This window comes from Manis javanica, chromosome 15 (genome assembly GCF_040802235.1).
Source record: "Manis javanica isolate MJ-LG chromosome 15, MJ_LKY, whole genome shotgun sequence".
In the NCBI taxonomy this organism is placed as follows: domain Eukaryota; kingdom Metazoa; phylum Chordata; class Mammalia; order Pholidota; family Manidae; genus Manis; species Manis javanica.
Genome location: NC_133170.1, coordinates 88,544,400 through 88,687,027, shown reverse-complemented (window position 1 = coordinate 88,687,027; position 142,628 = coordinate 88,544,400). Strand labels below are relative to the sequence as shown.

The window sequence follows — 142,628 nt, the reverse complement described above, 5'->3', positions numbered from 1 at the left end:
AGTTTCCTCCATCTCCAACAGTCCATCAGTTAGATGGTTAGCTCAGCTCTGGGCTCTTGCCTAGGGCTCGCCAAGCGGCACTAACACAGCCGGTTCACAAGCCTTCCCATTCTTCTCCCCAGTTCCAGATCGGGCTGCGTTTTAATTAGGTTCCCCTCAAAGCAGAACAATTTTGGTGCGGGTCTTTTATTTGGAAGGTGATCCGGCACTCTGCTAAGAGAGGGGTGACAGAGAAGGAAGGCCTGGAAACCAACTAGTGGATGGAGTGAGTTACACTGGGAGAACCCGGAGCCCGACCTGCAGGCGACTCTTTATGAAACTCTCAGAATTTTCCTTCTGGGAGCCAGGAAACCTGGGGTCTTTACCCCGTGCCTCTCATCCCTCATTGGCTGAGGGTTGCCCTTGGACCCCAGGATGCCCTGCAGAGGTGCCAGGCAGTGATGTAGGACTCTTGCAGGCTTCAGGTGAGGTGCATCAGCACATGTGGGTGCACCAGCCCGGCTGCAAGTGAGCTGACAGGAGCTAGCGGGACTGGGGTCAGGCATCACCTGAACACGACACAGCTGACATGCACACACGCTCACGCCTGACCACAGACGTGCTCAGAGCCCACGTGGGAGCTGCGGGTGCCATATGGTGAGAAAATGCCTCCACACTCACACGTCCCACTGAATGAACCAAATTACTCAGGAACAAGTAAAGGAAGCTGGCATGCCACTTCCCGAGCCTCTACTCATCATGTATATATTTGTTCAGATAGCATCTGGACCTCTAGACAGCACCCCATCTACCCGTCACTTCACTCACAACATCAAGCATCACACCAGGAAAGGGGGGACTTGAGGCCTGTGCCTGGAAGCAAGAGCCTGTCTCGCGCTTGTGCGGGCAGGTGACAGACGGGGTTCTGCTCCGAGGCTGCCGTCTCCACAGCTGGAAAACCATGTTCGGTGCCAGAATAATCAGTTTGAGTCCCTTTGCTGTGCAGTGTGGGATTTTCCCACTAGTCTTAGAACCAGATTATTCATGATTTTTGGCAGCTTTCCTTGGCTGTTTTTCTAGTTTTTAAAATCAAAATGTTAACTCTCTAATTTGGGGAATAAATGTGTGCACAAAGAACCCAGGGTCTTTCTACTGAAATCCACCTCTTCAGACGTGATTGGCCCAAAGTGACCTTTACGTCGGAAGTGAGAGTCAAACTGAATCCGTGTTCAGCAACAAAGGAATGAGCAGCAGCTGGACAGGCGCGGCCCAGCCACGTTCCCAGCGGCCGGGATGCCTGTGGGGGAACCAGGGGCAGGTCGGGTGGGAGCTGAGCTCCTGACAAATAGAAAGTAATAAAGAAAGAAAGCTTTGAGACAAACAGAGAACAACTGCAAGGCAAGCCCCCTACTCCGGTGGGAGGGAGTGGGCAGGGTGGACCTGTGCTGGGCTGAGCGCTGGCCGGTGCTCCCGGCTCCGGTCTGTGCTCCGGGCTCCTGCCTGAACTGGCGGGCACCGTGCCAGGGCCCTACTGAATGTGCAGACCTGGACCGGCCGCGGCCAGTGTGGGTGCCTCTTGCCCGACGGCCTTCAGACCTGCTTTTGCCAGCAATGCTACCCAGTCACCTACCCGTCTTGTCGCCCAAACTACCTTCCCGTCTGGCAGGAGGACAGCCTCATGCCCTCCACTGCTCAGCTGAGAACAGGGGAGGAAGGCCATGCAGAATTAGCATGGCACAGAGTGGGTCCACCCGGCACCAGCGTGGCCTCCCTGCAAGGAGATGGACTGGGAAGATAAATCCTCCAAGACTTGGTGATTTCCCCCGGGAGGCCGAGGAGAGGCCCAGGGGAGGCTGAGGGGAGGCTCTGGTGCCTAGGTCTGCCCACAGAATCTGCTTTCACAGGTCTGGGAAATGTTCTGCTTGGGGAGGTTAAAAATCCTCGGGGGCTCCTAATGCAGAGCCAAGTCCCAGAACCACCCCCCAAACAAGTGAGGGGCAAGAACCTGGGAGCTTTGGCCCTCAATTCTCCCTGGCGGCAGTAATGGCCCCCAGAGACCGGTACCCTGGATGACCTGCAGTGGCCTCTGGTTGTGTCCTAGGGTCTTATTCATAGAGCACAGGGACCAGGACAAGCCCCCTAATGAAGCATCTCTGCCTCCTGCTCTGAGGACCCATCTCGTGTCCGGGGAGGCCCATAAGGTCAGGACCAGGAGGTCTGAGCGCAGTCCAGCTTTGCCCCCAGTCAGCGGAGCCTCAGGCGTGTGTCACCCTGGTGCCTCTCTACTTGTCTTTAAAACACAAGGATTGGACAAGATGTCCGTGGAAGTCCCTCCGTCTTTACTACCAGTCACTCCTTCGGGGCCGGCTACCATGAGGCGCTGAGGTGGGTGTGCGTGGCTGGAACGGGCTCCCGAGTGGCCCTGGGACCCAGGGCTGGGCCCTCCGCCAGTGTCACTGTGCATGGTCGGCAGTTCTCAGACACTCACACGTGCCTTGGCCATTCTGGAGGGTTCTGTCAGCCCCGCTCGGGTTGGATGCCAAGCCCACCCAGTGGGCACGGCAGGAAGAGAGCCACCCACAGCCAGCTCAGAGGACCCCCACCTCTCTGACCACGTAGTCTTGCTCCCGGGCGTCAGTCACGGTGGGGGCTCTATTCTGAGGCTCCCTCGTCTCTTCTCAGCCAGTTCAAGTCCTTGGAGTTTCTCCAGCCTGTTGTGTCTGTCCTTAGCACATGAAAGGAGGACCTCCCCCAACTGGAATGCCTGTTTAAAACTACAGGTCTTTGGCTGAACCTAGACTTAAAACAATGCGTGTGAGGTGGCTACGAGTCTGGGCTCTGGCACCAGTCCTGGCGCACGCCCCCTGTCAGCCGCCTGTCTTCTCCAGGCTGCAGAGTCCCCACTGGGAAATGGGGAGGTTAACAGAGTTTATGTCATCGAGCTGTTGTGAGGCTTAAGGGAAAGGGGGCCTGTAATGCTGGTGACGGGGCACCAGGCCCGTCTGGGGTGCAGCAGCCACAGAGCTCATGCCAGGCCTTGGCACTGCAGCTTGGGCCCCACTGGGACCCTCACACAAGGAATCAAAGGGGGGCCAGGCTTGCCTGGGTTCTTCAAGGCTGAAACCCAAGCCCAGCCAGGCACGCCTGATGCCAGCAGGGTGCAGGCGAGTCCCCGTCGCCCCTCTGTGGCACCAGTGCCCAGCGGCTCACAGGCATGACAATGGGAGACCTCACAAGTGGGCAGAGTCGGGTCCTGAAGGATGGGGTTCTAGCAGACGGAGAGGCCAGGAGGACGGACAGCACGCCACAGCCCATTTCCCAGGCTTGAGTTCTGTCCCTCCAACCTTCCTCCTGTTCACCCTTCTCAGAAAAAAAAAAAATTATGCTGTGGCTCTGCTTTGCTTTGATAAGAAATGAGGTACGAAAGCACTTCAGGAACCTGAACACGTGATGCGAATGCCAAGTGGAGCGATTTCATTACCTGCCCGGAACCCCAGTGGTTTGTGCTCATCCGCAGGTGACTCCTGCCGAAAAGCAGGGGGAGTCTTGCCCCTGTTCCTGCTGATACGGTTGCCCTCGGCCCCAGGTCAGCCTGGCATCTCCGGGCAAGCAGCCCCTTCAGTGCTGCCCCCATCCTCAAGCTAACGGTCATTAAACATCCGCTCTGTGCCCCCCGGCTGTTCGTGGGCACTGCTGGCGACCTGTTCCAGGGCTCGGGCACCCAAGCCTGCTGCGGCCGGGGACATGGACTTCCCCGTGGGACTGCCCTTGGCTCATGGAACCCCTTCACCTGGAGAAGCTGGGGTCACGCCTACTTCCTACCCAGGAGCGGCCCACAGCCCCTGACTGGCAATCCAGGGGCTGGCAGTTCATCTCCCTGCCTCTGGGTGGACAGCTGCCTGGGAACAGTTCCCCATCCAGTGCAGCTCGTCGTGGGGTCACGCAGAGGCGGGGCTTCTCCTAAACCACATCTTTGCCCCGTTTCTTTGGTCCCCCTGACCTACTTCCCCACTCCCTTACAGATTTCTCCTGATAATTCACATACCCAGGCTCTGGGGCCAGGTGACCTCAGACGATTCTTAAACACTGCGCTGTAAGAGTCAGTTCACCATTGCAGTGAAATGCATGCATACACATAAGGTGCACATCATCGCTGCAGATGGGGAGATTTTCCCAAAGTCCTACAACTAGCAAGTGTCAGAGCTGGGCCTGGCCTTGGCTCACTGGGTGACACACGCTGTCCCAGCGTCTGCCCTCATCTCACCGTGTGACACATGCTCTCCCAGGTTCACCAGTGGGTCTTTAGGAAGAAGCTGGTTATGCATCTAGATGGGTCCGGTTTTAAAGCACCCGTTACTCACAAACCCTTTTTACATTAACAGAAATATTAAAATGATACTGCCACACATTAAATATTCAAGCAGCTGAGTGCTCACCAAAATAATTCAAGTGTAACAGGGCCACAGAGCAGAAAGCTGAGCCGTCGCCACTCCCTGGAGGCCACGTTTACAAAGAAAAGACTTAGTCAATAAACAAGATTGCAAATGTGGGCTGTGAAGGCCTGTGTCCAGCTGGGGGTTTCTTACCCATAAACATCGCCGTCTGCCTTCGCGTACTTTGTGAAGTATCGGAAACCAGAGATCTAACAGCTGCAGCCCTTCATTTTCTGTCTCAGGCTTCGGAGCCCAGGCACATTTATCTTCAGACCAGGAACGGCTGTCAGATGTTTCTGGAGGCGCCCTTGGCTGATTTATGAGCCTGGAGACGGCAATGAACGGTGTTCTGCAGTTCCTGTTCCCCGTGAATTATCTCCTCCGCATGTGGGTCCCCACAGTGCTTTCTGGGGACGGGCCTAGGAAACTGCCTTTCTGCCGAGCTCTCCTGGTGATGCCTGTATGTCCTACATTGACACGTCACCACTTTAGTACAGAGTTCTGCTATTTAAAATAGAATTGAAAGGGTGCCTATTATAGAGATAGAATCTTGAATTTTAGATTGAAAAAAACACCCAGTCTTCTCGTCTTCTGTGTGCACCGTGGATATTGGCTGAAAATGGTCCGACAGACAGAACAACAGTGGGCAGAGAGGCGGGGCTGTGGACCACCCCCCGCCCCTCCTCGGCTGTGTTCCTGGAGGAAACTCAAGTCTTCTCTCGGCCATCAACGACATGGACATCAGAGCACCTGAGGGGGGACTGAAGCAGATGAAACGCCTTTCAAATCGCTGAAGCCCATTCTTTAGACTTTGCAAGAGAGAAAATGGTATCTGTGTCTGTCAGGAAATAGAATTCTCGGGTTTCCATTTAAGTGAATTTTAGTGGGCCCGCCATTGCATTTCTCTGGGCTCCTAAACAAGACCCCCTTCTGGGACCCAGATGAAGTTTCCTTCCTTTACCCCAGGCAAGCTTTCCCCAGGTCTCCTGACGTCCCTCACCGCACACTGTCCCCGAGCTCCAGAGCGCCTCCAGCCACTGGGGGGGTGGGTCCCGGGGTGGGGGGAGGGTCCCCGCCGGGCCAGAGTGACACAGCGATGGGAACTGACTCTGGAAGGACCCCTAGGCCCAGCCTGCGCTGGGGGAGCCTCTGTCATCACCTCTCACTTGAGGGACCCCTGGCAGGATGAGCTAAGCCCCGAATCCAAGCGGCTCTTTTGAGAGTTTAAGGTTGTAATTCAGGTGCAACACCTTGATCGATGGGGCTTTGAAGCTGGTGTGCGCTTGACACCTCCACAGGGAGCCGCCTCCAGTGCCGCCCCCAAGTGCCCCCGTAGTGAGGACCGGCCCTGAGAATGGCGGGGTCCGCAGCCCTCACTTCGCTGTTGATCCTACAAAGCAGAGAGGGACATTTCTTCTTTCTTTCACTTGGTGTAGTTTCGTCAAACTCCACCATGGGCGGTGACTCTGCTAGGTACTGGGATGAGAGGTGAGGACGACAGGCCCCACCCTGAGGGGTCACCGTCCAAAGAGGGAGCTGGACATTGACCGGGCGAGACACTGCCGCGCAGACCTGTGGCCAGTGCCAAACACCATGCCAGGGACAGAAAGAATGTCCTGGTCTGCCTTGGGGCAGAGAGGGTGGGAGGAGAGAGAACCATAGGGCCGGATCCCGACTTGGAGGGGGTAGGAGCCACGTAAGGATGTGCGTGAGCGTGGAGGGCAGGGGTGATGTGTGCGAAGGCCGGAGGCAGGAGGGAGGGGCCGTCCACAGACGGGCCTGAAGATGAGTGCCTCCGTGGCAACAGGGCATCAACAAGGGCAGGTCCAGGCCACCCACACTTTACAGCTGCACCGGTGGACCCCAAACAGAAGGCTCAGCCATCCCGAATTCAGACCCGGAGGGCCGGGGATGCTCAGGAGTCCCACAGTTCCACTTGATTTCTATCAGACAGAGGCTGGACCTCTGGCGTCAGAAGTCCCGGACTCCCTGGGTCAGGAGGGGCAGGTGGTCATCTGATCCCGTCCTGGGCACTTCACTGGCCCAGGGGAGCCCACCACCTGGTTTCCTGTCGGCACACAGCCTGCCTGGGGACTAGGAGAGCTCGTTGGGACGGCTGATGTCACATGCACAGTCGTGCCCGGCTTCTGCCTCCAGAGGACCGGCCAGCAGCGTGGCCGGTGCAGCCTCTGAGGTGGGTGGGAGCTTCCACCTCGGTCTCTCTGGAGCCCGGCCGGGAGACGGAGCTGAATGGAGGCTGTCCTGTTTGGGGAGAAGCGTCTCCACCCCAGCTCGAGGCCTGGACGCCCATGGAGCGGCCTCTGCCAAAGTCTGTTGTCGTTGTGTCTGTGTCGTCACGCCTGAGAGGTTGGTTGGACGTGAGAACCCCTCTGCACCCTGAAAGGCTTCCCCAGAGCCGCCTGCTCCCCCAGCGGGGGCCCAGGCGGGGTGCCTCTCCTCCAGCGGGGGGCCAGGAGGGGTGCCCCTCCCTCAACGGGGCCCAGGCGGGGTGCCCCTCCCCCAGCGGGGGCCCAGGCGGGGCTCGGGCTGCTGGCCGGCTGTGTGGGGCATTGTCTGCCCTTCTGCGGCTTTGTTTCCTGCTTCAAAATGAATAAAATTCTATCTCTGTCTTGAAGTTTTAAAGCCGTAAGTATTAGCCAAAGTGAATGAAGGCGGGACACAAATTGAAACACGTTTTCCTCCTTCAGAACTGTTTCCTCCCTCCCTTCCTTCCGTTTCCATCTCTTTCCTTTATTTTCTTGCAATAAGAAAACAAAAATCAAGGATTCTGACCCTCACCGCCCCCCCGTGACGGCTCTGTGCCTCGTTATGTCTCAGGCTCTGGAGACACATCGTGGGACAGATTCTAGAAGTCTCTGCTCCGTAGTGTTTAGCTGCAGCTGCGGTGGAAGAACCAGGATTGGAATCAAGCTCAAGATTTGACCGTCAGACGGTTCCTTGGCAGGATGAGCTTTCATGGTGACCTTTGGTGACATCCCATCCGCCGCAGCCTCCCCACCGCACGGGCGGCGGATGGGGGCGGGGAGGGGCTGCAGGGAAAAGAGGAGCAAGAAGAAGGGCGTTTGCGTGCTTGGCCCCTGCTACGCGCCCCAGACACATCCTCCAGTGTAGAAAAGGCGGGATTTCGGACACAGTCAGGGTCAAATCACAGCAGTCCAATCAGTCAAGCCCCTTTCATGGTAAAGACCTCTACGGAACTGCGGGATCTCCAAACCACGCCTCGGTGTCATCTCACTGAAACCTGGGCTGCTGCGGGGGGGGGACCAGAGGCTCCCGCAGGCTTGAGGGGTGGTAAACTGCCCATCACCGAGTGTTTTCTGCAACACCGGAAGCGTAAAGTCGTCCTGCAGACACCCTCCCCCTTGGGCGGGCAGGCTCATCCCCGAATCATTGATGGTGGCTGCTCTCTGGGAAATGCATCTCTAGCCGGCGGTCCCGCCGAGGCAGAGCCTGTCGTGCTGAGACGGTCACGCAGACCCCGCAGATGTGCTGCTCGGTGTTCCGACCCTACCAACGTGGCTGTGTTAGGCACACACCTTCCTTCCTTCCCCTCTACCTCGGACTGCTTTCTCCTACACCCTCATTTTCATGCCGTTACAGTACTATGTCATCATATGCTACACAGACTTTAATATGCAACCCTGGACTAATATGGTAAATATTAATGAACACACTCATTTTACGTGCAAGGTTTGAACAATGTAAATGAGCTATATTAGTATTTCATTCGGAATCCCCCGATGTCAGGGCAGGTGGCCCAGCCCAAGTGCAGCTGTGTTTACACTAGGAATCCTGGGAAGGGGCCCTTTACCTTTCAACCAGAGACCTCTCCCCTTTGTCGGGACTGGCCTTAAGTCAGGCGAGGCGGAATTCACACGGGCTTCCACAGGAACGTGAACCACATCCTGGATTCACCGTGCTTCCAACAGGAATTCCCCCTGGGACGTCTCTTGTATGTTGTAGTAGGTCAGAGTTTCCAAATCAGAGGTGATACCCTCCAAGAGGATATAAATTGATGTTGATTATATTATAATATATTGACTTTGCCACTTTATCTTTTAATAATGCCAGATAGTTTCCTAGTGAATTTCGAACACACTGTCTCTTTTAATTCTCAGAACAGCTTGTAAGTCAGTTATATCAGGCGGATAGGTGAGGCTTTCCTGTGACAGCAAAGGAACCCCATGTGCAGAGGTTTGCCCATGTCATGGTCTGATGCGGGCTGGGCCATAGACCTGCACCCTGTAGCTGCACCATCTGGAGCCCGTGGCCTCCGAGGACGCCCAAAGGGAGGAGCTCGGGGCCACGCTGGGTCTACAGCCAGAAGTCAGTCGAGTGGCCCCGTCCGACTGAGGGAGTGGGGAAGCAGAGGGGGGCCTGTGTGGGAGTCACCCCACATTGACTACGCCCCCATCAGTGTTTTATCGCATACACTTTTGTTGAGCATCTCCTACATTCCAGGCAACTCCTTCCAAACATGTGAAGAAGTAAGCCCGAAACTGTTCCGAGACTTTCCTTCAAACTGCACTATGAGTAAGTTGGCGACTGGATCTCAATTATTTTTTAAATTTTCTAATTAGTCATCCTCTGTAAGGTTTACTTGGTGTCTTGGCATAGGTAAAGAGATTTTCTTAAAAGTTACTCTGATCTAACAGTTTTTAATCCTACGAGGAAAACATTCATGATGAATGGTTGTCCTTATTTTCGTGCCAGCTTCTGTGTGTGACGGCAAGGGGCTGCTCAGCAAGGTGATGGCCTCTCTAGAAACCCAGTGACAGAGTGACAGTCGTGTGCTCCCTCCGTTCGTGAGGTGGCTGCAGTGTGCAGAATGGGTTCTGTGCCGCTGAGGGACCCCATTCTGTGGCTGTCTTTCTTGAAGAGTGTCTCATTCCCAGTGGGTATTTCTGGTCTCTGGGGTTCCCTTCCCCATGGAGTAGAGGATTCTGTCTGCGTGTGGGGTGTCACCCCCTTCACCACGTGGGAGGCGTTTGCAGGTGCAATTTTCTGCATTTTTCCTCCTCTACTGTTCTCAGATACGACAATAAGGTACAAACAAATATGTCATATGTATCACTATTTATCTGGGGATATTTTTTGCTTCTTTGTCCTGTGTAGAGAAAGCCCCAAATTACCTCTGCCCTTAATTCCTTATTTAGGGAAAGGTTGGTTTTTTTTCTACATTGCATAATAGTTTAATGAGTTTTAAAGAACAGATAACAGTGTCACTAAAACCAGTTGTTTTAATTTTCAAGATCATATGTTTTCCTTTCTGTGGTGAATCTGATTATAGTTATGCTGTGTTCTGAGCTCCTGTTCCCTTTTATGTCCCAGATAAGCAGGCAAAACAACCAGGTCTTTTGAACTTGCATAAGTTCTGTTCAAAGAGGAGTGAAAGATAAATTTTTATCTATGAAAACTATTCAAGAAGTTTTATGTTCTCAATCCCAAACAATCTGTGTCTTTTGCTCTGGGACCTGCCACTAACCACACTGCAGGTGTGCTTAACAGTAAGCGTGGAGATCATACAGTAACCCCAACAATGCAAGGAAAGGGGTGCCTTTAGTGCCAATGCCACCAGCAGATGTGAATTAGAAGGTCTCAGGCAAACCAGGATGCGGCTCAGCCGGAATGGGAAGCATGCAGAAGCCCACTAAGGGCATTTGGTTGCTGAGATCCCCATGTTGCCTTACCTGAAGTATTTTGTTAAAGAAGTAATCGTAAAGTGTAGACTGAGACATTACATTTAATCAGTTTTATAACATCAAACGCTGTCCTATATTTACCATCAAATTCGATCTCACTCATATTTGCCCACACACTCACACTCACACACATACACAACACACGCACACACGGAGCCGAGTCCCAGGCAGTGTGTGGTCCGCTGCAGCACATGGGCTGAACGCAGGTCCTTGTCCCTTGAGCTCTAATGCTGTCCTGTCACATCAGATTTCCTGATAGATGCCAGAAAATCATCATGTAAGGATTGCCTCAAGAACTATGTTGTAGAGAGTAAATATGTATTAAAAATGTAGGTGTCGATGTGTGCTCAGTTTATTTCAAATACAGATTGCTCATTTTTGCAAACAGAATGTAAAACAAGCATAGTGATATGGGCACTTTCTTTGAAGACAGTAAGGCAAGCACAGTGACCTTTCATTTGAAAACATTAATTACTTTCCTATGGCTTGTTAGGAACTGAACTCCTTAGTATTTTGTTAAACAACCTAAAAACAATTGTGTCTTGATATTCTAAAGAAAGCCATTTTCTCTGGAGAGCCATCAAGAAGGCACACAATAAATGTTATGGAAAAGAAAAGAATACATTAAATAGTTCAGTCCATAAACAGAACTGGCTATGAAATTTTCTTTGTTTTTTTAATTACTAAAGCATATATCATGTGGTTAAAATGTACAGAAAAGTAATAAATTAAAAATAACCTCCCAGAGCCACCTAGACACAGTCCATATTTTTGCCTTCAGTGAAAAAGCATTCGGGTGAAGCCTAGAAAGACATACATAGTAACTGAACCATGTCCCAAAGGAAGGTCCGTGCTCCTCTGAAATACTGGAAAATTTGAAACGATACTGAAAATATCGAAACAAATCAGATCTAAAAAAGAATAAAACCAAGTTTGACAGCAAGCTTAACGAGAAGATCTGTAAACAATTTAATTCCTTGTCACAACAAAGCCCGACATCTTTCAGAATAAAAGGATGTAACCCAGACTCCTTATAACATAAAACTCACAAAGCTGAGCACAAAATTAAAAATTGGTAAACATGCAAAAAGGCAGAAGATTATGATCTATAATTTAGGAAGAAAGCAGACGGTAGAAACACACCTAAAGCTGACCCAGATGTAAGAATTAGCAATAAAACATTAAAGCAATGCTCATACATGCATTCAAAGATTTAAAGGAAAAGTTAAATAGTAATGTTTGAACAGATAGACAATCTCAGCAGAAATGAAAATTATAAAATAGAACTACATGGAAATTCTAGAACTGACAATTATAATATACAAATTATAAATTCTGTCATGTTATAGAAGCATATTATAGATTACAGAAGAAAAAGGTCAGTGGCCTCAGTCACAGATCAATAGAAATTATGTAATCTGAAGAACAGAGAGGAAAAAAGTTTAAAAAAATATAAATAAGCATCAATGATCTGTGGCATTATATCATTTTGGAAATTGGAATTCCAGGAGAGGATGATAAGAATAAAGTAGAAAAATGTTTGAAGAAACAATGATTGAAATTTTCTCAAAGCTGCAGAAAAACATTCATTTTGGTGAAAGAATCTCAGCAAACCCAAATCAGAATGAAAGCCAAGAAAACTCTCAGACCTAAGTACATCTTAAAAGTATCCAGAAGGAGAAAGGTGTGTTATCTATGGGGATGAGTGACAGAAAGGATGACGATTTCCTTTCTAAGCAATGGATCAAAAGACCATGGAATGAAAGCTTTAAGATGCTGAAAAAGTATGTCAATCTGTAATTTACATGTAGCAGAAATATCCTGAACTATGACAGTGAAATAAAAACAAATACAGCTAAATAAAATCTGAGAAAACTTGTCACCAACAGACCTTCAATTAATAAACAGTAAAGGAATTCTTCAGGCTGAAGGGAATCCGGACACAGGAATGAAAGTATTGGGAATATAAACTAAATGGATAACTATAAAAGATCATGTGTTTTTTTTCTTCTTATCACTTTCTTAAAAGATACTTGAATGTTTAAAGAAAATAAAATAACACAGTATTGGGGGCAATAGCACTTGTATAATAAAATATGTGATGAAATGTGAATTATGTGGGGTGATTGGAATCATTCTATTGTATTATTTGAGCATTTTATATGAAATGATACAATGTTAATTATATGTAGACTGTGGCAAATAAAAATGCATACTCAAATTCCTAGAACAACCACTAAAAAATAAAATTATAGAAAATTTAAAAAATGAAATGTTAATAATACAATTACCTCAAAGTTCCATAGGAAAGAAGAGAGAAATAAAAAATGTAGGAACCAATAATAAAATGAACCAATTAGTAAAATGTGATATGGTAGATGAGTAAAGTATACTTACATATTCACACTTAGAGTTAGTTATAAATTAGTTATTTATTTATATAAACAGTATGTGTCATATAGTTATATATACCTAGAAGCTTGTATACAAATATATATTATACATAAGAGAATTTATGAATCATAAGAGCAAGTCACTCAATGAGAAGAATCAAGCTTAATCAAATGACTCACTGAAACTATGTAACACACAGAAGCAAATCAAGCCCAAAGCACTTCATGTTGTGAGAACCATAGAATAATATACATCACATCCATAAAACAGGCTGATATGAAAAAAAGCATGAGGATGAGGGACATAAAACATTGTTGCTAACAATTTACATACGTGTACATACGTGTGTGTACGTATTTATGTATGTACAAGCAGAATGGACAATAATAAACAGGCACACAAACACAGCCGAGGAGCGTTGTTCTAGAAAGAAAGCATTTGAAACGGCCTGTTTTTCCGCGCTCAGCAGAGCGGCTCGACGTGAGAGCGCAGACCCCCCTCACAGCCAGCCGCCTCCCAGGAAACCCGACGTTCTCCTTCTGTCGAGACCGTGTGGCTGGCTTTTCCTTTTTGCACACGTGCTGAAAGCAAAGGTAACAGTCTTGACCACTGGCTCTTGAGCCACAGGCCAGAGCCAGGTTGAGCTACAGGGAGGCCACCAGGTGTGGAACCCGAGGAACCCAGAACACGTGGATTCTTGACATGGACAGTTTACATTAAGTGCTGCTGTCCGGGCTCCGACAGTCTCACCCAGGGCGTGAGGCCAGCACAGAGCTACACAGAGAGTGCAGAGGGGAGCTCCAAGCCCAGGAGTTGAGGACGCTGTCCGCAGCGGAGCGCCGGGCTGGGGTGGGTACAGCGTCAGGAGCAGCAGAGGCCCGAGCGGGGCGGCCCTGGGTGCAGGAGGGTCTGCTCTGCTCCAGCTCACCAGCCTCAGCCATCCAAACACACCCTCCCCTGCCTGCTTTCATTCTTTCATTTCTTCTGAGTCAATTGGGAGTGGGGTGAATGCACATTCTTTTAAAGAAATTATTTAACTCTGTCTTTTTTCCTGACTCTGAAAAAGGCTTAAGGCAAAACTGCTTAATGGAAAGGAAATGATTAACAACCTTAATTTGTGTTTCTGAAATTCTAACTCCAAATGTTTGTCTACTTAAAAACTCCGATAGAATCAACTGACCGAGTGGCAGAACTAATAAGGGAATCGAACAAGGCAGCCCTACGACATCTCACCATATGGAAACCAACTGTTCTGTTCGCTGGCGATGGCCAGAAAACAAGAAGAGCCATCGCATTCAAAAGGGTAGAAACGGGATAAAATACCCAGGAAGAAACAAATGAAGAAATGCATGCACCCTAGGTTAACAAAAGTCTATGTTCCACATACCTACGCACCCCTTACCGAAGGACATAAAGATGCCCGGCTACGGGGTGCACACGTTCCTCCAGGGAAGTTCCAGGACTGTGACAACGCGAATGCCTTAAATTAATCAGGAAACTAAAACAATCCCTATCAAAATCCTATGATACTTTTACATGAACATTGGCAAAGTGTCTATAAAGTTAATATAGAAAAGAAAATATAAAGTAATAGTAAGAATGTTTTAGACTATTAATATTAATGAGGCGCTTGCCCTAATGGGCGTGGAAGTGGTTACGAGGTCACAGCAACAAAATCTGTGTGGGGCTGACACAGGGGGACAGAGAGCCAGGAGCGACCCACGGTGGGACACACGTGATAGTGGGAAACAGTGGGGTTAAGGTGGAGTATGCAGTACATTATATTTTGGAAAAGCCACTCCATTTTCTGGTAAGCAGAACAATGGCCCCAAGCCCGCCCTCCTCCACCGTAGGCCCTGTTAACTTACAGGGAGCAGACATTTGGCAGACGTGGCTGAAGTTATGGACCTTCACAGGGGCAGATGGCCCCACACTGCCCTGGGGGCCCAAGCTGATCATGGGAGCCCGTACAAGCTGGGCTCTCCCAGCTCTGGTCATGGACAGAGACGCTGAGGAAGGGGGGTGAGGAGCTTTGGGAAGGAGAAAGGGGCCACGAGGTTGAAGGAAGGTGGCAGAACATCCTCCCCAGGGGCCTCCAGGACAGACCCCACCGACATCCCGGCTTCCGTCCAGGGAGACCGTGTTGGGCTTCTGGTCTACAGAATTGCGACCTAATAATTTTGTGTTGATTTAAGCCACAGTGTCTGGTAATTTGTTACCGCAGCAATAAAAAGCTAATACAATTTTGAAAAAGATCTGCCCTCCCCCTGGAATGACCAAACCCCTCACCAAGTAATGGGGTCCCACACCAAGAGCTCCTGCTACCCATCAGCCACGTGGGAGCAAAACGCTCTGTCCACCTTCACTCAAGCCTCATATGCTCTGCGTGATCAAACCTCTCACAGGGATCGTAGGAGAGCATTCTCCCCCTTCCTGGAAGCACTGGTTTCTTCTGCAAATGAGACTTTCATTGCTTTTGGCCAATGGCCTGCGGCAAGATTTGTAAGGAAACTATTGACTACATGCGGTCTTCAGAGTCACAGGGCATCTCAGAGCCTGGAAGTGGCTCTCACTGCAGAGGTGAGGTCATCTCATACAGAGAAACCAGGAGGTCACAAGACAAGCCCCACACAGTGGGAGCCTCCCGCCACCACCTCACACCCTAGAGTCCAATGTGTGGGGTGGTCACTGTCATATTCAAAGGGAAGTTCCTTTCTGACAATGAGGAGAAATGCCTGGGACACATCCAGACACAGGGAGCAGAGAGGAAGCCAACGCAGGTGACTGGACAGCCATTCCCCTGTGCAAACCTGTGCGGGGAAGCCCGATGCAGGGAGAGCCCTGACCTCCCCCCACTTCAGGAAAGTGACAACAAAATGACCACAAACAACTTTAAAATCACTCTCCACACCCCCCAGCAGCTCCATCAGATGTTGCTCCTCTTCCAGCCCTTTGGTTACCTTCCAGGCATTTGTTTTTAAAGGCATTGCATGCATGTATCTTGTGTATATATTTTGCATCCTTACTTTTTCCATTCACATTTGAACCAAAGCATTCTTCTATGACTCGAACTACCACAGACATCATTTGGTTTGTAGACAGGAAGGTGCCAATTCCCTTGTTTCTTCTTGGATCTGGACCGTCTTAGAAGAGGGTCGTTCCCTGGACACAAACACGCATCTCCTCTGTTTTGTGGGTGGAGCATTCCAGTATTCTGAGACAGGATGTACGAACCACACCTTGAAAAATAGCCATCTGAGACTATTCAATCGGCCACTTTCCCTGTTTATTTATTATCTTCAAAACTTTTCTTTATTTTGAATAATCAGTATTTAATGACTTGCTGATAAACTGATGCCAGCAGAATATAGTGAAGGCAAGACACTCACCCCCAGGCTGGATGGGAAACAGCGGGAGAGAGCTTATGCATAAGTATCATCCACATGTAGGGAAAAAACACAACACTGTTCGGGAGCCAGTCACCAGACAGAAACATTCTGAGCCACAGCGCATCCAGAGTGAAATTAAGACAAAACCCAGGGCAGCTGACTTCACTCACCGTCCAAAGGAAACTACCTCTGCCGGAAGGAAAAGGTCCCCGGCTTTCCTCCGGCACCTGGGCCATAACAGAGCTCCCGAGGCAAAGCGCCCCCTCCACCAGCTTTTACTGAAACCATCTAGTTTTAAAAGTAATATCTGCTATTCCCCGAGAACTTACCTTTTTGCCGGGGTGATGCTTAACCCTCCGTGCACATTGCTCATGTTCTAGGGAGAAGGTGACTGAGGTGATCGACCACCAGCTGGAGGGTGGTCAGCTCAGCTTTTATGCCTCTCTGGTCACTACCAAATCCTACATCTCACCCCAATCTGCAAAGTGGGTCTTTAAAAAGCAGCAGAGTAAGAGCATGGAAAGTGAGAATTTTGGGTTAAATAACCATGTGTCTGGCAATAGGCAGTGAGCATTCTTTGCCCCATAAGCCACGGGACTGGACTAGAAACTACCTCTGTCCTGTCTGTGCTGGGTGTTGCTCCAGGATGCAGAGGCTGGGGGACAGGGTATAACCACCATGCACTTATGTTAGATAGAAGTTATATATATATAACTATATATATAATTATATATAACACATATATAATGAACTATAAATAGTCATCCACTCATTCATTCAACAAACAGTACCTGAGCATCTACTCTGGGCCTGGCATTGTCTTCCAAACACTTGAGAAGGTTAATGCTCCAGCTCGTCAGGGGCAGGTGCCCAGCCTCCTGTTACTGAAGGATGTAGCCCCTCAGAACTTAGGGGCTTAACAGAATGATGGCATTCGGCTGTTCGCTCAACGGCAACTTGAACAGGATGTGGTGGCCCACTGCTTTTACCCAGCGTCAGCTGGGACAGTCCAAAGCCTGGGAGGTGGAACCACCTGCTGGCTCAGCCCTCGCCTGTCTGGTGGTCAGAGTGCGGCTGTGGCTGGAGAAGGTGGCTCCCCCGGGGCTGCTGGGCTTCTTCACTGCAAGGCCATCCCCATCTTTGCTCTGTTCTCATCTAAAGCCCCTTGGCACAGGGCTGGGCACAAACCCTGATTCTAAGTGATTCCAGCAAGGGAAAACACACACCAGCCAGCCTCAGATTGCGATCAGCAAGTCCAAACACTTGTTGAAAGTAAACACGAATCGTCCTTTGAGTCACACCGGATGGTCAAGTTATTGTTCTCAGTTGCAGTGAAAAAGAAAGAGAATCCTATAAGGAATTCAACAGAATCGTCTTAGAATGACTAGAGCCTGGGACTGAGGCTTGCTGTTTAGCCACATGCTTCCCATGAGGATTTTCACAGACTGTGAATCTCAAAGCAAGTTTCTGTAACACCTCATGATTGTCTTTTTTATTTTTTATTTTACTCTTTTGGCAGGATTAAAAAGGAAGCCTATTCAATGACATCAATCCCTTCTCAGGTAGCCTGTGCCCTGTGGTAGGAATGACCTTGCAGGTGGGCACGGACTGAGGGGACAGACAGCCCAGCACAGCAAGGTGGGCCCGGGTTCCCGGCTGGACTCCTACCGGGCCAGGTGAGCTCTGCCGGGCTGGGCTGGTACGAACGGGTGTCCTCTGGGACCCCCTCACCCTGCGGTGCCCCTCCTTGTCTCTGCAGCCCCCACACTAGCCTCCTATTCTCCCCTTCAAGTTGTGGCCTTTAGTACTGGCTCTTGTTATCATTTCTTAGCCCAAACCCACTGGTTCAGCCCTTTCCAGTCAAGCCACATGTCAGCTTGCTCACATCTCTGCTCCCCAGACACTACTGCTCCCCATCTTAGACGCACTTGGGACTGTGTATCAGCACCTGCTTGACCCGCAGCCTCCCACCCCAAGTCTCTGGCTGTGCCACTGATGCAGAAAAAATGCATGGCCCACCTACCCCCAGGAAGACTTTTACTATAGTGTACATAAACATAAAGTTTCACATATTAGCCATTTTTAAGTGTACAATTCAATGGCATTACATACATTCACTCCATTGTGCAGACATCACTGCCATCCATCTCCAGAACTTTTTCAACATCTCACCTGAAAGTTTTTTCCCCACTGAACGGCTCCCCACTCCTCCTCCAAGCCCCTGGAAACACCCTCTGCTTCCTGTCTCTGAGAACGGGACTGCCCCAGGCACCTCCTGTAAGAGGGACTGTACCACATTGTCCTGGGTGACTGGCTTATTTCATGCAGCATAACGTCTTCAAGGATCATCTATGTTGTAACTGCTCCAGAATTCCATTCCTTTTATCACTGAATAATATTCCATGGTATGTAGATGCCACATTTTCTTGATCTGTTCATCCATCAAAAGATGTTCGGATTGCTTCCACCTTTCAGCTATTGTGAATAATGATGCTAAGGATATGAACATACAATAACTGTTCAAGTCCCAACTTGAAGTTATTTTGAGCAATACACAGAAGTGGAATTTCTGGATCACATCGTAATTTTTAGCTTTTGAGGAGCTGCCGTACTGTCGTCCCTGGCAGCTATGCTATTCTACATTTCCATCACAATGTATAAGGGTTCCTGTTTCAATTTCTCCATATCCTTGTCCACACTTGTTATTTTCTGTTTTTATTTTGCTATTGTTGTTTGTAATAGTCATGCTAATGATATGAAGTGGTGCCCCCCTGTGGTTTTGATTTGCATTTTCCCAATGATTAGAGATGTTGAGCATGTGGGCATATTAGCCGTCTGCTTTATCTTTTTGGGAGAAAGGTCCCTCTTGGCCCTGTGGATTTCCACAGACTGTGAATCACACAGTGAGTTTCTGTGACACTTCATGATTATCTTTTTTATCTTTTATTTTACACTATTTAAATCAGGTTGTTTTATGTTGATTTGTAGGAGCTCATTATATATTTCGGGTTATGAACCCTGCATCAGATATATGGTGTGCGAATATTTTCTCCTTCCATAAGTTTGTGGCTCTTCACTCTATTGACAGCATCCCTGATGCACACAGGTATTTCATTTTGATGGCATTTAACTGTTTTTCTTTTGTTGCCTGCACTTCTGGTATCATATCACCTGTGCATTGTAGAACCTTGGATTTCTGTACCTGTTAAAGAGGCTGGCAAAGCCCTGCCCCGCTCACTGTGCCTAGCACACACATGCACGTCTTGGGAATTTCCTAACCATCTAGTCTAGTTATGATTTTTAGCATTTCTTAGTCATCTAACGTTCCTCTTATTACGTGTCTCATCTGCCCTCCCAGCAATGGGGTGTCTCTGAGTAGTAGTAGCAAGCTTTTAGATCTCTCTATGACATTTCCTGGGAGATATCCCAGATCTCAGCATGTTTTAAAGTTAATTGGAAAAATTGGATCTTTTACTTATTTTCATTGTGATTTGTGTAGTTGAAGTGTTATCAGGCTCATATTCCTTAGAGCAAAGTGGGGTAGTCCACTAGTCACCTGCTGAGAAGTGTTTTCTTTGAGCCCCAGAGGACAGGCGGAGGCCATGAGCTCCTGGGAGCTGTGGGATTCCTCCAAGCACCTGCTCTGAGGCTCCTGCAAAGAGCACCGTTGCAAGCAGTAGGCGCCGTAAAGACACAGTGCCCCGAAAGAGGGGCCTAGGAGAGGGAGTAGAAAGTAGGAGCAGATAACACAGTATGACATAGTCTGGGAACCTAGAGTGTGAAGCCAATTCAATTAAAAAGCACAAAGACAAAAACATTGTAAAGAGGTTAAATGTGGCTCTATCAGGTCATTGGGATTTGAGGGGAATTTTGTTTTTCAGTTTTCCACATTTCTAGAGAAAATTTAAATGGATATGCATTTCCTTTTTTATTAGAAATGAGGCTAACAGATGTTTGTTGTTAAGCAGCACAAAGAGTCCTCGCCTTCCACCTCCCCCACAGGCTGGGACACAGGCTGGGTAAGGAGAAGGGAGACCCTTCATGCACCCCTAGGAACAGGTGTCATGTCGGCAGAGAGGTAAAATGCAGGGATCTCACCTGATCTCATCAATAAGCTGTCTTAAAAAACATTTTATAAGATTGCCATGAAATCTGTGTACCTGTGTGTACGCATGTGTGCACGTATCCATGCGTGTAGCCATAGCAGGAAATCTAGGTTGTGAGCATAACATACTAAATGTATTTCTGTGGGGCCACAGTTATTTCCAAAGAGGTCTGCAGAAAACATACCTAAATTTTTTTCAGCCACCTCTCAAAGGATAAGGTGTCGAGGACAGGACATGGTATCTCTACTGCGCATGTGGGGTTTTAAGACAAGAGATACGTTTTCTTGGCTGCGTGTCATCCTCACCCCACCCCAGCTCGTGCTGTAGGGACTTGGGGACCCCAGAGCTGCCCTCACAGGGAGCCTCCCTGCCTCACGCTGTGCTGGCAGCCCACACCCCTCCTGACCTCTTACCCTCAGTTTAATGAACATGGGACCCCTCATCCTCTAATCCTGGCCTCTGATTCTTTTACCCGAAAACTGGCTTTCTTTCTAGTGTCCACCACACCACTGGCCCTATGAGTGTGTTCATGCCCAGGAATTTATGTATCAAAATATATACGAGATCATCACAAACTCTTACCTCCCCAGTATTATGATCAGGGCTTTAAATTGCCTTGAATTTTGAATTATTTTATGCACGTAGGTTACGTCACCTCTAAGTTTCACTTTGGAACAGGAGCTGGGTGTTGGTTATTTCCTGCAGGGGCAGGCTGAGATGGGCCCTGGCTGGTCTTCCTGCAGTGGGCAGATGCGCCCCCTTCGGATGCATGAAGGGTGAGGTGTACGAAGCCCTGTTCTGGCTGCAACGCCAAGCCACGTTTTCCGGGGTGGCTTTTATCCACAGAAAGCAGGCCTGCTGTGTCCCCGGGGGCCCTTTTAGGGACTCGTGAAGCGATTCAGAGGTCAGATGAGTGGGTCTTCCTCACCGACACAGTCTTCCAACCAACCATGTGAAACGGGGTTGGGGCAGGCAGGCTGGCCACGGAGGACGCCTTAGGGGAACCCTGAACGGGCCTTTTCACGTCCTTCCACATGAGTACTGTGCTGCTTGGTGAAGGGGGAGACCCTGTCCCTGCTTCCCATGTCCTGGCCCTTCCACTGCGTGTCCTCTTACCCCTCAGCTTCGCCTGCCATCACTCTCCCAGGTGTGGGCAATCATGAGCCACATTCTGCAGGTGGACCAGAAGCCAGAGGGGCCAAGGGCCTCGTCCAGAGCCACACAGCCTGGGTGGAGCCCGAGTCGCCTACTGCCCGCAGTACGGAGGTGTCTTCACGGGCCGGTTCACAGAACCCTGGCTTTCTCGCCGTATCCTGGCAGCCGTACAGTTTGCAGGGAAAGGACCCGAGGACGCACCCAGCACTCAGCACAGGGCCCTCCCCTGGCCCTGCCGGGTGTCCTGGCACCCACCGGAGCACTGGCGCCGTGGCTGCCGAGTCCTGCCCGCAGTCACGGGCGCGGTTCCCCTGGGGCAGCACAGGCCAGACTCTCCTGCCCTCGCCACCCGCTCCCCTCCCACAGACGCACGACCGGGCGCCTTCCCCTTTGCTGCCTGGTCTGATTTCAAAATAGGGCAGCCAGGACCTCCCTGTTAAATTCTGTCTCAGATTGGGGCCGACTTCTGGCTTTTCATCTCCTGCTCGTAGAGATGCCCAGCAGTGCGTTCCTGTCCCTTGTGCCCAGAACGCGTGTCTGTGTCTAAATAAAGTGCGTTTGCCTCATGCTGGTTGTTTGTGAAGATGAGAGACTGGCTGGACCAAGGCCTGGGCTGGTGGCGTGAGGCCACAGAGCCCCTTCCTGGTCCCCAGCCATCACCCACTGACACCTGCTCTCACACGACTGCCCCAAAGCCTCCCGGCACTGCTCGCCTCTGCTCTGTGCCCACACTAAGCGTTTGACCTTCATGCTCTCGGCTGCCTCTGTTCTCTCTGCTGCTCCAGATTCCTCTTGAAAGAAGTCCAACACATAACCCACTTTCCAAGGGCAGACCCAGGAGGGAGCGATGCCTTTATGTAGGACACGGCTCTGCCTGCACTCGGGAGAGGCTGTTTCAGAGGCAAGCCATTCTCAGCTCCCCCCACTGCACCCCGACCGCACCCTCATCAGGCCACGGGGACCTCTGTGAGGCCCGTAGAGCAGCTCATGTCCCGGGCGCATCTCAGTCATCACACTCGGGTTGGAGGGGGGGTGCATCAGTGCCCCCCAATGTTGGGAAAGTCCGAGGCTGCACCCTGCTCAGCCCAGGGCTCCCCGTCTTGCCTGAGGTCGTTAAACACCCCCCATGTGTGGGAACCTGCCTCCTGCTCGGGAGGACAGCTCGCCCCCAGCCCACCCTAGCGGCCCCCCACCCTCCTCCTCCTTCATGGGGTCCTTCGCAGCCCATGCAGGGACGGGCCCACATGTCCCGGCCCTTGGCCCCGGGCCACCTCTGCTCTCCGTCTTCATGATCAACCGTGGCCGCATCATCAGGCCACGGGGTTGGCAGTGGGTGTAGATGCCAGTGATGACTCCCATCTCCCAAGGGCCAGTCCCTGGTCCTGAGCTCCGCCTGCCTGCCTGACACCCCGCCTGGATGCAGAGCGGGCACCTGGAACCCGCCCCCGTCTGTGCTCACGGTCCTCTGTCCTCTGCGGCCCCAGCACCTGTGGCCATGGCGGTGTGGCACCAAGCTGCAGAGGCCACGGAGCGAGGACTCGCCCTGCACCTCTTTCTCACGCGCCCTCCCTTTGCCCATCAACAAGCCCTCCTGCCTCTTTCTCCCTGCACAGGTCCGGTCCTCCCCACCACTCCATGGCCCCATCCTGGTCAGCGCGGCCGCCGTCCAGCTCCTGGACCCTGCAGGGACCTCATGACTGTGATCCCAGCCCCTTCTCTGCTCTCTCCAGTCCGTTCTCTGAGCAGCCCCTGTGTGGTCGTGTTGGAGAAGCCAGATCAGGACACGGCCCTGACCCCACACCTTTGCCAAGTCCCCCGCTGGACTTAGAATAACGTGCAAACCCCTTACCATGGCCTGCGAGGCTCTGCCTTGGCCTCCCGGCCCAGCAGCCCAGCCTTTAAATAATCCAACTCATGCTGATTTGGGCCCGTGCACGGGCCTGTCCTTCTGCCTGCCCATCTCCCCAGATGTCGCACGGCTGCCCCTTCTCATGCCATGTCTCAGTTCAGGCCACCTGCTGCAAGCACTCACCGTGAGGTGGGGCGCTCTCCCCAGGCCCCCTCGCACATCGCCCTGCATTACCATCTCCCTGAGCACCCACCTAAACTGGGGATTACTCCTGCTCATGGAGCACATATTCCTACAGTACAGAGACTAAGCCAGTTTTGCTTCTATTTTATTTCCAGAGTCCCCAAATTGGCCTGGCACGCCTAAGGCTGTCAATAAATATTTGCTAAATGTGAGATTAAATGGCAAATGCTGGCCTTCTGCATCCACAGTCCTCAACCCTGAAGGGACAAAAGAACCAAGTATGAGCTTTAAAAAATGTGAACCCCAGGGCCGCATACCCATGTGGCCAACTTAGCTGTTCCGGAGAAAGCCTGGGCATCTGTACTTGTTAAAGCTGCTAATGTGGATCACCCCAAATGCACGTTTCAGCCCTGCACCCCAATCCCCTCAATTCCTCAAAGGGACTCCAGGAAAGGGCCTACGTGGGGGAAAGCCACACAGGCAGGCTGGCAGCCCTCAGAGGGGCAAATCCAGGGACTTTTTTGTTCTTGTTGATATTTTTTAAGTTGAAACACAGTTGATGTACAATCTTACACCAGTTTCAAGTGCACACACCGTGATTCATCAGTCACCCATGTTGTTAAGGCCTCACCCCTGCCAGCGCGGTCACCACCTGTCTGCGCAGGAGAATGTCACAGAGGCACAGCCCTAGGGTCCTCAAGCCTGGGCATGGTGATTCTTAGGCAGGACTTAAAAACTGAGGAATTGGTTGGAACTGGGCAGAGATGTGACAGCAGAGCCTTGGGCTGGCGAGCACAGCAAGGGAAGGGTCCCAGTTGAGACCTAAAGAGCAGAATCTTTGCCAGGCTTGCCCTCCCGGGGCAGGGGACCCATGGAGCGTGCAGCCTCGTTCTCATGTCTGCTGCTTGGCCTGCTCTGTCCCAGCACTGACGCAGGGACAGGATCCCGCATGGCACTCGGAAGACAGGCAGGTTTGAAGCCATGCCAAAGGAAGTCTGTTCAGAAGGCGGTAACTGAAAACCCATGTCCTCGCGAGAAGGAGAGGATCAGGCGTGAGCAGGGGTGGCAGCCTCCGCGGTCAGCAGGGAGCCAGGCCCAAAGCTTTCTTGCTCCTCTCAGTTAGCTACCAATTATTATTTTAATGTTAAATCATTGCATGATTAATGATATAACTCAATCTATTAATCCCAGTTTAATGAATCAATCTAATATTTCACAATGAGTGAGGCACATTAAGGATATGAATGTATTAGTGAATCAAATGATTTGTTCTAAATAATGAACATGATACTGTTGCATCTAATTAGAAATGAAAATTAGGAATCTAATTAGAGACTATCTTAAAAACATATCACTTATGTCAAGTGTGTAGAAGGTGGTAGGCTAGGAAAATACACAGCAAGCTGCTCGGCGCTGGGCCAGGGGAGGACCTGGGGAAGCAGGCGTCCGCAGCCCCCCACCCCGTGCTGCATCCGAACCCAGCAGCGAGGAGGCTGGCTGGGGAAAGTTCAGCGAATGCTTTCCCCAAACCCAGCTATGGCGGCAGCTGACTCAGCACCGCGCTGAGCTGGGCTCAGATCAGACCGTCTGCAAACCAGCAGCTTCTACATTCATGAGGTGATGCAACAGCATCTTCTTTCTGGGAAGACTGTGTGCATCAGGAGGACACTTAAATCCATCACAAAGCCGCACGAAAATAAAATGAAACACCGTATCTACGAGTATGCAGTTTTAAGGGTTTTTTAGACCGAATATTTAAAAAGTCCTTGTGGGGGGATACGCAGTGTGATCTTAGGGGTCTCCTTCCAGCGGCCTGGAAACCAGGTGGGCCAGAGGCCCCCAGCCAGCGGGGCAGGCTGTGCGTGACCCAGACCTCAGCGTGGACAGTCCTTCCTCCAACCCTGTGCCCCATGCCTGCGGCCCCCAGAGCGCTTGACTCTGCCTCCTGGAGCGGAGCCCGTGCAGGCAGGGGCTGTGCTGTGCCCTCTCTGCAGCCTCCGTAGCCTCTAAGAACACCTGCTGCACTCCTGAAATGTGTGAACTGCGTCCCTGGCCTGCCTACTGATCTGAAGGCAGGATGTCGGCTGTGGCTCTGGGATCTACCTTCTTCCCCGTGGCCTCATGGCTGCTCAGGTGGCCCTGCCGATCAACAGCCAAGGACCCAGCCGTCCCTGCAGGACTGGAGCTTGACTGGGGACAAAGCAAGGAGACGGGAAAATACAGTGGGAAAAAGAGCAGTTGTCCTTGGCCGACTGAAACTCACAGATCCCCTGGGGACTTATTTTCTAAATGGCTTCTAATTTCCTGCGTGTCTTGTCCTTTTCCCTCCACAGGCAGGCAGCCAGGAAGCAGGCTCCAGCACCATCAATGCCTGGCATTAGCCCCCTGGCAGAATCCTCTAACTGGTGCCCAGCCGACTGTGTGAGCCGGAAGGAGGAGCACGTTACTTCACTTCCGTTTTTACCGCTGGCTCCAGAGATGAGCGTCTCCTCGTCCACGCAGAGCCAAGGCCACCCTCCTCTGACCCTTTGCAAAGACAGCGCAGGTGCGCATGCCCACCCCACACCCAGGGCTTGGGGCGCCTGCCACCCACACCTCGGGATGGAGTGGGTGCCTTTTAATGTCAAGGACAGTGTCCTCCTGATGTGCACGTCTGTACCTGTTCCCAAACCCAGATGACAGGAGAGGGCCTCTCAGAGCTGTGATGAGGAGCCAGTTCTCCTAGGAACATCCCCAGGGGCCTTCAGGAGCCTGTCTTTGATGGGAAAGTGTGACAGACAGCACATTTACTTCATAACTGAATGCTGGCATGCAACTCCGTCCACACACATTGCATTTGATGCCATCTGATCCTCCCCACGGGATGAAGATGCTGCAATTGTCCCCATTTTACAGTTTGGACCTGAGGCCTACAGAGATTAAGTAGCTCACCCGGAGTGGATCCCTCTCTCATGCATACACACCCGTGCACACACACATGCGCGCGCACACACACACACACACACACACACACACGGCAGAGCAGCCTTCTGCCCCCTTTGTCTACCTAATTCTGTTAAACGCCTCCTAAAAGCAGCCTCCTTTTACAGATCTTCTTTGTAGAGTCTTAGGAAGTTACAACCGGCAGATTCTGGCTCTAATGAGAAATCCAAGCATCAGAGAACTAAACAGTGTGCTGGGGGTCACATGGTCCCGGGTGGGGGCAGCCAGGGAGCAGGGGGAGAGGACAGGGAGACGCCCTGCACAGGGGAATGCCGGCCTGACCGCACAGAAGGTTCTGGAGGGAAAGTGACGCCTCTGAGTGTGTCCTGGCTCTCACCCTCGCCCGCCCTGCTCCCTGGGCTCAGGGGGGACGTGCATCTTCCCACAGACACTGCAGGGCAGGTGCAGGGCGGGTGAGGGAGTCGGGGGTCTGGGCGGAGGCACTGCAGGGTAGGTGCCAGGGCGGGTGAGGGAGTCGGGGGTCTGGGCGGAGGCACTGCAGGGCAGGTGCCAGGGCGGGTGAGGGAGTCGGGGGTCTGGGCGGAGGCACTGGGCCCGGGTCATTCTGCGATGCTCACACGCGGCCAGAACCTCGCCCGTGACCGCACAACCCCGTGCTCATCACAGGAGTGAGTGTGGGGAGCTGAGGGGCCACCCGAAGGCAGGCAGGCAGTTGATCAGGAAGATTTGGAAATAGGTTCTGAAAGAAAGGTTGACAGATTTAGACTATTTAATAGCCTCAGGAGAAGATGCAGTAATAAGGCAAGTGAGCAGAGGCTCACCACGCAGAATAATAGCTGATTCAAGGACTACAGAGCTGGGGTACATGACAGCAGGCAGGAGAGGGGCTGGCGCAGGGCGCGAGGAAGGGGGCGGCCAAGAGTGGCAGCCCACAGGGCCCCTGGGGGACCGTGCCCTACATGCATGGGTCTGCCGAGGGCCCCCTAGGGCCCTCCTGAAATGATCCGCCAGGACTCCGAGAGCTGCTGAGCGTGGAAGCGTGGGAGCAGATGCCCCACAACGAGGATGGGACAGGACGGGTCGGCCTTCCACACTGGCCGGGCCCGCACTGAGGGCAGGAGCGCAGGTGAGCCCTCCGTGCACGGCGGCCTCAGGCTGCTCCAGGTACTGCCTTCCCAGCTGAGCGACTTCAGGATGTGACTGACCTCTCTGGGCCTGGGCTGCCTCCCTCCCAGAACAGTGGCCCCGGCCCCCACCCCTACCCCGGGTACATGTGAGGTCAGTGGGCACAGACACACTCAGAGCTGGGAGCAAGGACGCAGTAAGGTGGGTGCTCCTTGTGTGTGCGATGCACGCCTGTGGCCGGCGGGGAGGCGACAGTGGCTGCTGCTTGGCTGGATTTAAAACACTCATCTGTTGAGGCAGAATTTATTTTGAGTCAACACAGTATCACCAAGGGACACCCAAAGCAACCTGAATGCAGGCTCACACTGTCTATTTCTTCCAGATACTGACTGCACACCTGCGTCAGATCGTCGCCACGAGGACGTGGACGCTCATTCGTCCTGCCAGAGCCCTGGGGTGTGGGGTGAAATCTAGAAAGTAGCATCTCCTTCTGCAGATGCAGAAACAGAGACCAGGGTCCCCGCTTCCTGGATCTGCAGCGAGTGGGGTTCATCGCGTACCCTCCCACAGGAGCCCGTGTCCCCACCCAGGGAACCAAGCCTTCAAGGCACTGCCTCCCTCTCCTCTCCCTGCTCTGGTTTTTCTTTCTTCTTCTTTTTTTTTTTGTAAAAATGCATGGGTCTTTCTTTAGAAGGAGTGACAAATAAGCACACAGAGGTTTGGGGACCTCAGAGGGATTGGGCTCCGGCGCACAGAAGCCAATGCTGCCCTGGGTACGTCCTGCACGTGGCCCCATGAGCATGGGAGCCGCACAGGGCAGGCCAGGCACACTGGCACCCCCAGCCCACCCCCGGGGTGCCAGCACCCACCAGCTGTCGGGAATTCCTGTCCCTTCAGTCTTATGCTCGGCCCACGGCAGAGCCCTGTGAGGCCAGGCGCAGGCTGCGGTCTGCACTGCAGCTGTAGACAGGAGAAACCCTGCAACCTGGGGGCCTGGATGCAATGCCATTTCTCCCACTTTGCCAATGTGACCCTGCCCCCAGCCCTTCACACAGAGTGCAGAATGGGGGTCCTGTTTCCATGGTGAGGGTTTGCTGAGACAGGGTGGCTGGGGTCCAGCACCAGAACTGGGGCTGGGAGAAGCTGCGTCTGAAACAGGAAAATGAGGTCAATTCCAAAGGCCAGGGGAGTGGAGGTAAGCGTCTATAACAGGAGCCAGGGAAGGAAAAAGCAGGTGGAATGAAGGGCAAAAACGGGTCTCACCATGTGGTTCAGCCTGCACTTCTCTCACGGTCCCCATGAAGAGCCGCGCCTGAGGCAGGAGGACCCCCGTGTGGCAGGGCCTTGCTGCGGGCCCGCAGGTGGGAGCTCTGTGAGCTGTGAGCTATGTGCACAGGCACCCTGCAGGCTCGGAGGCTCCTGCCCCACGGCAGGCATTCCCCAGCCTCCTCACTCCCATTGAACAGCCAATGTGCTCAACCCCGTGCTGGGCGCCGATCTACTCATTTACTCTTCACAACAATGCAGAGCCCAGGACAGGAGGAGCCCAGCAGCAGGTGGCGGGGCAGCCGGAGGAAGAGGCCCGCGCCAGCCAGCATCTCCATCTGGCTTCCTCACAGGGAGGACCGGGTGTCGCGGGGCTTGGCCGGCCTGCTGTGGCCGTTGTCTCTGGCAGGCTTCGCTCCTACAAGGTCCTTCCAGCTCAAGCGCTATGGTTTCTGGGTCGGACAACCAGGCTTCAGTTTCATGGTGACAGGGTGCCAGTCCTGGCCTTCCCAGGCCCACAGCTGCCCACACCCAGGGCCCTTCAAGGTTGGACTGGCTCCCCAGCTGACCTGTCCATCTGGAGGGCTGGAGGCCAGGGCCAGCAGGACCTGTCTTCGGGGGCTTCACTCTGACTGCTTCCCTTCAGGCACAGCCTTGGCCCTGGGTCTTGCAGCAAACCTGCCAGTAGAGCACCACACGCTCGGGCACGGCAGGGAAGCATGTGATAGGCTCACCCGGATCACATTCCGACAGCTCCGCAGGGGATCTGTTCTGTGATTTTCCCGCTGCTCCCATAACGGTGCACTCGCTTGTGGATGAACCTGCCGGTCAGGTACTCAGGGCCCAGGAGGTGGCTCCCACGTCAGCCAAAAAGGCCAGCCCTTTGCCCTTCCCCTGCGAGGGTCCATGAGGCTCCTCGGGGAGGCTTGTGGGCCGCAGAGGAACCCCTGGCTCCCCCAGCCCCATCGGCTGCCTGTGCCGTCTGCCTGGGCAGGTCCTGGTCTGGGGACACCTGCGGCCTTTGTCGATTGCATCGGGGGCTCCTGCCTTCCAGGGACCCTCCTTCTTGACAAGGTACACTGGTTAGTGCCTAGGCTCTAGGGCCCCCTCGCTCCCCCTGGCTGGGAGTTTGGGTGACGTACTGGAGCTATAGGTCCCTCCCCTGCTGGGCCTCGTTGTCCGTGGGGTCTGCATGGACCCTGGAGGACAAGAGGCGAAATGCTGCTGACGTTTCGGCCCTTCTGTCCTCCTTGGCATCGGCCTCCACATCTCAGCTGTCAGATACCCAGAAGGCTAGTCCCACCGACATGGAGGGGGGAAGCACTGGCCCTTTCTGTAGCATCTGTAACTTTCTCCTCAGCTAGGGTTCTCTGAGATATGAGGCGGCATTTTAAGGCAGTCCTTCTTCAGCTGGACTGAGACTGGGTTCTGGTAAAGAGGCAAAGATGTTCCCTTCACCTTTCCCTGAAAGCTGACAGGCGCTCCTTCAATTCCTGAGTAAAAATTTCCTGGATTTTGCTCCAGTTGTTGGGCCTTTTTCCAGCTGCCTGTATTTCTTGTAGAATCATAATTAGCTTCTTATGATTTTAAGTGCAGTTTTTCTTAATGATTAAAGCAGGTGTACAATGCATGTTCAACAGGCCAGAAAAATGGGTTATTATACTTAGTTAAATCAGGTGTAAGCTCGAGCGGCTTCCCCACACCTCAGCATGAGCTCTGACATCCGGTAACGGGGACCGTCCTATAGGCCGTACACCTTATCAGTAACACTGAATTATCACACACACGGCACATGTGCTTTCAGCAGCAGGCAGGGATGCGTGTCACGAGGAGTTGTGCTCTGTGACTTCATTAGAAAATCCTCTTCCGTCCTGACCCCTGAGGTCAAAGATAGCCACCTTGAAAGGAGAGGTTTCTTGTATCTGGAAAACACATATCAAAAACCAGTAATAGTTTAGGTAAAACCATAAAGTCATAGCCATGTTTATCAGTTCATTCGGTCCTGTGTAATTAATCTTTGGACTTCATCTCCTGTCAACAGTTTTTATGAAGGCAGGCTACCAGAAACCTGTGCTTGTTTAAAAAACCTTCCCTATGAATCTTCTTGAAGATGAGGTATTTTTGCAAAAGCATCACAGTGAGACAATAACTGCTCAGGATGACAAATGACTTGAAAGGCACAGTCACAGATCTGAGGGTGGTGTGGTCCATGGAGCCGACTTGCTGGGCTGGACAACATTTTAAGACAATAACTAAAATGATGACTGATGACATTACACCAGGACATATTCAAATCATAGGAACTTCATGTAATTTCTAGAACACTTACTTGAATAACCTACTTTTCTACAGATATAATATAAGAAGGTTCACATCCATTATTCAACAATGCCTTTGCAGGTAATTTAACATATCAAATACATAAGCCTAATTAGTTAAATCTCTCTCCTTTATGTCAGAGAAGAAAATCCTCTGACATGTTCCTCTGAAAAATCTCAGAGTTAACTAGAGGTAAAAAGGACTTTATTTTGGGAAAAAAAAAAGGTGTGAACCCTTCACAATCTCTTGATATCTCTTAATATGAAGAACAGACCAATAGTTGAGGAACATTTTATCTTTCGAGCAGACAAGAAAGAACTAGGTTCCAGTTTTACACATGATCATCGTTGATATTAAAGTTTACTTTTGGCACCCTTATAACCAATTCATTAATTTTAGCACATATTAAAATTCCTTTTCCACAAACCTTCTATAACTTTCTTTTCACATTCAGATTTTGTCCCTAAGTTTTCCTTCTTTAAATCACTAGCCTCTTACCTTGGGGACAAAATCACTTTCTTTTTCTTCAATAAAAATGCATTTCCACTCCTCACACCTTCTGTTAGTGAAAATACACATCTTACGTTTCATGCAAGCAGAGATGTTTCCCTTACTATTTCTAGTGGCTTTAATTGCACTTAAAATTCAGCGATTCTCCCAAGCCACTTTTTTTTTTTAAACTAAAACCTCTTCCCAGCTTCCTCTGGGGTTTGTCCAGTGGTCTGCAGGGATACGGACTCCATGTGAACGTCCCCTGAGGGGGCTGGTGTTCTTGAGACCTGGACCACCCTGATACAGGGGTGTTGGGAAGGTGCTGCTCAGGGGACTCATCACAGGGGGTCGCAGAGTGCTGCGCCTGTGGGGGTTCCACCAGGAGGTGGGGGAGTCCAGAACATGGGTGAAAACTTGGGGGGATCTTGCCCGAGGACTCGGATGCCTGTGGAAGGGACATGGTGAGTGGGTATCCGGGGGACAGAGAGCCCACAGGGCTGCCCCCATCTCTGAGGCCGTACGAACAGTTTGGTCCCATACCCCTCCCAGTGCCCAACAGACCGGACCAGGATGCTCTCTGCCAGCTGACAAAACTGTGGCGGGCTCAGGCCCGGGGCAGCGCACAGCCTCTGGGCCACCCCCTCTCAGAGGGCAGCCAAGGCACCTTTCCCGCGGGCCTTCGGCAAGGAGGAGTGAAGGAGGCTACGGCCAAGAAGGGCAAACCGCAAGCTCCGCTGCTGCGAGAAAAGTGGCTCTGAGGAGGCTTTTGCAGGCACAGGAGGAGACAGACACTGGGAAGGACTCACACACACACACACACACACACACACGTACTAGCAGGTTGTTCCCTGGCCCAGCAGTTCCCTGTCCCGTGTCTAGACTGTCAGACCTTCGGTTCCTCTCTAACCGTTTTGAAGACTCCCACTGCAATCTTCCTCGGGACAGAACCGCTGCCTAGGGCTGGGCTCCCTGAGGACAACTCCAGTTTCTGGTGAGCATTGCCACTGTACTTCACCCAGGGGGTCCTTTCCAGTACAGCCTTTACCTGCTTGCAGAGAGCCCCCTAGCACGGACACGTCACCCGCCGGGGTGAGCCCCGGCACTGAGACTCAGAACAAAAGCATCCTTCACTGCCCAGTGCTGCCGGGTGCCCGTCACGGGGTCTCCAGGAACCTACAGGGCTTCCTGAACAGGAAGGTAGGCTTTTTAGTCCCATCTGCATCACCAGGTTTGTCACTGAGAAAGGCAGTCCCCAGAAGATAGGACCTTTCCCTGTTCAGTGACTCAGAGCCCTTACAGGGAACGGAAGTGAGCGCCATGCAGTGTGGGCCACCTGGAGGGGCCAGGAAGGCATGGACACGGGCGAGCTTAGTGCAGGGGTTTGGCACCAAAAGCGAGGGGAGGACTGCGCCTGTGTCTATTGGGATGGGCGAAGAACCCCTCGAAACCAAACACCGCCTTTCTTCTGTCCTCTAGTTTCTTTGGGTGTTGTCATGGTGACTGTCAACCATCAGGGCACTGGTGGGGGTGACATTTAGTATGGAGAGTACATTATGATGAAGTTAGAGGCTCTTTGGAGAGCAAATGAGCTGCCATCTTGTCTCAAGGGGGGACTCCCGACAGTAGGCATTCCATTCCTAAAGATAAGCATCCTCAAAGCAGGGTGAAGGCTCCGTGAGGACACGTATGCGTCACCCTGGGTCACTAAGGCACGGAGCCAGTCCACAGAACTCAGTACAGAAGACGACTACAAAGCCACTTCCTTCCAGTAACTTCTGCAGCTCTCACTGGTGGGGGCAGCTCTCCGCAGGCCCCCACCGGGACCAGCCATCCCTCCTGAAGGTGCCTGCCTGCTGATTTAGGATAAGTCCAATTAAATTTCAAAGTATAGCCTGGAGGCAACGGCAAGCCACGGCTAAAACCCAGGCCCGTGTTCTCCTGCAAACACAAAAGTGCCTTCAGCGCCGCAGTGAAGCCCTGGGAGGAAGGCCGCTGACGGAGGGACGGGCAGCCTGAGCTTCGGGCTGCTCCCGCGTCCCGCGAGGCTGTGGGAATCTGTTACCCTTTTCTTAAAAAGCCTCTGCTTCTTCATCTGACAAACTGGAATAATGATTCTCTACCTCAAGTGAGTCTAACAGCGCCTGCGCAGCCCACTGGGTCAGAGAGGGTCTTCTGTTCAGGAACGGACCCAGGGACAGTCAGACGCTCTGCTAAGGGAATAGGACATTCTCCTCCTATTTGCAGTTCCTAGAAGGAAGAATTGTGCACGCCCTTTTCTGAGGGCCCCAGACCACAGCCTTGCAGTGAAGGGCACCTAGAGGCAGAGGCCCCAGCTGCTCTTTGCCGGGCTGCAGACGGAGAAGGGATGTAGTTCAGGCAGATAAGGACAAACAACTGCGCTCTCTGCCGACCTGTTTCTCCACCCAGGGCCTCCCGACAGTCACACGCTGACTTGAGATTCTCTCTGGGCTGCTGAGGCTCACAGGAGCCAAACACCCACCCACCCACCCCCAAAAAAGGGATAGAGGAGGGCCCTGGTGCATCGCCAGGGCAGAGCCCAAGTGAGCAAGGCTGGCACAGGTGGCAGCTCTGCGCCTGGAAGAGAAAATGACTTACAGGTTTTTACCTAAATCATCTTTTACTCCCTTTCTGGTACATCCTTCTTCCGCAGCTCTTTATTAAATCCAAACGGAAACACCGCCTCCCGTTCTCCCAGTGTTGAAAGGCCCCCTCTTCTCAGTGTCCTAACATTATGCCCACCCCACGACCCGCCCCGGCCTCTGCCCGGCGCCAGACAAGCGAGCACCACAGATGGTTTGGGGCTGCGCGGGGGGTCTCGGGGTCTGGGCCGCACGTAGGGTCTCGCCTGTAACGTTGGCTGGGCAGGATTCCAGCAGATGCCAGACCTGAAAAGTGGGTCCTTAGGAACCTCCAAACCCAACCTGCGCCTGGGGAGGCCTTTAGGACCGAGGGGAGCCGTCTCCTCCGGAGCCGGGCGGCAAATCCCTGTCCTCCCGTCCCCCGCGGCCGCCCTCCCCCAGCTCCGCGCCCCCGCGTTCCGACGCCCGCCCCGCCACCCGCCGGACGCCGTCGCCCGTGGCCCGGGCGCCCTGGGGCAAAGTTGGCGGCCGCCTTCGCGAGGAGCCGCTCGCTCCCCCGCCGCCGCCTCGCTGCCACCCCCCCTCGGAGCCCGTGGCCGCCGCCTCCGGCACGCGTGTCGCCGGGCTCCGCGAGCCGAGCTGCGCGTCCCGGGCGCCCCTCGCCAGCGCGCCCGCCGGGCCTGCCGCGCGCCTCCTTCCCGGGGCCGGAGGCCGGGCTCCGCCCCGTCGCCGCGCCCGAGAGCGGCCCCAGCCGGGCGCTCCGGTCTGCGCGGGGCAGCGGCGCGCGGGCTGCGAGCGCGGGGCGGGGGGGGCGCAGGGGCGGCGCCGCACCGCCCCGCTCCGGGCACTCGCGGGTGGCCGGCCCCGCGCGCCAGCGGGTCACCTTGTCGGGAGGTAAGTCCCGGCCGCCCCGGCAGCGCGGACGGGGTCCTGGCTGCGCCCGGAGCGCGCGGGCCGGGAGCGGCGAGCGCCCGCGGGGAGTGCGGGGAGGCGCGGGGGAGGAGCCGGGGCCGGGCCGGGGCTGCTGTGCGAAGTCGGCGGGAGCCGCGGGGACCGACACCCGGAGCGCGGCGCGGCGCGGGCTCTGCGGGTTCCGGGAACCCCCGGGGCGACCCAGGAGAGCGGCTGGGGCTGCTGAGCGGGGCAGCGTGGCGCTGGGGGCCGGGGGCCGTCCGGGACCGGGAAGGAAAGCGGGCTCGATGCGCAGGGGGAGGGGAAAACGGGCGCGGTGCGAGCGCGCTGGTATGGGGACTCCCGGCCGGCGCGGAGGCGCGGACTCCCGGAGCCCCTGGCGTCCTCGAGCTGCCCGGTCCCTGGGCAGCCGCGACAGTCCGCAGCCCTGGGAGGCGCCAGCCCCGGCGCGGAGAGGGGAGCGGGCGGCCCGCTTGGGGGCCCAAGTTCCGGTCTCGGTTCCCTAGGTACGGTCTCTGCCTCTTCGTGCGCCCCCTCCATGCTGCGGAGAGAGAAACAGATCACAGGTGGAGTTGGGCACTTTTCTAGGGGAGGATCTTTGGTCGCCCTGTGTTCTCTGCAAGACCCCAGCAGAGCGGGCGCCTGCACGCTCGCCGTGGGGAGGCTGCCAGTGGGGTCTCTCGGCTTTCGTGAAGGTCTGGAGGCCTTCATTTCCTTGGGGCCCCTTGCACACAGAGGCTTGGGTGCCTGGTACCCAGACTTCAGTTGTGTGCAGCCCTTCTGCGGCGTGAGAAGTGCTGGCGCCGCCAGGCTACTGGCCCAGCGTCCCTGTCTGCGCCTTTCCCGGCACGTCCCGGTGTCCGGTGCAGCAGACACTGGCCGAGGCCTTGGCTGATTTGGGGGCTAGCAGGTGGTCGGTTTCCTAATGAGAGTCAGGATCAGACAGGGGCGTGTGCGCGTGTCTGTGTGTCTGGTCAGAGCCCAAAGGGACAGGCGTGCTGCGCAGACCTGCAGCCTGTGGGCTGTGCGCCTGGTCACAGACCCCAGAGTGAGCCAACTTTTCGCGCTGGGGTGCAATGCCGGGCAGCCGGAGTCGTGCGGTGAGGCTGTCCAAGAGGGGTCTGGCTCCGGAAACCCTTACAGGTGAGAAGGAGCACAGAGGTGGGAGGGGGGCTCTGATGGCCACTCTGGCAGGAACAGGAGGTCGCGGGAGCCGAGTGGCAGAAGACTGCATGCTGTGTGCTGAGGTCTTTCTGGGGATCTGACCACAGGTGCCGGGGGGGGGGGGGGGGCGGGAGATGGTGAGGAAAGCCCCTCCCCCTCTTCCCCCCCTTCCACTCCCCTGGCCACCGGCACGGAGCCAGTGCTGGTTAGCGGTGGCTCCGGAGCCCTCTCCCACCCTGCCCCCACCTACTGCATGAAAATGGAATCGTCATCTTCCAGGCCTCGTTAAATGAAAGGGGAAAACCTGTTCAAAGTTTTTTATGATACAACATTTTGATGACACACAAAGGTAGAGGGGCTGATACACTGAACTCGCAGATGCACTCACCAGCCCTTGCCCTGCCCTCAGAGTTCTGGAGGCCATGTTTGATGAGGGGTTTACAGCCCACTGAAGCGCCCTTTTCCCCCAGCTGATCCCCATGTATCTCCAGCAGGTGAATTTTCATTTCATTTCCACCTGCCCATCACCAGAAACCACTGTTGTCAATGATTCTATTTGGAGAGAGGTGCTGTTAGGAAAGAAATGAAGGCAGCATCCCCCACCCCATTTCCATTCTGGGGTAGAAAAAGAAACTGTGTTCCTAGAGGCATGAAGGGGGGATTGAAGGAGCAAAGAGGAAGTCAGATCCTAAGAAAAAAGACACTCGGAACAACTAGATTTGACTTATACCAGTGGATATGCAGGAGCTAAACAGGATTCCAGCTGAACCATGACAGGCAAAATAACTTTTTTTTTGGTAAAACTTTAAAAGTCAATTCATAAATCGCAAGCAATTAATTTCTTCCACATTTAGCATGGCATAAATTAAAAGTGCAACACTGACTTGACTCATCTTTCTTATTAACTCTAACTCAAATTTTCTAGGGAGTAATTACTGTTATTAGAATAAAAGACATTTCCTTATGTAAGTTTTCTATCTGAGACACTAGTTGGTGCTATGCTGAGTTTCACCAAGAGTCCTGAATATTTCATCCCTTGATTAGAAAACGTTTGGCGGCGACTCGGTCACATCTGATTCACCGTCCAGAGACCCCCAGCCTTGATTCCAAGCGTGGTCTCTGTTGCTGGGGAGGAGCAGAGTGGGGGAAGCAGGGACTGGCCGGGTGATCCCACACACGCCCACATGGTGCCCTCCCACTCCACACACACACCTCTGCACCTTCCTTTATGTAAAAGGTGTTCCTAAAAATTGTCAGTGACGTTCTCACAGGAGTCAAGTCAGACTTTTGAACACCTGCATAAGGTGCGCTGTTTAAAGGCATCCTTAGCTGACCTTTTGTACTGTGAGCATCCATCCTGTAAGAGAGCAATTGTCTACGGCGTCCGCCCCCAACACAAAATCTGCCTTTCCAGGTCACCAGCAGGGCCCCGAGCCTCTCACCTCGTCCTGTGCGGAGGCCCTGCACACAGCAGCCTCCTGGCCAGCACAGACTGGTGGCAGTGCTGTCACTGGAGTTTGAACAGGCTTCCTCTCTTTGAAGGAGTGGCTGAAGGCGCCCAGGAGACGGCTGTGAGCCTCGGCAGAGCCGTGGGGCTGATGAGCGTCGGGGGAAGGCCTCTGAGGCGTTTTGCAGAAACACTGATGTGAGGTGATGTGGGAGCCACAGCTTCCGCCTCACTGCATGGGAGACATCACACCAGCAGGTCAAAGGGCAACACAGCAAAGGTGTTCAAACACGAAATATTCAAAACATTAGAGAGAGGCTGACCAGGGTCCTGCCCACTCCCCAGAACCGGGATAGTGAAGACAGCCACGGGTGGTTTTAATGAATGTGGTTTTTCTCTGTGTGAGATCTAAGACATTTTGAATTGTTCCTGCGAGTCCTAAGTGGGTGCTTCAGGGTGGAGCTGCCGTGGCCCTTTCAGGCGCCCAGTTGCAGTTCTGGGGCCTTCACTGCAGTCCTGTTTTCCAGGAGGTTGCAGGGGGAGTCAGGAAGGCTCAGCCACTTTCCCGGGTCTGTGGCTGCCCTGCCCCAGTATTTTCTGGAGGGCCTGTGAGCAGACTTAGGTTTTAAACTCTGGGCTCTGCTGCTTGCTTGTTGAATGATATTAGGTTTCTTAACTTTTGTGACATTCTGCTGCTTTTCATCCATGTTCTTTCCAGGATTTTGCAAACAAAATGTTTATGGTTGTCACAGTTGTTTAAGTGGGAAAGTCTCTGGACTGAGAACACTTTACTCTCTTAATTGAAGGTCTCTCTGGGTGAAGTCTGCGCTCCTGTAGCTCTCTGAGAACACAGAACGAGCCCAGGCCCTTCCTTGCAACCGTGTCCTGCAGCTTCTTGTTGGCAGGAGTCAGAATAAGGACAGTGGGTGTCGTCCGTGTGGTGCGCACCCTCACGTGGGGATGCGCCAACATTCATCTTGGTGGGTTTGAGGCATTGTATTGGAAAGGCTTATGAGCAATAACTTATGGAATATATCTTCTACACAACTAAACTTAGACTCACATCATGTAAAAACTTATGTGATGCATGTTCTCTGGGCTAAAACATCGTAAAGCAGATTTACCAAAAAGCCACAAAGCATCATTTCATCATATGTGAGGATTTAAGTTGCAAACTCTGTTTAGATCAAAATTCCAAATCCTCTTAAGCCATTTTATGATAAATAACCTGTTAAATTACATAAAATAAAATACTACAGAACTAATGCAACAAATAAGCATTGGCACAAAGAATAACACAACCAGGAACAATATACCTTGTGCAGAAAATAATAAAAATTGTAATACTCCTCCTGAAAGCACACTTCTTCTCAATGGGGGTACAGTGCTGCATATTTATGTCAATGAAAATAATTTATCTAGGAGTTCAATTAGCCTTGCTCCAGAGAGATGGGGGTTTTGCTCTCAGGGTTCAAATCAACACTCAGTGTGAAGCATTTTGAGTTTTCGGTTCCCAATGGATCCTTGTGTTGATCGCAGTCATTTTTAAGCTGAGGTCCTGATAGTGCCCGGATGTCACAGCTGTAATGTTTCGGGGCGGTGACTGAGGGAGGGAGCATGTGCGTATTTACTGACAGCCAGTGGCCAGGGCCCACTTAATTTAAGTTCATAGTTATAAAATGATTACTTCTCAGACATCTGACCTCAAGTGTAGCTGCTTTCAAACATGCTTCCCAGCTGCTCTTTCTTAATGTTTTTCTTCTTTGGGAAACGTAAGTGTCCAAAACAAAACCAAAATGCAAACAAACATGTCAGACAATTAAACGTTTGATTCCATTGGCTCAACTTTAAAGACACTTCTGAAAGAAAACTATCTTACCTCAAATATATCTGGGGCGTCACCCTACTTGGGAAAGCAAAGAAAAATGTTTCATGAACTTACCTTTCTGCTGTGTGTACAATATGCAGCTTTTAACTTACTTTTATGCTCTTGGTCCTCAGCCCTCGGTCACTCAGAGAGCACAGGCTGTCAGCTGCCAGGTGTTTGAAATAAGGTTTGTTTCTGAGGATCCTAACGCGATTAAGTCCTGGGGCAGGGCTGGGAAACCCAGCGTCTCTGCTGAGGGGTGGGCTCAGGCTCTAGCACTAGAGGGGGCCTTCCAGCCCCGGGCCCCGCAGCTTCGAGCTTCTCTGCTTCTGCAGAATGGGAGCTGGGCTTCTGCTCTTCACAGGCCACCCCAATCTCAGGGCTGATGCCCCTGGGCTCGTGCCATCAGCCCGCAAGGGAACTCATGCGACGTCTCCGGGAACATTGTCCTTAGGCCTGGATGCTTCTCTTTGTGGTGAGGGCCCAGGGGCCTCTGTGCATGTGCAGGGACCCGTGCCTGCCAGGGACCGGGGGCAGCCGCATGGAGGTGAAATGGGCTACTTGAGGACAGGTGAAGTGCGGGAGGAGAGGGTGTGCTCAGAGACGACCATGGGTTTCAGGACCGCGCTCGTGGCAGCGGGGGGCCCTTAGCACAGTGAGTCCTGATAGGGTGCAGGCGTCCCGCTCCCTCTTGGCGGCAGCGTGGCTGGTCACCAGGGAAGGGCTGTGGGGGCCGTGGGCTCTGCAGGCATTAGACTCCAGTGCTAACTGAGCTGTGGGGGAGGCAGGCAGGAATCACAGCCAGCAGAGCCCTGGTTGACGGTGGGGCCATGAGTGGCCTCATTTCTGCTGATGTCCCAGGTGCCAGAGTCCGGCCTGTCCGGACCTACAACACCCAATTGTGGTCTTCCTGTTATCGAGCCAAACAAATTGCCCAGTCTAATGTCCATGATTGAGAGATTCAGGCTTCTCTCTGTTCATGAGAACTCTCAGGGGCTTCATTCAAAGAGTGGTCTCTGTGGGGTAACATTCCAGCCTCCCAACATGGGGGTTTGGCTCTTAGGGTTGGCCAAGGATGCCACTCCACGTGGCAGGGGCCGCCGCACCCACTCCCATCTGGCGCCTCCCAGCAGGGCTGCTGGCTGCATTGAGAGGGGCAGCCCTGCCCTCGTGGCTTTGGGGGGAATGGAGGCGAGTCGGTGACTTGGGAGAAGCAGGGTGAGCTCAGGTCTGCAGGGCCGGCTCACAGCTTTCACAGCCTGCCCGGGTTATTCAGAACACCCAGGAGTGCCACTGCTTGCACCTAATTGCACCACTGGGCTCTCTCTCATGCACGAAGGGGTGGGGGGAAGCCAGGAAAGGGGGGACGAAGACTGGAAGTGCGTGCGTCGTTCCCTTTGATTCCCTCAGCAAGCTCTTGAGAGGCCCCCATTTTACACACAGTGGGGCTACCCCACCTGCTTGGTGACCATAGGTGCCAGAGGAAGGCCTGTGGTGCCTGAACCCAAGTCTTTAAAGTGTGTTTGTGTTTGTCTCTGACGTCCATGTTTTCCTGCCCACCGTGTTCGGTTTCTTGGCCTCGCTGGGACCTGGCATGATGCTGCAGATGGCACACATCCTGTGGAATAGTCGGACAAACAGATGCAGACAATCTCATTTTGCAATAAAGCCCGAGGAAGACAAGATGTAATTAGGTCATTTCTCCATCTTTCTGGTGGTTTCCTTGGAGGAGAACCCATGGCAAATCAGCAAATGGCCCACGGGTGCGGGTGTAGCCGGGAGGCCGGGCTGCAGGCCAGGCCAGGGCGCTGTGCACTGGGAAAGTCCAGGAGAACAGAAATGTCCTGCAGGCCACACAGCGGAGGGGAAACTCCTTTCCTCGGAGAGCCACCAGCCCCAGATGTCTGAAGAGAGCCTCAGAACAAGCTGACCAGGGCAGCAGGCCGGCCACAGGACCTCGTGGGCACTGCGCTCCCTTCCTGCTCCCCGCAGAGGGTGTTCCCAGGAGACGCAGTGTCCTTTCCCTAGACTCTGCCCCAAATGCTGGTGTTCCTGGTGTTTGTATTCAGGACCTCAGATGTTCCAGAACTGTATCTCGGTGAGTCGGACACTGGCCTCTGCTCACCTCTCTTCTTGAGGCTGAGTCGGTGACTTTCTCAGAGAGCAGAACAAACACAGACTCCGCTGTTTCCTGGCCACCCAACAAAGGGACCTTCCCCTCCAGACTCCGGTCCGGCCCTGGGGGATGTCTCAGAGCTCTGCCCTGACTGCGCTTCTCTGTCCTCTGAGTACTTCTCCACCCTGACCCTCTTTGGCGTCCGCCGACCAGGCCTTCTCTGCCAGAATGGGGTGAACCTCGGCCGGAGCCCTTGCCAACCCAACTGCCCCGCGGTCTCACTTCTGGTTTGGGACTTATGGGCAGCTGGCTCCCACATTCTCTCCTTGTCCCCCAGCCCTCTGAGGCTTGGTCTTGTCCATCCACACGCCCCCTTAGCATCTCCATTGGGTTTTCCCTGGGGCATCAGCTCAGAAAACGCATCCTCTGCCTGCCTCCCCAGACCCTCTCGCACCCCTGCCCGGGCCCTTCCTCTAGTGGTGACGGACCAGTAAGCCGTGCGTCTCTTTAGCTCTTTCCCCTCCCCCATCACCATATTTCTTCCCTTCGGAATGCCTCTCGCCTCTTGCATCTCTTCTGTCAGCCCCATGTAGACATTCAGCTCTTGCCAGCTTCTGGATGTCTCCTTACCTGCTTCCATGCGCTCCTTGCCTGTGGCCTCCAGGACTCTTGGAAAAGTGAGCTTTCTGGACTGCAGGCCCTCCCCTCAAAGCCCTCCGCTGGCTTCTCGCCTCCAGTGACGGAGGGCAGGCTCCCTGGCTGCCCGGGGCAGTCCTGTCCCCCCTCCACCTTCATCCTCGCCTCTCCAGGTTCCCAGGACACCAGACCACCCCTGCCGCAGCCCCCTCACACACATGCACGCGCCGCACACTCTCATGCCGCTCCCTGTGTTCAGTTGTCTGATTCTTGCTGATTTCCTCCAAGGCTCAGCCTGGCCGCCATCTCTTTCTGGAGTCCATCCTGAGAAGCTCCGTGTCCTCTGTGTGTTCCTGGTACTTGAACCCACCCGCTGTCCTGGTGCAACACTAACAGAACAACCAAAGCATGAGATCTCTGGAATCACTTTGGCAAGAAATGGGTGGGATCATACAAAGTGAGCTACATGATTGTGCTCGTGGAGAAAGAGAACACTTGAGTAAATGGAGAAGAATAGCACGCTTCTGGATAGGAACACTCAATGGTACTAAGATATTATTTTCACCAAGTGATTTATAAGTTTAATGCTATTTCAGTGAGAATCCTGATGTGATATTGCCTTTTGAGTTTGACAGGATTATTCAAAAATTCATGAAAGAATAATCAGGCTATGATGCTGATTTTTTCAATAAGGAAAATAAAAAAAGACTTGCTCTATTAGATAATAAAAGTGAGCATTAAAACTGTGTTAATTTCACCTCACACGCAATAGGATGGCCACTATCAAACAAAACAAAACAGTAAATAACATTTAGAATTGGAATGTGTAAAATGCTGCATCTTTTTTGGAAAACAGTATGGAGTTTCCTCAGAAAAGTTACGTGTAGAATTCACACATAACAGCAATCCTGTTTCTGAGTATACATCCAAAAGAACTGAAAGCAGAATCTAGAAGATATTTGTACATGCATATTGACAGTGGCATTATTCATAAAAGCCAAGAGGTGGAAGCAGCCCAAATGCCCAATGATGGATGAATGAAACAAAATGTGGTATATACATACAACAGAATATTATTTGGCCTTAAAAAGGAAGTAGATTCTGACAGATGTTGCAACATGGATGAGCTAGTCACAAACAGACAATTACTATTTGATTCTACTTACATGAGTTGCCTAGGATACTCAAATTCATAGAGATAAAAAAATAGAGTGGTGGTTAAGTCCTGGAAAGAGAGGGGAAAAGGAGAATTGCTTAATGGATACAGAATTTCAGATTTGCAAAATGAAAAGTTCTGTACCTCCCAACAAACAAAAATCAAGGAACAGATGACATCACTGCTGAATTCTACAAAACATTTAAAGAATTAATCCCTCCCAAATTCTACCAAGAAGAGCGGGAATGCTTCCATACTCATTTGGAAGGCCAGCATTACCCTGATACCAAAACCAGACAAGGATGCCACGAAGAAAGAAAATTACAGACCAATATCCCTGATGAACGTGGAAGAATCCTCAACAAAATATTAGCACACCGTATGAATTCAACAATACGTTAAAGGGATCATACATCATGATCCAGTGGGATTAATTCCAGGTATGCAAGGATGGTTCAACATCTACAAATCAATGTGGTACACACATTAACAAAATGAAGGATAATAATCATATGATCATCTCAAGAGATGCAGAAAGAACATCTGACAAAATTTAGCATCCATTTATAACTCTCAACAAAGTGGTTATAGGGGGTACATGCCTCAACATAATAAATGTTACCTATGGGTCCATATGTGATGGGCCCATAGGTAACATCATACTCAATGGTAAGAAGCTGAAAGCTTTTCCTCAAAGATTAGGAATAAGAACAAAGGATGTCCTAGTCAAGAAAAGGACATAAAAGGCATCCAGATCAGAAAGGAATAAATAAAACTATTGCTATTTGCAGATGACATGACACTATATATAGAAAACCCTAAATATTCCACTACAAAACTGTTTGAACTAATAAACAAATTCAGTAAGTTTCAGGATACAAAAATCAATATACAAAAATCTGCTACTTTTCTTTAAGCTAATAGTGAGCTATCAGAAAGAGATATTAAGGAAACAATCCCATTTATAGTTGCATCAAAAAGAATAAAATACTTAAAGATAAATTTAACCAAGTTGGTGAAAGACTTGTACATTGAAAACTATGATAGTGATGAAAGAAACTGAAGAAGACACAAATACATGATTGAAATAATTAATATTATTACATTTCCATACTATGGAAAACTGCCTACAGATTCACTACAATCCCTATCAAAATTCCAGTGTCATAGAGCCAAAGCAGTCTTGGCAAAGAACGAAGCCAGAGGCATCATGTGTCCTGATTTCAAACTATGCCACAAAGCCATAGTAATCAAACCAACATGGCATTGGCATAAGCATGGACGTAGGGATCAGTGGAACAAAATAGAGAATCCAGAAATCAACTCATGCCTATATGGTCAGTTTGTAGCAAAGGACCCAAGAATATATAATGAGGAAAGGAAAGTCCCTTTAATAAAAGGAGCTGGGAAGACTGGACAGCCATATGCAGAAGAATGAAATAGGACCATTCTCTATGCCATACACAAAAATGATCTCAGAATGGATCAAAAAGATTTGAACATATGACCTGAAATCATAAAATTCTTGGAAGGAAACATGAGCAGTGACCACCTGGACTTTGGTCTTCACCATGGTATTTTGGATTTGACACCAAAACAAAGGAACAAAAGCAAAAATGAGTACGTGGGATGACATCAGACTGAAGAGCCTCTGCTTAGAACAGGACACCATAGGCAAGATGAAAGGGAACCTACCAGATGAAGAGTATTTTCAGATCACATATCTGAAAAGAGATTAATATCCAGAAGATATATTCACACAACTCAGTAACAAGAAAACAAACAATATGATTAAAAATGGACAGAGGATCTGACTGACACTTCTCGGAAGAAGACATGCAGATGGCCAGCAGGCACATGAAAAGGTGCTCCACATCACTCATCGTGAAGGACACTCGAATCAGAACCTCAGTGAGATGCCACCTCGCATCTGTTAGGATGGCTATGATCAAAAAGACAAGAAATAGCAAGTGTTGGCGAAGATGTGGAGGAAAGGGAACCCTTGTGTACTCTAGGTTGGAATGTCAATTGCTGCAGACACTATGGAAAATGGTACGGGGATTCCTCAAAAAATTAAAAACAGAAATACCATATGACTCAGCAATTCCATTTCTGGGTATTTGTCTAAAGAAAACCAAGGCAGTTATTCAAAAAGACATATGCACCCCATGTTTACTGCAGCATTATTCACAACAGAAGCAACCTAAGTGTCCATCAGTGGCTGAATGGATAAAGAAGATGTGGTATGTATGTAACAGAATATTATTCAGCCATAAAAAAGAAAAATTCCTAACATTTGCAACAACATGGATGGACGTAAAGGGTATTATGCTAACAGAAATAAGGCAGAAAAAGCCAAATAGCATATGATCTCTTATATGTGGAATTCTGAAAAATAAAACAAAGCAAACACTGAGCACACAGATATGGAGAACAGGTTCGTGACGGCCAGAGGCAGGGAGTCAGGGTAGGTGAGGTGGGTGAAGGAAGTCAAAAGGCACAAACTTGCAGTTATACAATGAGTTGGTCGTCGGGTGTGATGCACAGCGCGGTGATCATAGTTAACAATACTCTCCTGTATATTTGAAAGTAGCTAAGAGAGTGATCTTAAAAGTTGTCAAATAAGAGAAGATAGCATAGCCACACATGTGAGAGATGTTAACTGGACTGTGGTGATAATTCACAAGACATACACATACTGAGTCATTATGTTGTACACCTGAAACTGAAATAACGTTATACATCAATTAAACCTCAATTAAAAAGTCACAGCTGTGTGACAAGTTGCTTGGCTGCCTCTCACATTCACGGGCATCTGATCTCTGGGCACCTGGATGGGTACTCGCTGACCTGGGGGTCTGCCACTCCCGGGGCCCAGGGGACAAGGATGAAGCCACTCGGCACAGGTGCTCTCTCATCGTAAAGTGGAAAAGATGCCCACCTACCTTCTTCATGAAAATGCCGGGAGAGGATGGAGTAGACAGTGGGTGGGTAGGAGAAACTGGGGAGGATCAGCGCTTAAAAAAGAAAGAGGTTCGGGAGATTGTTTCACAGCAAAGTGAATATACTTAGCACTCCTGAACCGTACACATGAAAATGTTGAAGACGGTAAATTTTATGTGTTTTACCACAATAAAAAAACTATGTTAATTGGAGTGCTAGGATTCTAATTATAGCAAATAATTGACAGACTGTTCTGGTTACCTGTTGCTGCAAAATAAACGGCCCCAAACTTGTGCTCACAGGTCTGTGGGTCAGAAATACAGTCAGGGCACAGGGAGATGGCTTGTCTCTGTTCCGTGATGTCTGGAAGACTCACAGGGCTGGGGGGGCGTCACTGAGGGCTTCGCTCCGGACGGAGGCCTGGGTGGGGCTTCTCTGAAGGCTGGGCCCAGCCAGGACCGTCACCTGGAGTGCCCACACCTGCCCCCTCCCTGGGGCTTCCTCACCGCATGGCAGCCTCAGGTTGGCCAGACTTCACACTCCCTGGCCGGTGCTCCAAGAGTGAGCCTGAATAGGGCAGGGGTGCAGGCTTATTCAGTCCCACCCATGTTCTGGTTTTAGGTGACCCCAAACTCAAGGAGAGGAGACTTGGACTCAGCTTCCTATCAAGGAACTGTGACCACATTCAGTCTGCCTGGTAGGTCAGATGGTGAGCTCATACCAGATCCCAGACCAAGAGCTGCCCGCATGGAGAAGGCAGCTGGGTCAGGGCGAGGAGCTGGAGCAGCCCACGGCTAGCACTTTGCTGTGAGTCACGTTATCTGCACACATCACAGAACTCTCTGAATGAACACAAAAAGAAGCAATAATATGTAAATATAAAAAGCGCAAATAAATTCATCCTGCAGTTGAATATCTCACCAGTATTTCCAAATAAGAATTTTGATGAAGATTAAATATGTTACACACTCTGCAATGCGAACACTGTAGCAAAGTTAAAACGCACAGAATAACCTGGAAATAAACACAATAAATGTAAAAAGTGTTTAATCCTTACAGGGCAAGCAATAAAAAAACAACCCCATTGAAAACTGAGCACATGGCCATGGAGAAAAAGTTGCAAAGAAATGGAAATGACTAATATATAAATATATGCAAAAAAAATTTAATCTTCGGTTGTAATCACGAAGATACAAGATTCAGTTAGGGAGGACGCATCTTCCAAAACAATTTGATAGATTCAAAGATGGTGCTGCTCAGATCAGACCTGAGCTCTCTGCTTCCCTGGGGAGGGCCGGCCCTTGTCTGCAAAACTGTCATGAAATGTTCGCTGAGGTCCCCATACGTGAGCCCCTAAGAAGCAATTCTAAGATACCTGTAAAGTATGTGCATCTGAACTTGAAAAATAATATCAGAATAAAATATAACTGCCTGTCATGGGGGTATGGTTAAATATGATGTAAAATAATGAAGTTCTGAAAATAATTAGACAGACTGAACACCTGGTGTGCTGACCAGGGTCATGCCTGTATGTATTTATGATGAATGTCCATCATAAACTAAAGAGGATAGAAATCTACAGAAAAATATGTTAAAAATTTGTGTGAACATATTATTCTGTGTGTGTGGGGGTTGGGGGGAGTGTAGTTTATATATTCATTCAAAAAATTCTGGAAGGCTGTTCCCCTAATGCTAATGGCACATAACTCTGAGGAGTAGCTCACAAATAGGAAGAGCTTCACTGTTTTTACTCTATATACACTGGTATGGTTTGAATTCATAAAAATAAACATGTTGCTTTTGCAATTTAAAAAAATTTAACAAAAATCTGTCCTGTGGAAATAATCAGAGGTCTGGATAATGTTCATACCTGCTTTGGGTAGAGGAGGGGACTTCGCCGAAGCTGAGTAAAGGGAGCTTGTGCGAACTGTGCGACGCACCCTCGGGTTGCGGCATGACGGAGCAGGGTTCCAAAGTGCAGGTGCTTGCACACAGAGGGGGAGACGTGCGCGCTTGTGTGGGCAGCGGCCGGAGGAGACAGCCCGACTTATATGCGGATTTTAGTTCCTTCTTGAGGTACTTTTCTAATTTTCTCATTGATAGATTGTTACTTTTTGGTTAGAAAGAAAAACTGAAAAGTTGGCAAAGATGTTGTTTTGTTCTCTATTCTCTGTCCCCTGTCCTGTGCCCAGAGCAGGGCATGCGGTGGTCGGTCCCCGGTCAGCGTTCCTCAGCTTCCCTGCAGTCCCCTGCCCCCTCCCGAAGGGGCTTTTCTTGGGACCAGTACTCCCCGTTGGGACTCCCCCGCCCTCTCCTCTGAGCACGGGTGCGAGCTGCTCCCCATGGCAGGCAGTCTTGGCCCTGAGGCCCACACAGTGGACACACTTCAGAAGTAATTCGCTCAGCATGGCCGGAGTTCCTCCAATTTGCTCTGTCTCCTGTTAGACGTCAGAGATAAGAGCTGAAAGGCTGGGGACCTTCAGCGAGCCCTTGAGGGCCATGTCTGGTGGGCCAGGGCCTCCCTGTGCTCTACATGGGTGCAGGACTGATGACAGAGGTGGGCGAGGGCCTCCGGAGGAGGCCTCAACCATAGTGGGGGTGCAGATGCTCTGGCAAGACTCAGGCAAGACCCAAACTGTGGAAGGATTAGACCAGAGAAACAGCAGAGGGGTCTTTCAGGCAGAGGGTGCAGGACAAGGGTCAGAGGTCAGAGAGGCCTGGGGGTACCAGGATGTGGCATTGTGCTGTGGCTTCAGAAACCATGTGCACTAATGGCGTCTTCTCCGACCTACGGGTCAGCTGAGGAAGTGTGGGTACAATCAGACTGATCCGCAGACAGCTGAGGCTCTGCATCCCTGCACAGACTGCCCCGAGCTCACTGGCATGAAATGCTTACGGGTTTGGAGGGTCAGGAATCTGGGTGGGGCCGACTGGGGGTTAAGGCTCTGGTCTGTCACTTGGGTGCTGGCCAGGCAGCTCTGCAAAGCCTCCAGAGCCCCCCATGTGGCCCTGCACTGGGCTTCTTCACGGCATGGTGGCCTCCAGCTACTAGACTTCCCAGATGGCTGCTCGGGCCGCACTACAAGCCCCCTAGCAGAAAGCACACGTCCGTGGACTTTTCTGACACAGCCCGAGGGGTCACGCAGTGGCGCACCTGCCCCTTTCCGTCAGTTACATGGGGGCCCAAAGCCCACCAAGATTCCGGAACAGGACAGAGACCCACCTCGCAAAGAGAGGAGGGCCGAGGCCACCATCTGGAAAAGTTGTGGGATGGGAAACACCGTGTCCACCTTTGAAAAATATGATCTGACACAAATACTGAAAAACAAAATACTCAAAGTATGTGCTGTGCACATGGCAGGTCTTTGGATCACAAATAAATGAGAAGTGGTTCCCTTTCTCATCAAAAATTATCTAGATTCATCTTTTCAGTATGGGGATTCTTCCTTCCTTATTTTCCAATATCCATGTAAGTTCTTAGTGTGTCAGATTATTACTCAAAAGTATATTCTGGAGTGTGATGCTCTTCTGGGTCCACAGTCAGAAACTGGGACATAGATTAATAGCACCGATTCTGCACATCACACGGGTGCGTCAGGCACCACATGAGTGGACCCTCCGTCCTAGGAATTCCGTTCAGTGCGTCATTCTCCTGTGCTTCCACTGAGGAGCCAGAGAGAAACCACTGTAAGTTCCACGCCCTTGCGTGACAGTGACTTGAGGTTTACACAGAAAGCAGGGCCCAGCTGATCCGGGACTATCGGTTTTGCTTTTTTACTTCTTTGTTTCTCTTTTTCCTTGTTGAAGTGCGAAACAGAAAGACCTGTTGAGCAACTGTCTGAGTACACAGGTCAGAAACTGTCAGCCTTAGAAAGAAAACAGCCAGTTACTGTCCGGTCCCGCTGCGGTTACTCGGGATCACCGCAGGCAGACCTGGAGAACAAAGGAGAGGAACATTACTTTTCAGAGAAAAAGGAAGGCGTTGGGAGGGGCTGCTCTGAACAGAGTCCTTTGAGGGGAAGCGAGAGTTCAGGGAGATGGTGGCTTCTCACTGTCTGAGTCTTGGCTTCTCGCGGGCTGGGCTGTTGCCAGGCAAGTAGAAGATCTTCCTTCCTTCCTCCTGCTGAGGTGGGAAAATAAGGCTTCTCTTTGTTGGAAAATCAAGGTGGGCTTCCCCCTGCTGGGTCTGCCACTGACAGTGAGTTGTAAGGGGGAAGAGCATCCCTTCTGGCCCCCCGACTCCGTCTGAAATGAGGTTTCCTTTCTTCAGTTTCACAAAATGAAAACGGCAGCAAATGACAGAAATCCGGGGCACCGAGCTTGGGGCTTATTCTCCAAGGTGACACAAGCCTGGGGGTGGGAGTCACTGGCTGGCAGCCCAGCAGAGGCAGGAATGCATCTCTAACATCTTCCTGGCTCCCGGGTGGCTGCGACAGCCCCGGACATCACGCCTGAGGTCAAGGCAAGAAGCAGAAGAGGTGGGCAGAGCCCCCCAGCAGGCATTTGTCCACGGCATTCTTTGGCCCGCACTGTGTCCATGGCTACTCTTGGTTATGAGAAAGCCCAGGGTGAGGGTGAGGATTTACTTTTCCAGCCGCCAGGCGGAAGCAGACAAAGGTGATATCCTGTCTTGGCTTCTCCACTGAGCCAGTGAGAGCTGTGCCCAGGCACCTTACGGGTAGATGTGAGATGAGGGGTGGACCGCGTGCCTGTGAACACGGAAGAACAGTGGTTTGCGGAGTGCCCGGACCGAGGCCCGCGGGGCGCTGGTCCAGAGAGCTCACGGTCTCCCGGCGGCTGGGGAAGTGCAGTGGGTCGGGGCGGAGGTGCTGCACGTCCCCCAGGCCAGGCTCCTGCCCCGCTTTGAGTGGCCAGTGGTTCCCGAGCTTGGCTGCTGAGTAGGTTCACCTGGGGATATGCAACAATGGGTTCACATGCAAATTCCGTAAAGAATATGACTCAGGTAGGTCAGGAATCTTAAAGGAGAAGCCAAAGGAGGTTTTCTTACTGGGACATCTGTTGAACTCCATCGCACACACACACCACCTGGGGATTCGCGTGCAGATCCTGGCGCAGCGGGTCCGGGCTGGGACCTGAGAGCGGAGCAGGCTGCCGGCCCTCCAGCCACACGGAGCAGCCAGGTGGCAGAGCTGAGACGGTGGGAGAGGGTGGGGGTAGCAGTGGGGGAGGGGCATGGAGGGGACGGTGTCCGGCGTCGGGCCTGAGCCCAGGGCGGGCAGCAGCTGTGCAGTGGGAGGCCTGAGCAGTGCGGGCTTGCGGACAGCTTTTACACAGCGTTTTACTTGCCTTCAGTGAGCTTATGAAGTACGGATTTGGGGTCCAGAAATATAACGTGCTTAGGTTTGCTTATGTGACAGAGGGTGAAAGCAGACTCTCAGCGTCCGTTTCAGACGCCCAGAGGCAAACGAGCTGCTGTGTGGAAAGCGCGGGCTCATTGCATCGGCGGCGAGAGGCCAGGCTCAGAAGGGGCCGGTCTCTGGCTGTCCTGTACTATGGCACCTGGTTTCTCTACCGCTAAACCGCTACCTCAGAGTGTGAGGCACTGTTTTGCAAAGGGCCTAACACACTTCCTGGCACACAGTGGGGCTAAACGAGTACACGAAGATGCATGTACATACACAATACGTATATAGATCTACCTGCATGCACACACACTCATGTGTGTGGGTGAGTGTGTGGTACATGCATGAATAGTGCACACTAACTCCTTCCTCCTGTAATACTCGAATCCACGTTGTGTGGAAGGTTGTTTGCAAACACGGGCTGCCATCAGCTCCCCACACATCCCTCGCACAGCCACATCCCCAAACCCCCCTCTGCCCCCTTGAATGTGGCCTGACCTTGGCCAGCGCGGTGACGCAGGAGCAGCCCTGCCCTTGTTCTGAGCCCAGGCCTCAGGAGGCCTTGTGCCCTTGCACTCGCTCTTTTGGACGTCGTCCCCCAGCTCGTGAAGGGGCCCGGGCCAGCACCTGGTCCCCCACCCTGTCACCACGAACCAGCAGACACGCCAGGAAGGCTGCCCTGTGCTCTTCAGGCCAGGAGAGCCAGGCCTGCAGCCTGTGAGCAGCCCCAGGAGAGACAAGCCCAGGAGGGCAGCCCAGCTCAGCGCCACCCGCTGCCCCAGAGAATTGTGAGCAAATAAAATGGGTGCTGTTTCCACCCACCAACTTGTGGGGTGGTTTATTACCCAGCAAGTTATACACGCAGATGGAAAATGGATTGGAGATATCTCTGTATAACAGAATGTGTTTACATTCGATCTCAGTTCCGTAATGCAGCCCTTGAGCAAACTTTGTCTGGGACTTCGGCAGGCCATGCATTGCAGAGAGGGGACGTGGGGAGGGACTCAGCCGGGAGAGCCCCTGCAGCAGGTAAGGCCCCTCGTGAGCGGCTGCATATTCATGCTGAGCCAGAACCTGAGGAGCCAAACGCATCCCTCATCCTCTGCCAGAAAAAGTGCTTAAAACAGCACCTTGTAGAGTGAGCGCCCCTCCTCAGCCCACCTGCTGTCCATCTGAACGGTGGTTCACACTGCCTGGAGGGGTGTTAGAACAAGGCTGGCCAGGCGATCCAGCACCTGTGCACAGTGAGCCCTTCTCCAGCCTCCAGGCAGTCCCAGGACTCGACAAGCTGATGAGGACCAGGCTTCCCCTGTCCTGGAGCTGGGGATGTGGGCACATGAGCCTGCCCTGTGCCTAGTTAGGGGATGAATCCCCAGTCATTCAGCCTTTGTGGGGAGCTCTGTACCTGCAGGTAGGTCCGGGGTGTCTTGTCGATGAGCTAAGTGGGACCCAGGTGTGACTGTTTTACAGAACAGGAGTTAAAAATGGAAGGAGACTTGGCCAGGATTCTCAGCTAGAAACACCACTTCTGGACCAGACCCGTAGCTGCCCATGACACAGACCTGTCCCAGGCCATTCCTGGGCTCTGGGGTGGAGGTCAGATGTCGATCTGCCACTCTAGACTGGGCAGGATCTGTGGGCCAGGATCATCCCCTGTATTAGGTAAAAAGCCTTTTCTGTGTTAGTCACGATTTCCCCCGCAGTGACTCAGCCCTGTGCCTGGTCTTGGCAAGTCTGAGCTGCCTGTGGAAGCCAAGATGCCTGCAGGTCCCTGACCTAGAACTGCAAATGCAGCCTCTTAGAAGACAGACAGTGTTCTGAACAGAGGTCACCTTCCAGCCCCCAGCCCTTCACATGGACACACACGGGCACACACACGTAATTCATGGACACACACATACATACGGACACATGATCGCTCGTGTGAGGTGCACGGACACAGACACACACACAAACATACACTCGCAGACACACGGACACACACTGTGACCGATCCTCACTGCACAGACCGGCCTTGGGAGCCCACAGGCAGTGAGGCAGAGGCCAGTACAGGGGACAGCCTGGCACCGGGTCCAGGATGAACGTTTGCCGGCAGCCCCCGGGCTGCGCTGAGGGCTCCCATGGGGTGTGTTATTCTTCAGGGAGCAGCCCACGCCCACAGCGGGCCTGAGCCCGTCTCACTGGGCTGGAAGCAGGCACAGCCCTGGAGCTGGGCCCTCTGCGCCTGTGGGCATCATAAAGGCAGAGCGCGCTGGGAGGGGCAGAGCCAGGAGGCTGAGACCACGGGCCGCAGGCCAGGCTGCAGGGCAGGCCGGGGCCCCTGCTGGTGCTGGGAGCGGGCTCCTCCCACTGTGCCCCTGGTGGTGACCAGCATGGCAGGTGGAAGGTGGAGGGAGACTCTTCAGCCGGGCGGTCAGTCTGTTTCCACACCTAGAAGCATGCAGGCCCACCTCCAGGCACTTTACGCAAAGCTTGTCTGTGTGGCTTCTTAATCTTCCCTGAGAGAGTTGCTGTGCTGTGCCTGTGAGCCTGCAAGGCTGGAGTCTGCGCGAGGCACTCGAGAGATGGAGGGAGGCTGAGAAGGGGGAAACTGAGTCACAGTGGCTCAGGGAGGGGCCCGTGGGGGGGGTCAGGGGCGGGGGCCAAGCCCAGTCCCAGGAGTGGGCCTGGCAGTGTCCTTCCTACAGCGGCGAGTACGCTGGGAACCTGGGAGGCCGGGTCCCGGGTGAGGACAGAGGACAGGGAGGCAGACGCCGTGTCAGCGGCCACACCACAGGGGCAGAGCCAGGGAGGAAGCCAATCCCCCAGGAGCCGTCCCGGGCCAACCTCCTGGAACTCCACAGAGGGTGGAGCCTGCAGTGGGTGCCCCAGGGGCGAGCCCGGGACCTCCCTGTGGTCCGACTGCCATGGGAGCGAAGGGCCGGCCTCTGAGGCAGTGCCAGGAGACAGCAGGTGAAGCCGTTGGTGGGGCCATGATCACAAAACCCACAGAAAATCAGGCTTCCGTGGGCCGAGGGTGCTCCGTTGCACAGGCCCTGCTGCTTTGGCCCCGAGGGCACCAACCGACTGGCTGGAGTGGATGTCAGGTTGGGGAAGTCTGTGAATGTGCCAGTGGTGCCTCGTGAAATACTGAATTAAGCAAAGTAACGGCTGCCCCCGGAGATGCGAGAACCACAGTCTGGGAGAGTACTGTTTGCACACAGTGAGACACTCCTGGAGTCTGTGCAGAGTCACGTTGGAGCGGTGCCGACTCATCCTGGCAGGTGGACAGGTTGGCAGGTGTGGTGGATGCAGGGGGCAGGCCTCAGATGCTGTCTCCTGGACTCTGTTGGCAGCTGATTCCGCCAGGAGCTTTGAGCACCACTGCCACAGTCCCCCCATGGTGGGGACTGACGTTCACACGCGCATTAAGATCAAATGATGTTGATGTTGGCAAATGGTATCAGCCTGACAGCACTTAGGAGTCTTTGTAGAAAATCAGAAGTATTGTCGAACTGAAGACAGCTTCGGTCATTCACTCACCGAGTCACAGCCACGCACCCACTGCATATTATGTCCCTTCCAGAAGCACAAAAAGATGCCATGCCTGCCCTCAGGAAGCTATTAGTTTCTTTTGATGCAAGTTCATTGGGGAGAAAAAACAAAACCATAAGCAAAGAAGTATAGAAATACAAGGAGAATGAGAGATGCTGAGGGTGGGAAGGAAATAAAAAGGCTGAAACAGATGTGACCCTGTGACATGGGGAGAGGTTCTCACTTCTGGGTTCCAGGCGGGGGCCCTTGGTGCTCAGTGGGGCGAGGTCTGCTCTGGAGACTCGGGCGATGGGGCCCAGCCCCGATGGGCAGATGTGCTGTCGGCCATGTGCTTTCCCACCTCTGCACCGGTGTTGAGCCCTGGGGCGCCCACAGCCCAACGGACACAGAGCCAGGCCTCCAGCTGTGCCCCTCAGAACGTGCCCTCTCCTCATTGCTGGCTCTACTGGACATTAGGGTTTCTGGCCAGGGCTGGGGCTCTGCCAAGTAGTAACTTGAACCCAACAGCAGCCCCCTCAGCTCTGCCTTGAGTGAGAGGTCAAAGGTGAGCACTCATTAGACAAGAGAGAGGTGGGGGTGCCCGGGGGAAGGACAGACTGAGCCAAGCTGAAGCCTGGCCCGGGTGCCTCTCTTTGTCTGGTCTGAGATCCCTGCTGGCTGCCCCGGGGGCTGTGTACCTCCATCTTGGCTTGGACACTTTGGTAAACCTCCAAGTTCCAAAGGAAAAAAGCAACACAACCTCACACCACCCCCTCGCAGGAGAAAGCATGGGAATGCCTTCTGTTTTCTGCAGGGATGGGCTGAGTCAGGTTTGCACAATTCTGCCCCACAGCACTGAGCCGCAGAGAGCCTAAGACCAACGTGAGGAAGAACACTGAGTGTGGGCTCACCCCAAGCCCCCAAAGCAGCCCCCTACCCACCAGAGGATCATGCAGTGCCCACCACATCCTCTGAGCGAAGGGAAACCATGCATCTCGCACAGATGTTGATGGGGACGGGGCTGGGGGCTGGCCGCCGTGGCTTTGGTAGCCCCACCTTGCTGATCCATTAGCAACGGTCTGAAGATCCACAGGCTTCCGGAAGGCTGGTTGCTCTGAGGTACGAGACTATCATACGAGTTAGGAGAGCCCTGGATGCTTTTGCAAAAATTGTCCCGTCCAATTGTTGCCAAAATCGATCTCATCAGAAGAATGATGCCAGCAAACCTGAACACTGATCGTTCTCTCCTCTGAGAGTTAGTGCACATTTGTGCTCACAGCCTGACCTTGTTCAGGATTCAGTGAACTCATGTTTATAGTTCTGGGTTCCTGGTTTTGTCCTGAAGCCGCATGTGCACGTGTGTGTGCATGCATGCACACACACACACACACTGCTATGAAATTTAGCTCCTCGTTTAAGCAGATTTATTTTAACAGGATTATCCCCCAATATCAAGTATCCTTATTAACATACGTTCCCGAGGATTTTCAGACCATCTTCCATAAAACATCTCACCTATAGGGCTACACGGGTCTGATGTTCTCGGCGTCTCTACTGAGGAGGGCTGTGCGCTCACACTCCCTGTGGTTCACGGACACAGAATGCTGCTCCACTTTTCAGTTCTTCTGTAATTTTTTCAATGGTGTCTTACAGTTTTTGCTAATACAAATGTTACACATCTTTTGTTAAATGTGTTCTTCTTGATTCTAAAAGCATGGCATCTGTATAACACAATGAGCACGGGCGTCTGACAAAGCTGGTGTGAATTCTGGCTCTGTTACCGACTAGGTTCATGACCCGGGACAAGCTGCTGGCTTCTCTGAACATCTGTTTCCTCATCCGGAAAGATTCATTTCTGCTGGGGTTCAAAGATGATTTCCACCCTTCCCCCCAAAAACAAATCCCTTTGAGTTTCTTCTACCTTAGGGCTATTTTGTGGGTATTAAAGAATTTCATCTCTTCAAAGTGACACTAATACAATTACTTCATTTACCATCTCATTGCTAGTCTATATTTTCTTAGAAGCATGGGATTTTATCAGAATTTCCTTCTGTTCTTATACATATTTAAATATTTCATTGTATTTAAGAACATGATGAATTAATATACGATAAGGAGCCATGGACATACAATGGGGAAATGGCAGCCTCTTCAACAACTATTTTTGGCAAAACTGGACAACTACATGTAAGAGAATGAAACTGGATTATTCTCTAATTCCATACACAAAAGCAAACTCTTGTGTTTATGGGTCAAAATGGGTCAAAGACATGAATGTAAGTCATGAAACCATAAAACTCTTAAAAGAAAACATAGGCAAAAGTCACATGAATATAAACACAAGCAACTTTTTCCTGAACACATCTCCATGGGCAAGGGAAACAAAAGCAAAAATGAGCAAATGAGACAACATCAAACTAAAAAGCTTCTGTATAGCAAGGGACACCATCAGCAGAACAAAAAGGCGTCCTACAGTATGGGAGAATATATTCATAAACAACATCCTCTTAGGGGTTAACATCCAAAATATATAAAGAACTAACATGCCTCAACACCCACAAAACAAATAACCCTATTAAAAAATGGGCAGAGGAGCTGAACAGACAGTTCTCCAAAGAAGAAATTCAGATGGCCAACAGGCACATGAAAAGATGCTCCACATTGCTAATTATCAGAGAAATGCAAATTAAAACCACACTGAGATATCACCTCACACCAGTTAGGATGGCCACCATCCAAAAGACAAACAACAACAAATGCTGGTGAGGATGCAGAGAAAGGGGAACCCTCCTACACTGCTGGTGGGAATGTAAATTAGTTCAACCATTGTGGAAAGCAATATGGAGGTTCCTCAAAAAACTAAAATTAGAAATACCATTTGTCTCAGGAATTCCACTCCTAGGAATTTACCAGAACAAAACAGGATCCCTAGTTTGAAAACACATATGCACCCCTATGTTTATTACAGCACTATTTATAAGAGCCAAGATATGGAAGCAACCTAAGTGTCCATCAGTAGATGAATGGATAAAGAAATGGCACATATACACAATGGAATATTATTCAGCCATAGAAGAAAACAAATCCTACCATTTACAACAACATGGATGGAGCTAGAGGACATTATGCTCAGTGAAATAAGCCAGGCGGAGAAAGACAAGTACCAAATGATTTCCCTCATTTGTGGAGTATAAGAACAAAGCAAAACTGAAGGAACAAAATAGTAGCAGACTCACAGACTCCAAGAAGGGACTAGTGGTTACCAAAGGCAGGGGGTGTGGGAGGGCAGGTGGGGAGGGAGGGAGAAGGGGATTGAGGGATATTATGATTGCTGCACATGATTGTAGCGGGGCCACAGGGAACGCAGTGCAGCACAGAGAAGACAAGTAGTGACTCTGTGACATCTTACTACACTGATAGAAGTGACTACAATGGGGTGTGGGGGAGGCTCGATAATAGGTAATATTGGTGACTGTTGAAACCACAATGTTGCTCATGTGACACCTTCACAAGATTGTATATCAATGACACCCTAATAAAAAACAAAAGACTGTGATGTAGTGCCTGTGGTGCCTGATGCCTAGACCCTGTAATTCAAGCAGGTTTATCGCTCTTCTTGTAACTCAGCATTTTTTATTGTGCCTGGGACTCCTAGATTTCTGTAGAGTGAGTCTGACCTCCTGGCCTTGAAGGGACAGGCCTGTCTCCCTGTGGGTGCCACACTGACAGACATCAGCCAGAGGTGTGCCCCACAAGCGTGCAGTTGGGCAGAATTGTAAAAGCAAAACTTCTTCAGAAACCCTGGGTCTCTTCCCAAAGTTAAGTGGCTGTGGGGGCTTACACAGCACTGGGGACCCCCGCCGTTGAAACAAAAAGCCAGGAGCTGGTGAAACACAGCAGCAGGTGCTGAGACGTGCAGTTAGTGGATGGCCCAGCAAGAACGTGGAAATCACAGGCAGTTCCAATTCTGTACGTGACACGTGGGATAGCAAATGATGGTAAATGTTTACACTGACAGCTTCCCCCTCCTGGACTCTGGGATCTATGGGGCCTGTCATCAGCCTGATACACTGCCAGGTCATTAATAAGCACCTGGCCCTTACGGCCGCTGACAGCCCTCGCTCCAGGAGGCTTTCCCCACCGGTGACCTCACGGCCCTGACCCCACAGAAGCCTCTGGATGGGCCCGAGCATCACCTGTTAGGGAGGCTGCAAGTCCTTCCTGAGCCCACTCACAGCCTGTGCGGTCAGCGGGCAGGGGAGTGAGGCGTTGGCTCCGTCGCTCACGCCTCGTGGCACGCGGCTCACTTCAGTCAGGAGCGAAGGGTAGTAGGTTTGCGCTCACCATCCTGCTGCCCTGAGGCTGCCGTGAGTGGTCGGTATGTTTACCCACCAGCAAAGAAGAACTGCCAGCGCAGGAGGAAACTGCGGTGCCATCCTGCTGTGGCATAGACACTTATGTCACTGAATGTTAGCAGCAAGAAGTGCCGGGTAAGGTGGGTGCCGTCCATACTTGCCAGCTTGGCAGAGAATCTTGGCTGCGCAAACAGCAGTTGTTGGTGGCTTGTCGGGCAGATGCTGCTCCCCAGTGGGACAGAAGCAAAGAGAGTAAACCTGGATAAAGCACGGAGTGAACACTCTCCTGTCTTTTAAAAATTCTGTAGGAGAAGATGAAAATCCTTATGAATGGTTGATATAAACATACATAAAGCTGACTCTATCGGCAGGGGAGTGTGAAGAACAGGTGCCTTGTACGTAAATCATGCCATTCATTTTGATGATTCTGAGAAAGCCTGTTTCTAATCCAAATTGCTGCCTTGAGGGATACGTAATTACTTGCTGCATGCCCACGCCCCTCCCGAGGTTAGGTGGGCAGCGAGCTGGCCAGAAGGTGTCAGGAAAGGAAAACCAGAGGCCAGCATGTTCCCCATGCATGGTCGTGGATTCGCCACCAGACAGGGTCACGGTCTGTGTGGACAGATGTGCTGGCGCAGCCCTAGCAGCCCGGTCCCCTGGGTCATGCTTTTGTATGCCCTTTTCTAACTCTCAAATGACATCTCCAAAGATAAGCTACTGTTTCTTTAAAATGAACAAATACGATTGGAAGGTGTTAATATCATTGGAATAAGTACAACTGGAAGAAAATGCCAGAAAAAGGGGAAGCACCTTATACACTACAAAGGAAGGGATTGAGCACCTTCCTATGTATCAAATTCTGTTTTTAGTCCATTTTGGGGGAGTTTCCACAGAATGTTGGGCTATCTGGACCTTTCTGTATCCACTTAGGGGATCTGATGTTCCCTCTCAGCAAATGCAGACAAATACTTCTCATCTTTTTGTCTCTGTCTTGATTCAAGCACTGTGCCCCTTTCCCATCGTCTGCAGGGCTGTAGGCAGGGCGCGCACAGCCCAGAGTGAAGCCCAGCGTTCGGTGTGCTGCTCATATCAGACCCATCAGAACACCTGCACTGCCCCAGGGGTGGAGGGCGTGGTGCAGATTTCTGCTCAGGAGTCTGTGCTGTGGGCCTTCTGCTTCCCCTAACACCAGATAAGTGGCCCTGGTGATCTGACCCCAGTAAGACGGTGCTCAGGACCCCAAGGGGGGCCCAGGGGAGGGTCTTCTGATCAGGGAGGACAGACTGAAAAAGGAACAGGCAGCTTACCAAGTCTGCCATGTAAACATAAAAAATGAAACAAGAGTGAGATTCCTCAAGCTAGCAAGCATGCAAAGTAATTTGAAGCTTTTAGGAAAAGAAATGTGTTTATCTGCCCAGCTACTTAAGTAGCATATTTGCACATTTCATATATTTGTTTTGTGAATTTTATTTTGTACTTCAGTAGTATGTGCTTTGCTTTGAATACTGTACTTTTATGAGTAAATATTAAAACTTCAAAAACTACTATTCCATTGTGTTCTGGGATGACTGTGTGTTCCCCCAAAATTCAGACGTTCAAGCTCTAACCCCCAATACGATGGTGTTTAGAGGTGGGGCCTTTGGGAGGGGATTAGGGTTAGATGAGGTCAATGGGGGCCTCATGATGGGATTAGTGGCCTTATAAGAAGAGAAAGTAGAAAGATTGTATGTGTCCACCCGCGCTCGCAGCCAGGAAAGGCCAGGTGGAAACAGGAAGAGAGGCCGTCTGCAGCCGCGAAGAGGGTGCTTTCCAGGACTCAGGTCGTCGGGCACCTGACCTCGGCACCCGGCCTCCGGACTGTGAGCAGGTAGCTGCCTGCTGCTTCGGCCGCCCAGTCTCAGGCCTTCGACGGCAGCCGAACAAACTGCCTTACGCACAGCACAGTGGCCCCGGGAAATGGCTCAGGTATCGTACATGTGACGGAGCCAGGGAGGACCCCTCCTGCCAGCCTGCTGGACTCCAGTGTCAGCCTTCACGTCTGCTTCAGGCCCTAAGCCGGGTGGCGCACTACTGGGCTGTGTCTGTTGACGGCTGACTACCTTTCTGGTGGGCAACTGTGCAACAGGGGCACGGACGCGCCACTGGCTGGGCTCAGATCTCAGCTTTGTCACTTGCTAGCTGTCTGATCATCAGCAAATGACTTTCCCTCTCTGCCTCACTTCCCTCTCCTGAAGTGGTGGTGGTAATGACAGCGTCCGCTCTGCAGGGTGCTATGAGGGAGTACTGCACTGAGTGGCACCTGATCCACGTCGCCTTGGCCCATGGTACCCGCCCAGCACATTACAGGCTGCACCTTTGCAGCTAAAGAGTTCCCCTCATAGTGTCTCATCGGAGCTCTACGCCCCGGGGTACGCACCGTGTACTCGCCTCTGCGAGCCCAAGGCCTCTCCCGGCTGACACCTGAGCCTCTCTCCCCAGGGCTCTTCCCCAGCAGCAGGGCACCACCCAGCGCACACCAGGGCAGGCTGTGAGCGCTGGGGACTGACTGTCCCGGGAACGGCCCAGGACCTGTGAAGGGCAGGGAGCTGGGGTCTCCTTGGCCCCCAGGGCTCACGGTGTGCTCTGAGTGGCCTCCCAGACTCCCCCAGCAAGACTGAGCCCAGCCAGTGTGGCGTACTTTTTGGCTTCTCTGTTCGCTGCCTTACTCACCACTACTGTCCAGGGCTTTCCAGAGCCACCCCCCAAGTAAACTGTGTAACTCCAGTCCTGTCTCAGGGCTGCTAAAGGGGAGCCTCGAGCCTCACTGTGGACATGGGGACCGGAGCCTTACTGAAATGGCAGGACTGTTCTGATGAACGTGCGTCCCTCCTACTTCCTAAGTGGATCCCATCCTCAGGCCAGTGGGAAGTAGGGGCTGGCGTGTCACACCGGGAGGCAGCGCCGCTTGGAAAGGCTTTGCTTATGCAGGGATTACCTGCTCTGATTCACAGAGTCAAAGCCTCTTCGGGATGAATCACGTCCCAGAGAGACAGAAGCTCTCTGAATCCTCACAAATGAATCCCCTCCTGAAGAGTCTAATGGGAAAGCATGTGACTTTGAAACAATCCTTAATTTGAGCTCGGCAGCAGTTTTGGTGACTCAAGAGTGAGCATCATTCCGAGGATCTCTCGTCAAAAGCCTCTTAAGAGCGTGCTAGCTCGCTTTTCAAGACCAAGTGCATATCCACTGTGCAGCGTCGCTATTCGACCTTGGGTGGGGGACACATGAAGGCCTGGGCCTGTCCTCTGCCACTGGGGATAAGGCAGCAAAGGCTATGCTGTCTGTGGTATCATGACGAGTCATCAGTTGCATGCTTCTTAAGAATCTGGAAAGCACCTTCAAGAGAGTTTTATCTGTATTTATATTTATTCTGCTTTAAACTCTGACTGGTTAAGATCTTTCAGTGAATGTGAACTCTGATAAAATCGTGCTCAATGCCCATTCAGAAGTCGTAGCATGAGGCATGTCACTGCTTTTTTTCCGAGCCTCAAAGGCCCTCTACCCCGAATATGTGGATGGTCCTTGCCCCCAAATTCATGGTCAGCGTCTCAGGAACTCTGTGGTCTGCAGGAGAGGCTGGTCAGAGCGCCGGCCCTTTCCCTGTCCTGTCAGCTCTCCTTCCTGAGGCCCGTGGGGGAGGGCCGGCTTCTCTTCCAGAAGGGCTGCTGGGGATGCAAATCTTCCTGGGAATGGGGAGCTCGTGCCGGGATTTATCATCCAGAGCACGGCAAAGATGCGCAGCAATAGTACGAGACTGCTTAGCCAACCAAATTCACAGGTGGTGCTAGCAAGGTGGAGGGAAAAGATTAGGGAAAACATGAGATAAAACCGGGAGAAGGGGCAGCACCCCAAATGGATTCATTCTGATGTCCAGAACTGGCGGTGAGATCATCAGAGGCGATGCAGCAAGGGAGACAGTCAGCACCGTGACTCACAGTGTCCAAGCGGTAAAAATAGCCCAGGGACCCACGAGGAGCTGATCTATTTCTGTTCTGAGATAAGATGCAGAGTTCTTACCAAAACAGCCTGCGCTGTGTGGAGCCCCGTCCCCGACAACACCCGGGATACCTCCCCACCCTCTGTCTCCTTACCAGGTTCTGGCTTTTCTCAACTCGTCTCTAACAGCTCACTCGTGGGCTGGTGGTCTGCCTCCCCTCCCGAGGGAGAGCCGACACTCAGAGGACAGAGGCTGCCGCTGGCGCCCTGCTGGGCCCCTTGGAGCAGGCGGCCGGCATGTTTGATGAGGAACAGACTGAACAAGCTCCACGTCATCGGGTCTTTTCCTCGCACGGCAGGCCCATGGCTCCGTGGACAGCACCCGATGTCCTGCGGCCATTCCTGGTGTGTGGGTCCCATGGCTCGTTCCCAAGCGGCCTCGACCCAGGTCCTTGGTCCAGGGGTCAAAGGGAGGGGTGCACATACGGAGGGACCACATAACTAACAAAGATGCCCCAAGATACCCATTAGAAGAACATAAGGACGCGCGGGTCTGAGACAGCGAGGGGAGCCACGCCTGCTAGGGGATCACCCTTGGCCGCCTGGAGGCTGGCCCGGCCTCCCCTCAGCTCTGGGTCTCCACCTGCAGCTGCGAGACTGTTTGGGGGCCCGCATGGACGTTCCTAGCTTCCAGTTGTCTTCAGAGTGGGTCACGACCTGAACATGAAACCTGCAGGTCATGAGGAATGGCTTTTCCACCAGGAGTGAGAGCAGGCCGGTGGGGCTGGAGCCGAGAGGCTGGGGAGGGGACTCAGGAGGACGGCATGGCGGTGGACGGCTGGCCGAGGCTGGGCGCGCCAGAGCGGGCTGCGGAGGGGCCGGGAGAGGGTGGAGGGGCCTGGGTGCCGGCGGAAGGGGGAGGAGAGTCGGTGGGACTGTCAGCAACTGGACTTTGAGGGTGAGCAGGAGAGGTGGCAGAGACACCCCCCCGCCGTTCGGGTCTCAGGCAGGTGGTGGGTGGCTCTCAGGCACTATTGGGTGAGGGGCCACTGCAGGGTTCGCTGTGCATCGAGGCTGCTGCTTTTGAGGCCCTGGCAGGTTTCAGTGGGTCTGGGGGTCATTGCCCAAGGGTGGTGGCTGGCACCGCGGGGGACGGCAGATTGTGAATGAGGAAGGATTTAAACCCAACCCCCAGGGCTGGACAGAGGAGGCTGATTGGCAGCAGGCGGGTGGGAAGCCCCAGAGGCAGCAGGGGGGCCGGTCCGGGAAGGATGGGGAAAACTATCTGCAGGGGGAGGAAGCTGCCAGGGACTCATGCGGTTCGCAGCCATGCATGATGAGGTGTGAGGTGCCCCCGTGGTCGCTGGCAGTGGGCTGTGGTTCTATCCGTGGGGGGACCAGGGTCCTCCTAGGTATCCACGCCCCAGCCCCTCCCCTTCTCATCTGCCTACAGCTGCATGTGGCGGTCTCGGCATCCACACTGACTTCCCATGCCCTGGAGTTTGCTTGTACGGTGGCTCTGCAACATCTGTTATAAAACTGGAATGAAATAGGCTCCCGGGTGGCTTCCACCCGTATCTGAAGGTTCGTGGTTCACTTCCTTGCCCAGGGTGTGGCGTGTCTGCTGAACGGCAGAGCTCGGCTCTCCACAGGAGACCAGGTCTTAGACGTCAGGCATCGGGCAGCTCCGGCTTAGTGAGGGCATCAGAAATCCCCACACGGGCTGAAAGAGGCTGCACTTCACCCTGTAGCCTGTGTAGCAAGTCTTTAAGAGTCTGTAGATAGTGACAGGCTTTGAAAGTGCCAGAGGGTCTCAGCGGTTCCCTTCCCTAACCTGACAAGTGTCGTGGCCCAGGGCTCACCAACGAGAGGCCAGCCCCAGAGCAGCACGCAAAGGGCCGGTCCCCCGACGAGCCCAGGATGGATGTCCCACGGCGGAGAGAGAGAGCGGCTATGATATGACTGCGGTGCTGACCCGAGGGCTTGGAGTGTGATTCAGCGCCCCCACCGCCCCCAGCTGCACCATGAAGCCCTGGCCCCAGTGTATCCCTCGTGCTTCACCTGTATTTTTTCTATGGTTGAGATTAAGATTAAGAATCTATGTACTTTTTCTCTGGTTAAGACCATGTTTTCACAGTTTTCTTGTAAGACGCGTAGGTGTGGAATCGCTGCCACCTCCCATGCCTTCCGCGTCTCCGAGCCGGCAGATTCATGTCTCCCGTCGGCTCTGCTACCTTCTGAGCTCTCCAGGCATGGCCTCTCCCCGTTCCTGGGTTCTCTTGCCCTGGAATCTGCATCTATGCCTCCAGAATTTCTGCTGGTTGACTGAGGGTCATTCCCATTTTTATCTTCCTACGTTTTCATCTATCTTTCATATTTTCCACCTTCTGCTGAATTCTAGCATGTGAATTCTACAAAATTCACATCAGTTGTTCTTCATCAGATACTTCCAGTTAGTTCATTAACTCACTCACCCTATATTAAATTCAATGCATGCTTTTAGTTGAAGAAATTCCCGTTTGCCTTGTCTCTTTTGATAATGTGTTTTTCTCTGGGTGGATCTAATTCCTTCTCATAAGCCTTGTGTGTCTTGATGGAGACTTTCTCATCCCCTCTGTCTGTCATCCCACTTTCCGGAGTTCTTGGGGGCTGTTCTAGCTGCTGACTGCAGGCTCATGCTGGGTTGCATCTCAGTAAATGCTGAGTGTTTGAGTGGTGACCCTCCAGGCACAGGAGCCAGGCGGGGCAGGGCTCTCGGTAAGGAAGGGGTGCTTGCTCAGAAGCCAAGATCCAAGGCGTTTTTTGTAGCTGTAATAGGTTTCTTGTGCAGAAACAAGGTTTTTGGGAATTCTCCACGTCCTGTGAAACACCGAACCGCCAGCAAGGGCTGATTTTTCTTGCTGCTCGGGATTTAACTAACCTTTCGGCGAAAGGTTTTTGTCAAGGAGAAATCCCTTGTTCCCGAAGAAAGCTCAGTGCTTCTGAAGCTGGTGCAGGAGTAGCTGCCTGCCCCGGCCCTGCCCACTCCCAGGCTCCCCCGGTGTCCTGCCGTGTTCTGATTTATAATGGCCGTAAAGCCATTGTATGTGTGACTCGCCATAGCCACTGCTTGGGGACATCTCTTGGCTCTGTGTGTTCACTCTTTAAAGCACAGTCCACAGAAGACTAAGGGACTCACCTAAGAAAAAGCTAGCTCCCTCCTATTGGAAATGTAATGAAATTACTGGAGCAGCCTGGACACCCGCGATGAGGACTGCCCCACCCATCCCCCTGAACTCTCTCCCCTTCGTCACCCAGTGGGTCCCTGGAGCACACACCTTATTTCAACTTGTGTCCCCTGACCTTCGCCCGGTCTGTGAAAGCCATCGCTGGCTGGCAGAGAATAATGAGTAAATGGACACAGGAATGTACTTGAGATGCTGGCGTAGGAAGGCTGGGATGAAATGTGACTCATTTCTCTAAGAACTCTGATTACTTATTTCAGTGACTGACGTTTTTAGGTGCTTCTCAGGCCCTGTGTTCCTCACCTGAGGGACCAGAAAGCAGCCTGAGAGTTTACTGTTAATTAACTAGAACATGGGCCACGGGTGCAACCCTTGAGAATGTGCATTCAGTTCCGGATCTTTGCAGTAAAGAAACTATGTTTCTATGTTGAAAAGCACTTAGTTATGGGGAAAATGTGAGAAAGTATCATTTTTGGTTTATATGCTTTTAATTTATTTTGGCAGATCTAAGGCTTATAAAACCCCTGTCGCACGGGATAAAGCACAAGGCTCCGCCCTTTCGTGTCTGTAGGCGCGTGACATCTCACGGTGCACCCTCAGCATGTTTCAGCAGATCATTCAGCGTGCGAATGCCAAGCTGGCTGTGTTCTCACGTTGGGATTCATTTCTGTGAACTCAGGAAGGCGAGAAGCATATTATTTTGGCAGTTTTCTTTTTACCCTTTTCCATGAAATGGATCCTAGCAGCAGCCAATCACACCCCAGTTCTGTGCGTATGTCTTTCCCATTGATACAGAGAGGCAGCCAGCTGGCTCTTCGATCCATTCTTCATGAAACGCTGGTCTGCTGGAATCCCTGGGCTCACAGTGGATTCTCCCATCCCCCCTCTCCCTTTCTCTGTCTCTCCCTGTCTCCTCCCTCCCCACCAGCACACACCCCGCCAGGGTGCAAAGCACAGGATGTCATTACTGCAGATGAGACCCATTTAGTAACTAACTCTTGCTAAAGGATTTTCTGGGTAAATGTTACAGACAGAGCTAAACAGCCCTTGTTTAGTTTATTTTTTCTCCAACTATAACGTGCACATTCTTTTCTGAAATTCTGAAACAGGGATGCATCTTATAATCCATGGCTTCTGAAATTCCATGAACTGTGACAAGGCTTTTCCCTGAGCATATTTTTTGTAGGTAAATCTAAATGAATATCAGCTGCATAACACAATAATAATAAAGCACTGTAGGGCTTATGTGTGTATTTAATATAATTAGATATGTATTATAATATTGCATATATATGAATTAAAATAACAACAAAAGTGCTAAATTGGGAGATTGTAATCAGAATCAACATGTCCATAGGTTCTTGTATTTTCCAGAAGTGGTCAAAGAACTAATTTATATGAAACTCAAATAAGTTCAAAGGTACTATATTTTATCAGTTTGGACACTGAAGTCATTGCTTACTTTTTTGAAGAAATAAATTATTTTTTTATTGTGGTAAAATACACATAACACAAAATTCACAATTTTAACCATTTTTAAGCGCACAGTTAAGCACATGCTCACTGCTATAGAGCCATCACCACCACTGATGTCCAGAACTTTTCGCCCACCCAGACTGACTGTTCCGAACGGACCCCGTTTCTCCTCTGCCGCACGCCCTGGCAGCCACCACTCTCTGCCTTATGAACGCGAGCACGTCCCGCGTGCAGGTGGAACCACGTGGCGTGTGTCCTTCCGTGCCTGCTGATTCGCTTACCACGACGTCCTCAGGCCCCCCCGGGGTGGTGGCACATGTCAGACGCGCTTCCCACTCCGGCCGTGAGGGCCCACGTGCCGCCCAGCACAGCCCACTCACCTGTTACCCTGCCCTCAGGCCGTCGGGTCTCTCTCCTTGTAGCTGCTGTGAGCACAGGTGTGCAGGCATCTCTCTGAGTCCTTGCCTTCAATTATTTTGTGTCTATGCCCAGAAGTAGGATTGCTGGATCATACGGTAATTCTGCATTTAATTTTTGAGGACCTGCCAAACATTTTCTACAGGGGCTGTGCCATTTTGGATTCCCAGCAACCACGTATAAGGGCTCCAATTTCTCCATAATGACGTGATTTTTTTAAAAGTATTTTTCGTGGTTATTTTGGCTAGGATAACAAAGGCATAGTAGAATATTAAATAGCAGACAGACGGTAATGAAAATCCCAAAGGCCTCACCTGGACTCCTGACACACCCTCCTGACCCCCAGCCTGCCTCCCAGGAGTGACTCCCCGGCACCCTTCTGCTGTGATGGTCGCCGCCATGCCTTGACGGCTGAATGCACCCGGTTATTTCTTGATCTGTTGACTTTATATTCTGTCCAGCGGACTCCCTGCGTTGAAAGAGCAGAATGCCGCTCGCTGGCCGTCAGAATGCGGCCCGTGACCCCGCTGCCCCGCACTCGCAGGGCTGCCAGTTGGGGTCCTTCCACTGGGACCTGTTGTGTCCGTAAAGGGGCATCACTAAACCCGCGTCTCCGGTCTTCCCACCAGGCAGGACAGCCTGTGGGTGGCCTGCCCGCCTGCCCTTGTTCCCTCCTTCCCGTGTGCCTCCCCCTCGGGTGGCCGCGTCCCCACTTCCATGTTAGAATGAGCGAGTCCCGCTGCGGCGCTGTGAGTCGGGCCCTAACCCGGGCTCCCGGGCGTGGCGTGGCTCTGCCACTTCCAGGTGGACCACGGCAGGAGTGGCTCCCTGGTGGCTCAGTCTCCGCGTCAGCGAAGGGAGGGCGGGGCACCACGTCCCTCACAGGGTTATTTTGAGGATTAAACAGGGCGAACCTTGTAAAGGTCACCACGCCGGGTATTTAGGGATTCCGCTGCGTCTCGGCCGGGACGACAGGGAGGTGACCGGGGGGATGACGGTGTCCCCCCCGCAGCCTGCAAAATCTGTTTGGTTTTTATTCCCTACGCGCCGAATGTTAAATTCTTAAACGGTTATCCTCATGATTCTGTGGACACTACTGACTGAAAACCCAAGTTATAGTGATAAAACAGTATTTCCTTTGTACCAGTTTCTAGAATAATGACCTCCTGGGCCAAAAGAAGGAAAAAGTCCCTAGTGTTGAGATCGAGTGGATTCTGCTCTCCTGCATTCCCATAACGCCTCAAAATAATGGAAATTTTTGGTTTGCTGTGCATTCGCACCTGTGGAATTTCTGCATCTCGTTCTCTGGAGCTTCTCGATGACTCGCTGGTCACACGTGGGAAGCAGCCCGCACCGTCCCCCGCATCCCCGTGTCCTCCGGCCCCGGGTCTGCTCTGACCTCCCGTCCGTGCCGACCGCCTCCGGGAAGCCCGCGGGGGTTTGTCATGAACTGGACAGACTGTCGCTGGACACGGCGATGTCTTTTTATTCGCTTCTGGAGTTCTCCACTGTTTCTTTTATCCCTAATCATCCACCTTTCCACTATCAATTTTTTCTGGAGTAAATTTATAAGTTACTTATTCAGAGAAAGTGTGTGTCGGATGAACTTCCGGAGCGCTGAAAACATTCATCACGGTTATCGTTTCGTTCCTCTTTGGTCTTTGGCCGGCGGCCCGTCCGGCGTGTGCGCGTGTCCGGCGGAGGCCTGGCCCGGCCTGGGGGGCCCTGCGCGCCCAGCATCCCCGTCCACGCCCGGGCGCCCGGCGGCAGCTGCCTCGTGCGGCTCCCCCCGCCGTCTCTCTTCCAGCAAGTTGTTTTTTGATTATTTATTTTGCTAAGTACTTGCTACTATTTCTAGTCCCTCACTGACATCTCAGGGGCGCCTTCCAGAGAGGGAAGGGAAACCGTGCGGGCCCGGCCCCGGTCCGGCTCCGACCCGCGTCAGCCCCGTCCGGGCCTCCGGCAAAGAGCAGCCGGCTCTGCTGACTCCCTGCGCGGCATCTGTTTCCAGTTCACTGGTTTCTGACCTGAGCTTTACTACCGCCTGACACGTAGTGCATTTCCCTTTATTATCATTATTGCGACTTCAGCTAATTTATTAATGTGGATGTTGACTCACTGCTTTTGAGCCTTTCTTTGTTCTCCCAATTCACGCATTTAAGGCTCTGTTTTTCTAAGTATTGCTTCATCTGCACCCCTACCTACATTTTGTAGTTTGTTTTGATATGTAGATTTTTTCAGTATGATTCAGTTCTAAATGATTTCACATTTTGTTGTGATTCTTCTTTGGTCCATTGGTTATTATTTTTTCTTCATTTGTAAATGAGTGTGTTTTTTATTAAACGTATTACATTTATATCAACGATGTTAGAGAAAGTGGTCTAAAAGATACTAATTATTTGAAATTTGTGGATACTTGATCAATTTTTGGTAGGAAGGGAAAGAGAAATGGTTGGAGACAGGAAAGGAAGGAGAGAGAAACAGAGAGAAAAGGAAAGAAAATGTGCCTAGAAGAATCTGTGTTCTCGAATTGCTGAGTGCAGTTTTATCTATGCTCATTTGCTTAAAATTATTATTGTTTTTTTTTTTAGTATTCCATGTCTTTCTTATTTTTGGTCCATTTATTTCTTAACACATTGAGAGAATGTTTTGAAATCTCTTGTTCCAGTGGTGAATATATCACATTACCTCTTAATTCTATCAATTTTGCTTTGTATATGAAACCAATTGATGCTGTGCAGAGAAGTGGAGAATTGGGTCTAGAGAACAGACCCTCCCACTTATGTAGCAACTGTGTTACTGTGTAGTAATATTTTCTACCCCTAACATCTGTTTGGTTTTAGATTCATTAAACTGCTAGGTTTCTTGTTTTTTGCTTAGGATTATCCTTGTACATGTATTTTTCCATACTTTTGCTTTCAAAGCGTCCGTGTCCTTGTGTATCTCTTCTAAGTAACATATGCTTGGATATTGTTTTAAATCCAGACTGAAAATGTATTTTAACTGGCAACGTTTATTAACTTTTGCCTTTAGTGAATACTGATATATTTTCATTTGCTATTATATCAAGTTTTTATTTGTATTTTGGCCTTTTTTTGTCTTATTCATTTTTTTTCTCTTTCCTGGTGTGAAATGTTTATGACCATTTCTATTCATTTGGAAGTTATGCCTGAAATTCATTGATGCTTAGTTAAGTATAAAACTGAATGCTTTAACACACTTCTGGAACATTTAAGGTAACTTGGACTCATCCACTTCCTTACTTATATATTTTTTACAGTGTTTAAATTTTTAAAAACATACCTCACAATTGGGGGGTGTATATAGTCGTTATTTGTTTGGATTTACAAATACATTATTGGTTTATCTGCTCATCACCCTTTGCATTGCAAGCTGGCAGCCGGCAATATTTTTTCTTCTTCCTGGAGTGCATCCTTTATAATTGCTTTTGGTTCAAGTCTCATAGGGTTTTTTTGCTTGTTGTTTTGGTTTGTTTTTCTAACTGTAAAAGTCTTATTTCACTTTGTTCTCGAAAGATAACATTATTTCATACAGTTCAGAGTTGACAGCTAATTTCTCCATTGTCTCCCACTTCCCATTATTGCTTGATATCCGTTGTCATTCTAATCTCGTTGCTCTGTAAATTATCTGCCCTACTGCAGATATTTCTACAAATATATTATAAATATTGGTCCTATATTCTTACTATTCCAAAATCTGAAATACTTGATTGGCCAAAGCTGTTTTTCCCTGCTGATTCCCACACACAGCGAGAGGCGGTCTTTTGTGCGTGGTGATCTGTAACCGTCAGCTTGTTGATTGACCTAATGATGAGGTCACCTTTGGGGGGCTTTTCTCCACATTGGGTTGATTCCGTTTCTGCTTATAGCCGGGATCGTTGCCTACCTGACACCATCCCAAAACCTACAGACCTCTGGTTCTCAAAGTGCGGTCCTCTGTGAACTTGGGTCTCACCCACTGAATAAGAAACCGCAGGGGGAGCCCAGCAATCTGTGTGTTAATGAGCCCTCCGGGTGAGTCTACTGTACGCTTGGATTTGACACCACTCGCATAAAGAAGTGTAGCTGAGAACAGGGCTTCCCTCTGGCCTTCGTCATCTCGTGTCTGCTAAGGCTGTGTTAACATATATCGCCGCTACTGCCGGCGTTCTGGGTCACTGCCTCTCTGCCCCTCCCAGTAACGTTTTACGTGATGGCAGCAATCTTTGGGGATTTTCTTTTACAAACAGCAAGGTCTCCAAATGTGTTCTAATCCAGGGCTGTACTTTATAGTAAGAGAATCCTTCGGAGCACCTATTCAACTTCAATGCCAAAAGGTAAGTCTATCTGAGGTTTTAATTTCACCAATAAATCTTTTAATTTCTAAAGTTCTAAGACCTTTAATTTTTAGACATACTAAGCATGTTTACATTAAAATCTATCATAACATCAATATTTGCAGTCCTCATGATCTGATTTTGTGACGTTTTTGCTTAACCCTTGCTAATTGTAGTTTATTTCTTCATGTGTTTAATTCCAAACTCAAGTCTCTTCTAACTCTGTGTGTGGACATCTTCTGAGGCTTGTCTCTAGCATATTTTTCGAGAAGGGATTTGCATTTACTTTTGCCGAGACCCAGGGCATGGGATGTCCAGCCCAAACATTCCACACTAATGTTCAGCTGTGTTTATCAAGGCCCCTGAGAGTGTGGAGTCTCGGGGTGTACGTGCAGGCTTGCAGTTAGCGGAGGTCATTCCAACACCCCCCAAAACAACAGGGTAGCCACAATAATTTTAGAGTCAAGAATACTTGGAAGCTTTCTGTCACACACTTGCTGGTGGCTTGAGTCTGTCCTCCCACAGTGTCCCCACTGAATCCCGACTTGCCCTGACCACACAGGCAGCCTTATTTCTCCACACCACAGAGCAGCGGTGGGTGTGAGCAGTGGTGGCAGGAGTTGGGGGGGGGTGCGGGAGGAGTTCTTGTCAGGATGGGCAAGTCTTTCTGTGAAGAATCAGATACATATTTTAAATTTGCAGCCCACATGGCCTCACCTCCACCTTTTGTGTGCAGAGCAGCCAACAGGCATATGCAAGCGAGTGGATGCAGGCACGGGTCAAGGGACTTTATCTGTGGCTTGTGCACTGACTGTCTTATAGTGTTCACGCGTCACGCTTCAGCCACTTAGAAATGTAAAAAATGACTCCTAGCTTGTGGGCTCTGCAAACATGGTGCTGGGCTGGGCCTGTCCTGTGGACTCTGTTGCCGATTCCTTGTGGGGAGTGCTGGTAATTCGATGGTGGTGGTGCTGAAGTGGTGGCGTTGGTAAAGGCAGACACGGAGATATTGCTGGGGAAGAGCCTCCTCCCACAACATGAGCCAAATGAAACTGGCACAACCTCTTCAGGCCGTCATGGCCCCGGTGTCACAGCCTTTCTTCTGCATTTCTCCGACCGTTAACGAACCAGATCTAAAGTCCCTGTGGACTCTCCCCCAGAGGTGCTGTGACGAGACCTTGTTTGCCAGCAGAAGTTCGGGTCGCAGGACGTCCCAGTCCACCAGAAGTGATAAGTTTGGTGATGCAGCATCTTGCCACAGTTATGTGCCATTTAAAAGTTAAATAACAATAACCGATCTGGTCCTGAATGCTTCATTAACTGTCTCCCCTGCCAAATCACAGACTTTTCTGTGTGTTCGTGCTAAAAGCAAACTTTAATTGTTTTAATGAGGATTTGCAAGCGGCTCTTTTTTCTCAACACGTGAGCCTGGGCGGAAACATAGATCATTTGCTTAGCAGGAGGGAAGAGCTGCTGTTTATCACAGATGTCTAAACAGTGTTGGGGTTTAGGGAAGACCCAGAGCCCAGTGCCCTCATAATGCTTTGCTTAACTGAGCTGTTTGAGAGGGATTAAAACTGCTCAGAGCAATTCATTCCTGCCACACATCCCAAGTGTCCTGGCTCAGCTCATCTGCTAATTAGTTTAATTTTCCATCAGTTGCATAAACAGTTTGCTCTATTCTGTTTCTACTTGAAGATGCTGCCCGAACGGTTGTTTTATATGTTAAATGCGCCTGTTACTGCTAAAATTCCTACCATATAAGGTTCTCAGCAGCCGCCGAGGTCCAGACCCTAGATGCTGCTCTGCAGAGCTCCGTCTGCTGCCCACCGAACAGCCCAGCTGTGCAGATCTTTAAGTCTTCCTGTGGGAAGGGTGCGTGTAAGGGATGGGGGGTGGGAGGCAAGGCGGCAGAGACACAGATGTTTAAATAGCTAGAATGTTCACAGGCTCGGAAAAAAGGAAAATTAATATGAGACGGTTTCGGGTGCTTCCGCTTGTTTATGTCTTTGTGTGGAAATAATTATACTTACAATACAGTTTCCCAAAACTTTCATTTGATTTTTTCCTAGTTACTTCCTCAGAGCATAGCATCTATGGGAAAGATGTAACCTGTAATGTATAATCGCCATTTCTCCATGGCTAGGTCCACGTATAATTCCGTCATACGCATTATACATGTAATTCCTGGTGGGACATACTGGGATTCTTTAAAAGTGGTGTATGTCGTAGGGGCTGGATGCAGGCAGAACACAAAACTGCTCAGATCCTGCTGTGAGTCAGGGAAGTGGAGGCTTTGGCCTTTGGCTCTGGCACAGGCTGCCTTATTCTGGCCTGAAACTGCAGCAAGCCTCTGCGCCTGCCGCGTGGCTGAGCGCTGTGCTTCCCAGGGAGGAGCAGGCACGCGTGCCGCACTCTCTCCCACCAGCAGGTGTGTCCCAGGCTTCTCCTCCCTCCAGAGGTGCAGACTGAGCATCTGTGTGGCTCTGTTGGTGTTTAAGACAATTTTACTCTCATTGCGTGCTTGCCAGAGAATGAATGTGCTGTTTTATGGACCATTCAGTGAGCGAGCTGGGGTGATAGCGGTCCAGTCTGACACAGCAGCTCATGAGCACCCCTCCGCCACAGGCCACTCACCCACGCAGGGGACTATTACTCAGCCATAAAGAGGGATGACATACTCATGTCCATGACATCACGGATAAGGGCTTTGCAGAGAACATTCTGCTCCGTGAAAGAAGCTAGCCATAAAGTGTATGTACTGTATGATTCCTTTAGCGTGCAATGTCCAGGATAATCAACTCCACAGAGACAGAAGGTAGGTGAACGGATGCCAGGGGCTGTGGAAGGAACGGGGAGTGGCTGCTGGTGGGTATGAAAGGATGAAGGTGTTCTGTATTGGCCAAACACGATCAAGCACCTCAGTTCTAGGACTCATCAGAATCCCAAGGACGGCTGAGCTGGTTTCTGGCCTAGAGGAGCTGCAGACCAGCTGAGGCCAAGCCCTGTGCAGTGGATGGTAGTGGAGCCTGCCGGGTTGTGTCTCAGAGCCCTGACCTGGACATGCCCTGTGGGGGGAGATGTTTGAACAAAGGCCACTGACAGGTCAGCAGGCAGCCGGGGGAGAGCAGAGCCAGACAGAACCAGATGTGCTCAGCACACACAGAGGCCGGTTCAGAGGAAAGGAGACTCTGGGTGTCCTGAGCTGGGTGCGTGGGGTCCAGGGAGTGGAGGATCAGGGGCAGCCTCCAGCCTTGGGGCCGAGTCTGAGGCCTGGAGTGCGGATGGCGGGCCCCCAGGAGCCTTTCAGGACACAGTCAGTCAGGCATTTTCCGGACCCTCACCCAACGGCCCTGTGGGGGAGTGTGGTAGTCAAGACTGTAGACTCAACTAGCGCTGTTCATAATTCTGTGCAAAAGTGATTCAACGTGAATATATCCGGAAGATTTTTCATAAGCATTTCTTCTGTCAGTGTCTTTCGAAAAATTAAAAGTAGCAACATGGAAACACACGGCCATGAACCACAGTCGCCCCTCTAGGCTGGTGGCAGTGTAGCTGGGCCACTGCATGTTGGGGCTCCAGGGGCTCTGCCTGGCCCTGAGGGTCCCGCCTGGCCCTGGGGACCCCACCTGGCTCTGGGGACCCCAGGGGTTCTGCTTTGGAGAAGCTTGTTCTGACCATCAGCTGAGGACGGCTTTACTGGGTGGCTTGAATCTGAGGGGCTTCTCTGAGCAAAAAGAGCAGAAATGGAGCCTGGATGGCTCGGGGGTAGGGCAGGAATGGCATTGAGAATGACCTTGGAGCTCAGGAGGCTGAAGGGATGAGCTGTGTCCAGGTGACTTTGAAACTAGGTTTAATGGCCACAGAAGCTCCAAGAATCAAATGCCAAATAAGCCAAAAAACAACACAGAACTGGGCAGGGGGCACCGAGAGCCCTCCAGTCAGCCCTTCTCCCGCCTCTCCCGCCCTGGCCTCCTTCACCGTTACCTGCGAGGCTGTTTTCTCTTCCCCGATGGCTGCTCTGCCTCAGAGGATGCTCATGACTCTTTTCCACAGATCACAGAATGCTCCAGTCAGCCCCCGTCCCTCTGGCCTCAGTAGCAGTAAGAGCCGGGGCAGCTGTCACTGCCACCTCCCAGGGCTCTGCCCGCAGATCCCTAAGCCCCGGGCTCCGTGCATCAGCTGCAGGTGACACTCAGATCAAAGCATTTTTCTATTTTTCATGCTCTGTTTCTTTTAAAGGATGGCCCACTGTGCTTATGCACTCTTGCGTCCCTTCTGGTGCAGCCTTGACATCTGCAATTATTTCTTTGTTAATTCTACCTCTTCCCTGGGTTCTGTTCACATCTCTTTCCAGCCTCAGATGGTATTGCTTCTGATTTCACCCAATTCTGATTTATGCTCTTCTCTCACAATTCTATCATTTTCTCAAGTCCCTTTAGCTCATTTTGAAATATTAGATTTCAGATTCATATTGGCGTGATGGTTTCTGGTACATTTGCGGTCTCACTATTTATTAGAGTGGTTTATGTAATCGATTTCTTTTTCATAGATTAAACTTTCACTGTAAGGAACTCATCTTTCTATCTCCAGCAAGCACCAAGCATTGTGTCTTGCAATGATAAGTGATTGGGAAATCTATATTTTATTGAACTGAAACCTAGCCTATCGTGATCGATGTGAGATTTTTACTACCTTGTGGAAAAGCTCTATCTAATCCCATAAAACCCTAAGACTCACGGGCCGCGAGGTGCAAACCACAAGAGCAGACAGGCACCTTAGAGCTGCTCTCACTCAACTGCTTTGTCAGTGACCCCACTTTCATGAGCTGCTTGCCCGGAATCACGCAGACATGTGGCAGCTTAACTGGACTGATCCTTGGTTTCCTGACTCTTAGGTTATCACTCTTTATACCATGACAGTCTCAAAGTAAAGGAAAACACGTTTCCTAGACTATCTAAAATGTGCACAGGTGCTGTGTACCTACTTTTGTCTTTCTCTTCCTTTCACAGTCCCCGTGCGTTTCCTTAGCCACCCAGTACTCACCCCAGCTTGTGGGCGGCAGGGTTCTCCCATCAGCAGTGCCAAGAGTGAGCCCTGGGAAGGAGACGACCGTGTGCAGGGACACAGAGCTGCCCTCCCTCCCCTGTGCTCCCCGCCTGTCCCTCCAGCAGAGCAGCGGGTGACGCACACCAGCGGCCTCCTCTGCTGGGCTCATGCCCCAGGCTCAGGGTCCCCCAGAGATGACGCTGGGAGCCGAGACGGTTTTGTCAATAGAAGACAGCACCCTAGACACAGCAGGGGCTGCTGGACATGAAAGGTTCAGGGGAGAGGCTCTCCTCTTTGCTGGCTCTGCATATCATGGAGTGAGAAAAAGATACAAAATAAATAGACTACTATTTGTCATAGAATATGCTGGTTATATTCTGTGATTGTTTCTCTGTCATAAAGAGCCTTGGGAGAACAGCACAGCCATCAGCTAAGACTGCAGAAAGGAGGGGACTGGTGGGGTCCCCCAGCAGGCAGCACCACTGACAGCTTCTCCCCTATTTTACCTCTGAGCGGCTGAACTCAGGCAGGAACGTGAGGCTGGAGGTGGTGGAAGTGAATGCAGAGGGAGGGACCGAGCTCACAGGAAGTATGAGCTTAAGGACGTCATGTATGACGGCCAGTCTGTGATAAAAGAGATACTGAAGGACACTGCAGGGACAGACACAGAGCCCACCTACTCCGGCCCCTTTCCCACGTGCAACATAGCTGACAACCTCAATGCTGAAAAAAATTCACTTCAAGAAGAAAGATCTTAAAGAATGCCAACTGTTTGATATATTTACTTGAATGCTTTAAAAAAGGTAGTAAATTCTCCATTACAAAATGGACCCCTAACCTATATGAACAATCAATCCAAAACTTGGCCTGTCTACACAGCAGTGCCTCGAACTTAATGTGTAGAATAGCTACTGTGACCACGCTGAAGGGGGTGCTGAGGATCCTGTGTCTCTCACAGCCTCGGGGGGCACTCAGGGGGAGGCCCCGGAGGGAGGCTGAGAGGCCTGAGCTGTGCCGGCCTCAAGACTCCGTGAAGTCAGATTCAGGGGAGACCACCGAGGAGGGATTATCCCCACCATGTAGCACCTGAACATGTTATTTCCACAGAAGGCCATTGAGGACCTGCTGCCCACCAGGTTCTGGGAAGGGAAAGGCTACTGGGTTCTTTCGTCTCAGGGGCTCCAGGGCCGGGGCTGATGGTGACATTAGTAGCTGTCCTGCTGCCAGGGCTAGATGCCATAGGAGCCGTGAGCAAAACCACAGCTGAGAGCTGAGAACATACCAGCAAAGGGGAGGCTGCTGTTGCTGGGCAAGGGCACGCAGTTCCTCTGAGGAGCTGGAATTTGAACAAACGCTACCAAATGTCTTCTTAAGACACATACAGCCAATCTGGATGGAAGAGGCCGAGTCTAAGGAGCTGAACTGGGCTTTGGGGTTATTCTGGTCCTGGTAGTACATCCTGCAGACCCCCAACCGTATGAGGGGGCCAGGCTTTGACATTAACCCTGCGGCTTCCCGGCGGAAGGTGGAAGACTAGAGAAATCAAGGGTTTGGGCCAGAAGCAGCTCATAAGCATATTGTGCAGGTCTGGAAGGTCATTGGCCACAGTGCTTTTCAGACAGTGCGGGCCTCGCACGCGGCAGGTGAGCAAAAGGTCCTGTTCACACAGTTCGGTTAGTGGTTCTCGTTCTCAGACCGTGACTGGGCCTCTGTGCTCCACGCTTCCGAGTGCCACGTGAGCGGACACAGAGGTCTGTTTCCTCATTGCTCTTAAATCGGACACAGTGTCACATTAATAACGCCACCACCTCAGGGCACAGACTGCAGCTGACTGGTCATTCTCAACTCTATTAAGATGTTATTTTCCAATTCCTCACAAAGGGGTCCTTGCTGTCTCACCTCTTTGGTCAATCTGAAGTCTTAGACTCCCGTAGCTACCACCAAATAAGGCAGTTTTAATGCAAGAAAATTCTTAAATATCTTTGGATGCCAGGGCTTCCAAAGTCCCAGAGAGGAAATGTCTTCCTACATAATAGTTAAGTTACTTGCAAAGGGGAACAGTCTGAGGAAATTCATTCTTTATCTCCAAAAATCTCAATTTTGGGTATCTTCTCTTCTTTTTTTCTTTAACATTTGAAACCGTACTCGGACATGACCCAGGGAGAAACAGTTTGGAGGACTTAATTGTATACAAAAGTGCACATGTTGCTTCAAGCTGAACGCCCTCAGGCAGGGGAATAGCAGCTACCTGATGCCTGGGACCAGCTCGAAGGCCGGCAGGCGTGTGTGTGTGTGTGTGTGTGTGTGTGTGTGTGTGTGCAGCTAATTCCAATGGAGAGTTCTAGAATGTGCGTGTGTCGCGGCCGGCGGGTTTTGCCCACATACAGCCCTGATGGCGTGGGTCCTCCTGCCCCTTATTTCTAAGTCTGCGTGGGAGCCTGTTCAGCCCTCTCCGCCCGGGGCGTGTTTCCTGCTGGGCGTGCGGGGCGGCGTGGGGCGTTGTCCCCGGGCTCAGGCCCCCGGCAGCCCGGTCACTGCGGAGCCGGGTGGCTGGGGTCCCCACAACCCTCCCGGGAGGCGGGGACTCAGAGACGCGAGGCCGGTGCGGCCCTGGACCCGGCAGGCGGGCAGGTGGGGGTGCGGCTCCGGGCGGCGGGCCCTCCCGCAGGTGCCTCCCCGTCTCACCCCTGTTCCCTCCTCCTCCCCCAGGAGACATGGGCCCCGGGGGGCCGGCGTGACCCCGGCGCCGCCCGCACGAGGCCCCGCAGCATGGACGGCGCCCGGGAGCCACGGAGCGCCGCGGCGCGCGGGCAGAGGAACGGGCTCATCAACACGCGAAGCGCGCCGGCCGAGGGCAGGGACGGGCCGGTGCCCGTGCGCCCGGCGCCTCAGCACCCCAGCTGCCGCAGGGCGGTCACCGCCCCGGGCGCCCCGGACACCCCGCGCAGCCCCCCGCGCGGCCCGGCGCGCCAGCCGCTGGACCCCGGGGCCCTCCCGCGGGCCGCCGAGCCGCACTTCGGCGCCAACATCCTCTTCTTCTCGGAGGCCGTGCTGCGCCCCTGGGCCGACGGCGCGGCCGACTGCTGCGAGACCACCTTCATCGAGGGCCGGTCGCCTGCCAAGGACGGCCTGGAGCGCCCCGAGGGCAGGTTCCTGGACCTCTCGGCCGACGACATCAAGATCCACACGCTCTCCTACGACGTGGACGATGACGAGGAGTTCCAGGAGCTGGAGGTCAGAGGCCTGTTCGCACGCGCCTTCAGGAACGGGGCGTGGGACGTGGCGGGACCCGTGGGTGCCTGGCAGGAGCCGGGGAGCAAACCGGTCAGCAGATCCCAGCGCCCGAGGCGGTCCTGGCGGCCCGTGGCTGCTGAGTGCTGGCGGGAGACCGACACGTGGAGGGAGACTAGACGGGGAGAGCGGGGCGAGGCCCCGGGCCCAGCGGGGGTTCCCTGGGGGTCATGGCCTGGGAAGGGGGCTGCAGGCGGATTGAAGGGTCGCCAGCACCGGCAGGTCCGCTGGGGGTCCCAGCAAGACCCCACCCACAGGAGAAGGGGGCCATTGGTAAAGCGAGCGAGGTGAGGGGGCGCATGGTGGGGAAACGTGTGGGGGATCATCCGGGAAAGCGAGCGAGGTGAGGGCGTAGTGTGAGGGCCACGAGAGCTGCCCCCCAGCAGGTGAGGCTCCCAGCAAAGCAAACCCCGGGCCTCCTGCCTGCAAAATGCAGAGAAAGAAGAAAACAAGAGGGGGCAGATTGGGGTTGTCAGACCCACACCCATGGGCCCTAGCGGGCTGAAGGGCCACGGAAATCGTCAGGAACTGATAGACTGAGGGGATCAGCGGTGTCAGGCCTGGAGGGGCAGCGGGGAGGTGCGGGTTCAACCAGAAGGGAGATGCAGGGATGGGAAAATAACAGGTGACGTGGACAGAGCTGTGAAACCCAGTGATGGGGGCCGAGGGCAGTCACTGGAGTGGGCGGGCAGGAGCAGACAGACCCTCACACCTCTGAGGATGCCCACCAAGAGGAGGAGAAGAGGCGAGCTCCGGCCGAACGAAGATGTGGGAAGGTGGGGGGCGCTTTGGCCTCTGTTCGAAGGCCTCTGTTCAGTGTCCGCAGTTTCCCAGGGTCTGTTCTTACTGACCTGCATGAGGTTTGGGAAACAGGCCACACGATCAATGCAGCCTCAGGGTGACGCTGGAGGTAGAGGGCGGAATACCCAGTGTGCTCTGCGAGTCCCCGAAGGAGGGGATGGGATCACACTCACGGGGGCGGTCAGGAGTCACTGCAGAGGAGGCGCCCTGCCCCGCTTCCTGAGGGCGAGAACTGTCAGCAGGAGGGTTCAGGGAGGCGGCTGTGGAGCTCCAGACCAAGGGACGTTGTGAGCAGGTGAGGAGCAGAGGCGTCCTCCTCCGTCTGCAAGGCCCAGTACCTGGTCAGATGGCTCAGACCTAAGGCTCATGGTGGGGCAGGGCAGACAGGGCCAAGAGGAAGGGGGCCCCCCTCACCAAAGGCCTTACCAGCCATCTAAGGGAGACTGGGTATTAGGTGGGGTCACAACTCCAGAGGCCTGTGAGGCAGGAGGGGCAATAACAGCTTCAAGAAGGAGCCCTGGGCGGGTGAGCCCCCCAGCAGCGTCTGCCTCAGCTCCCAGGGAGTAGCAGGGCTGCACCACAACACAGGCCACTCTGCTTTGTAACCAACAGCTCCCGCAGGGGTGCAGAGAACCCGGCGGGGTTTCAGAAGGGGGGCTGGGGTCAGGGCTGGGCGGTCAGAAGCTGCAGATTGGGCAGGGTGCAGGGGCTAGGGACTGGGGCTGGCACCAGGGCCCAAGGGGCCTGTCCCATGAGGTGATATCAGAAGTGAAGAAGGACCTGAGGAGGGGAGCTTGCCTGTGTTGGTAGTGACGGCAAGGAGGGGTCAGGACCCTTCTGTGCTGAGATGGTCCCGAGCCCCCAGGCAGGTTTTCAGGTTCGTTACGAATTCTTGGAAAATTATCTCCAATGTATAAGGTCCAGCCTCAGCAGAAAGTTTGGGATAGTAACTAGACTGAAAATGTAAAAGGAATTCCTACATGTCTCCACCAGCCCTTTGCACTCGTGTGGGCTCCATTCACACACACACACACACACACACATGTGCATTATATCCATACACTCTCTCCTTGTCTGTGAATAAATGCCCTGTGCCGGGGGGTGGAGATGACCGGTGCTTAGCATGTCTTCAGGTCCTCAGCTAATGCCCATCCTGTGGCCGTGCAATGAGCCAGACTCAGAAGGATTGTATTCCTCTTTCTTTAAGACTTGCATGGACTTCCGCCTGAGTGTGTAAGTAAACACAGATGTGATTTAAATACCACTTTTTTCATAGTATGTCTTAACCTACATTTTTGGCAATCAGTTACTGAATCCATTTTATCATGACAATTTTCACACAATTTCTTCAGCTGGTAGATATGGTATCTGGAACTCTGCAAAGGTCCAAAAGCCACTCAGAAACCATCTTGTCAATCAAATGGTAGGACGTGAGTGGCTGGGGCGACGGGCTTTTCTACCTGGTCGGCCAGGTAGTGCAGGTGCTGGGGGAGTGAGCTGTGTGCCCCAGGTGTGCTCCTCAACCCGGGCAACAGTGGTGGGGGCCCGTCAGAAGCAGTTCCCTTAATGATACAGCAGCTGGTATCTTTAGCCATAATCCCAGTACCTACTGGTTAATAATTCTCTAGTGGCCTCTGGTTATAGCAATAAGATGGGCATGTTGGCATTTACACCCCAGGCAGAAAGGGTACAGATGCCCAAGGACATCCACGGGACAAGTCATCTAAGCGTCTGGCAACTTCTTAGGCACTAGTGAGACTTTTGGGTTGGCATCCAATGAGCACACCTGGGCCCGGAAACGGCTCTGAGGGGAGGAAATCCAAGACACAGCGTGGCTGGCGTTGCTCCCCCAGTGCCGTTAGTCCACCCGCGAGGGGCCGGGGGGCCATCCAACGTGCTTCATTTGGTCCTGCAGGATGTCTGTGAAAACAGGGATCTCAGCAACGTTCTTGGTGTTGTTTTCTGCTTTTCTGTAAACGAAGAAAAACTAATGACTAGGTGGGAGTGTCAGGCATGCAGTAATCATCCTAAGGTTTATTCTTTTTCTATTCCATGGACTAATAAAGGGGCATGTATCAATGAGCGTTTGCTGCATAACAACTCACCCCAGAACCTAATGGCTTAAAATCACACGGTTTATTGAGCTTGTGATTCTCAGAGTCAGCACTTCAGTGGGTCTCGGCTGGACGGCGCTGCTCTGCGGTCTTCCCTGCGTTCTCTCAGCATCTGTGCTTGGCTGTCACTCGGCGAGACGCCACGCTCAGCAATGTTGGCTGACCCTTGGCTGGGGTGACAGAGGGGATGAGACCTCGTGTGGGCCATCTCGCCACGTGGCGGAGATTCCAGGAGCAGCAACAGACTGGGGGTCGGAGCTGCAGCCAGACATGTGGACTGTCCAGCGTTTGTTTTAAGACCATCCAGTGACAAGAGCGATAGCGGTCATGATTACATTGTTACCGAGACAAAAGGCGTCATGAATTTTGATCCGGAGCTCTTCGCACAAGGCGGTTCTACTTCAGACAAAAGGAAAAACAGTGATTTTAGCTTTGGGGATCTTCTGTAGCTTCACTCATTCTTCACACAATAGCAAATCCATATGGTTTCCTGAAAATTGCCATGTTCAGAAAGCTGCTGCCTGGGTTCCTGTCTGCACGGCCACCTGCCTCGTCTCTGTCCCCCCGACCCTCCCCCTGGGCAGCTGCGCCCTGGCACTTATACTGGAGATGCCCCTCATGCAGAGGGGTCCACTCACCTGGCACAGGTTTCTCCGAGAGCGTACGGAGCGCTGAGGTTGCCTGTCAGGTGCAGCACTGGCGTTCACGTGAATGGGCTCTGCAGCTAATTTCAAGAAGCTTTATGGGAAGGCCTCCAAAATTATGGTCTGCCCTGCACTGCCTAAAAGTGCGATCGCTGGTCACAGTGGAGAGTCGGATCTGGCTCGCTCTGCAGCGGGGCAGAGATCTCGGGGGGCCTCAGGGGTTCTGGGGACATAGGGAAGGCTGCACACCGTTGGGTGTAGCTATACCTAGTGTGACCACACAGGCCTCCCTCAGGGTGGAGACAGGACTGGGCCGGGCACCCCCTGCCTGGTTTCTGACCACTGTGTGTCCTGTCTTCAGACCTCGGTGAAGCTGTTCCAGCAGCACAGACACTCAGAGGCCCCTGGTGCCAGCAGACAGCCATCTAGGAAATAAAAACTCTGACGGAAAGCCACGAAATGAAGTCGATACAGTCTGCGGCTCCAGACGCCTCACAGCCCTCGGCTGTCAGAGACGCTGCTCCAATGTGGACAGCCAGTCATTCCCCATTTATGTGGACAGCGGGGGCCCCCAGGGTCCTTGAGGCCACAGAACGTCACCATGCAGAAACAGAGCCCAAGAGGGATGAGCCTTCTCCTCACCAGAGGAAGAAGGAGAGGAAAATACACGCTTACGGGGCACCTGTCTGTACCTGCCCACCCCGCACGTGAGGAGACAGACGGCCAAGGTCACACGGGCGGCTGAGCAGGCAGCTCCGGGAGCTGAGATGCACGACTTCACACTCTCACCCCGATGCTCATGCTCTCCTTCCTTCATTAGAAAAAAATGTGTTTCCACGAGCTGCTATTTCAGAGCCCGCAGGTGAGCAGCAGCGTTCAGAGCTGGGGTGGCGACAGCCCTGATCATCCGCGGCTCTCCGGGACCCCTGAGTCTGCCAGCCGTCAAACCCTGAAGCCTGTCGGGAGAGGCTGGATGTCAGAACGGCCACGTAGCACTGAGCTGCCTCGTGAAGAAATATGAGCAAGTGGGGGGCAGGCAGACGCTGGAGAGAACACCGAAGCTGCGCGGGACGACAGCAGGCACAGAGCCGGTACAGGGAACAGGTGATTCGGAAAATACTAGACAAAACCTCAAAAGTTATCTTCAGTGTCCCTTGAGAGGATGGGGCCACTGATTGAGGGGTGCTCTGGCCCCGGAGCAGGGGGGCCTCAGGTGCTCAGAGTCTGTGATGCAGGATACTGAGGTCAACGCCCCTAATCACGTGTATCAGGTACCCTTTTATCACAGCTTTGTTGAACAGTTTTCTTTTTAATAAAAAATGTTTGCTCAATTTTGTCAAATGCTTTTTCTATGTCTACTTAGATTATCATGTATGGGTTTTTTGGGTTGTTTTTTTGTCCTTTATTAATGCGATAACAGATGATCTGATTTTCGGATATAAAACTCTCCTAACATTTGGGGATATACGCCTCTTGGGCATGCTGTATACTCCGTTGTAAATATTTGGATTTGATTTGCCGGTAATTTGTTAAGAACATTCCTGAGCATGTCCACGAGGGATGTTGGCCTTGGTTTTATTTTCTTGTGATTCTTTTTGTCGGGTTTGGTATCAGGGAAACCCTGGCTTCATAGAATGAGTTGGGAAATGTTGCCTCGATTTCCTGGGAGATTCTGCGTAGTATTGGTACCATTTCTATTTGAATATTTGTTAGAAGTCACCAGTGGAGCTGACCAGGCCTCCAGTGTTTCCTGGGCGGTTATTCAGAAGAAGGGCTTTTATTGCTTATCTGATCTGATTTCTGTATTATTTTAAGCCTGTTGTTTTAAAGAAAATTTTCATGTTTTCCTCTCTTCTTAACTCTTCTTAGCTCTTAACTCTCCTTAACAGTAATTCATTCCATTCTAAGAACTTGTCGCTTGTATTTAAATCATCTACTTTGTTGGCATCAAGGTCATAATATTCCATTTAAATCTTTTTACTTTCCATGCAGTTGGTAACGCCTCCTCCTTCATGCCTGATTTTGGTAATTTGAGGTTTCTATTTCTTCCTGGTCAGTCTAGCAAAAAATGTATACGTTTCAATGATCTTTTCAAATAGCTGATGGCTGTTTCCATTGATTTCACTCATGCTTTTCTGCCTTCCATGTCATCAATTTCCACTCAGATATTTATGATCTCTTTCCCTCTGTTTCCTATGGGTTAAATTTGCTCTTCTTTACCTAGTTTCTTAAGGCAAGAGCCTAGTTATCTATTTGAGATATTTTTTCTTCATAATACATGCTTTTAAAGCTGTTAACTCTCACTGCTTTAACTGCGTCCTGCACATTTTCGTATGTTGTTTCTTTATCTTTGCCTTCGTTACAATATTTTCCGATGCCCTGGGTCCTGTGCTGTGCCCTGTCTCCCCCAGACAGCCAGCAAGTCTGCCGCTTTCGCTTCACGTTTTGGGGCTCCCTTGGCCAGTGCGTGTACATTTATAATTCTTCCCTCTTGCTGAAGTATTGCCCATTTCATCATTATAAAATGTCCCTCTTTGTATCTGATACTGTTTCTCGTCCTCTGGTCTGTCTTGTGTGGCACTAATATAGCCGTTCCAGCTTTCTTATCGCCATTGGCATGATGTCTCTCGCTCCATCTTTTTGCTTGGAATCCATTTTAAAAAGCCTCAGAATTTAACGTGTGCCTCTTGTTGAAAGCACAGTGCTGGACCTTGTTTTCCAAATTGCCTTATAGTCTCTGTCTTTTAATGGGCATATTTAGTCTATTTGCTTCAAATTTGGTTTCTGTGTGGCTGTATTTAGGTCTGCTGATGTGCTTTTTGTTTTCTGCCCGTTTGTTTTCTGCCTTGGTTTTGTTATTGTTTCTCTTTTATTTCCAACTGTCTTTCTTGTGTTCGATGTGCATTTGCGTAGCCACCACGTCAGCCAGGGATGCAAGGAGGCTTACGAGGCCCTCCGTGGTTCTCTTGTTTCTCGGGGCACCTGACAAATGCCTGGGTCGCCCTCTCGTCTGTGCCCACCAGGACTATAGACAGAGCCACAAGTTTTCCTGCCCGTAGAAAGGAGTGGGTTTTCCATCCGCTCCTCCCAATCCATTCAGCCCCTTCCCACAATGAAGCTACTGGTGTCCACACCTAGGAGTTTCTGACTCTCTTAGAAATATTTACGGACCACACTGGCACTGAGCCTGCAGACCCCTATTGTCCTTACTCAGAATCCAGCAGCAATGGTGAGGAGATGCCCCTCAGTATACTGCTGACCTTTAGTCAGTGTTGACAGCCCCCAATAGGGCTATTTCAGCAATTTTATCAGTTGTCTCCTGGTGACAGGGTATGCCCACCTCCTGCTGCCGCACCAGAAGTCTTGCCAGGATATTATTTGAAGCACTGGACATGCATTGACCAGCAGGCACTAGAAACAGACGAAGAATGTGTCCAGATGCCCACAGATGGTTTGTGGTTAGATTAAGAATTTTAATCAAATTAGTTATCTTTAAATATTATAGCATGCATTTGCTTATAGCATTAGAAAATTAAATTACTCCTTTTCCTCCCTTGGGACAGTCTGTAAATAAAGAAATCTATTTTGACAGCCCAGTTCTCCTGGATATGTGTATGGGTCACTCACAAGGGAACCCATTTTGTCTCCTTTTGGTCAAGAGTCCATTTTTTTGCCCAGACTTCAGCAGCCGCCTTGTTCTGGGAAGAGGGGGCTATATGAATAATTTTGTCTCAACCAGAAATCAAATTTACTTTCACAACATAAACATTTGCCACCATTGAGGGCATGCTTAAAACTTCCAAAGAGACACTCAAAATTATTTTGTGATATAGAGGCGTGATCAGAATGGTAGCAGGCCATTTATCATTTTCATTTTCTGTATCAAGGATAACTCTCATTTAAACTGGAATCCAAGGCATATTTCTTAAAAAATAGAAATCAATATCTTCATATCCTCACCTAACATATTCTCGGCTTATATATGGCAGTAAAAGGCACGGCGTGTGTGATTATACCCATTGGGTGAGGCAAGACTCTGAGATAGTAAATCCGTCTGTCATAGAATACAAGCTGGTCATCCCTCACGTTCCTCTGAGCCACTCTGATAAATAAAAGGGTGGAGGCATCAAACCAAACTTGTGTACTAAAGAAATGAAAGCCTTTTTGATTTCCTGAACTTGTACTGATCAGATCTCCTGATTGCAGCTTTTGAATTGCTTGTCAAAACTGCGTGAGGACAGATACGTTATATCTATGTCTGCCTTAATAAAGTGAATCATAGCCAGAAAAATTAGAATCTTTTGTCATTGCAAGACTGTAATTGTTGCAATGAAATCAGTTTTTACATATTTACATGTAGCTGTGAGCTAAGTGCTTTCTAACATAGGTAAATGTAGTTTGAATAACAATGAAGAAAAGACCTATAACTTTGATGACTCTCTTACATATTCAATTTTGAGCACCAGTTAAAATTTTTTGCTCTAAACCAAATAGTAGCTTAATAAAATTTCCCCAGACTTAGCTGAAGATCTACTTATTTCAAGACTCATTTGAACAAAATTCAAAATTCAGCACAGAAAGGGCCCTTTGGGTCCCCAGTAACACAGGTCAGCACAGAGGTTAGTGGGGGTATTTCCCCTCACTGGCTTGCTTCTCGGCCTGGCACTTTTCTAACTCCGATGTACATATAAATGCACTTCCTCAGGGACTAGCCATGAGACCTTGGGCATATCATTTACCCTTGGCCAATGTTGATCAAAGTATCATCTCCTATTCACTGTGTCACCAGTGACGAGAAGCATTAAAGTCTGTTAGGAGAAGCACATCTTGAATTAAGGTACAGGTGGTGAAAATGTGCTCTTTTGAAGCGGTGATACTCCAGGGCTGCTCAGCTCTCTATGAATCATGCTCCTGGGAAACAGGAATGGAATGCATCATTCAAACCCAAGATGAGCCCCCCTTTTATTTTAACCACTGTTTATAGGTCGGTTCAGTGCCCCGTGCTCTCTCCTACATGGAAAGAGACTAACACCGTGACATGATGCAGGTGGGTGCCTCTCCGTGGGGATTGTGAAATCAGGTTTCCATAACATGAAACAGAGACGGAAGGAGGCAGGAAAGAGGCCTTCCCTGGGAGAGGGTGCTGAGGGACCGCCGAGCTCGTCTCTGATGAGGGTGCCGCTCTCATTCACCAACGAGGGTCGTGGAGCAGTGCTGCCCGGGCTGCGGCAAGCTGGAGCTGGCTGGAGATCCCGAGGGAACCCGATTCCTCCTGGACAGTGAAGATCACATCGCCTCCTCTGAATCAGTCCCCAGAGAAATGCTGCGCTGTGTCAGGAAAAAGAGCCTCTGTCCAGGTCTGTTTAACGTACATGCTGCCGTGAAGTGGTGTTAACTGAAGAACGCCCTCTCTGCCCGGTTCATCGCTCTTCAGTACGTTTTCCCCACTGTACCTCAAATGTAGCTGTAAGCAGAAAGCCCAGCTACAGTGGCTAGAGGACAAATAATTAGAAACTCCACGTTTGGAAAGGTGACAACCACCAGGACATATGGCGGAAGTCTGTGTGATCACAAAACAAGTGGAATATGTGGAGTCAGGCAACATGCCTCAGAGTCCAAAAAAGTATATTTGGTAACAGAACACACTGGTTGGAGTCTTACAGCCTTGTGTACGAGGGGACCCACAGAGGTCCAGGCCCTGGGACAGACTCAGGGGTGACTCAGCAGGCATCACAGAGGTGTTCCCGGGCGGCATGCAGGGCCGGGGCGGGATGGAGCCAGCCGTCCCCAGGCTGAGGTCGGACCCGGAGATGCTCTCTGCATGGCAGACCTTCCGGGGCTGCAGGCCAGGCTGAGGACGTGCCGACAGATTGTGTGGGATTCACCCTAATGTGCCTTCTAGAAAACGGGAGACAGACGAATCAGTCATGGTCTCCTCTGCTGCTTTGATCCCTTTTAAGATAGTCAATAGGAGGGAAACCACCCAGAGGTGATGGGGTGCAGGCTGCCTGTGGGTGGCCTTCAGGGAGGAAGCCCTTGAGCGGCGCCCTCCCCACTGCCCCCGGGTTCTGCGGCTCCTTCAGTCTCCCTGCCACCACGTGGGCCTTTGCGGCCACTCCTCGTGTCGTGTCCGGAGGGCACTCCCCTTCGCAGCCCCACATCGGATTCTGTGTCATCGTGCATGTGTCTGTCTGTCTTGTCGGACACAGTCGTCCCAGGCTGAGTTTGCCAGAAGCGGACAGCAGTATGAGGACTCACAAGCAAGTGATTTACTAAGAAAATGCTCCCAGGGAAGACCAGCCAGCCTGCGAGGGAGGCACGACGGGAAGGGGAGTCAGGAGGGAGACGGTTTTGGGTGGGGCGCCTGCAGGGGAGCCCTGAGCTGACCGTTGGGGGCCTGGCGGGCGAGATGCCTGCTGGTGCTCCGAGGACCACCTCCCACGCAGAGGGACTGAAGGTGGGACGCATACACTCATGCGCGTGTCCCAGAGTGCCACAAAGCTAGGCATGCAATGCAATGGATTCATGAATGTCAGAGGAAGGTAAAGTCCAAGGTCAATTTCCCGAGTTATTTTTAATAGAAATGAAACCAAATTGTGTGAGCCCCAAGCCTATGAACATCTTCTCGGTGAGAATCCAATGTGACCTTAACAGAGTGCTTTAAAATGTCACCTGTGTCACATGCAAGAAGCAGACCTGGACCTCGGGCCTCCTGGCACACGGCCGGCCCCACGGGGGCTCTGCAGGGCATCCTGCGTCCTCCTGTCCTGGGCTGCTGGTTGGCGGCACACGTGAATGGCTCCCAAACAGCAGCCGGCTCCATGTCGAAATACAGGAGCAGCTTGTGTTTTCCACAAACCACCAAAACAAGGACAGACTCCGAAGAAAGAGTAAGAAGCACGCTATGAAGGATACTGTGAACGGCATGCCGTCGGCGTCCTGTTAGAAGGACATTCCACAGTGCTGTTGCCAGGTAGAGCTTGTCCTGCCGGCTGCGAAGCAGAAGAAACCAAAGAAACGCAGAGCCGCTGAAAGGCGGTGGTGACCTGGCCCAGCCCGCAGCTGCCCCTCCAGGCCCGAGCTCAGCCCGGAGCCCGGCGCCAGCTGCCGTCTGTGTCCTCCTGGCTTCCGAACACAGCCATGCAGAGGTCACACCCCAGGCCAATTAAACCAAAGCCTCCGGGATCATATTTTCCTTAAAGAGCCACAGGTGATTCTAACTTAAGAACCGCAGGTCTGGGGGACAGTGTGCCACCGTCTGTACCAAGACCAACTGCTGTTGATCACCTGATGGCATGAACCATGTCCATTCTGAGCAGATCTGGCCTCAGTCTTGAACCCTGGCACGGTTCCCTGGCACTCCCCTGTGCGAGAGAAGAGGTTTGGCGGCACTGTTTGCCAGCCCACCTCTCGGCCATGCACAGTACACCCTAGAAAGTTCCAGCCCCCAAGATGTGCCGTTCAGAGCCAGAACACACATGTCTGACTCCCTCGGCGACTCGTGGCCTGATCTGACCCCAGGCCTTCCAGTCTTCAAAGCACCACTTATTTGACCCCTGAACCAGCATGTCCCACACACGGCCCAGCCAGGTGCCCACAGAATGGTCCTGCACCAGAGGGTGGGCTGGGAGCACAGCCCCGGATGGGAGCCGGGCCAGGGCTCAGGACCTGCCTCGTGTCAGGGTCAGGGAGTCCGGGTGCCCAGTGGGGACGAGCTCCGAAGGCCACTGTCCATCCTGGGGCAGGGTGCCGGAGAACTCGGGGCGCCTGAGGGAACTAGAGGAAGGTGGAGTCTGGGCCAAGACCCGGGACCTGCGGGTGTGGCAGGCAGCTCGTCACTGCCGCCGTTTGTCAGCTGAAGTGGGGGTCTGATGACAAGGCTTTCAGCTCGGATGCAGGGCAGGGGAATGTCCACCGTGGGGGCGCCCCTGGTGCCCTGTGGGGAGACAGCTCCCGGAGGGGGAGCCTCCCACAGGTCCTCAGCCTCTTCCAACTCCAGGGTGCGCCCCCATCACTTACTGCACTTAAAGGGCTGTGGACGTGCAGGGCCAGGCGGGTTGGGGCCCAGGTGCCCCCAGGCCACACCCAAGCAGTTGTCCAGAGGGCTTCTAGTCTAAGTCAGGGGCAGAGACGTGCACAGCTGGCCTTACGGGAAACTCGCTCCCTCTCCATGGCGGGCCCCTTCGGGAGTCCACACCGCCTTCTCCTAAGGATGGCCACGTGTGGGGACGGCCGTCACGCCCTCCCCGCCCCAGGGCCGGGCCCAGGACAGGGAGCTCAGGGTGCCCCCACGCCTCCGGCTAGGATGGGGCCCTGTTCTCCTCACCGTCCTAGTCACCCTGGTGCCTCTGGCAGTGAGCTGAGAAATGGACCATCCGGGAAGGGCTGTGCTGTGGGGGGCAGCTGGAGCCCTGCTTCCCCCTCTGGACTGCCCGCTCTGCAGACCCAGCGTCGGGACACCTCCCCTCTCCGCGGCCTGCAGGGCCCTCGTGCCCGTGCGCTCTCCAGCCTCCTGTACGCTTTCCACAGTGAGCGTGGGGCACCTGCGTGGCTCCGTGCTGGCCCCAGGCTGAGCTGCTGGATGCCACGGGGTGGGACCTTTACACTGTGCCTCTGTGCTTCTGAAGGCGAAGCAGCTGGTCCAGTTTTATGGAAGACGTACGTGAGATCCTTGCATGACGCCTGCTGGAGACTCGGGCTTTATCTTTGCTCCAGACAGTGACCGGAAGGGAATACATGTGTCTTCAGAGGCACTAGCGGAGCTCCCTTGACTTAAGGCCACACTTCTTAGGGAGGCTGCAATCCAAGCCCTGACACTGTCACGTGCCGGTGGGGATCCTAAGCCCAGGGCCTCCCGTCCGTCGCTGGTGGGGACACAAAATGTGCAGGTACTTTGGACGTGTGTTTCTCTCTAAGTTAAACACCACGTGACCCAGCAACCCTATCCTGGGTAAAGAAATGAAAACGCACTTCACATGGAAATCTGCATGCGTATGTCACAGCATTTATTTGTAATAACCAAACACTGGAAACAAACATCTATCAGGGCTGAAGGGGGGGACGCACAGCGTGCCCCCTCTCGTGGGACATGACTGGGGAAGAAATGACCACGAGAGTTAGCGGCATGGAGACTTGGAAGTGACCGACTTGCTGTGTCCTGGTGGTTGCGGTGGTCGTATGACTGACCACACAATGATGCCATAGAACTGTACAGACTAAAGTGAGGGCGTGGTGAGCAGCAACATCCACCCAAGGCCTGGTTTAGCCAGTCGTCTTGCTCAATGTCAGTGGTTTTTAATCACATCCCACCTACCCTGAAGAAGATAGATGCGGCTCTCATTCAAGCCAAAGGGGATCCGGCTTCCTGGTGGGGGGGACAGGGCCGGGCAGGGCCTGGCCAGTAGAGAGGCCCACGGGTCCCTTAAAGGAAAGCGCTGTGAGCGCTCACCTGCGTCCCCACCCCACATGGAGCATGTGAGTCACTCCTGGCGCTCACCAGGGGCTGAGCCACCTGCTGGATGGATGATGGCCGTGGATGGATGGATGTCCCATCCCCCCAAGCCTGCCCGTGCTCCGGGGAGGGTTCCCGCCCTCCCGGGCTGCTCGGACTCCCAGCCTGCCCTGCAGTTTGCCCTGTTCTCTCAGGGCTGCTGAGGTGGGACAGCCTGCTGTGGGCACCGGGGAGCTGTCCTCTGCCAGACCCCAGGGGCCCTGGCCTTTGAGAAGGTGCCCAGCCGTGCACGGAGCCCATGCTTTATCCTGGAAGCCGCCTTCGACATGTCTGGCTTGGGAGCGTGGCTTTGAAATGTCTGACCTGCTACACTCCTGGGGGCAGGTGTGTGATGCCAAACGCTGAGTAGCTTCTCTGTGGAAACATGAAAAGGACAAACTTGATGAAATGCCAAGTCACAGTGTAGAATGAATTATTCATATGTCGAGAAAAAAGTGAATTCGATTTTTTTCATTTTTTCTAGTAATGCTCACAGTGTTTCCATGAAAGCACCATCAAAATCAGAAAGAAAAAAAAATGCAGTGCATCCTTCCCAAAGGAAAGAAAGCAACTAGGGTTCACTTTATCTCCTCAAATGTCACATGTATCAAGGATTTCTTGACTTCTCACTTTTGAAGTGATTTTAGACTTCCAGAAAAGTTGCAGGAAAAATACAAAGATTTCCGATAAATTTGCTGGCCTGGTTCCTTCAGTTCTAATAGCTCACTGTATGTGCTTTGTCATTCTGTCAACAGACCTAGGTTTCTGAGCCATTTGCAAGGAAGTCACAGACATGAATTTCCTTCACCCCCAATGAACCATGTGTTCCTTTTCTGAAAAACAGGTCCAGTTACAAAATTCGGGAAGTTAAAATCATTAGTCACTATCATCTCTGTAGACCGTATCCAGATGTCGCGGGTTTCTTCCGTAGTGTCCTTCAGAGCAAACGGAGAACAGGTGCAGGACCGCATACGGCATCTGGGGGCAGGGCCACCACAGCAGTGACGTGGCGCCCTCCTGACGGGGTGCGCTAGGAAGCCCGTGGGGCAGCGTGCCCCGTTCTGTAACTTCCATCACCAGTTGAAGGTGGCCCTGCCACATTTCTCAGTGGCCAGGTGACAGTGTGTCTTTGTGGTTACTAAGCTCCTGTAGGGAGGTACCCTGAGACTGTGGGAGCACCCTGTGTCCCAAGAGTCATTTATCTACTAGTTGTAGCATCCTATGAAATTTCGAACCCCGTAGTGGCCCCTACATTTATGAGCTGGCATTCCAACACGAGGAGGAGTTTCCCTGTCCCCTGTATTTATTGTTTTACCTACATATTATTTTATCTCAGGCTGGACCATTTGAGTCTTATTTTAGTCAACGAGTTACTATCTCATTTATTGCAATGTTTACTGTATATTCATTGAGACGCTCACTTTGTTACACACTCACCCTTTCGAGGTAGCTTGTCATTCTTTAATCATTTCTTACTGTCATTTCCTGGCACCACGACATGATCAGATGCATCTCACACGTTGGCACCTCCAGCCCTGGAGTCAGCCATTCCCCAGAGAGCCCTGGCAGTCTTGTCGGAGCGACGGCACGGAGAGGCCAGCGTGCAGGTGCCAGGCCTGCTCGTTGCCCTGGGGATGGGGGGAAGTCATGCTTCTAGGTCCTCTAAGGAGACCGAGCTGGGAAACATACATGCATAAACATGTGTATGTAATGATGTGCATATACATACACACATGTGTTTATTTATAGCTCCACATTGACGCCCTTGACCCAGGCCACCCGGTTCACACTGGCATCTTCCATTCTCTCTACGACAGCATCGATTCCCCTGCGAGGCTGTATCACAGTTTCTGTGACCACTCTACTTTAAATGAGCATCTAGGTTGTCTCCCATAGTTTGCAGTTACATACAATTCATCAGTGAATAACCTTATGCGCATGTATTTTGTATTATTGGAGGTGAATCTTCAGGATAAATTCCCAGAAGTGAGATTACCGGGCCAAAGCGTAAACACTCATCAAATTGTTATGCATAGGTTAGCTCCCTGGCCCTACCCCAGTCTGCCTTCCGTCACCCGTCTCCCCACAGCCCAGCTAAGGGTGTACTTTGTTGTGGTTTTTTAAATTTTGGTCAACTCAGTAGGTGAAAAACAGAGTCTTCACATAGTTTTCGTTCTCCTTTCTCTAAGCAGCACCCCACCTGGTCTGGGGCGGTGAGCAGGGCTCCCAGGCCATGGGATCCAGGAGCACCCACTCCCAGATGTTGGCCTGTGCTCCCACAGCCCAGGAGTGAGGTGCACCCGGTGACCAGGAGCCTGGGCTGAGGCCTGCATCCCACCCTTACGTGAAAACCAGTCCACATCCGTTGCTAAAACTTCTTTGGACTTTCCATCTGAAAACAGTATGGGACACACTGGATAATGTGCTGAGTTCCTCAGACAAGTGCAACATAAACTGGCAGCAAGAAGACCTAAAGGGACCATCAGAGCCTCGGGCAGCGATCTGTGTAGCTCTTGTGTGCAGAAGATCACATACCCAGGGCATGCAGATTTGAGGCCAGGAACACGCTTAGGAGCTGGACTCACAGTTCGTGATACACTGACGTCTGGGGCTGGGCTTCGCCGGGACCCCCACCCTTCTGGGAGGGTTGCTTGGTTGACGCGGGCAAGCCTGGTTTCTCCAGCACGCGGCGGTCAGCGCTCTGCCCTGTCTAGCTGTGGGCACCCTCCGCTCTCACCTGACACCACTTTCTCTCTCACTCTCCACACCCCTGTGTGCTCTGCTCACTCCCTACCCAGGGCCTTTGCACAGCAAGGCGCCTCCATGTGGGGATCCCAACTTCCTCACAAAGTCCAAGTCTAGGGCCCCACTCAGTTCCAACCATGCTGTGAAAACAAAAACATGAGAATGAAGAGTTCATACAAGTACCAACATACACCGACTGCCCGCTCTGCCCGGGTCTGTTCTACCTGATTCGTGTGGCTCTACTTCACACCGAGTCTTAGAGAGCTTTGCCCGATCCTGTCTGTGAACATATGATGAGCATCCATTCTCTGTGCCTGTCGACTCACTAGGGGACGGGGCGCACCATCCGGGGTGTCCGTGTCCCGAGGGTCCCCCATCCTTCCGCCCCCTCGCAGATGTCCCTGAGGGTGGTGGTCTCGCTCCGTACAGCGCTGCCCTGGCTGAGCTTTTCAGGTGTTGTCTTGCCAGTGGGTTTCAGCCCCGGGCAAGTTCACTGTGGGTTCAGTGTGACCAAAGAAATGACAGTAGAACGTTTCTTTGGGGTGAAAGGGTTTATTCGGCGTGTTCTCCCGGGGGTACATCAGGCACTAGCCTCTCTGCCTCCGCCCAGAGCGCTGGGCCGCACTCTCTGTATAGCGCAGTGGCAGCTTACTGCCCACGGGTGTGAAGCAGACGCCCAGCCACAGGCAGCTACATCATCAGGTGGTTCAAGTTCAGCGAGGACCCTGGCCGTAGGAACCCCAACTGCCCCACAGGTGTCTAAGCCCCCAGGCCCTCCACAGGCTCGGCAGCAGGCGCTCTCACGTGTTACTGTGCCTTAGAAGACCCGTGCCTGGCTCCCACCCCGCTGAGGACCTTCTCCGGGCAACTGGGGCCTGCCCTGCAGAGTTGGGGGGCCTCTGCCCAGGGACCGCTTACCGCACACCTGCCAGGGGGCGTTCGTCCCCGTGGGCCCCTCTGTCCCCTGAGCTCCCACGGGGCCGGCCTCCAGGTGCCCACAGAGGGCCTGCCTCAGGAAAGTGCCCTTTCTTGTCTCTGTTCCCGGCCGTGCCCCACTCCAGCTCTTACATGCCAGGTGTGGAGAAAGTGAAGGTTCCTGTGGCCCGGATTCTCACCTGGCCCTGGCTGGCTTGCTCACTACACACTTATGGGCAAAACGTTGTCATTGACTCTATGTAAAGAGCTCCACCCAGCGCTCTGGGCTGCTGCACGGCCGCAGGAGAGCAGAGGCTGGAGTGGTGGCAGCACCGAGGACAGAGCCTGGGACAGCTGAGGGCAGAGAGGCCCAGAGGCAGCGACCGGCTTGCCACATGCAGACGCGCTCTGAGTGGACGGGATTCTAGTGCCTAACCTGCCATGGTGGGAATAAAACTGGGTACAAACCTTTTCACCCCAAGAATGTTCCCCTGTCATTTCTCAGTCTCACCAAATCAAGAGTGAAGTTACCTGGGGCTGAAACCCACGGGCGAGGGAGCATCCTTGCAGCCCCCGCAGAGCTGAGCAAATGGGAGGCACTGTGATGTACCACATGGCTGGGCATCGGGCCTGGTGGTATGGTTATTTTATTAAAATAACCCAAGGAAGAAAACACAAGGGGACCAAGAGCGGAAGTCATGAAAACGGGCAGAGAATGCGACTGTGTGTGGTCGCGGGGGGACCAGCGGTGCACGAGCTGAGGGGTCTCACGGGGCCTCCGCGTGAGCTTTCGCCTCCTCCGGGGTGCTCTCCGCCTGCCCTGTGCATCTTCTGATCTAATGACTGTGAGGAAGATCTTTAGAAACGGCTGCCGTGAGTGAAGGATCTCTGGGTGCTGCCGGCGGTGTGTTTTTTCCTCGTGGTTTGCTGGTATACACGTGGCGTCCCCCAGGCCAGCCTCATCGCCCGTCCCCCCTGCTTGGTGGCAAGGTGCCCACAGCCACTTAGACCCACGGAACTCCCGCTGACAGAGGAGGGAATATAAAAAGAGCTGGGCTGTTTTTGTCGGCTCTGTAATTTGTCTGAATTTTTAAAGTCTATTTTAATCAAAATGGACTGATTATTTTGGTGCCATGAAGCCACAACTTGCAATTTACAGTGTGGTTCTCTTATGCTTCTAAATAAACACCTGTGAAGAGGCGGGGGGTGCCCTGAAATGTAGCTGTTTGCTCCCTGTGGATCGTGGTGTAGCTCTCAGATGTTTCCAGCGCACCTGTGCCCATGGCGATGGGCCGCGTGGCACCGGCTTCTGCAGACCCGCTGAGCTCACCTCTCTAGCCGCTGGCTTCCCATTGCTGCCACGACGCAGATCGGTCACTAACGGTCATCAGAACCCCTGGGGTCCGGAGGTGTGAGGAGGGCGCCTCCCCCTGGGCAAAAGAACAAATGAGGCCCACGGGTACGTGGATGGCCAAGTCGCTCGCACCTGCCCACAGCTCGCAAGGCTGGAATGCGTGCCCGCTGACCAAGCATTTCTGTGATTTAGCAAGACTTTAACAGCTCCAAGGCCACGTCTATCCTTTGTAAAGAAGAAAAACAAAACTAGTAGCAACAGCTATTTCCAAAGCTGTTGGGCGGGTCCAGCCAGCCCAGGTATGTAAAACTCTTAGTAAGCTAACACACACCCGAAACAAAAAGCCACAGGAGCCACAGACCTAAACACTCGACCCAAAGGTGTGGTTCCTGTGAGAGGCTGTCCACCTGTCACATCTGGGCTGCTCAGCCTGAAGCCCCATAGCTGAGGTGAGGCCGGAGTGGCTGTCCTTTCCACCCTGGTCCCACTTCTCAGCAGGTCTCCAGGCCTGGCCGGTCCTGGCCTTGTCCTGCAGGCCTGTCCCTTCCCGGGCCATGTCAGAACCCCATGCCCAGGCCTCTTCCAAGTGCAGCTCCGCTGTGCCACCAGCCAGACCCTCCGTGTCCCGCCCCCAGGGTGAGGGTCTGGGCACCGACGGGCTGATCCCCAGCTCCTCCTGAAGATGCGCAGTGGTGGAGAAGGAGTCTGCCCGGCAGCACAGCGCGTCCCCCTCACAGACAGGAGGCGCAGACCTCCAGCAGGCTGCCCACGGAGCCTCCCACGGCAGCCCTCGGCTGGCCTCACTGTGACTGGGGCATTCCTGGGGCTGCGGGGCCCCTGCTCTACAGACGTGAGGGTGGTGATTTCCATCTCCCTTTGTTGTTGGAGAGGCTCCGTGGGAGGTGATGCAGCTCAGTAAAGAGAATTGAAGTTTAACAGGCACGGCTCTGGAGGGGGTGCTGGGGAGATGAAGGGCAGCTGGATGCCCCAGGCAGGCCGCCCACCTGGGGAAGGAGCTGCTCCCTGCAAGCCCCCGAGCCCTGACCTGCTAGGATGCGCATGGGTGTGCGTGCACACATGCAGAGGTGGACGGGTGTGTGGAGATGGTGCATCCCCCACTCCCATCCCAGGGCCCTCTGGGATGGCCCTTGTTTGATTTGCGCCTGTCAGAATTCGCCTGTTTCCTCTGACAACTAGTCAGAAGTCCTACCAGGAAGCTTCTGTCATTGCACTGCAGCCCTGTCTGCACACTGATTAGAGGTTCAGTATTTCCATGTTTTATGTGCATTTAATTAACTAAAATAGGAAGGGACGCTGTGGCCTCCTGCGGGCTTCCTCTGTGTTGCTGGGAAGGCTCAGGGTGGCACGTGGGCGCTGCTGGGGGCTCTGTGTCTGCGCCCTTCGACCGCCTCTAGCCTGCCCAGGAGGCCTCATGTGTAACAAAGGGAGTTAGGATGCCTACTCTCAGGAAGAAATGCTCCGTTCCTTTTTAGAAAACAAAGTCTGGAGTAAAACACCACTCGCCTCTGCAAACAGGGAGCCCGCAGACGGACTGGCCCTGGTGAGGGACGAGTCAGTGTGGGTGGGTCATGTTCTGCAGGGGGCGGGGGCGAACAAGCTCACGATGGGGGCCCAGCAGGTGGGACCTGCCCCTGGGCATCTGGAGGTGCAGCCTCCTTTTGGTGTCCCCAGGCTCTGTGTGCCCTCTGCAGGGGGGCTCAGCCAGTGACCCCCATGCTTGGGGAGCATTTTAGAATCGCCTGAGCTGCTTTCTAAAAATCCCTGCTGGGTCCCCCGACCTCCTGTGTCGGAGTCCCCAGGAGGCTCTGTCCGGGTCTGTGCTGAGCCCCTGGGGAGTGACCCGGTCACAGAGGAGCCGCCAGCTCCTCAGGAAGCAGCCAAAGCTCGGAGGCTGAGGCCAGAGTCCAGGGGGATGACGGGGGCTCCGGACAGCCCCTCCCTGGCGCCGGCCCTGAGTGTCCTGCAGCCCAGCATGAAGTTAGGCTGAGGAGTGGAACCCACACTGTGGCGTGCCCCCCGAGAGGGCTCCATCCTGCCCCCCACACACTAAACCTTTATCCTTTTCTATCCACCCCTGGGTCCCAAAGGCCTGTGAAATCCTCCGCTTCTGGAGGACTTTATTTTCCATGGAAAGGCCCATGAGTCCGATGCGAGGATGGTTCCTACTGGATCGGGCGCTCCTCCCTGGCTGCGGTTTTCCCCCGGGGGGAATCTGCTCTCAGGCAATAGCAAGAGCTGCCTTCCCGGGAGGGTGGCCCGCGCAGCCTGGACACCCCCCGGGCGCCACACAGCGGCCCCGTGACCGCCTCTCTGGCTGACCCTGCGCTGCTGGCTTCTGTCTGCAGAGCAACTGCTCCAGCGACACAGAGAGTGAGGACGGCTTCCTCGTGATGCCGCCGCGGGACCACCTGGGCCTCAGTGTCTTCTCCATGCTCTGCTGCTTCTGGCCTCTGGGCATCGCGGCCTTCTACTTGTCCCACGAGGTAAGGCCTCCCGCGGGGCACGCACGCAGGCGCAGCCAGGCTTATGAGGAGGGGCAGGACCCGAGCATCCATTCAGCTTGTGCTGCCCAAGGGGTCTGCCCGGCGCAGCCGGAGAACAGGCCTGGGGCCGGGAGCTCGCCGGTGGTGGGCCGGCCCCGGGCCCTGCAAGGCGGGCAGTGTTCAGGGAGAGGGTGCAGGACAGAAGCGGCTCCAGTGGGGAAAGAGTGGACAGGCCGGGACGCCGGGCCTGGGAGCGGGCCCTCAGGTGCCAGCTGGACTGGCCACTCGCCGGGAAACACCATGCCCAGGGCAAGAGTGCTGGCTTACTGAGGAAGGGGGTGTGGGCTGTGCCCTTTGTGAAAGGCTCAGTCCCCTAGAATGAGTTTCACAGCCCTGTGTGCACTCCTCAGACTGATGTTCTGCAGCAGGAAATGGCATTTCATAGGCGGTGACCCTGCCCCCTTTGTGCACTGCAAGGGCTTCTAAGGGACCGGTTCCCCTGCAGGGCACCCTCCTGGCTGGGGCTTCACGGAACCAGGTTGGGAAGATTATTTTCTGGCAGATGAAGAGAATTTGTTCAGAACTGATGTACCGATCAGAGGACATTCGCTCTCGCGGCTGCAGAGTGAGGTGTGAGCGCCCACTCCCGCCCCCATGACCCCGAGCCGACCACAGGGAGAGGCGGCTCCTCGGTCACTGGAGGGCATGGCACCTGCTCACGGGCGCCCCCAGGGCACAAGCGATGCCCCTCAGTGCCCGGGTTTCCTCTGCGGCCTCCAGGACCTGGACAGGGCTGCCCACAGCTGGTGCAGCTCATATGCCTGGAATGCTGGTTTCTCTTGGCTTGGAAACGGACTCCTGGGTCGATTCCCACTGTGGCCTCTCTGCTCTTGCTGGTTTCTGTGTCAGTTTGGTTTTGTTTGGTGAGAGGAGTCTGTTTGCGCACTTTCCTGTCCCCTGCCTGCCCTTTCCTGATGCCACCGAGCAGGGGGGAGCGGTGGTGCCACCGTCTCCTGGGCGGAAACACCGAGAGGCAGAGACCCTTCCCGGCCCAAGCAAAGACAGGCCCGCTCAGGGCTGCCTGAGGTCCCAGTTCTGGCGGCCAGTTCCTGGGAGCCAGTGGGGCGTCCGCACCACAGGGTGGCCTGAGCGGCGGTTCCATGCCTGGCTTTGCTCTGGAGGGTCTGTCTGGGCTGCTTTTCTGTGAGCTCCGTGAATGCCATCGGTCCCTTTCCCTGGGACACAGCACGGGACGTAGCACCCCCGGCCCAGGTCTGCAACGGCCTGGGTGTACCTGGACCCTGAGGAGAGGACCTGGGTGCTCACATGCTGAGGGCTGGGATGCCTAGAGGGACTGGAGAACGGGGCACAGACAGATGTCGGGTGCGCCAAACATGCTCCTCCCACGGTGGCACCCGGCCTGGGTTGGCTGCCAACAGGCAAGGCAGCTTCAGTACCCAAGGGAAGTCCAGGAGCACAGAGCAGAGAGAGCTGGGTCCTTGTGCTCACGGGCCACCCAGGCTTTGCCCACCACTGAATGTGCAATGTCACCCCTCTCCTGAACCCTGGTCCTGCCGCACCTAGTGGGGCAGGATGCCTCCCGCGGGCCATGCCCACTGAGAACACCTTGCACCTGCCCTGGCCAGGGAGCACGTCAATGTCAGAGCTGTACTTTGACTGCCTGAATTTATGGGACTGACACTTTCATCATGAATTCCACTGGGAGGGTGTTACCCGCTCCAAGAGATGCGCGTAGACAGTGGTATGAACGTGCGGCAGGAGCCAGGGTCAGCGGGGCGGGCACCCACCTACTGTCCCTGTCCCTGGCTGTTGCACACACTCTGGAGTGAGGCCCCGTCGCAGGGAGGCACATCTGTCTGCAGCCGGTAGTTAGAATAAACATCAAAGCCACAGTTGCAGGCTGGCATTCAGATTCTCTTTCTCAGAAAGTAACTTTATTCCTCACACCTAAAGAAGGCCTCAGACTTGGGCTGACAAGTCGCGGTGTTTAGTACCTTCGGCGGCAGAAATGTCGCTGGTTTAACTGCGAATACGGTGCAGCTTCTGTGGGGGCCCCTGCATACCCCCCGCCCCAGGCTCTCGGTGCCTCTCCCTCGTGCTGTGAGCCTGGGGTGCCCTTCAGTGGCCCTGCAGAGAGGAGGTGCCACTTCTCCAGGAAGCCATCTCTGGAGGTGGGTGCCCTTCTGGGCGAGGCCCCAGGCTCAGGCCCGTGCAGCCTCACCACCCATGGCTGTGGTGGTTCTGGGCTTCGCGGCAGACGTGGGAGGCAACCAGCCCTGGCACAAGGCACCCCAGGCCAGCCGGGGGCCACGAGGTCTGCAGCGGGCACCTGAGGGGCGCAGGCAGCTGCCAGGGGTGAGTGAGCCGCACACAGTGGGACAGACACACGCTGAGGCATCACAGTAAACCGGACCCGTGCCCTCCCCGTGCCTTGCGCTGCCCTGAGGAGGTGCAGCTCGGTAAGGAAGCCAAGACCCCCAATTCCGAGTCCTTTCATAAGGAAATCTTTGACGTCGAAGTGTGGCCTTTCCCTTCTCCTATCACAGATCATCTCTCAGTGTAGCCACTGGCGTTAGATGGTGTCTGTGCACTGTCAGAACAACCACTCTGAGGCCATTCCAGGAGAACAGAACAAAACCAAACAGCCTTCAGTGGCTGGAGGGCGTTGTGCAGCGATGAGGTGAACAGGACCCCCGGACTCACAAAACCCAGGGTATGTTCTGTTCTGTCCTCATCCAGCCGGGGCCTGGTGAGCAGGCAGCTTCGCCATGCCCGTGACTCTTGGTCCATAAACGGCGGTGAAATAAGCCACGTTTTGGAGCCAAGCAGGGTCAGGGAAGTAAAGTCAGAGTGAGCGTCCCACCAGGTTTCTGGAAAGTGGTGGGAGCTGACCACACACTCCTGGAAACCCCAAGGGTCAGAACATGTGGGTCCCCAAGTGAGGGGCCCTGGAAGGAGACAGGTCCTTCCTCCAGCAGATCTGATGATGAGAAAGAGGTGTTAATTAAGTGTTAGCAAGGAAAGTTTTGTGAAGTGGGCAACATCTGCTGCACCGACTAGGTGCTGGTCTGTGTTAAATACCCGGCGCCTGGCTTCCCAGGGGGTCCTGCCAGCAGCAGGGTGTCCACCCCCAGACCTGAAGAGCAGAGCCTCCAGGGTGGGGCCTGGGAACCTGCGATTGAACAGACCCTCCTGCTGGTCCCCACACTGCCCGAGCTTGAGCGGTGCTCTCCCACGCGCATGATCCCGAAGGACATCTGCCTCTCGTCGCCCTGTGGGCCGTGGACCCCGGGCTGTGAGGTCCGCCTGGCTGGGAGCCACCTCCGGAGGAGGCAGCTGGCTGAGCCGGACATGGTGAAGGATGCAGCGTGGAGGCTGGTGGGGGAGACCGGGAGAAATGCTCATCCACGACTTCATTTTACTCCAACGGTGTTATAATTGTTTAGTCCAGCTCCCGATGCAAAGCCAGTTTTACAAACCAATTTATAGGGGAAAGTGTCTTGTGCAACTCTGGTAGATTCATCGAGGAGGGATGCTTCCGATCAATGTTGAGGGTAGAAATGAATCCACAATCTGTTGAGGAACTGTTGTGAGCTAGTAAATGCACACACCTTATCTTATTTAATCTTTTCAATGAGTCTGAAAGGTGGGAAATTATTACTCCATTTTGTCAATGAAATAAACAGAAGTTTCAAGGGATTAAATAAATCAGAGAGGTAGCGAGTATGGGTATGTGATGCAAATATCGAAATTTCTAACTCCTGAAATCCAACTTTCTGCAACAAAACTTTGACTTTGATCTGTTTGCAAACAAGAAATAGAAGCAAAGTCCTTGTTTCTAAAGCCACTGACTGGCCCACACCCCTGCCCGCCCCTCCCCACTGCTTGGGGCGCAGCAGGGGAGGGAAGGGAAGCCCACTCCAGGCAGGACTGCGGCACAGCCCTCAGCACCTTCACTCAATCCCGGGGGGCAGGTGGGACCTGACGTGGAGGCCCTGTCCTGAGGCCTTGGGTCTGGAACTGGGCACCGGCGGGCCTGGGAGCTGCATCACACATCTGCACAGACGACTTCTGCTTGGAGCCTTTATTATGTCTTCATTTCATTTCATTTCATAAAATGTCTCTCTCTTTCACTAACTGCAACGATATAACAAAAATTAAATGAGAAAAGGGTATTAAAAATCAGATTATGATTTTTATGAATAGCACCAGCAAAGGGAATTGGACAAATTAGGGAAAAAAGAGAATCTCTTTATGGCCTTAAGACCCAGAAAAACCAGAGTCCCACGTGGCCGATAACAGCACCTGTGAGACCCACTCGCTCGCTGATGTCTGCTGAGCGCCTGCTCCGCGTCAGGCCCTGGTCTGGGAGCAGACGCCCACCTTTGTGAAGTTGACTTCCTCCTGGTAAGAGGCAGGAAATGAACAGAGTGCCCCAGAGCAATACATCAAAGACGAAGATCAAGTCAGAAATGGACACGGCGCATACCGTTAAATAGGGCGGTCGCGGAAGGGCTGGCTAGGAGGATGACATTTCATCATAAAACCGGGCAGACCCCAAGGATCCCTTGAGGGAGAGGTTTTTACACAGAGGGCAGCCCAGGCAGAGGCCCTGAGGGGGGAACGTGCCTGTGTGAATAAGGGGGACGCGGAGGCCAGTGTGTCACAACAGGGCTCTTGGGGAGAGGGAAGGAGGAGAGGGGACAGAGCACCCGAGACGTGGATCCCTTTTAGGCTGGAGCAGTGACGGGGGCTCTCTCTCTGGGGCATTTGAGTGGAGCAGAGGCACCGTGTCCACCCTCTAGCAGGGGCTCTAGGCTGGAGGGTGGTGCGGTCACCCAGGGGACGCAGCCGTGGTCCAGGCCACAGTCATGCCGGGAGCTTAGTGAAAAGCAGGGAGACAAGGGTGGCTTTTGGAAGAAGGGCCAACAGGTTTCAGCTGTGGTCGTGAGACAGGAGGGAAGGGACAAAGCCCCGGGGGGACGGAGCTCCCCCTGGCTGCGGGGGCTGCACAGCAGACGGGCAGGCAGAGCTGGGCTTTGGCCTGGCGGGTGCGCGATGCCTAGGGGCCTCCAAGCAGAGGTGTGGGGGCCCCAGAGAGCAGTCTGAGCTGAGGACGCAACCACCGTGAGACGGGGTCTGTGAGTTAACCTCTCAGAAGTAAGGAGGCCAGTGGTGACATCGCTGAGAGCGGTTTTGGGGTGCTGGGAGTGAGAGCTCACGCACACCGGCTGAGGAAAGAACAGCAGAGAGTGGCCCAGGCAACATCAAGCTCTGCCAAGGGCATCCGGAACAGGGGCTGCAGTGTGGGGGCCTGAGGGGGCCTGAGGGGTGCCGGTGATGTCAGGGTTCTTGTTTGCGGAGTCAAAGAATGAACTCAGCAAACACTCAAGGTAGGAGAGCCTGGGAGACTTTCATTTAGAGATACAGCCAGAGGCCAGGGCTCCCGGCTCACGCCAGGAGGGGACAGGAGAGCCCCGGGCAGTGCATGGTCTGGGGGATTTACAGGCGGTTGAGAGACAGAGGGCTAGGGATGCAGACCCACTAAATTGTCTCTAAATGTTTGTCTTTGAAGACACACTAAGTTTCTTACCAGTTTTTCCAGACTATTTTGCAGAGTTAACATAAGAAATTTACTGCTTTGCTTTTTTCCCAGAATAGCAATTTCTTGGTTTGGGAGCATATGAATCAAGGCTGCCTGTCCCGCTCTCAAGGTGGGCTGAGTTACTGTCTGTTTGCTGAATAGTAAGTTAAGAATCTTAGTTCTTAACTTCTTGGGTGTTAAAATGCAGTCTCGTCTGTAAGGCGGAATCCTCCCTGCCCTTCCCCATGTTGTTTGCGGCTCGGCCTGCCTGCCATACTAATTGCCCAGGTTGTATATGACTTGATTAGGGGCTGGAGGAGGAGAAGCAGCATCTGGGCAAAGTTAAAGATAAGCCGGGCCTTTTAGCCGCTAAAGTAAATTTTACAATAGCCTCATTTAATTGACACAATGAAGACAATGGGCTATGCTGAGGTATTTTCTTATCTGGGGGATGTTCAAACATTCCAGGCCAGGTTACTCCTGGCTTTTTAGTTTTAACTAATCTCACTGAAGAATGCTTATATTCCTAGTCTGATATTTTACTTTAGAGAATTAATGTGACTGACTTTGCTTAACTGTTTAACACAGGGTTTTGGAAGGGGTCTTTTTCCAGAGGCCCTCCCCCTACTCTGACCACACCCACGGTCCCTGTCTCACCGGGAATGACCGTGTCTAGATCTGGGTCCTGGCTACACGCTCGCCAGCACCCCCCGCATGTGTGAAGCCGACCCACGTGTTGAGCATCATGCTCGTGACTGAGCATTTTCTTCAAGAATGTTACCGTTTAATTCAAAAGTTTAAGGCTGTGGGGAGAGAGCCGTTGGATACAGCCCACTGGGCGATCGCCTTCGGGGGGTGTTGCTGTAAACAGAGGAATGGGTGGTAGCTGCTGGGGAAGGCGGTGGCAAAGGCATACTAAGTGGGAGAAATTGAAGCGTCCCCGCGCGGATGAACGCGGTCCAGCAGAGGGAAATCGCCGCACTGGCAGGGCTGGTGGGAGAATTCCGGAGAGATGTTCCTGAGCAGGTGGCAGGGTGCGAAGAGGGAGGGGCCGCCTTCCCCGGGAGCCGTGGGGGCGGCGGGCCTGCCTCGGACTGCGCGCCTGCAGAGGGGAGGGTGCCTGGGCAGCCTCGGTGGGTGCGCACGTGCGGCTGTGCCCAGGCAGAGCTGGGTGCTCCTGGGCTGCCAGCACACCCGCCCAAACAGGACTGCAGAGAAAAGGCACCGGGGCTCGGCGGCGATGCGCTCCGGCGGGCAGGGCGTGGGGGCAGGAGCAGGCCCCGCACACAGGCCCTCCCTCGCTTCCTGCGGCAGCCTCAGGTGAGGGTGCCCCTGCCCACGTCTCCAGAGGGGGAGCCCAGCCCGAGACCCCAAGGAGCAGGTCCCAGGTGCTCGGTGATCCGTGCCCGTGACTCTGAGTCCCGCGTGTTAGAAGAAACCCAGAGCCTTGAGTCAGGGGTCATGACCCGCACCCAGGGAAAGAGCGCCCTCTTGTTTCCTCGGGGAAATCACAGCCCTGATGACAGCCCCCAGGGAGGGTCTGTCCCTCCCCCACCGGACTCCACCAGGACTGGCTGATGCCAAGTTAGGGGCGGGAACCAGGCAATCCTGAGTAACAAATGCTAAAGACGCGGATTCTTCTCCTGAACCGGACTTTCTCCAGCAGAGCAGAAATGTCGGTGCATTTCTGAGCCCCCCTTTTCCCAGCTAAATAGTGTCTCTGCAAATCCCGCCAAGGTGGAAGGAAATGATTCTGGGATTTTGTAGGTGAAAACCTGTCATCAGATAAGCCCGGTGGACACGCGAGGGTCGCGTGGCTGTTCCAAGGGGATTAGCAATCTCCCTCCCGAATCCTCGCCCTGGAAAACAGTGCTCGTTGGCGTCGGCTCCTGGCGTTCTTGTCAGACTTTCCTATAATCGCTGCCATATGTCACCTGTCAGGGCCACCGCAGGAACCGCACAGGGCCGGTTGCTGGGCCTCGTTTTCGTAGGCGGGTCTTGAGCATCCTGCTGCTGGTGCCAAAACAGCAGAGCCGTGGGACCCAGACGCCCCGCCCCCGCTTCCAGTCCCTTAGGATGAAAAGACAAGCCAGTTTGCCCTTGGGGAAACCTGAGTGGGGTAAGATGACTTGGAGTCAGGAGCAGGAATCTGTCGGGAATGTCTGTTCATCACCTAGGCTTCCAGCCTCCTGCAGCTGGAATGGCCCGGATGTCCTATTCATGTGTGTGTTTATTTTGCCCAGAGTCGCTTGGAGAAATGATTGAATGCGAAGCCTCCAATCCTTCCCTTCGTGGCCTTTGCGTCCTGACACTCCCCAGGCGTGCATTTCAGTTATGGGTGGCTCCTGGGGCCTGGCTCTCCCTGCCCCGCCCCGCCCCTCGCGTTCAGAACGGTTCGGCAGTCCCCTCCCAGGCAGGTGGTGTCTGGGCCTCGCCTGACCCCAGCGCCCCTCCCATGACTCCCTGGCCATGGGCTGGACATCCCCTGTGTACATGTCTCATCTCTTGGCAACCACGGGGCGTCACTCACTGCCCACAGGTGTCGGGCTGGCGCAGCCGGGTGCTGTGGAGGGGGGCATGCAGGGTCTGGGTGTGCTGGAGGTCTCTGATGGTCCGGAGGAGCCACCCAGTGATGGTTCCAGGAGACAGGCGGTGACGGCCACTGTGTGTTTGCACAGAAAGCGCGGGCCCCCGTCCGCGCTCCCATCTTCCGACGGGGGCAGGGCTGCCTGTTCTTCCCCCCATTCCTGCCCTAATGTTTCAGGACCTAGCCTGCCTCCCCAGGACTCCCGCCTCCTGCCTTGGGTCTGCTTCTGGAAGAGCTGCAGTTGCCGCAGCCGTTTCAGGCTGAAAGCACTTCTTCCCGGCACCAGGTTTGGCCTGATTCTCCTGAAGATGCCGAGGCTGGGGAGTGGGGGCTGTCTGCAGCACCGTGACTGCGTGAGGCTGGAATGCTGGCCGCAGCTCCCACAGGCCCTGGGACGTAGTGGTGTGGCTGATGGGCACTGCACAGAGAGGCCTGCCAGCCCCTGGACTCGCCCCAGCCCCCTGGGGCACAGACCTGCGGCGAGGTGGGGTGCCAGTGTCTTATTCAGAGACACAATCCCAGGCCCACAGACGTGGGGGAAATGGAGGGAGGGGCACAGCTGCTGCCCCACTCCGGCTGCACTGCCAGCGGCTCCCGCCACCCCGGGCCCCTGGACAGGCTGCACTGAGACAGCCGGGGGGACTGCAGAGAGATTTCATCTAGCTGCCACCATCCCTACAGGTAGAGTGGGTGGCCTGCCTGGAGGTGTGTTGGGGCAGAGGCCAGGGGCCATGACTCAGAGGCACCCGAGGCACGTCTGCTGTGCCCCCTCTGGGGACAAACGGGCTGAGCCAGTCGCCTGGGCCTCCAGCAACCTGAGACGGCCCCTCATGCCCGAAGCCACCTCCCAGCATGCAGGAGAGTTGAAAGCATAGCACGTAGCCCAGTTCTGGTCCAGACCAGACCTGATGCCAAATCTGAACTCGGTGACAGAATGAGCCGACATCCAGGCCTTCTTCAAAATGCAAACCGGAACCACGCAGAGAGCGGCCCTCCCCAGGACGGCCCGTTTGGACCCGGAGGTGCTGCTGGGGCAGCAGGGTCCTGTCAGGCTTCCACCCGGCCAGGCTGAGGCAGGCCCAGTGGGCTGGGGTGGAGGCCTTCACGCGTCCACGTGGCTGGAGTGACAGCAATCCCACCACCCTGGGCACAGGTGAGGCAACGGGCAGAGTGCTTCGCAGGCACCCGGTTGCCACAGTCCTGTGAAACCAGGTACTACCAGAACTATCACCATTTTACAGGTGAAGAGGCGTAGCCTCTTGGGGTTCTGTGCTGTTTTAAAGTCCTTCACATATGCCCAGAGCCACTTTTTCAGACAAGTTTACAGTGGATTGCATGTCGTCCTCATGAGGACCACCGAAGGGGAGGCAGGTCCTCTTGGGCCTAGGACGTAGGGAAGCTGATGCTCAGCAGGGTTATGTGACTCGGTCAGGGCCGCACGGGCGGGTCAGCTGCGCCGAGGCGGGGCCTGCCGGGGGAGGCGGTCAGGAAACACGGGGGCCCAAGAGTCCCCCGGATGCTCACGTCTGGCTCCTGGAGATCGTAGTCCAGCCTCCTTCGTGGTCACATCGTTTTTTCCAGTTCAATGCTGCTTGGTTTTGGTTGACTACTTTTCCCATGGAAAACTTATTTTTATTAGTCGCTTTTAATAGTTACTTCCCATTTATCCTTCCAGCAAAAAGTCAGTTTTGTGGCTTCAAAATTTATCCTGTGAGATCCAATCATTTGTCAGAAGAACCCGCCATATGATTTCTCTTTTTATGTTTTCATTTTTAAAAAATGTTGACCTCTCCAAGAACAGCGTATGTCATGGCACATCTCCTTAGGTCAGAAGAAAAGGGAAAGCACCAGAGGAAGGCCCCCCCAAACAGAGCCCTTCCCCCCTTTCCACGTGTGTGTGTGCTCGTGCGCTTGTCTGTTTGAATACCATGCGTGTAAAGATGATTTTCAAACCCTTTCTACTTTGGAAATAACACTCAGAACAATACACAAACGTAATTGTCAGGCTTAAAAAGTTATTTTCCAGCACACAGCCAAGGACCCATCATCCCATCATCCGGGTCAGCACCCCGAGGCCCCCTTCCAGGCTCCGCTGACGAGGTCTCCCCTCCGTGCTGACCCCTGTAGGACTCCCTCCCCTGCATATTTTTTTTCTTTTTCTTTTTTTTTTTTTTACTGGCCTGGTTTCCCTCACAGGCACAGCTGTACTGGGCCCACAAAAGCCCAAGCTCAGGGTTGGGGGAGGGGGAGTTGCTTTGCTACATGGAAAGATTAAGCCCTTTGTCAGAGAAGGGCTCTTGCCCCCTGAGCTTGCGTCCCTAAGCCTCCGAGCCTTCATCATTCCGCACGGCACTCGCAAAAGCTGCACTAACATAAGTGACGCCAGTGCCTTGTCCTGGGTCTCTAAAGGAAACCATCTTGCAATCCTTTTTTTCAATCATGAATGAATGTTGAATTTTTCAAAAGCTGTTTGTGCAAATGAAAAACCTGTGAGTGTTTTCCTTTCACCCGCGATGTGGTGGCCCGCACGGGCCGATCTGAAAATGTCGAGCCAGCCTTGCATTCACAGAGTGAACCCCGACTGGTCATGATGTTTACATTGCTGAGTCGGTGTCCTTCTGTTTTGCTTGGGAGGTTTGCATCTCTGCTCATGGGAAAGATTCATCTATATCAACTTTTCTGATAATTTCTTCCTTATTAAGCTGGTTGTGAGGACTTGTATTTTTTTCTGTTCTCTGAAAGTTTGTGTAAAACTGAAGTTATTTGCCGGCTGTTTGTTAGCACTCACCGGGGAGCTGCCTGAGCCAGGAGCTTCCTCTGTAGGAGACTTACTTACTGATTTAATTTATGCAGTGTGGGTGACGCTAATCAGGTGGGATTTGGGCGAGACTGCGAGATCACCTTAGTCCAAGCTCAGGTTCTGGTTGCTGAGAAGCCAGTCTGTAGCCAGGACAGAGAGGACGTTGTTGGGCTTCACTTTTTCTCCTGAGGGTGAGCACTTGGTGCCCCCATCCTATGGCAGGGGCTAGTGCACCAGGACCTCCCTCTTTGGTGGGCTTTGAACCCCGAAACTAACCAAAATGCAGCCTTTCAGACATCTTGTAAGGGTCTTGAAACATTGCCAGGGTAGGACTGTCCCCATGTGCCTGACTCACCCTCCAGGCTCCATCCTCTCCCTGATGCTGACCCAATAATCCCTCATGTTCTTATCTTTTTGAAGCTTTTTAAAATATTCTTTAACATTCCCTCAAGGGCTTTTAGCTGTCTTCTGCAGAAGAATCAGAAGTGGCACTACCAGAAGCAGAAATCTGTATCTCTCTCTTTTCTTTTGTTTGCACAGAGAATGTATTCCTCTTATAATAGGAATATTTTCAGTTGGAAAAATTGAAGGCTTGGTTGAGGAGCTCAGATTAACTGTTGCTTGAATTCCCGTCCCTCTGGTGCCCACAGACTCTTGAACCGGCTCCCTGTTCTATATGCATGACCAGGGCCACTGCCCCTGAGGTGACAGGATGTGTGAGAAAATGGGACAAAGCCCATATATACCTCACCCCGACTCCGGGGCAATAGCTTCCCTGTGTAAGTGAGGCTCACCACATCCTGGCTGCACCTGTGTCTGATGCAAAGACCTGCACACCCTCTGTGTCTGCTCGGCCATTTCATAAAGATGAACCCTGTGGCTTATACATGTGGTATAGCCCAAGTGTGTCCGGACAGCGTTGAGGGGAGGAGGCCATGCCTAAGAGCAGATCAAGCTGCCAGATGCGCTGGGGGCTGGAGGCAAGTAGCACCCCCACCCCCAGGGCCTCCAGGAGACAGTGCCAAGCTCACGCCTCCCGCTGCCCCACCGAGGAGGGCGAAGCTGCCGGCCACAGGAAGGGCTGTTCCCAGGGAGGGTTAGTTCTCTGGCCCTTCTGGCTTGTCCATAAGGACAGACGTGACCAGAGCAACGTACTGTCCCAGGGAGGAAACAGATCACACGGATGTAAACTTTATGCTGCAGAGGGAGAATTGACATGGGACTGGGGAGGTGGGGCAGAGCCAGGGAGCTTTGAAATAACAGGCAAACTAGTGTGTTAACAAAGCATTTAAGCTGCAGAGTAAAGGCTGGACGGAGAACCGACCATGAGGCGTAGTCCGAAGGAAGCAGCACGGACACAGGCCTGTGTTCAGACCAGAAAGCCTTTTCACCAGGAAACGGGCACACTTGTGAGGTCTCAGTGGACACCCGCCAACACTCTCCGGGTCGCTGGGGGAGGAGGAGGCGGATCGGGGCAGTTCACCCCCACCGCGCGCCCCACGGGCCGGAGCAGCTGCAGGGACCTGTGACGCGTGGCCACTGAACAGGGACTTCTTCAAGGGTCCAAAGCAAGATGCCCGGGTGTTTGCAGAAGCTGCTGTCTTTCTGACCATGTATCTCACCAAAACACACCTGCATTTCAATGTTGTATCTAAACCTTGTCACAGACACAGACTTTTGAAACGTTTTTTATTCTTTTGTGCGCGGAGCAGATGCATTACAAGAAACTGGACCCTCGTGCGTCCTACACACTGAAGGACTGCTCAGAACCACGGGCAGTTCCTGGCATCTGTGTTCCATGAAGCCCACTGTGATGCCCCCCTTTTATCCTCAAGCTCACTGTCTTGACGTCCCTGATTTGTAGTGAATCGAATGCCAAGTGACACAAGATCCAGCTTTTTACTTGAGAGTCACGGGTCATCCGAGGCCATAGGACACAGCTAGAGATCACGCGGCTCGGCAGGGTGACCGAGGCCATGAAATCTGTGCGGGAGCTGGGGAGGGAGGCCTGGCACGGGAGGTCCCAGCCCGAGGAGGTGTGATGGGGCCACATGGGAAGGAAGATTCTACCAAGGAACAGAATGGGGTGGGGGGCTGGGGAAAGGCCCACCTCAGCCTCCCAAGGTGCGTGACAGGTAAATAACGGTGTGGAGATGGGGAGGGACTGCTGGACCAGGAACAGCCGTGGCTCTGCAGGCAAGTGAATTAAGGGACTTTGCGAGAGGCCTGGGCCTGGTACCTCAGGAAAATGTGCAGTGGCTCGATGGTCTGCGGGGGACACGCATCCACCCCCCTCTCTCTCCCTTTCTTTCCCCACCCCTTCCTCCCTTCTCTCTCTCCCCTGCCGCTTGCTGCCTCTGTCTCCACATGTATATTTAATATGCTGATTGTAGCTTCTGAGAGCTGTTTTGCAACTTCTGGATTTAAACAGTTCCATATAAATATTAATGATCCAGGGCAACCAAGAAGAATCACATTTCTAATCTTTTTTTTTTTCCTCTGGAATTTATGCTGAAGTTCCTGACTTTTACTTGTTTCGATGTATAAATGAACAAATACATCACGTCTGTTTTGCTCCCTGGAGTGTACTGCATGGATATTTTTTTCAGTTATAGTGATGCATGGCCTTAGTAATTAGAAGCTTGATTTTGTGATCAGTTGCAGCAGAGAAACCCACATGTGGATCGAGCAAGGGCAGAGCACATGCAAACACCTGCACGTTCAGAATCTATGGTTAAAACAGCAACATATTAAATTTTACATTCTTCCATCTGGCCTGATGGCTCACTTCAAATTACGTTTTCAATGTGTGATTATTTTGCTTTTAGATGATTTATCTAAAGCTACGAGGATATAGCATCCTCTAAGAGTTGGGTGTTTGCATTCCTTCTGCACCTCGTTTAAGACTCAGGCCCTCAGCACAGGGTCTGCAACACCCCAAGAACTAAACAGAAGATGCGGGGTGCCAGAAGCTCCTGGGTTTGTGGTGACCCTCCGCCTCTGCCCGCCATCTGTGGCCAAGCCCATGAATACTGAGTCCAGCCAGGCCGGAGCCCGGTACACACACCCAGTTGGACAAGCCCTCGTCAAGGACAGATGCACCCCAGGGGTGCTGCAGTGTCTCTGGGCACAACCACCTGGGCAGCTCCTGCCGGCCTCTGGGAGCCCCAAGATATGCCTGCAGTAGTGTGTGTCCGGGATGTGCCTGCAGCAGTGTGGCCAGTGGGACACCCACCTCCTGAACTGGGGACAGGCCAGGGCTATGGCCTCTTGCTCTTCATAGCACGAAGCACCATGTGTGTGAAGGACCCCAATTTTGTGTGTTTAGATGCAGAGGTACTGATGCAAGCCGAGCATGCAAATTCAGAACGGGCTGTGGAGAGCCGTCCGTTCGTTGATGAGCGTCGTATAGATGCGCTGGGCATCTAGGACCCTTTCTGGGGCATCTGGGACGTTCTGATTTTTACATCAATGGAATTCCATCTTTCTCACTGACAGATGCCCCTTCACTGGGCTACCTCAACCCTCAGGCCAACCTGTGGGCCTTTTAAAGGTGCTTGTAACGACCACCATCCACCAGGCACAGCAGGACAGGACCCTGCCTTCAGCCTCTGGAGGTGGCTGCTCGTGGCAGTGCCCTTCTTTTCTCCTTTGATGAGCCTTAGCATTTTCTGGCACTTTGAGAGTCATGTGAATCCCAGACATAGGGCTTCACAGATGCCACATTTAGAGCTGAAAAAGTAACCTCCAGCATAGCATGTATGGGACCTGCAGGGCTTGTGTGTTAATGCTCCTCGTGTTTATTTTCCTTCTTTCCTTTTATGTGGGGAAGTCTTCATTTTTAACTTGTCTTGATTATGTATAAAACAGTAAGGCATCTGTGAAGCTCAGCTGCTGACTGCTCACATTGGTCTGTATCTACATCCATCTGAGCTGTGCTTTGCGGCGATGTCCAAGCACACACTCGAACAGAATGTAGTGAGTCCCACACACTCAGCTTGTGAGCTTGTGGATGAGAGATGTGGGACTCAAAATGAACTCAAAGATACAGGAGGGAGCATCAGGTTCCTGAGTGACGTGGCTGCAGATTGCCTAGGGGACTTGGAAACAGCGAGATACGTAGGCAGAGAGAGGTGTCTTTTGGAACTGGCCCTGCACTGGAGTCAGTCAAATGTGCTTGTGAGCATAAGGCAGCTGTCCTGAGACCATCATCCCCTTTCACCGTGCCCTAGACCCTCCCCATACCCCATCCTGACACAACTGAGGTTCTCCAGAAACTTCCATGGTCTGGAATCATGTTAATTCAGTTGCCCCCTGCGTGGCCTGCCTTCCAGAACAGGACCAGCCCTCAGAAGCCCCCTGGCATTGCCCACCCCATCTAAACTGGGCATTTTCAAAGCAAGCCTGAACCGCGAGTCCTTCCCATTACTTCAGTCCACCATTCCCCCAGCCTCGGGCTGTGTGGTTCCCCTCCAGGACCACCTGCCCCCCATTGCAGGCCCATGCCACCCACCGCCACCAGACGGGGTCTCTGGCAGTCTCTCCTTGGTTGCTGAGAGCCACAGGAGCTGCACAGCTGTCCTGGGATGGTTCACAGGCACAGAAATCCCCAGGAACAGACTGGCAGAACTTGGTTGCCATCCCAGAAATCCTTCTAAATGCAGCAAAGACGCGGTAAGTAGGTGGAGAGACAGGGCATCTTGAGACCCTATCCCTATAACTCAATTTAAAATAATTCTCTGCATGCCTGAGGTAATTTTGAGTAACTGTTACTGGTCCTTATAGGTGCATAAGTTCCTTTGGAAATGACATGCAGAGTTTGAAAAATGAAACGGCTCTTGTGAGTTACAAATCTTCCCTCCAGAGCCATCTGCACCCATGATTTGGGATCACCCTGTCAGGGCACTTGGGAGCATGTTTATACACGTAGCCCAGCGCTGATCAGGCCGACCGCGGGTAACAGCCCACCTCCGATTCTGCAGCTGGGTGCCTGAGTCCCACGCCACCCACAGAGGATGCTCAGATTCATGCAGCCCCTGATTGCTCGCGCCCAGAAGCTGATTGTTAGGTAATTGGGCAGGTATCTTGCAAGAACGTTCACAGCATGGCCTGATTTATTATGCATGAATGTCGAATCATGAGATGGGGAGCTGCCCAAAGTTCACGCTGGTGTCTGAAGGAAGCCAGAGCCCTGGGTGCAGCTGCAGGGCCTCTCCCTCCCGGCGGGCACTGTGTCTGCTCAGCGGCGCATAGGCATTCTTTGCCAAACGTGTGCTTGTTCCTTCCCAGGGGGTGATGTGCCCACCATGAAGAGAAGCCCCTCCAAGCAGCTGTGCCCTCTGGAGAGGGGCATCTCCTCCCCGCCAGCCCTCTGCCCCATGGCGGTTACAGCTGTGCGGGGAGCTGACACCTCAGAGCTTCTGTCAGGGGGCTTTCCCGTCCTGGGTGGGCTTTCGGGCATAGTTCCTGGAGGATCGCCTGGAATCTACTCTTGCGTGTGAACCTTGAGATGCCCAGGACTGTCTGGGTGCTTCCTGAGAGCGTTGTCTCTATTTCTGTTAATGCACTAGCCGCTCCCCCTCGGATGTACAGTCCCGAGTCCATATTCCTGAGGCAGACAGGCCCATGCCGTCTGGCTCACAGACGTCAGTGGCTCCCGCTGGCCTGCAGAGCAACTGGAGGCCTCCGCCCAGACGCCCCCATAGCCCTAGGGCCCGCTCCAGGCTGGGTGTGCCCCCCCCCAGCCCACACCCAGCCCTGGCCCGCAGGCCGCCTGCCCCAGAGTCCTGCTTGGCCCTCCCACCCCAGGGCTGCCATGCGCCCAGTGGTCCCCTAGCAGTGGCCCCTGGGACCAGGCCTTCCTGCACCTGGGTCCCTCCGGGAAACACCACAGTCCCTTCTGGCCCCATTTCCAGCACATGTGGGGACCGGCTCTTGGCTCAAGACCCATAGGAAACCTGGCCAGGGTCGATGTGACCCCTGGAGGGGGTGAACCTGTGATTCGGGAGCTCCCGGGGACGTGGGACGCCCTCACTGCTGCCCTGTAACCGCATGTCTCTGAGCTGCGTCCGCCTTACCCAGGTCATTGCCTAACGGCGCTGACAATGGCTCTGCAGGAAACACCACCCTGGGGATACCACGGTAACCTATCCATCAAATGCTGCAAGTGCGTGGCCACTTAGACGAGGCAGGGTCTGCCTGCCTCCACCCCTGATGTGAGCACTCTCATGAGAAAGGCCGCTTCTTTCTGAAAATTCTTTACTTACCCTGGTCACCCCTCGAGGAGCAGGCAGGACCTGAAGCGGCTAGGTGTCTGTCACCAGAGTGGTTTCCCCCAGGGGACTCCCATCTCCGGTTAGCCAGGAGTGCCCTGCCCCCGGCTGAAGGTGATGGGAGGGGGTGTGTGTGAGTCACTGCCAGACTTACCCTTTGCTGCCGGCACAGCAGCCAGGCGCCCCTCACGCCCCAACCCCGCCTAACGGGGAGCCTCGGGGCCGGCCCTGGGGCACGTACCTCCCCGTGCCCTTGTCTCAAAGCAGGAGATGAAAGTGTTGCTCACCATGCATGACATGCGTGACAGGGATGCCTTGAGCCATAAAACTGAGGAATGGCACTGGCAGCGGGACTCGGAAGTGATCTTGGGCCGACCTTTCATTGTCCTGCTAAGTGACTGATGCTAACGCCCAGGAGCTGAACAGATTCCGAAAGCTGGGGGAGAGGCTGAGAGCGGAGCCAGCCTGAGATGTGTTTCTGAATATATCTTCACTCAGAACTATTTGCCCTCGGCTCCCAACATGGAATTAAAATCATAGTTTGTCATCATCAAAAAGTATGAATTACGGGCTTCAGCTCATGGTGATTGACAAACAGATGATTGTAACAGTTGAGAATGGAGGGTCTGGGAGGTTCCCTGTTCTAGACACATCACTGGCAGCCACTTGGGAACAGGACAGGTTACCTGGCGTCCACCCTAATGACAGAGCACCGCCTCCAGCGCCTCCTGGGGACAGTGATAGATGGTGCCCATCTCCTGAGCGCTCACCTGTGCCAGGCACCAGCTGGGAGTTGCATGAGCTTTATTACACATGTCCCCCCGCAATTCTCAGGTGACATGGGGGGGATGCTTTACAAGGGAGGAAACTGAGCCTCAGCACAATCAGGTGGCCACACGGTGAGAGTGCAGGACACAGGCCTGGGCTGAAACCTGACTCAGAGCAGACGCTTCAGCACTTGCCAAGCTGCCTCCCTGCAGAGCACACCAGAAGATGCCTGCATCCCCATCTGAGAGTTCCGGTGCTCGGGGTGGAAGGATGGAGACCATCCGGTGACACCCACTCCCAGCCGTGGCGCTGGGCAAGGCACTCACCCTCCTGGGGTCATTAGATAAGGTCAGACAAGAGCAGACTAGGCTCACAAAGCCATCCAGCCTGCGTGCGGCCCGGATGGGAACAGTACGTATGCCCAGCAAAGTCAGGGGGACATGCCACCTCACTCCAGGACAGCTGCTCCAGTTCCGCAGCGCCCTGAACAGAGCCGCATGCCCCACACCCCCTGCAACTTATTGCAGGCCCCATAGTCAGCTTCCTACAACAGACGTGCCCACAGGGACCCCTGCTTGGAAGGCTTCTGGGGCCACCAGGATGGTACACGAAGACCTCAACCTGCCAGGCTGGGGGTACGTCTCAGCCCTCACGGGGCCCTGCCCCACGCCCCGCCCCCACCTCGGAGCCTCCGCCACCCTCCTGTCATTGCCTGGGAACTCCTGCTCAGGGGGCAGAGTCACCTCGGAACATCCTTCCAAGGCCCTTTGACTGCTGGACCCCAAGGCCCACCTTGTCCTTCAGCTCCTTGGATGGTCAGCTCTTCTCCAAGTATCATGAAAGAACCTGAGGGAACATTTGCCGTTTGAACCATGACTCCCCGCTGGCAAGGATGTAAATAGCTTTGGAGTCTGAGTTCTTAGCTTCTGAGGAAAGAAGATGGGCTTGTGAAGGTTTGGGGTGTCCTGGATGGAGAGGCTGCTCCCGGACAGGAAGGCTGCCCAGAGCCAATCAAGGGTGATAGGGGGAGTGGGCTGTGCATCACTCTCCAGTCCTGGCACGCATTATTAGGGTGATCAGCTCCCGTGTGCTCTGTGGCCTGGTGAAGGAGCGTCATAAATGCACTTCCGTGCGTGTTGGTTTGCTCGGCTGGCCGGTGGGCTGGGTGGTGTAAAGACTAACGCAGGAGGCAGCATCTGTCAGGGGGTCTGGGGCACAGAGCACTTTTCCCAAAGCCTTCCACTCTCACTGTTTGACAGAGGCAGTCGGGGGGAACTAATTAAAAATCCCTAATTTAAGATTCTGGATGGAGCAAGGCAGTACATCCAATTAAACCTTTAGAAATTGGACCAGGAAAATGCAATGAGAAAGGGTCGCTTCCAAGCGGGAAATGAGCCAACCCCTGACTCGGTCCTTCCTGGAGGCTGTCAGGGTGTAAACAAGATGTAAATATGATTAAAGTACTAATTGACAAATTGTTGTCAAGGAGAAGGCCTGCTTCGCCTATTTAAGTGCTCAGAATATGTTTAGAATACTTATTATGCATAAATTATTGTAACCCAAAGGCGTAAGCCCTCCCTGCCATCACGGGCATGTTTTGGATAGAAATGAACAGACATAACAATACCTTACAGTTTGGACCATATGTGGGGAAAAGTCAAAAAAGAAAAGAATGGTTATATATTTTTTATGCAGCCTTAGGGACTTCTGTTACCTAGCAGTCAGCTAGTTTATATTTCCAACAAGTTCTTGCTATGGGCTTCTTTAAGAAGTGAAAGCTAAGAGTTGAAATGAATGATTTGTACATGTTTTATCAAATTCTTAAATTAGCATCTCAAGTAGGTGAGGCAGCTTCCTTGGTAGTATCTTAGCAGCCATTTAATCGGTCCACACAGCTTTTTGTGCATCCTGATTGCCTGCCCCTCCCACGTGATGCTTTGCCAAAGCTCCTTCCCCTGACACCACCGGAAGTGTGCAGGGGAAGGTCATCAGCCCGGGTGCTGCAGAGGGACTCCCAGAACCAGGCCTGCTACAGCCCCACCTGAAAGTCCTCGTGGTGATGCAGATTCAGGCTCTGCCCTCTCAAGGTTCCTCTCTGCAGCCCCGGCCGTGTGTCCTGAATCAGCCTCCTACCCAGTGGGAGAGGCCCCTCCTCTGGAAATACTGGACCCCTCAGTGGGGACCTCAGGGGTCTTGAGAGCAGTGCCCGCTTCCTCCTCCGCATGGAGCCACGTTCAGCAGGCCTCATCCCCATCCTCGGGGCACCCCAGTTCCTCTCGGGCGGCCTCACTCACAGACAGCTTTGCAAAGGAGACGCGGGTCCTCAGCTTAGCCCACACTGCTGTTCAGGCACCCGGCAGGGGTCAGCAAGGTCCCCCCCATCTTCCTCCTCCTGGACTGCAGGCTGCTCCCAAGGCCTGAGGGTCCTTCACCCCAGAGAACAGGGGATTATCTCTCCCTCCACCCCACCCAGAGGGAAGGTGCCTGGACCCCTAAGAAGCTGACGGACATCATCTGGAACACTGCCGAGCTTGGAGGACCATGAGAGAGCCATCGTGCTGATTAGGACCAACCTCGATCTGAAAGTTCCCATTTCTTCCCATTATGAGCGTGGAATCACACCTCATGGCTGTGACGTCACCATCAGACCACAGACAGGACAGCCGAAGATACCTCAGAATACTGCTGTGGTCATGGCACTTAGAAGACCCAAGCCCGGCCCTTCTTGTAATTCCATGTGCGTGCTCATATAATCACAGTTGTGACTTAATATTTCCACAGTTCTATTTCAGGATGTTGGGTTCCTATTGTAACCCTTTGTATTTTATTCTTTCAATTTTAAAACACCACTCTGGCAAAGGGTCCATGGGTCCCGGATCCCAAAGGAGCCCGTGGCACCGAAGGAGACGGAGCCTGCGGGGCGCTCAGCAGCCTCGTCCGGCGGCCTGTCTTCCCCGTCCAGCTGTCTCACCAGCTCTGAGCTTTCACCTGGGCCATTCCTGGAGCTCGCCTCCTCCACCTGCACCCTCCCAGCTCCGCCTTGAAAGGAGCAGATCTGGCCCCCCTTGCAAGTCCCAGCCGCCCTGCCTCATCCCTCTGGCCTGCCTCCCCAGCAGCGAGGGGGGCTTTCTGCATGCTCAGTCCTGCGGAGTCTCCCCACCCCAGGCTCAGGTGTCAGGGTCCAGCAGAAGAAAGCATTTGAGCTGGTGTGTGGGGCCCCACAGCACCTCAGGGAGGGGCCGCAAGACCGCACCGCACAGAGAGCCTGCCAAGGGCACAACGCACAGGCCGGGCAGAGGCCCTCTGACTAGCACGCTCTACGCCACACCAACTTTGACTTCTGGCCCCAGTTGGCTGCGGAACAAACGAGGATAAATAACTTGAATTCACTAAAGGCTGTCAATGAACGTTACTGGATGCTTCGCAGGTGTCTCTGCTCTTGGAAGCAGAGAGGCAGAAATCCCCGGAGACAGAGACACACCAGTGAGCCGCTCAGAGATGACGCCCGGGCCTCCTGAGGGTTCAGGCCCGCAACACCGCCTCCGCTCCGGGGGACCCATCCCCTTGTGGGACCAGGGGGGACTGGGCCGGGAAAGCCATTCGGATCATATGTTCACCTACTAGGGCGGCAGACGGGGGCTCCATCACTGCTCGCCGCCCAGTAGAGCTGCTGAGGGGTAGAGGGGAGCCTCCCGGGGTGGTGCTGGGGCGCCCCCCAGGGTGGTCCTGCAGTGACATCCCTGGGCTCCGGCGGCTCTAGACTCCGCCTGTTTCTCCTTCTTTTTCCAGGGTCATTTTTGACCCAGCAAATTATGCTCCTGCCAGCCTGTTCCTCCACCAGCCCACAGCCCCCGAGGAGAAGGGACATTATCCCAACAGCAGTTCCATTACCTGTACACCCCTCTCGTCTTTGGAAGCTGGAGAAAGATGTTCTGTGTTAAAATGTCCCTTCCCCGCCGTGCATGATGCTAATGTCCTCCACATAATAAAGCTAATGGGGTATTTCACACACTGAAAATAGCCTCAGTGACCTTTTCTTCTTTCTGGAAGAGTGTCATTTTTTTCTCTCACTCCTTGCCCTCCACCTCGCTGTTTGTTTTTTTGTTTGTTGTTTTTTTCCATTTCAACTACCAGCCCCGAGAGCCAAACGACCAGGGCGTCCCCAGGGTCCGTCTGTCCTCCCCTGAGGCAAAGAAAAGCGTCAGGTTATATGGAGCAGGGAAACAGGCACGTGCGTGTGCACTTGCACACATAGACACACACACCACACATACATACATATACACACACCACACACATACACGACATACACATTCACATGCACACACACATGCACCACACCACACACACCACACCACACACATACACTCGCGCACACACACACCACACCACACACACCACACAACACACACCACACCACACACACACCACACACACATACACAAACAGAAACACACACCACACACACACACACACCACACACACACCACACACACACACACCACACACACACCACATATACCACACACACACACACACACACACACCACACACACACACACCACACACACACACACCACACACACACATACACACACATTACAGCACACACACACACACACCACACACACACACACACACACACACACACACACCCTGGTCTGGTCCCCCAGAGTCAGGCTCGCATATGAACAGATGCAGGCTTGGCTTGGGGAGAGGCTGGGAGCCAGTCCACACCCCAAACGGCCTTGGTCAGCCTCCTGTCATTCAGGACCACCGAAGGGTCCAGTGGAGGCTGTGGTCCTAAGTTCATCACTTTTTCGCTCCAGCCTTATTGAGCTACTGTCGGCAAGACCATATGTACTCTCAGCGCACAAAGGTCGGCTTTCTGGGAAGGGGCTGTGTTGAGCCTGGAAGGCGTCCTGGAGCCCGCTGCTGTACTGGCCTTTACGGGGCCCAAGTCGTCTTGCAGGTGGGTCAGAAGGGTCTGGACTGGGGGGGCAGTGCGTCTGTGCCAGCCCCCCGCAGGGCAGCAGCCTGGACGGCACCCCCTCCCAGGGCAGCTCCCGCTCAACTGTCCCTGTCACAGTGCATCTGCTCCTTGAAGGCCACTGTTCTCAGGGGAGGGGAAACAGCAGGTCATTTGTGCAGCATTAGTCACACTCCCATCCATTTCTCGGTACTGGGAGGAGAGAAGAGAAACAGGGCAGGGGCCAGCCTGTTTATCCCTGCAACAAAGGCGGGACTGGAAGCAGGGGAGCACAAAGTCCCGGGTGTCCTCATTACTGATTCCCCAAAGGGCACTTCGTGGTTTGGCTTGCTGCACACAGCGGGTAAGGGGGGCAGGAGTATTGACGTTTCCAGGGGGCACCCACAGAGAAAGGAAGAGCGGAGAGGAGGGTCGGCGAGCCCAGGGTGCCTCCCGCTGCCTCCCCTCCGCATGCCATCCGGGTGCCCCTGCTCACGGGCGGTTCTCACGGGAGCCGGAGGTGAGGCGGCACAGGTGGGAGCATGCCTTGGCTTGCGTGCACACCTGCGTGCACACAGCACTATTTGAGAGCCTTGCCCGTGCGCTGTATTTATTTCTAGTGTTATGAGTCGGATAAATGTAGTGCTGTCACTATGTGATAGTGTAGCTCTGACTGGCGACAGTGTTCTCATTAGCTTCTCAGACCACAGAGCCCCGGGATAAAAGGGGGTTTCCATCCCCCCTTCTGTCTCTAGATGACCCCTGGAGAGTGACCAGAACATGCTGGATCCCTGACCAACGTGGTGTGACCCAGCCTAGCTTCTCATCTAATCTCACAAGTTCAGTGTTTTCCAGCCGAGAACAGCGTAGGGGCAGAGGAGAGGGGGGACACTAAGCCCTCTGGGTCCGGACCGTGCGTGAGGCACGGCGCCTGGTTGGGGTCTGCTCCGAGGAAGCCGAAGCCCTGACAGTCTGAACAAGGACTCAGGAGGGACCAGCTCATAAGAGGTGAAGTCCACTGGCCTCCACAGAGAAAAGCCCCAAGACTTTCACAGAGAGAGGTGAATTCTTCTGCCTCAGAGAACTTTGCATAATCGCCACGGATTCCCACAGTCTGTGTGATCTTCTCGGTTCTGCGGTGAAAATGCAGTTTTATATCCAACAGCTGCTCCCAGTTTTCTGATAAACCTCTAACTTTATTTAGGATGCTAAGCCAGTTATCTCTGCAAAACACCCTATGCCTAGTGGCAAAAAAAACTACCTTTTCATTATACTCAAGGTCTCCGTAGGCTGGGAGTTCGGGAGGCGCGATTTGCTTTGTCTCTGCTTCCCAGCGGAAACTCAGGGCCGAGGACACTGACAGCCGGGCAGGAAACGCCGCGGTGTCCTCACGCCACGTGGGGCGACGCATGCCAGCTGCAGATGGGGGCTCCGGCCAGGCTGTGCCCAGGAGTGCCCACCCATGGTCTCCTCACCTGGGCTGATCTGGGCCTCTTCGTGGCCGGGGGCTGGGCTCCCAGGGCGAGCACCCCAGGCAGGGCGCAGGGCTTGCGATGATCCAGCCTCCAGAACCACAGAGCGCCACTTCCATGAGGCTCTGCTGGTCGAGGCGTCTGTACAGGTCTGTTCAGGCTCACGGGAAAGGACACAGACATCAAGGTTCTAAAAGAACACGGGGGGAGGTAGATCGCAGCAGCCACTTTGGGAAAATATCATCTTCCAGAACTGCGTTTCTAGGCACAAAAGAAAATCATACACACACATATTTATATGATTAGGTCCGTAGGAAAATGAAAAATAACAGAACAACTTTCCTAAATAGTATGTTCAAAAAGAATATATCAAGTTAATGGCACTTCTCACACCTAAAATGTCTTCCAGTTTCTGACATCATATACAGTAAAAGGAAAGAGCATCCTTACTCAAAAGCTATTACACTAAACAAATGCACACTGGCATCCATAACAGTGATAAACACATCGCCTGATGAAGATGAAGGGATGAGAATCTTGCAGATCTTCAGTCAGCAAAGCAAACTCTATTGTGTTGGTAAAGTTAAATAGTAGCATTAAATATTTTAAATGATTTTTAAAATAAGCTAAGTTGGCATATTCCTTCAAATATCTGTAGCCTGATGCTCAGTGTATGTAGACGAAAGGGAGAGAAACTGTGTCAAGAAAAGCTTAAGGCATTTGTTAATCTTCAATATGCATCTCATTTGTTATTCTAAAAGCAAAGTGCCGGGAAAGCTTGTCATACTCACTTTTACCACTTAAGTAAATAATTTATTGCATTGTAAGGGCTTCAAAAATTTGAGCTTGGCTTAGCACATGGTTAACATCAATTTGGCACATTCTCTTGTTGTTAAGTGGTCATGTACAAAATATGTCATCTCAGATTTGCTGAAATACTGAATTTCTAAGTCAGCACCCTGCTTATTCATATATTTAAATAACTCTTCTGCTATTTGGTCCCAAGCCTCGTTGTCGATGTGTCTTGACACCTCATTACTTCCACTGTGTTCATACCCAATGCAGGTCAGTCTCTAGCATGTTTTTGATGGGGGGAATTTCTCTGCCCTGGAGGAGGGACAGACAGAGTTACGAAGTTCATCCTTCTTGGCGGAGCGTACCTCGGGCCCCCTGCGCACTCCAGAGAGAGAGACTTACCAGAAGATCAGAAAAGCCTCCTCCCCAGCACGCTAGCACCGCTAAATAAGCCTGCAGCATGACCTTGGGTTTGAGCTGGGAGAGATGGAAGACATAGGCTCTGCTGGAGAAGCAGGATATAGGGAAGAAAAGGGGCAAAGGACGCTGGGGGACTTTGAAGCTTTTGGTCCCAGAGCTACAGCCCACATCCGATATGCCCCACTTCTGGCCAAATTAACATGGACGCTCATACTACAGACCTGCTGGCCTCCATATCTACTGCCCTACACAAGATGTCTTTCAGCAAGATATTGCAAGGCATGCCAGAAGTCTAGTAAAGGCTGACAAGGCAAAGCAAAAGACTTTGAAAAAAACTCATAAGAAAAAAAACTCAGATTTGACTCCAATGTTAGTTGGAATTATCAGGGAATTTAAAACAACTGTGAACAGCATGTCAAAGTCTCTAACGGAACAGACAGACAACATGCAAGAATATATGGGTAACGTCCGCAGAGAGATTAAAAACTGGTAAAAGGAATGCTTGGAGTGAGAAACAAAAATAGAAATGAAGACTGTTTTTCTTGGTCGATTTGAAACCACTGAAGAAAAACCTGGTGACCTTGAAGATAGGTCAAAAAATTTTCCTAAAACTAAAGCACGAAGAGAAGAACAAGTGGGGGGAGAAAAAGAACAGAATGTGTACGAGTTGTGGGGCCGTCGAAACGCTGTGACCTGCAACTGGAACACAAAGGAAGGGGCTGCGGAAGAAATACTGGTGAGGAGTTTTCCAGTATTCGTGACAGACACCAAAACGCTGTTCCAAAAGTGGAGACCCCTCCGAGCCGAACTGAATAGAAACCAAGAACAAATAACAACAGAAACATAGATATATCCTATGTCAGCTGTAGAAATTTGAAAACCAAGAGAAAAATCTTAAAGATGCCCAAAGGGAAATAAAACACATACAGAGAAACAGTGATAAAAACTGTGGCGGGCTTCTCATCAGAACTCATGCAGCTAAGGATGTAACTGGGTGCAATCTGTAAAGTGTTGAAACAATAAAACAGATAAACAGAAGCTGCCAAACTGAAACTGTGTATCCAGTGAGAATAACCTCCAAAAGTCAAGGATAAATGAATTCTGTCTCACGCAAGCAACTGAATGGATTCATTGCCAGCAGACCTGAATCTGGGTCTTGCCTGAGGATTTCAGCCCTGGGCAAGTTCACTGTGGGTTTAGTGAGACCAAGAAATGACAAAGGAATGTTCATAGCGGGCTTTATTCTCCCAGCAGTAGGTCGGGCACTAGGATCATGTCCGCACCCAGAATTCTGCAGGTCCGAAATCCACCTCTGTCTCTGCCTCCGCCCAGAGCAGCGGGCAGAGCTCTTGACATAGTGACTCAGTCAGTAATAGCTTATTGCCTGCGGGTGTGGGAGCAGCAGCCCAGCAGTAGGGCGATTACATCGCCAAGTGGTCCAGGGTCAGGAGAGCACCCTGGCCATAGGAAATTCTATTTTTCCCTAGTAAGAAATTTTACAGTTCTTCAGGTAGTAGAAAAATGGCATAGGTCAGAAAATTGGATCTACATGAGAAAAAAAGAGTGTCAAAGAAGGAATAAATGTGACTTTAAACTGTAAAGCCTGGACGACCACTGTATATATACTTTCTAAAAAAAGTATGAAAGTACATCAATAGAGGCTATTGAATGGAATCATATAAAATGGTCAGTTAAAATCAGAGAGGGCTGATTTTAAAAGAGGGAGAAAAACAATAAATGCAACAAATATGCAAAGATGATAGATATTAATCCAATTATATTAATAATCACTTATATGTAAGTGGTCTAAACAAACCAGTTTAAAAACAGGGATTGTCAGACTGGTTAAAAAAAATAAGACCCAAGTATATGCTATCTACAGTATAAACTATATACTGTCTAGATTCAAAGAAATCTGCTTGAAATGTAAAGACCAAGACAGATTAAAAGTAGATATGAAAAGTGAAGATGGATAAACCTGCCACGCTAACACAGACCAAGACAAAGGCGGAGGACCTACATCAACTTCAGGCAAAGCCAACTTCAAAACGAGGGAGATTATCCCAGATAAAGAGGTACATCCCATAATTTAAAGGGGTCAACTCTCCAAAAAAATAGAACAATCCTAAATGTGTATGCCCTTAGCCAGAGAGTCAAAATGTGAGGTGGATAGAAACAGACCCAATCGTAGTTGAGAACTCTGACACCCTTGTCAGCACTTGACCCACCAGGAGAGAAAATCAGTGGACACGTGGGCGGCCCAAACACCGTCAGCCAGCTTGACCGACATGATAAGACCACTCCGTCCAGCACAGCACGCATCCTCCTCGGTTGCACATGGGACAGTCACCAAGGCAGACCATATTTCAGGCCACAAAACAATCCTTATTAAACTGTTTTAAAGACTAGAAAAAATACAGAGTACATTCTAGACTATACGGGAATTAAATAGAACCCAATAACAAAGATATCTGGGGGTTTCCCAGATATTTGGAACTTTAAAAAATACACACTTCTCAATAACCCATGGGTCAAAGAAGAAGTCTCAAAGGAAATTAAAAAATACTCCAAACTAAACAAAGAATGAGAATAAAATTTTTAAAATTTGTGGGATGTAGTAAAAGCAGTGTTTACAGGGAAATTTGTAGCATTAAGTGCATATATTAGAAAAAAAAAAAAGAAGATCTAAAATTGATTACCTAAGCTTCCACCTTCAGAAATTAGAGAAATAAAAAGGCAAAAAGAATGAGGGAAGTAATTAAAATTAGAGAAGAAAAACTAACAAGGACAACAGAGAAAAATCAACAAAATTAAAAGTCAGGGTTTTTTTTTAAGATTTGTAAAGAAAATAAATAAAATATGAAAAGATCAATAAGATCAATAAACCTCTAATCCAGCCAACCAAGAAAAAAGAGAGAGAACACAAATTCTCTACATCTAGAGTAAAAGAGGGCCATCTCTAGTGACACCTGGGTCATTAGAAGAAGAGGAGAAGTCACCTCCATGCACCGCGTGCCAAGCACACCTACTTATGGGGGCGGGGGGGGGCATTATTTAAAATTGGGTGAGATTTGACTTTCTGCATCTCAATGTTCCACTGGCAGTATTTCCCAACCCTCCTGAAATGTCTTAGCTCCTGCTGCTGTTTTTAACATCCATGAAACAATTCACATGAAGACCACCAGTCTATTCAGCTGCCCCCCACCAACCCCCAACACTGGGCCCTCACTGTTCCCAGGTCACAGGGGGACCCAACTGGTGCATAGGGACCCACACTACAAATAGGATGCTTTCATTACTATGGAAAAGAACTTCTCAAACATATTTTGAAAGCAATTTTAGTCGAGCGTTATTTTACATATATACATATAAATATACTGGATCCCATGAATAACCTAGACTGTGGCCTGGAATGCAATAGGAAACCGCATGTTGCCACCAGGGCCCCAGGCAACCCTACAGGCAGCTCTCTGGAGAATCTCCCCTCCGTACCAGCCAGCCCTGGCGGGAACCCGTGAACCCAGCAGTTCCCTGTGGCTGAAGGCAGCGTCCCAGAGGGATGCCACTGTAAGCCGTCAGCAGCCAGTCCTTCCTGCATCTGGGGGGTGGGGTCCTTCTGGCCTTGAAGAGGGTGTCTGGGCGCAGCACCCGGAGGATGCACTACACACAGCATAGGTGCCACACACATGTGAACAGACCGAAGGACAAAGGCAGGTAGCAAAAGCTACCTGTCCGTGTTTCATATGGTGCCAGCCATAGGGTGACTCTATTATCAACAACTCAACTCGTAGCTGCATACCAACAAACATAAGTATATATGCTCTTCAAAAAAGAGTACTAGAATGATCGTGGCAGCCCTATTCATAATGGCCTGAAACTGGAGAATAAATACCCAAGTGCCCGTGCACTGGACAACGGCCAAATATACTCATTATATTCACACAAAGGACCCTAGAGAATAAATGATCTACAATTACATACAACAGGGACGAATCTCACAGAGTGAAGGAAGCCATACGCTGGCTTCTGTACCGAGGATCTGCTGCAGGGGGGTCAAGGCAGGCAAAGCTAACATGAGCTGTTTTAAGTCAGGACAGTGACTACTGCCAGGGACGGTGACAGCCAGGGGGCAGAGAAGGTTTCCAGGTGGTGGCATGGTTCTGATGCTGGCCCCACGGGTGTGTGCACATTCTGAAAATTCCCCAAGCTGTACATTTAGGAGTTGTGCATGTTCCCTACAGATGTTATGCTTGACATATGCATGTGTGTATGTAGGTGTATGTATAATACATATACGGTATATATGTGTGTGTCTCTCTTCTACATATATACACATACGTATATATTTATATACAAACAATTTTTAAGAAAAATGAAAGACACAGGAAAGCAAAATGTATGGCCCTTTACAGCTGTTCACATTTGAGAAATGGGGAGGGCGACAATATTCAGTCCCTTTGATTCTGTCCTAATTGTGACTTAGTCATAGCACCTTTTATGGCTATTATTACCCCCTAACACCCTGCATTCTGGGCGCTGTGGCGCCCAGGAGAGGACAGGAGCAGCGGGGGTGGCCCTGGCTGGAGGGAACAGAGGAGCTCTGGGGGTGTGGCCCTGCCTGGGCAGGGAGGGGGCAGTCAGGCACCAGGTGGCAGGACTCGGGGGAGGCCTCACGGCCTCCCCAGGGCTCCCCGTGTAAGAGCTGTGTCTCAGTCCCGACCCCCCTCAAGGGAAGAGGACCCCAGTGTGTGGGCAAAGCCAGCGGCTGCTCCCTGGCATGTGGGAGAGGGAAGGAGTGGGGCCTCGGCTGGGCTGCGGGGGAAAGGTGTCCAGAGCGAAGCGGCCTGGGGGGTTGGCAGCTTCTCTAAGTTCACCCGGAGAACAGGCGAGGACAGCAGCACCGAATCCCCCACAGCCGGGCACCCAGCCTCCATCTCTGCATGTTTATGCTCTTACATTTGCGTTCCCTGTGACAGGAGACCCCCCCAGAAGAAGTGACCTTGGTGCCAAGGACCCTCTGACATTCCGCCTCCCCCAAATGTGGCGTCCAGACCAAGGACAGGTGGGCGGCTCTGCGAAGGCCAGACCCCATGCCAGCACCTGGGCGGGCCATGCCTGAGCCAGCTTTTACCCAAACACAGTGGGTACACTTGTCTCATAACTGAGCTCCTTCTGCCATTTAGACCTAAACAACAACAGATCTATTTTTTGAATAACTTAAAATAGAATTTTAAGGGGGAACGTAAGGGGGAACCCCTGCTGGGTTGAGTGTGAGGTCACCCGTGTCCTTGCGGTTTATCTCTCAATTATCTCTTTGTTCCCGTTCAGAATATTACCCTGTGCCTTCTCTTCTCCAGGTACAGTTCTGAGCACCTTGCCGGTGCATCGAAATGTAGACGGCAATAAATAATGGAAATAACCTTTGCAATAATACAAAGAAATGTAATCCAGCCAGACAGGTACTGGTGCTGGAGGAAACATGAGCTATGAAGCACCAAAGAGCTCTAAGCATCTGGAGAGGTGGCCCTGGAGGCTGCACGTGTCCCAGGAGCCTGTCACCTGCGTCAGAGGCTGGGGTCTGGTGCTGGCCTCTCCTAAGGCCCTGCCGCTGGGCTGGGATCCAGCCCCTCAGCAAGAAGACCGAGTGGGTCAGGCCGACATGGAATGGCAGCATCTGACTTTAACTGGTGACGATAAGGAACACAGAGCGGCAGGGAGCTCGCTCAGAAAATCACGATCATTCCAGAGCCTCAAACAGCAGTGGGTGTTTTCCAGCCAAAAAAATGGAGGCTTTGACGAGAGCTTGTGGGAAACTCAGTCCAGAGCTAAGAGAGGCGTCAGCCCGGGGCTCCCGGCCACCTGGGAGGAACCAGAGCCCGGATGCTGGGACCATCTCGGGTCATCTGGAGGAGAGGGGCTCACCTGCAGGGGGGGCAGCGGGGGGCAGAGGCCGCGCCCCTTCCCGTGGGAGCTCCCGCTGTGGGGGCCCCAGGACCCCGAGACCCCAGGAAGCAGAGGTGTGGGCATCAAAGGCCCCCCAAGTAATCTGTAGATTTCCAGGGCTGCCTTCTCGCCGGTCACCCCAGACACCTCCATGTCTCCTCCGGCACTGGACGGAATGGGGGTTAAAGGAAATTCACACATAGATCCGCCAAAGCGGGTGTGTGCGGCGCCTCCTTCCCTGGACGCCTGCAGGGCGCAGCCCGGCTGACACCCCGAGCCTCCGCTTCAGGCGTCTCACCCCCCTTGGTGCACCCCGGGCGCCCCTCTCCTTACTCTCCCTCCTGTGGGACCTCCTGCCCCGATTCCTCCTGGATTCCCACTGGTCAGTAGGGTGGCCCAGCCGCCTCTGGGTGTCCACGGTCACACCGATCAAGGTCACAGAGCATAGGACTGAGTTCCAGTCACGCTGGGCACATCCCGAGAGCTCGAAGGCCACCCCACGGCCGGGCAAGCTCTGCCCCACGGCTGCCCGCCCCCCGCTGCGCTGGCCCTCCGCAGGCTCCCCTCCCTGCTCTCCGGGACCCCTGGGGGGCAGCGGGTCCCGCGCCCTCTGTCACACCCACGCTTAGGTGGCCCAGCCCTCCGGGTGCTCTGCAGAGCCCGACAGGCTTGCCCCCTCGAGGAGCCGGGGTCACAAGTATTTCCCTGGAGGTTTCCTGATTTATATCGTCCTGATCGGCCTGTGGAGGACCTGTGATCATCGGCCACAGGGATGCCCCAAGGGGCCCCGTGTGCGTGGAAATGCTTCTGCCCTGAGCCTGCTGCCCTGGGAGCGGCTGCTGGCCACCCTGGGTCCCTCGTCCATGGAGCGAGTGCCCTTCCCGCTGCTGGGCAGGCATGAGAACCACCGGGCTGCAAGTGCCCTGGGGCGGGCAGCACGGGGTGGAGACCCCGACCCCAGGGGCCTTTCCCTGCAGTTGGAGTAGGAAGAGGAGAGAGCGGGGTGCAGGGGAAGCAGTGACACCCCACAGCCGTGCGTCGTGTTTACACGAATCTGCGCCCTCTTCCCTTTTCTCTTTCCTTCTCTGGTCATCATATCAGATTTCACTCATTTCGGGAAATGACTTTCTCATTCTTTATGAATAGTTCTTATCTGTTCATTTAATTTTGGGTAGAATTATTTCTAAAATTACCTTGGGGTGCGAGAGAAGTTTTTTTAGCTACACTTTCTTCTGGTAGCACCCTTCCCAAACACATCCCTCCCCTGCCTCTCTGCCAACAGGTGGTTTGCGCCCCTTTTGATCTTTATGTGGATAGACTTCCGCCGACGTCCCGTTTCTGAGGTTTATTTCCTGACCGTTAGGGGACACTGTCATTTTTATGCTTGTCACTGCTGCTGGGCGGCTTGGCTGGTGCCCCGCCTGGGGCTGTCGTGATTCCTGTTAGAAGCATTCTAGTAGATGACCTTTGGGGAAAAGGAATCACTTCTTATGAGGGTCCGCAGGGGCCATTGCTGGTGTCCAGTGGACCTGCGTGCAGCTCCCAGCAGGACCGACAGCTCCCTGTGCAGTGGCAGGAACACACACTCCCCCCAGGGAGATGCAGAAGGGGCGTGGGTCTAGAAGGCAAAGGGCAGGAGGCAGTGCAGAGATGCCCCCTGACCACCTGCCTGCTATCCAGATCCTGCTGAGGGCTTCCCGCAGCCCGTTTCAACCTCACTGCCCTGCGGGCCCACTGCCCAGATGGGGACACTCCTTCTTCCCCTTTTGAAGCTAGTGGAGCATTTGATTTGAGGCCTCACAGAGCGAAGCCTCACTGGGAGCACCTGCTACCCCATGATGGGGTGCAGGGGCTCAGTGGCAGGCCACCCGGCTGCGGGAGATGAGCACGGGCAGGCTCAGGGCTCAGGGTCAGCCAGCTGCACCTGCCGCAGGACGGGGGAGCCAGGCAGGCTCTGCAGGGGGCCGTGAGCAGGCCTGCCGGGAAGGACCGGCTGCGGGTGGCATTCAGAAGGAGGGAGAGGCGCGGACAGGTTGGGGGGGCCAGGGGCCCCTTAACAGCCCAGGGCCACTTAAAAGACATTATCTGAATGTCTCAGAACAAAGGGCAAGAGGCGGGTAACACACCTCACCTCCCACAGCAGAAGGCATTTCCCAGGACAGACCGGGATCGAGGCTGGGCCCCCACCACATAAACGGGGGTTAGCCGATGCCACCATCAGAAAGGCAGCGATCAGGAAGGAGCATGCCAGCAAACCATAAACCCCAGGGGCTCCTACGAACCCGTCCGGGGGACTGTGTTTGGAGGCAGCACCCCACTACCTAAAACAAAAGGTCCCTGCTCTGGGTGGCTTGCCACTCGAGTACGAAGCGCACAGCCGCGTGAGGGAGACAAAGCTGGGCTTTGCACACCAGTCAGACAGGCCTTCAGGGCGCACGCTGCCGGGCCTGGACACCAGGTGCACCTCGGGCGGGCACGTCCCTTGCCCACCTCCTTCCCTCCCACCACTGCGATGTGAAAAGAATTCTGCCCAAAGATACAGGTCGCCGGGACCCCATGTGGCCAGACCTGGGCGTCCTCCCTGCCGAGCAGTGGGTCTCATCCCAGTTTGCCTGAACCGTCCCCATTTTACACCAAAGGGCCAAGTCCCCGGAATCCCCTCAGTCCTAGGCACACCAGGCCCGTTGGCCAGTCAGGTCTCACCTTTTCTGCTCCTTGGAATCACCTGGGAGCTCAAAAGGCACAAGGCCCAGCCCCGAGCGTCTGACGCACCTGGCCAGGAGTCTGGCCCGGGCACCGGGACTTCGAAGCTCCTGGCACACGAGACCCACAGGCTCGGCGTGCCTGCAGATGCTCACCTGCACCCCATGAGCTGCATGGGCAGACCAGGGTGTCGACGAGTCTGCTTCCCGATTAGGACAAGCAAAGGGCATCCGCTCATTCCAGCAGAGAAGCCCCTCCCAGGAGACGCGGTGCTTTGGGAGTCAGTGAGAGGGTGGGCTCTCCTCACGAAAACTCGCGTGCGCAAGGCCTGGCCCAGGGGTGCCTGGACCCACGGGCCCTGGCGAGAGCCCCTCTCTTCCTGCATCACAGGGAAGCGCATGCGAGAGCCTGCGGCTTCTGTCCGCACACTGTCGGGCCGGAAGCATTTCTTGGCGGTGACACCCCCTCAAAGGGACGAGCAGGCTGGTTTGTAGCAGGTGGAACATTTTCTGATGGATGCCTGCCAGGGGTCCCTTGTCAGACCACGGCGCCCAGTCTGTGGAAGGTAACGGCATCCTTACCCCCTGGGACTTCTGTGATAAGTGGGTGCTGAACAGCCTGCCGAGGAGTGGCCCCTGTGCCGACGAGGCTCCATCTGTTGCGTCTCTGACACACCTTGGCCAATAGGGTCCCTATCACAACATGCTTCCTGAGGCTCCGGGAACTGCCGCCCTAGAACCACACAGCAGTGCCGGCCGAAGCCCCCAGCTTGGTCTGTGAGAGTGGAGGGGCAGCTTGGGTCCCAAAGACACTCCGGCTCCCGGGGATGGGGGCACAGGTGCTTGGTGTGCTCGGAGCCCGCGGGAAGGGGTCTGTGGGGTCGGCTGGAGCTCGGGCCAAGGCTGCCCGGCACCACTGCCCTCCTCACAAGGACCCCAGGAGCCCAGGACCACCTGGGAGCACTTGGACGGAGAGGGTCTTGTACAGCCACTCACTGGTCATTCATGGAGAGTCTCCTGAGCTCTGACCATCCTCCAGGGCAGGGGCCCAGGCTCTGGGGAGGCCCCGTGGACAAGGGGGGAGTGGTCCTGCCCGGGGAGTTTACAGTCGGGCTGGGAGGGTGACCGCTACACATCGCTGCTGAACCACGTGAAGCCTGATGAGACAGGCCCTGCCAGGACACAGGCAGTCCCGGCAGGGCCTGTGCTCGGGGGGCAGGGGCGGGCGCGCGTGGCCGGCTCCATCTGTGTGTGCTCCAGGCCTGCAGCAGAGGCGGGGGATGCCGCTCGGCTGGTGCCCACCCACTGCAGAGAGAGCAGCGGACCCGTTCTGACAGAGGGGTGGCTGCTGGGCAGGGACAGGCGACTACCCTGAGTTATGCTGGAGGCCTTCCGGGTATTTGGAGTGCTGCCGGGTAAAATGAGCTTCTGCTAATCAAGACGTGATTAATTATGACCGTCCTAGGAGGCTTCCCACTCCGCACCCCTAAGCTCTGCTTCATCAAGAATTGCCCATGCTGAGCGCCCAAGCTCACTTACAAGCCCAAACACTGGAGGAAGGCAAAAAGAATGGCCCTTCAAGATCCGGAAGTCAGGGAAGACAGAGGGGGGCCACCAAGCCAGCCGGGAACCCGCCTGGGCCTGACCCAGAGCCCCAGATCTCCCCAGATCTCCCCAGCCCCGGGCCGGGAGGGCTCTGCGTGCGTCTGGCCCTCTGTGGCCCACCGCAGAGGGCCTGGCCCTTTTCAGTTTGAGTAATGCCCACAGGAAGGAGGAGTGCCTGGCCCCACAGACCCCCCAAAGGGTGAAATCTCAAGTATCCTGCAGTCAATTGAATGATCTCACGCCACAGTTCCCTCTCTGGGGAGCAAGAACTCTTAAGTTCCTTCCCCACACCCCTACCATGTTGTAAAGATTAAATAAGGTAAGCGTGAACGTATTCTGTTTAACTGTGATACTCAAATATAAGAAAATGCCATTTGGGGGTAGAAATAGGGGCACTGGAGGTGAAATATCTATCCCATCCCTCAAGTCCTGGTGCCCCAGACCTCAGGCCCCACACTGGTGGCACCGAGCTGGGCCACTGCTGACAGGGGTGTCCCGGGGCCTTTGAGCTTTGACTGCCTTGCAGGGTGACAAGCAGCAGCCCCGGCCCCTGCTTGCCAGCTAGAGCTCTGTGCCGTCGCAGAGCAGCACACCAGCCCCTGGGCGTCCCCCTCCGGAAGCAGTTAAGACAAGGTTGGAAGGGCACTGGAGGGGTGCCCAGCTCTCGCGTCATCTGCTCTGACCGGCGCGTGGTGACTCCCTCTTTCCTCTGCCTCCTTCCCCTCCGACCCTGCAGACGAACAAAGCAGTGGCCAAAGGGGACTTCCACCAGGCCAGCACCAGCTCCCGGCGGGCCCTGTTCCTGGCCGTGCTGTCCATCACGATCGGAACCGGCATCTACGTGGGTGTGGCCGTGGCCCTCGTCGCCTACCTCTCCAAGAACAACCACCTGTGAGCTTCCTGGGCCCGTCGCGTGCAGGTGCAGAGAACGGCAGGGCTGGCGGGGGTGGACGCACAGGCGCGCATGCCTGTGTGTGCTACACAGCATGAATTATTGCCAAACAACTCCAGAAAGCCCTGGGATTTTCTACCCATCTCTTCTTTTGTCTTTTCCTTTTAATTTCATGTTCACAGCACTGTGTAAGCATGAGACAGAGGGGCACTGCTAACGCCTCCAGAGGGGAGCCCCAGAGATCATGACCAACAGGCTGCCCCTGGATGAATTCTGCTGGGTCCGTGACAGGGTGGCCCTCTCTGCAGCCTGCCGGTCCCTGGAATGCCATAGCATAGCAATACACAGACAGTAAAAACGTGTTTATTTTCTATGGAATACAGTGCAATAGGCAGAGGACAGGGGACAGGACCCTCTTCTGTCTGTGGCCCTGCTTGGCCCCCCTGGCATTCCCCCAGGCCACACGCCCTCCTTGCAGGAAGAACAGGGCCAGCAGGGAGAGAGACCACACCGCTCCCAGCAGGACCCCCAGCAGACGGGTCCAGCCCTGAGAATGCAACGCCCGCACATGTGGCGTCTGTCCCCAGGCCCAGCGATCATTCCCTGCACACGGCCCCAGCCTCAGAACACCAGGCCTCCAGAACGTGCCCAAACCCAGCAGCCACCGCGCACCAACATGCAGTCTCCGGCCTCGGTGGTGACCCAGGCGGAGGGGCGGGGCCGCACAGCCCCTCCTGAGGCCCCTCCCAGAAGGACCCCAGGGCTTGCTCCTGGGACCCCAGGCAGGAGCCGAGACACCACCTCAGCACGAAGACGCCTGTGTTGACACCTGCCTTGGTGAAAAGCAATGACACTAGCGATCTTAATAAGGAAATGAACCTTCTGTTGACTAAATGAATAGCTATTTTCTTGTCTTTTTTTAAAGTGCAACTATGGCTTCATGCTGCTTGAGTTATCAGACGAATGCTGAGAAATAAGTAATCACAGACATTTTAATACCATTTCATTGCTGTTTTACGAGTGTTCATTACTTAACAAAAATTATCTTTTAATGCTTTTGCTTAAGACGTTTTTTTCTGATTAGTATCAATTCTTGGGTTTCGTTTATATTTTTTCACTTGTTTAAATAATTGCAGAGCCACCCAGGACGCAGCTGCTGGAACAGCAGCAGGGGTCCCCTCAAAGGACAGTCACACGTCCCCAGTTACTACATTTCCACCTTGAATGCCATTAATAAATAGTGTCAGCCTAACCCCTTCATGGAGGCAGAGGCCATCTCTCTAGGACAGGCATTCCACGCACAGCGCTTACGACAATTCCTGCCGCCTGGGTCCCGCCCCAGAAACCCTGACTGGATTCCCCGCCGATAGAGCCTGGTGATTCCGATGTGCTGCCAAAGTTAGAACCTCCGACCCAGGATAAGGACTCGGGCTTGACCTTCGCCTGCCGCTCTCCACCTTGATCTTAAACACAATCTCCAGTGGATGCTCCAAAAACACCCTCTAAGGCCTTAACTTAAGAAAAATAAGGGGGGAAAGCCCAGTATCCCTGTAAGGGTCAGAGAAAGCTGGTGACAGAGTAGATTGGGGCCCAGCCACCTGGTCTTTAACCCACTGGCTTGATGATGCTGGGCGGGGGCACCCCCCGAGCCTCATCTCTAGGAGAGGGTAACACGTGCAGCCGCACCCAGGGTCGCTGGTGAATGCGCAGCTCAGCGCCCGGCAGTCGGCGTGCAGGAGGTGGGTGTGCACGGCTCCCCTCGGTGTCCGGGACGGTCCACCCCCTGCCCATGAACGCTCTCCCCTCTTCCCAGCCCAGCCTCACAGGATTTATTCATCGTGAGACATTGTATGAAAAGGTCTTCCTTGTTTTGTTCTCAAATGGTCTGTTTTAAGTTGAAGAGGAGCCCAAAGTTGCATATCTTTAGGCTTGGTGGAGAGGCAGTTCGCCGCCGGCCAGCTCCAGGGCCACCATCCAGGGACTGCACACCAGTGCCTGTGCCCGGGCCTTCTGCCCCCCCAGACCACCTCCCCCTCGCCCCCAGCCCCTGTACGTCCAGGTGGAAGAGCCTCGGGCCTCTGCGTACTTTCTCAAGCTCACTGAGTCTTTCCCGAGGACCACGCAGGGCCACACTCTGCCTTCTGGTGCAGATGGCCCTCGGTGTGCGTGGGGTCGGGCCAAGCCTGTCAGGGCAAGTGAGGGAAGCATGCAAGTCCCCACAGCTCACGGGGTGGGCGGCCACGTGTGGCCCGGCTTGCGACCGGCTTGGCCCTGGGGCCAGGGAAGCGCTAGATGTCACCCTCGGGGGCTGTTGGTGTGACTGGCAGCACAGAAGCCTGTTAAGTGTGTCAGGGTGCCACGCACCTCCCTAGGCAGACGTTGTCCTGCTTGCAGCCCCACAGACCCGCAGACGAGGGGCCGCCCTCCGCAGGCCTCACTCTAGGCCCTGGAACCCATATGTGGTGGCTGTGGAGCGAGGAGGAAGCCCCACTTGGCGGCACCCCCAGACTCGGTGGTCCTGCCGGGGCCTCAAAGCCCCCCCCCCCACCGTGTGCCGGCTTATCTCAGCCTTGTAAGGCTCTTCGCGGCATCCACTTTGCCCACAGGCAGAGACCCAGGGCGTGTAATGTTCCCCAAGTCACGTGCCCAGGAAACAATCAAGATGCAGCCCAGACCTGGGGTCCCGAGCCCTGCCAGCGTCCTCTTAAAAAGCATGCAGCCTCAGCTGTGGCCTCACCAAGCAGGAAAGACTTCACCTGTGCCCAGCTCACATCGCTGGTCCGTCAGACTCTTAGGGACTCTGCGGTGCTCCGGCCTCTGTTCCACGGCACGACTTGGCCGGGTGGTGGGTGAGCGGGTGTGGAGGAGGCGGCCCGAGGCGAAGCCCAAGGAAGTGGCCCTTGGCAGAGGCCCAGAGTCCACCCCAGTGCTCCACACATCTCCCTCCTGCAGAGCTCCGTGGCCTGCCTGCTCCGCTTCCCCCGTGGCCACCCCTCCACCTCACTGGGCATCCCTGGTGTCATCGGCTGACCCCCAGCACCAGGCGTTCCCAGACTGACCAGGTATCTTGACTTCACCTGGTCGCCTCACATTCCAGGTGCCTCCACGTAACGAGGCCAGTTTTCCAGGGGGAACGAGATGGCGGGAGAGGGGACGTGGCAGGGGCGGCCGCAGAGCTCCCTGGGAACAGGCTCCCGCCAGCAGCAGAGGCCGTGCTTCGCCTCCCCACCCCTGACCCCTGCCACCACCACGCGCCAACACCCCCACCTCTCAGGGTGCATTTTAAACCCAGGTGCTGCTCAGAGTAAGATCGCCTCCCGGGAGCAGGCATCCTACTTGCCAACAGCTGCCCCTGGGATTTGGCTGCCAAGTGCTCACCGTGGTGCAAGCAGCCAGAATGCAGAATCGGCCTGTGCAGAGCCCTTGCCTGGATTTCAGGGCCTGGCTGCCGAGGTCTTCCTGCGCCTCCCCCAGGCCCCTTGTGCACTGGCTCAAGCACCAGCTTTAGGGGGATGGCTTTGTGCACCTCAAAGTCTGCCTGCACTTACTGTCAGGGCGTTAACACCTGTTGACCCGGTTTTCCGACAAACCATTAGGTGTAACTTCAGACCCTGAGCAAGGCTGGACCCTGGGAAAAGGCAGCCGTACGCACTCCTGTCCGGTGCCCCTTTCATGACTGGGCCTTGCTGTGATAAGGGGAGTGTTGGGGCACCAGAAGGGCTAGGAGGCTGTGGCTGGGGTGTCCCTGTCCTGTGACTTCTCGAGAGCCCCACCCCCTGGAGTTCTCCTCTGCAGATTCGCTCATCATAGCAAAGCAGCGGTGGTCACGGGACCCACAGATGCCCGGGGCTTGCACACTGCTGCCGGGTGGGCACGTCAACCAAGCAATGAAGTTGTCACCCCGCTGAGCCCACAGGCAGGGGCCAGAGCACCACACAGGTGAAGAGGGAGGGGGCGGGAGCCACCGAGCCCACACGGAAGGCCCAGCAGGGTTCCCCGGGCCTGGCTGCCCCGCGCCACAGGAGCAGCAGACGG

General features: G+C 53.1%; 1 protein-coding gene across 4 annotated transcripts; it reads left to right on the top strand.

The window, feature by feature from the left end:
• The first annotated feature begins 34,178 nt into the window (after positions 1-34,178).
• On the top strand, positions 34,179-140,403 carry SYNDIG1 (synapse differentiation inducing 1). Of its 4 annotated transcripts, XM_037001870.2 has the most exons (5): positions 34,179-34,850; positions 80,615-81,139; positions 101,626-101,763; positions 138,438-138,620; positions 138,776-140,104. In XM_037001870.2, the coding sequence occupies exons 1-4, from the start codon at positions 34,254-34,256 to the stop codon at positions 138,594-138,596; spliced, it is 1,419 nt and encodes a 472-aa protein (XP_036857765.2). In that variant the 5' UTR covers positions 34,179-34,253; the 3' UTR covers positions 138,597-138,620; positions 138,776-140,104. The 4 variants fall into 4 exon arrangements, with proteins under 4 accessions (XP_036857765.2, XP_036857764.2, XP_036857766.2 ...); XM_037001869.2 differs by having other exon boundaries at positions 138,438-140,101; XM_037001874.2 differs by lacking the exon at positions 34,179-34,850 and adding an exon at positions 35,935-36,011 and having other exon boundaries at positions 138,438-140,082.
• Positions 140,404-142,628: the final 2,225 nt, after the last annotated feature.

Excerpts from the sequence above, each read along its gene's own strand:
- SYNDIG1 (XM_037001870.2), top strand. The coding sequence starts at position 34,254 with ATGCCAGACCTGAAAAGTGGGTCCTTAGGAACCTCCAAACCCAACCTG. Across the intron at positions 34,851-80,614 it reads GCGGGTCACCTTGTCGGGAG|GAGACATGGGCCCCGGGGGG; the intron begins GTAAGTCCCGGC and ends CTCCTCCCCCAG. Across the intron at positions 81,140-101,625 it reads AGGAGTTCCAGGAGCTGGAG|AGCAACTGCTCCAGCGACAC; the intron begins GTCAGAGGCCTG and ends TTCTGTCTGCAG.